We start from the raw sequence: 144,179 nt of genomic DNA on the forward strand, positions 1-144,179 counted from the left end.
ACTGAACAGTTACTAATATAAGAATAATAAACACAATAAATACCAGCAAGGTAGCATGAATATTAGTGAAGATATCACAATAAAAACTTCAAACAAAACTAATAAAAATATATTCACAGTGACAAATTAAAATTTCAAATTTAAGATATCTTGATTTAATTTGAAATGTTTGTATATTTTCCATAAATTATTCAAACAACAGGGAAATTAAAATTAATTTAGCTCATTTACATGCATTTATTTTACAATGCTTCCCAAATTATAAAAATGGTTATCTTGGTAGACTTATCAGCCATATTTTTGGCATCTCCACAGTCCATTTTAGCATCTCCACTGTCAATTTCAGTCCTTTTCAGGGACCCAATCGATTTGTTGCTCTCCTGCCTCAGTCAGACATAATATTCCAATACCGTAATGAGTGCCGCGTGCTAAGTTCCTTCGTAAGAACACTTCCTGTCAAATTTCACCAACTACTTGTCAGGCTCCAGAAAACTTTGATGACGCTGGCAGTTTATACAGTGAATCGAATCTTTTTAGAACGTTTTTACAACGTTTGATTAGACCACCAGGAAATACACCTTCCACGCTTTCACTAGTTTCCACCTGACACATTACAAATGCCCAGAACGACATTTTCACAACGAAATACTAGAAATTGTTATATCGATACCAGCCACGCTCGTCGTCGCCATTTTTATTCTCCCACTAACCCTTGCGCCGCTAACTGGTTTCCATTCTTCAAAGAGAAGAGACATCTCGCGGGAAACGATCCCTTCCGGCCCGTGCCACGAAAACTCGAGTTCTCCTGTTAAGTGTTCCCGAATGTAGATTTATTTCAAATCTACTGTATTCAACTTTCGGAGAGTAGTAGTTTGGCGATTTGTTTTCTTTCTTGTTTTTTGTAAACGCCTGTCGGAGTAATCATACTCGCGTGAGCTCGCATGCACTTTAGTCACGGGGCCAAACATTTGCCTGGCAGTCATGTTTACTGAGAATTGATCACGGAGAATTTTCTGTACCTTAGCTTTCGATAGTAACAGTAGCGCAGTCCACGTTAAGTGTATAAGATGATGTGAATACCTGGCTTCATCAAATGTAAGAAAAGGATAGATAAACATTATGTTGCAAGTTGGTTCGTCCAATTACGAAATTCAAAAGTTTACAGTTGGTCGGATGTGGAAGTAAAATGCAAATAATGATTTTTGCTAGAGAAATGGCCCACTTTTGTCACTCTTTTACACTGGCTAAGTAAAGTATTTAAAGTGTAGACTCAGTTCGGTTCAATTGACTTTGGATGACCATATTTTTACTGCTCAGTGTGAAAGTGACCAGAAAGATGGTAATAGATGTCCAACAGTAGCAATGAAATAATGAAACAATGAATGATGCGAATGCAGCCATAACACTACTGGAAAAATGACCTGAAAAAAATTCAGGCTCTGAACGGGATTCGAACCCACGACCGTTGCGTTGCCGGTGCAATGCTCTACCAACTGAGCTATCAAAGCCACTGGCTTCGATTGCATCATTCATTCTTTCATGACCAGAAAGAATTGAGCCTTAACCCAGAAATATCTTTCTGTTTTTCTTTTTTTTTTTTCCTTTTCATCTTGATGACCTGGAACACCTCTCACTGTTGTTGTTTATTAATTATACACTGTAGGTCTTCGGAATATTTGATTCAGTAATATCGTATAAAAATTAATAAGATTAAATGAAATTATTGCAATATAGTCATTTTCCGTATTTAATATATTTCCTGGGGATAACACTAGAGTGTCATCTTTTTTATTAACTCGTTTACAATGAAATACAGGAAAAAAAATAAAACTTAATAGAAATAGAAAGCCATATGTGAGAGAGTATACATCAGATTGTCATTCCTATTTAAGTATTGTCGACATGTAGAAATTCTTCCTGCTAACATGGGGGCTAGACAGGAGGACTATTATAATGTTAGGTTTTTTATGTATAAGGGAGCCACGGCTTGAGGATTAACACAGTAATTGTCGGGTCCTCAGTTTCTTAAAGGACCCTAGTCAGCCTCTGCTATTTTCGATGCCATCAAAATTAATGATATTGGATGGTGAGGCGAAGTCTTGTTGCTTTACTGTAAGTTGTGTTCCTGAAGGTATCTTTAGTAACTTCACAGTGATTTTCTTTGCTTTGACATGCTCTGAATAAAACATAAAAGCCGAACTCTTGCATGTAAACAAAAACAAAGGTGTGGCTGACTAGGGCTCTTTCGATCGTATCTTATTACATGAAATTTTGGCGACACGTTAATTTAGTGATTTTGAAAAGTCCTTATTTAACGAAACTTTAGTTTAGCGATTTTTCGAACATTTTGGAACATGAGTCACTTAATTTTCGCTAATTAAGGCATTCAAAACTTTTACGACGACGATAGAACATTTATGTGAAAAAATCATAGACGTCAAATTCCAAACAAGACAATTGAAATAAGCTATGATCAGTTTTTTACTCCTCATATGAAGTGTACATTAAGGCCCAGCCAATTTTGAAAGAATATTACCTGCCAGGCATGAAAAATTAAACCTATATACATGTAATTTATAACATGTGTTTTCGATTTTGGGTCTGTGGTTATATGAGAATAGCAACTAATTGTCATCACTTTAGGTTTGGTTTTAAAAGAAGCGAATGTGGATTTTCGTCATTGTAGTCATAAACCATATTTTCAAATATAAATCTCTACGGTTGCCACAATGGTGCGAGCGGCGCCATTTTGCTTTCAAGTAAAGTTATCAACTTGCCAAAAAAACTCAGGAGAACTAAAACATTTTTGATCAGCTCCTTATCTATTGTGCACGTTAGGTTTTTAATTTCGTTAAATAAAAAAACGTGAGCTTAAATAAACTTCATTTATTTCTTGTTTGTGCGACATCTCGTTTTTGCCCACGCGTATTTCTCTGAAATTGTCCCGGGTAACTGCGACATACCTAGTTCATAGATAATCTTTAACAAGGGTAGTTACTAAAGCATTCGAAGCTTATTCGACTTATTACCTCATCCGATTGTACAAAATGGGTAAAAACTGACAACATATCCCGACATATCACCATTTTTGAGTAATACTGAATGCGGATTTAGAAGTTTGTTGCTGCGCTAAATGGGCATCCATTGTTGTGGGCCAGGTGAACATTATTTTTCGCTTTGTTTCTTGGGCTCAGTCATTAAAGACAAACGTTTATCGTTGAATCAGACCAGATTTAATGAGACATCGATATCGCGCATCAGACAACCAACCCACTAAAGACTGATTACAATTGAATTCTCCTTTTTTTTTTGTCAGTTCAAAAGCAGTAGTTCGGAAATTACAATGTCGCAAGAAAGTCCATTACACCGAAGAAAATTGATATTTACGTATCTAGCACAATGAGCAAGACCAACTACATAAATCCCCCTGAGTGTCACACGCTTCATCGACTACAGCCACATAGAAACAATGATACTCGTCTTTAATATCCTGGCATGGCCGTCGCTTGAGTCTTGTCTTACCTGGAATGGAAAAAAGAACAGCAAAACACTCGGCAATCTCGATTTTAAACTCTCTTTAACTGAGCTGCTATTATGAAAGCCAATAACTGTAGCTCAATGAGACCTCTAGACAAAAATGTCAAGTATGGAGAACAAACAAGGCTCATTTAACATTTTAGAAAACTATGCAAACTACAGGTTTAAAGATATAGACATCGTGTTATTTGATCGAACTTTTAAAATGATTCCTACCCATTAAAACATGTCGTAGAAATCTCCTTGAGACTGATTCTTCATTCGCAGCCCTTTGCAGCGCGGAAGGCATAGGAAGTCCTTCAGACACCAAACAGCATAACACGAGCATCAGCAAAACTGCGTTGAATGTTGCCATCACAGATTTTTAACTTAAGGAAAACAAGAGCAGAACTCCGTTCTTCCACTGATGATCAGAGCTGAATATAAATTATATCGCTGGAGTTTAAATTTAGAAGGAAAATAATTGCAAACAATAAATGATTTATGAGAAAGCTAAATAGGATAAGAGAAACAATTCCTCTTACAGCGATGGAATCAGCCCTTCTATAAGCCAGATGGTAATGCATGTGTTGACGGTGCTTAGTACAATCGACATTGTAATATTTGTATACATCCCATTGTAGTTATTTGAAAATATAAGAAACTTAGTAACAAACTTAAAATTGAAGTCTATTAAAAACGAAGCATAAAATTTATCTATTATATGTACATGAATATTAACGAATTATCGGGTTTACCATGTACTGTCTAAGTTAAGCCGTATAGATTAAATTAATTGTTAGTGAAATTAATGAACATTTAACAATGGTAGAACCAGAAAAGCGACGTTTCGTATACACTTCAATCCATTACTTTTTAATTGTCCTTTTAGTTAAATTTGTTCCTGCACATTTATAATGATATTTACTAATTGAAATAGGAAGTTTCAAACTTTTCAATTTCTAGTGTAAGACCTGGCGATTTTACAAGGTTAATTATAAATAGATTGGTTCTTTTGGCCTTGATATAGTAAACTGAGCTAGGTCGATATGTATATCGCAAATTCCATTTTGTGACTTCAGTTGGTGGTGACGTCAGCGTTACTCGCTGTTTAATTTATCCCTCTAAATTCTCCTGCGGGAAGTTTGATCGATGAATGACATGCTTCCACTCAAAAACGAGCGTTAGCCCTATCCAGAACCGGGAGAGATCGGGAGAGACCCTCCCAACTACGAAGTCTTGTTACTTTTAAACGCCAAATTTGATAAATTGTCTTGAATTTTATGCCGAGAGCGACGCCATTGTTCAAAAAGCTTGATGTTGATATTAATTATAATTCATACCCTCTTTTATTCTGCTTGTAGGCCACTGAAATGGTCACATCTTACTGGCCTAGCCTACTTCACATTTTCAGCATAACAGTCAATGTAAACAAGTATAATTTGGCTAGATAAGGTTTCACAAGGCAGTACATAATGACCAGAGTAGTAGAAATCATTCCATATTTGAACCATCTGAGATGTCATCTGAACAAGCTTGCAATAAACGGTTTTTACTTGACTCACTGTCTCTAAATAAATCCGTTTTAGTAGTTGGTTTTATATCTATATATGCATTGTTCATGTTTCAAATAAAATGACGAAGGATCACTACAAAACTTATTACTGTAAATAAGGTAATATGCAAGTATTGCATGTCCGACCATGTACGCACTGCTTTCCTATTTTTCTGTTTTTAATGTTTTTCAACTTTCTTGCAGTAGCTTTTTGTTTTTTTTCGATAACTTTACCTTTTTTGCAAGATGAAAAGGAAGAATAACTTGTTTGATTAGCCTATACATACACACATACATACACGCATACATACATACATACATACATAAACTCTATTTAAGTTCGAATTTCAGAGTAGCTTAGCTTAGCCTATTAATCATAACAATTATAATTTCCTTAAATGTAAGTGGTGTATAAACTGCTGTATTTTGCTCTAATTAATCTGCAAAGTTGTAATCGGACAGTTGGCTGTAAATCGGACACCTGTAATACAGTTACATGAGCCAATCATTTTAAGTCCTCTCCACTAGATACATCAATGACAACATTGATTACAATCACTATAGTGACAAATTCAAGAGACTGACTTTGTAAAATCTCCAGTGACTGTTTAGAAAGAAACTTTTAAATAGCCATTTTGCAAGCAATTCTCTATATTTTTAATTTATGATATTCAAAAATGACTACTAATAGCTCTTTTTCAACTGAAACTTTTTTCTTTTGTGGGGTATTGTAATGGTTATGATTAATTGGTAGCAGGACATCATGTCATCCAATTCAGTCTATAATTACTCGTGATTAACAAATCGGACTCCCGCTTCGCGAAACGAAAAATGCTTCCTTACTTTATTGCAATTCACACTCCCATGTCGGAACCATATGAATACAATTCTTTTCAAGTGTTTCAGCAGTTACCTTGTTTTTTGTGTACGGTCATTGCGCCCATTGTTATTTTATGTTATTTGTGGCTTTCTTAGACATTCGTCGTCAATTTACATAAGAGCCTCGATATTTAAAAGTTAAGCAAGATTTGGAGTTTGAATATATGAGCTCAGCAAGTGTTTTATGTATCCTTCTCCTCCTTAATCAATCGCAATTTCTTATGAACACTTTTAAGAAGAGTGTCGGTCTGTAAACATGGAGAATCCCCGTGGCAGGGAGACCCCTTAAAATATTCGAAGTATTGGCCAATCGAACGAGATAGGCGATGGAATTTACGCAAAATAAAGCATGCAGATAGCACAGAAAGACGGAAACAAACCTTCGTTCTATTTTACCCATTTTGTGATATAAGCTTTGATCATTTATTCGAGGTAAATATCATCTTGAAGTAAATACGTTATGTCTACTTTTTAGCCGTTTAATAAATGAGACTGCGCGATTCAATTCTTATACCAAATTTTAACTGATTTGATGAGGTCCCAACGCACTTTAAATTAGTACCTCAGAATTGTCCCTCGTTTCTGCCGGCACAACCCTTTCAAAATCCGCTCGAAAATACGATTTCGGCTCTGGCTTATTGTAACTGCCCTATCTTGTGTTTATTCCATCGACAAAACAGTCGATTGCCGTGTATTTCGACATTTCATAGATTTCGAATTCATTTTAATCAGAACTTTTAAATACAATTTTCTAAAAAAAAGTTCTGAAAAAGGTACTTGGTAACGAAATGAAAGAAAAAATGGAATTCTTGGGCCTGTCGCATGACTCTCCTTTACTGTATTTACAGACAGGCACTGACAGAGTATGTGTTGTATTTGAGACCGTGAGCCCATGAAACAGTATCAAATTTCTTTATTGGGCTCGAGGATTGACAAACAACCACAACAATAGCTGTGAGATGATTATGCCAAAAGCCAGCTTTAAGTTATTCATTCTCTGAATTCGGCACCCTTCGTTGTCCTCATAAATTATTCAAATGAAAAGGTGAAAGTACAATATATTTTGAACCCTTTTTTTGTTTTAATCCACACGTTTTAACGCCTGAATGAACGCCGTCCTGTGCAATTCAGTATTAAACGACAATGACCACTTCCACTACTAAAATATAGTTTTAAAGTTTGATTTTCTATTTCTCCTGACGAATAAGGACTCCTCGGACTTCCCTAGTTGAGGAGGTTTGAAATTATAATGTATTTCGTACATGTATGTTTCTTTCAAAGGTTTATTTTCCTATTCAGGATTTATAGGATAAGTAAAGTTGCATGTTCTCTTTAATCCAGGCAATATCTGCTGTCCAATATTTAATTTATTTTTCCTTTTTTGTTATAACCATGCATTTTAATGAACGCCGTCCTATGCAATTCAGACTTAAAAGACAATGACCGGCTTCCACTATTCAAATATAATTTTAAAGTTTGGTGATTTTCTATTTCCGTTGACGAATAACGATTCCTCAGACTTCTCTTATTGGTGTTTGAAATTTGTTCGTACATACATATTTCAAAGGTTAATTTTCTTCGAAATTTATATAATAAATAAAGCTGCATGTTCTTCTTAATCCAGGCAATATCTGCTCTTCAATATTTTATTCATTTTTGCCTTTTTGTTTTAATCCACACGTTTTTAAAATGAACGCCGTCCTTTATGTTAAAAATACAATGACCGCTTCCACTATTAAAATATAGTTTTAAAGTCTTATTTCTATTTGTGTTGACGAATAACGATTCCTCTGACTTCTCTTTTTTGGGATTTGAAATTAGTTCGTGGGTACGTTTTTATTTCAAAGGTTTATGTTCTTCAAGATTTATAAAATAAACAAAGCTTCATGTTCTTCTTAGTCCAGACAATATCTGCTTTCCAATATTTAATTAATTTTTGCCTTTAACTTATTTGCATTTTGTTCTTTTCAAGGGGCTTAAGAAGAATATCTACTATATTATCCCAAGAAATCAATCATCTAATAAACTGTCGTCTCACTGATAAAGTGCCCCTGGGATACCAAAATATTTTTCACGCCAAGTTAAAAATACGTAAATGAGGTTTAATATCTGGAACCATACTAAAATCCATTTAAGGTGGCCTAATTCACCATTACTTTTAAGCTGTTTATGCTTTGGCGCTCGTTTTTTGCAAGAGTCAAGGTTAACCACAGAAAAGTTTATTCTCGCATTTTGGCTAAGGTGTGTGCTGTTGCCATGGCAACGGGGCTGGTTAAAAACAAGGCTTAAAAAATGGTTTTTGTTTATTTAAAAAAAATCCAGTCGTTAGATTTTTTTCATCTTTTGCCCACTACGAATTGATATTAAATCCCTTCTGTCAACACTGTTCTAATAAAATTTTGACATAGGCGATTTTCGTAATTCGCCGTAAATCGTTTTCACCGCATGTTCTGTATTATATTATAAATTCAGATTTTTTGTGATAGATCATTCACGTGGTTTCTGAACTATTTTTTTGCCAAATTTCTTGAAATTCTAACGACTGAATCGTCAGAAATCCGCAAGTTTCTGCAAAAGCAATCGGTCTCAATTTTTCGAGCAACTGCGCATGCGCTGCATTTAACTGGGTTCTTTCGGTAACAAAGAGAAAGCTGAGAATTGCTGGTTTCTTTGCGTCGTTACCTTTTCTAACATATCTTTGTAATAAAAGACTAAAGCCATCAATACACTGCGTTCAATAATAGAGAGAAAATAGCACAGATAGTGCGGGTGTTGAGTAAATAAAATGATCGCTCTTTGCAATCCTTGTGCGCGCGCTCAATTGCATCAGCAAAAGCGCGCGCGAAAACTGTGTTCGGCCACCTTAAGAAGATGGCTTTGCGGTGTTCTTGGCAAGAAATTATCTGTATACCATCGTTGGCCCCGTAGCTTACAATTTTGCGATTTTAGGACTTTGGAAATTCGTTGGCAATTGTTAGTGAATAAGTTGTTTATCGATGGAAGCTACAACAAGGCAGTCGCTTTCTTTGACATTTTTTTAATCAATTTAACTCAATACTTTGTCTGCTACTTCGACCTCAAAGATAATAAATTAAATTATGTTAAATCATTTTTGTAAAAAATACTTCTGAATAAAAATTAAGAAATGCATTCTTGTTAAAAAGGTTGCTTTAAAAAACGCAGTGAGAGGCCCGTGATGACGACTTGCCTGAATCATTTGCCGTATTTTTCTAAAAACGCGGCTATACTTTGTATCGAGGTATACAGCCATGTCAAATTGGAAATTGAATTCTACGAGTGACAAGTTCAATGTTAAAACTGAAAGAATTATCCATGCCGTTTTAATGCTACAATAGGAACAGGAATATAGTATTTTGATAAAAAGAGTAGTTCGCTTAGTTAATTCATCTTTGAATTTTCCGAACCTATTTAACACTTTCGCTTTTCATCTTAAGTAAGGAGATGACTAAGGGGAAATAAACAGCTAAAATGCAAAATCTAAAAGCCCGTGGAAGACTGTATTTGACCTGATAGACGCTGTCAGAAAAATCATAATTTGTACATTTTATTTATCAATAAAAGGATTTTCATAGTATAGAAAACCTCGCTCTCCAACTCAAAATTTCGGTTGAACGGGAAAATAAAAGAATCCTCTCTGCAAGGCAAAGGGCTAATAAGGATTACAGACGCTGAAAAAGTGTCTTTGACTCAAATGCGGGCACAAAGGCGACAAATAGTAGATTATAATTTACGAACATTTACAAATTACGCATTCATTATCATAAATTAATTTTCCGATTGATGTTAAATGGTTAAAAAGAAGTAAGAATTAGGCCATAACATCATCTTCAAATTAGTGTTGAATTTTTCCGTTTTTTATTGGGACTGAATGTTGGCAATCTCGTGCTCGTATGGCGCGTAAATAGTTTCTTCAACACAACAATCTTTTTCTAGAACTATGCATAAGTCGCGGCGCCATTGATTGAAGCCGATAATAGCACTATGAATCATCTTACAAGCCGCGAAAATCAATTGATTAGGGAATATACGATTTAACGCAAAAAAATCGACCAATGTTTAAATAAATATATAATATGAGGGAGCGTTCTCTATATATTGAACAATTATTTACTCTCGCGTTTGTGATAACAGGTAGATATCTGCCGGATTTCGAATTTGGTGTGATTCGATATAATTAAGGTGACTTTGAAATAGTTTTCAATCGCTTAAATCAGTAATGTTTAAGTGGAATTGTGCTATCAATATTGAAAAGTAATAACCAATCACTCTCCATCAGCTAAACTACTGGTCAGTCAAATATGCTTAAATTGAAGCATCTTTGATATACACTCGCATACAAAATCGACTTTGAAGAGCAGAGGAAGATCAAAGACTCGTTTGATACGGCATACCTTCACAAGTAAGTTTGTCTTTTATCGATGAAACCAAGAGCTTCTGTCCTTATTTTCAGTTAAATCGTGTATGATTCGTACATACCAATATTAGCCGTAACTTGGTTATGGCCAGATTTTACTTTCGCCGTTACTACTGTTCATGTTGGCTTACATTTGGAATGATTTTGAGAAAGGTTGACTTTTCCCAATGCCAAAAGTCAAAGAACTCTTTGAATTATGGAAATAATCCATCTGGAGAGGTGCATGATATGACATGGTTGATTTAACATTTTTCATAGAAATGACACTGATAAGTATTGTGTAGATTGTCATTAAAAAACTCAAATAAGTTACATGTACATTTCTGATCTCAAAGGTCTTTCATAAATTCCCTGTATAGATCAGAGCCTCTAGGAATAACTTTGCATATGTTGCCGGTTTATCGGGCAGATATACTAAAATTCAGTTAAACTCTATATCTTCTCTTTCAGACAGCTGTTCGCCAATTATGAAACTGTTCACAATGCATTCTATTGCTTGAATTTAAATGTATTTTTACTTTTCATCTGCAATCCAATGTAGGCCTTATCTTTTCTTTTATTAAAATTTCTCAATTTACCTTTCAAATAATATTCCCGGATTGAAATCGCCCCTACTTGGTGCGGATTTTCCCCTTCATGCGGGGGCATTTGTATGGCAGACTATTCCCAGGTTTCAATGTCATCGAAATTCTAATTACACATGTTTAATTGAGAAAAATTGTCACATTGTCGAAGGGAGCAGTTTAGACGAGAAACTGTCAGCAGGACGCAAAAAACGGAAGTTAGAAGGTAGACTGAATAAGTATTGAAAAGACTGAAAAGTAAAATACCGTCGGCAGTGTATGGAAAAATAATTTGGCCAGCAGCGTCATTAACTACCTTAAAAGATAGAATATAGGAAATTGATATATGTTATACTTAAGAGTTTTTTTAATAAAACTAAAAACGTAATATTTGAAAGGTGAAGTAAACTGATAGTCAGTAATTGCCATTATCATTCGTGCGCTCTGTGAAGGTTAAAAGAGGTTTTGTGCCGTGTGGCAAACAAAATTGAATTCTTCTTACAGTGACCTCAAGAAATCCTCTGGTATCAAAGTTAATGTGGTTGAACTGATTAAATCTAGATAAAGAATTGAAGTAACCAATAGTTACGAAATGATCCAAATTGACCATGTGATTACCTAAAACAGGAATTTAACGAGAAATTAGTAGACTGAGATAAAAAAAAAATCTTCCTCAGACTTCATATTGTTATTCCTTGATTTCAATTACAGCACATGATTATGAAAAAACACGCACACTCTCGGTTGATGATAACAAATTTGTTGACGTCAATTGATGTCTAATTTCGATAGTTATTTTAATAGAACATCTTCTTTCTTGATTACTGATTTACAGATTGGTAAATGTAACACTTTTACAACAGAGCCAAGTTTGGTCTTTTCGTTCAATTTAGTGTTGCGTTAGCTATTATTTCTGAGTCGTTTTATTTAATTCCTTCAGTAACTTAGTTTATTTTAAGGTTGCAATTTTAGGTTTGTTCTTCTGGTGACATTTTCCATAGCACCTGCAGGAAGTGTTCTGCAAGTAGACACAGCAAATCCCAGAAAAAAGTCAAAGTGAAATAAATGCCAAAGCTGGACAATATTTGAGACAACGAATGGGATATAGAATAAATCGTACAGTGAGATAAAACGCCATGTAAACTAAGCAATGTATACCGTCGCAACTTGCCTTTTAGCCAAAATTGCCCATTCAGCTTCATTTTACTAAATCTGATAAACTGATCGGATTTCGGAATGCTGATACCACATATGGAAAATCAGATAGGGTTTTAGACTTCCATAAATCTGGCGCAGCCTAACGCAGGGTAATACAAGAGTAACACGAATATCTTTACGGATTTTCAAATTTGTGTTAAAACAAAATTCACCTCTTGACCTTGTAATAACAGCTTACAACTCAGCAATTGGACAACGCAAGCTTACATTATATTCATTTCTCTTCTCGTTTTTCAATTCAAATCAGCAAAGTTTGTATTACATGAGATGAAAGACAAGTTTATGAACTCCATGCTGTGTGAGGTTCCATCATCTTATTGCCAGTCTTACGTCATTCTTGTCTCATAGATTAAGTCTGAAATGGCTATCTTCAAAAAAACTTTGACCCTCGTCCTTGTGTTTTGCCTGGTGACTAATGGCCTGGGAATGTCCATGGCGGGAAAAAATGTGGATGAAGACTCTGTGTTGGCAAGATTCTTCCGAGGACTCGACAAACGTACGATGTTGTTCATTAGGAATTCTGAGTAGTTAATATCCATGCAATCTTCAAGTTAATTAACTTTTCCCGACAAGGATGATTAATTGTTGTTATGGTTATACCACCGTATGGTCCCATATGGCCCCGCTCTCGTAATACTATTAAAAGACCATAAGCAAACCCGGACGTTTGTGGGCCCGGATGGGTTGACGTGAGCCGGTCCGAAAAAAAACCGTCTAGACCCCCACAAGTATTTACATGTACGCCTAACTCAACATTTACCAGGAAATTTCCACTGCCTCTAACGCAATCAAGCTGAGCAAAGGTTATGTTCTCAGATAATTATGAACTTATTTGGATCTGCCCGAACGGGAAACTATTCAGCTCTCGGTTAGGACGTACGAACCTCAATACCCTCGGTCCGTAAGAAAACGAAGGTTTTAAAACGACGACAAAGATTTTAAATTGAAAAGGTAACTTTACTTAAATTTCAGCTAAATGTTTAACAAGAGACCTAACATGATAACTCTCTATTATTCTTCAGGTGAGGAGCGAATTGGCCGTAGTGGTTGTCAAGACCAAAATGACATGTACTTTTGTTTTTTCGCGGCCGTAGAAGAAGACTCTTGTAACATTAATGGTCACCTGTGTGCTTATACATGTGGAATCTGCTAGGGCTCCTTCGAGTTGCAATCAGCTGTATAAACATGTAATCCAGGTTTATGTTTATTGTGTGTAGCAAAATCTGCGATGTATCACAAATAGACGGGGTTAATTAAACTGAAGACCTTCCAGTCTGATGAAAATATGTGTTAACTTATTTTTACACTCTCAGGCCGAACAATTTAAAGTTATCTCACTTCTAAGAAAAAAAATCAACTAATGTTCTCTCAGACAACAAATTTGACTGCCGTCTTAGAGAGGTTCAGGCAAACCCTGAGTATAAGCAAAAAACCACGCTGATTAATCCTCTACTAGTAGTAGAAAATGTTTTGTTGATATACTGCACCTCTAAAGCACACGCTCAAATATCTTTTCTGAGGCTACAGTATAGATCGACAAGAGAGAAATAGCCTAAGTTGCAGGACACCCGTTTTGAAACAGAGCGAAAACATTGGTAAATCAAGTAAATAATGGATCCCCTGAAATCTATATGGCCCGGAACTTCTGTTTATCCGTAAACAGGAACTCAAAAGAGTAGAAAGTAAGGTGTGGTCTCTCTCATACTACGCCGGCTCATATATCTTTAGCCTTTTGATCGAGAATGAGCATTACATCTGCTGCTTTGGAGATTTCACATTTTTATTCCCAAAACGTATACGCATCTAAGAGATAATCCATTGATGTACCATAAATTCTCATTATATTCCATAGTTAGCCCTTAAGGTCACTCTACCGTAATGTCTAAAGAACACTACCCAAGTTAGAACCTAAGACATATTTTCCTATATTGAAATTTTTTTTCAAAACTTACTGCATAAAAGCATTAAACCTATAAAAGGGTAGTCATAACGAATGTGCATGCAAAAACCTGTGGTGAAATCACTGCTCTCTCTTCAACAATTTACCGATGATTTTCATGATGACGTTCTAGGAGCATTTTGTGCATTCATCTGTTTTGATCAAAAATGCAAAAATCGCCGTGATAGTGTCCCTCTTGACATGAGCGGAATCTAATGTAAATGAGCGAAAGCGTAGATCTTTAAAATTATAATTAGGCCTGGCAAACTTCTAAATGCAATAAACTGATAGAAATTGTATCATTCAATCAAATGGTGCAAATGGGATAAAATACTTAATGATGATAACAAAATAACACACATTTGTGGAACGAGTTGCAATAAAGCCATGCAAACAATTGCGAATCTTAAAACTTGAGAACGTGTGATTTAAGGCAGGTACTAACAACTTTCCTTTGAACCTGGCAGGTTAAGCAAACTTTGTACACCTGTTGTAAATGCAAACTTTTATGAATAACATCAACAGAAATCGCTGCTATTAGATTATCTGGCTCTCGGTCAGGGCCGAGGTTACGACGTACGGACCTCGCTGCACTTGATCTGCCGGTACGTCCTAACTTCGAGCCAAATGTTTTCCCGTCCGGCCATTCCACCCAGTCAATATACATATGCTCCTCTTTGTTAACAAAACATATTTGCATAGTAGAAACCAATTTAAGATCAATTAGCTCTCCCAGAGATTAGTGAATTAGCACTTAGAACAGAAAAAGAATCAAAGCAATGAACTTCATGTAGATGGCCCCAGACTGTCTTACTCCAATATGACACCATATTGGCTTTGAATCTGCTCACAGTGCGATACCTTTCATATTGCCCATCTTCAAAATAACCATTTAGTGCCAGTGTGTTAGCGGTGCCATCAGTAAGAAATTTTGAATAGGACACTTCCGTACTGTATTTAGTCTGAGAACAAGGAACTTGGCAGTCGCAGATCTCCTCATCTAAAAATGCGACATGAAAAGTTAAGTAATAAATAGATTTAGCCACGCCTAAAAACGGAGCTCCTGATTACAATAAATTAACCTGGCTTGAGCCTACGATCAAATCAAAAACCAGTACCTGGTCAACGGTTAGAACCACACGTGACCTGCATGAGCTCTAAACCTGAGCCCTCGATATGGTCACGTTATGCTGGTCAGCATAACATGGATCTCCAATATCAAAGATGTACGCTGTAAAACAAGGCTGCATAATTTGGTCGACCTACTAGCTGGAGTATTGCCGCCATGTTGCAAGACGTCGTTTTTCGTCGCCGTCGTCGTAGGACGCACGCGCCCGCGATCCAGGTCGCTAGCCATGTTGACCATAAAAAATGAGTTGCATGATTTTCTATTTCTATGCCAGTATGTTGTTCTGTTCCTATAGTTATGGTGCACCTTCGGGCCGCCGAAACTGCGGTATGATCACTCATGTACAAACTGTCACCTTCTAAAATTGCATTTAATTTCTACTTTAAGAGCCATGTTTCAATCATCGTAACACTTATTTCTCTCCTGCTATCTGGTTACCACAGGTGCTATGTTCGGGTGATACGCACAGGGGAGTCTCGGGAGAACCTGGCAGATAAAAATGGATGAACAAACAACATGAAGTACGCTTAAGCGTACTTTTTCTTCGGTGATTATTTTTTTATCATTATTTTACTTTAATTTTATTGAGATCAAGACTTATTTGCGCCTGCATTCTCTCAAAAGTAAAACAAACAAAATGCCTACAAGTTATTCTCAGCTCTTGCAAAAAAAAAGGATAGAAAACAGTTAGTGTTACAACAGAAGTGTTACGGGATTTTTCATGACGACGTTAAAACAGACTGTTCTTGTCGAATCTTTCTCATTTGTATATGCTGCATGTTGCTGTCTACAAAAATAGTTCCAGTCACTGAAGTATTAACTGTCAGCAGAGGTGGTACGGTTTTTTCGTGGCATATGGTAAACAACTTGACAGCGAGAGCCTTTGTCATGTTAGCATCTATGCGTAGAGCATTTTATACGTCTTATTAGACTTATTGGGCGGCTACTGACTATTGAACGCTTACTGTAGGTTAATTCAGTCCATAGAGCGACTTGTTTTCAGTTTAAGCTCTTAGAGACATCGAGTCAGACATAATTAAACGCACGAAACTCGTTCATGTCATAAAAATATATTAATTATTCTATTAAATGTGCTGTCCTGGTCCCACATTTATTCCTTCCCATTCATCGATATATTCGCCTTGTCCATGTACCAACACCTTGAACCCTTCTGAGTACCTTCTGTCAGTGTACTCATGCATCTGTGCATCAAGAATGACAGTCAATCCGGATGAAACTCCAGCGTTATCCACCATTTTCACCTTACCATCAGTTCCTGAGTTGAAGGTATAACACATTCCTCATAGAGTTACCAAAGGAACAAAATCTTTGGGGAACAATCCAGTTCTTGTCAGCCAAACGTGCAGATGGGTCTATTTAATAGTTCCTGTAAGAATCTTCAACGACGATATTATGGGAATGTTGCTACGTTATATCCAAGAGATCTTGCTTCGTATAGTTTAATCGGACCGTGGGTAGCAGCAAAGCAGTGACAATCCACAAGGCCAGTTACCTCGTACTGGTGCAGTGACTGACCATGAGCTGATGTTTAAACCGCTGGTTGCAAATAGTGGGTTGTCGTCAGTCATGAGAATTTTGCTTTTGGTAAACAAGTTGAGAGAGCAGATCGTAACAGCTGGAAGGTCCATTTCTTTGAGATGTTTTCTGCTTAGTACAGTGCTTATTGGACGATTGTAGTATTTGTTAAAAACTCTGTAATCTGTAAATATAGAGTAACCACCTGGGAAAAGCAATAATACAAGCCAGAGCTGGCGATGTAGGTGTCGGCACGTGTCGGCACGTGTCGGCACGTGTCGGCACGTGTCGGCACGTGTACACCAACGAATTGAATAACACAAAAGATCGGCAATCGGAAACCGCCTGAGAGAGCAGCACGATATGAAGCCAGAAGACATCGCGCAGAGTTTTCGAATCTTAAGAAAGTGTCAGAACAAATTTGACTGACTTGTTTTTGAAATGTTTTTTATCAAAGAACTGAAACCAACGCTAAACAAACAGTACGATTCAATTCGCGCCAAATTATTTGCTTAGAGCAATTCTTGCTAAGATTATTTTATTTTTCCATTGTATATTTTTTAACACTTTTTCTCATATTTTATCACATTTTAGCGTTCGCCACATTTTTATCTATTATAACTTGTTTTTATCATATTTATGCTAATTTAGAAAATTTTACTCACTTGAAAATGACCTCGGAGAGGTCGAAACGTCGTGACTTTTTAAGATTTTCGACAAGTTGACACAATATATGTTACTGTCACAGATTCTACCACGAAAAAGATCTTTCTTTTCTTTTCTTTGTCATATTCGTTGTGCTTTGTTCTTTCGTTTTTTTTTTTTTTTGTTTTTGTTTTTGTTTTTGTTTTGTTTTGTTTTGTTTTGTTTTTCTTTCTTTCTTAAGGTCTTTCAGTGTGTTTTGTCTTTCACAAATATCACACAATTTGGTCAGTTTAAATCAAGTGACGACTGATATCAAGCCGGATGAGTAATATTGCGTCTTCTTCTTGCCAGGAAATTGACGAGAAAGTCGAAGAACTCACAGATAGTTTTTTACGCTGCATCCAAGAAATAATCCCATGTTACCTCCGATCTCACCTAGAGAGCGAAAGAGAACAATGCATTTAATGGTAGATCATAAAGTTAACAATCATTTATTCATTCTAGGCACCAAGGTTCATTGAGCTTAAACGAATATCTGTATTTTTATAACTTTAAGGATGAATGTCAAGAGCTACAAAGACGACGAACTAAAAAAATGGTAAAAGTTTAGAGGAAGTGGGCTGAGTCCAATATTTTTGATCAGTTGTGGTTGACCATCTGTTGATTATCTTAGAGCGACAAGTTTGCACAATTTCCCGATCAAGAACTGAAAATTTAAGTTCGTCGTCTTCGAAAACTCATTAACCCATTGCAGCTGAGAAGTATTTCTATTACTTTAAACCAAGCTGATAAAAGTAAGCAAAAACATTAGTTTCACCCAACAAAGAGATGCTATCATAAGCTGGTTTTTCCTCTTGCATCTCATAACTCAGTGAATTGAATCCCACTTGTAACAGCACCAGATTATCCCTGAGAAGTAAGAATAATATATATACATATATATTAATAACACATGAGTACAATAGTGATCAGTGTCAGTTAAACTCTTTTTGAGAGATTAAACAGATAACTGGCAAGACAGAGTTGCTTTTCTGCTTGAGTTCGCGTTTGCCGGTTTGAACTCTACTTCCAGTGCTAGAGAACTGAGGCATGTACCTATTGCACTATGCTTGCACTTGGGTTTATGTTTACGCGGCCTGGTCGTCTCCTGGCTCTTCAAGCATTGGATACTCTAATACTGTATTTTGTATGTATTTTTATCAACCATGCCAGGCGAAAGTGTAATACACGACATACGCTTTACGAAGAGTGCAAAACACTGTTTTTAACGCTCAACGACACAAGCATGTACGACTTTCCCCATGTATTACAGACAATCTAGCAGACTTCTTCTACAACCCAATAAAGGTGAAAATAATTTTCAAGTATCAGTAACTTGGATAAGCTATCTCGTTTTACCATTTTTAAAACATGCTTTATTGAAGAGAAAAATGTTTACCTTTGGTACTGCAGACTATCGTAGTAACCATCTGATATCAGTTTGTCAGCAGTACCAGCATCTGGGAAATTTGAAGAAGATATTTCAGAATGGTATGTACTTTGAAAGCAGGGCACGTGGCAGTCACAGATCTCCACATCTAAAGATATTAGATGAATAAATACATTTGAATCAGTGAGGTGTTAAGACCGATGTCCAATCTATGCGGTCTTCCCACAGTGATACACATTTCGCATTTGGCATAAAACACGTGATACAGTGTTTTCACCAATTTGAGACTACTAATCAAATAAACAGCCTGAACCAGTTGCCATGATAATTTGTAGGTTAACCTTGACTCTCTAAATCTGGTTATCAGATAAGTATATCTTTGCGCTTGAAAAGGGTAAAAAGAGTAAAGCAGTTGCCTCGTGATTTTAGACCCGAAGAAACAGCCGTGAGCCATATTCTGTGAAATGGCCAAATTGTGTGTCTGTCTCTGTCTATATCATGTCATTTGTTTGCACACTTTATAGGTTTATCCTTCGTGTTGTTGCTGTTTGGTGATTGAACATTGGGCCTCAGAAAGACCTGAAGTTGTGAATTCGTTCAGTGTCAATGTTAGGCTAACTCCCACAAAACAAAACCTGAAAGCAAGTATAAAAGATATGGACTTCAGGACACTTGGGGACGTGGTGAATGAAATGGGCGTCTTTGCACACTGGATTCTTGGAGGTAGCAGCGATTCTCTTTAGCTGTTACGCACGTTGAGATTCCGAAAGCACCTTCAAATGAAAACAAACAAAATTTACTTACGGAAATCATATAACTACCTTACTACTTTGGTGAAGAGCCACATGTACAGTCTTTCATTCCATACAGTGTTTTCAGGATACTATATTTGCGTTGCCTCCAGATACTAAATATGGGCCTCTCTTCCCATTCAATTTCAAAAGGAAGGGAAAGGTTGTCTAAAAATGATGGCAGACATCCTAGCTGACAGGACACTAGAGGCGGGTTTTCAAGTGTAGATTATCACCCATGATAAAAACATGGGTTTTGCACGTGATTTAAATTTACATCAATTATCGTGAGGGACCCAGAATAAAAGAAGTTGGTATAAGCCTATTCATTTGAATACAACTTACTGTGGGAAAATGGCCAATTTCCTCCACGAGACACGCCTGCAGGGAATCATGATAGTTGTATTCATCAAAACAAATATCCAGTCCAAGATGATGAATACAGCTACCATGATTCCCTGCAGACAAGTCTCAAAAAGGGAATTTGCCAGGAGAACCTTGACTGTACCTCGAGTCCTCTAATGCGAAAGTTAAATGTGTCAAATGATTTTAACTGCCGCAGTAACCTCAAGCCTCAAATATCTCTTACCGTTGTAGCCGGCTGGTCGACAACCACACACCTTTACGATGTTTTCAGCGTTACATTCAGGCATCCCTCTTGTGTGTATGTTGAGAACGTTTTCAGCGATTGTCTTGTGCAGTTTGTATCGTATGGTTCTTCCAAATTCTTGCACTGAGAAATTCAAAATCATTTTTATTTATGAACACCAGCTGGCAAAACAAAAATTATCAAGTAAGGAAAATTTGATAGTCAGTGGAAGTGGCCATATGTATGGTACGTAAAATCAACATTCACGTAGGGGCCAAACCACCCCCCTAATGTTTCATGAAGGCTATATTTGCTTGGTTTATATATTTCTGAACCAAGTTTGGCAGATGAGCTTTCTTTGTTCTCCAGTTTATTTTAATGTGGAAGTTGTGACAAAATGTCAGATTATGACGTCATAACTGATTACGTCACCAAAACGTGCTATAATTTTTTGTAAAATCTGATAAAAAAAAGATTATGTCATCTGAAAGGCCTTGACTTGAGCAGTAAAATGCCGGAAACCGTTTTTTGCTATGATGATTATTTTTCGAGATATGGTAAGTTAAATATTTTTTTGTTATCCCCCCCGGAATTTGCTTAACCATACTGTCCTTCTTAAGTCAGTCTCTCTGGTTTATTTTTTTCAGTTTTATTCTAGGAAGGCTAATAACCTAGAAAAATAGAAAGCTTGTTGTTGTCAAAAATCGTATGGTTTTAGAAATTTGATTTTCGGCTTTGTTAGGATGGTATTAACAGTAAAAGAACGGGTGACGTCACAGGTTATGACGTAACAAAACTAATTTTAACGCAGTAACACTAGAGGGATAATTTTTTATTCCGATTTTCTTCTTTATTTTTGCTTTAGTCATGTGGCACATCACATGTGCAACATAGCTGCATTTGCTGGAACAAAATTACCGCTCCAATTTGGGGATTTTTCTCTAGGGGCGACCCCATATTTTGCAGAGTTATTTTTCATATTTAAAAATGCCATATTTCATTTAATTTTTGTGATATGGACAAAATTTTTTTCAGGTTTCAACTCCCCTTGATGTGCTCTTTCGAACACATTGTAAAAAATATGCATATTAAAAACTTCAAAAGTGTCAAAAAACATGATGTCATCACCGTGACGTCACACTTTTGACATTTACTGACAATTTTCACGTAAATATAATTGGCAACAAGTCTCCTCCTCATCTGCCAAGTTTGGTGTAGAAAGAGTCAATACTTTTTAAGTAATGCGAAATAATGTGAAATACCCAAGAACTGACGAAACATTTGGGGGGTGGTTTGGCCCCTACGTGATTATGGTTTTACGCTTTCTGCTCGGTGAGAGACGAAGGAGAAACTCTGCTCGCAACCGCTCGTTCGTTTAATCAGTCGTCGTATCCAACCAGAAACAAATGAATTAAAAATACTTGTTTTTAGCAAGTTTTAACCGGTTTATAACTTACGAATTTAAGATAGGATTCAAAATGCTGTCTCTATGTGACTTTGCTGACAACATCTGGTACCCCATGATTGGCTACAAAATTGCAATTTGCAGCCCTGCACTGGGTTCGTCTTGTACGCATCAAATTCAAACGATCTTTGGCTGTTTGCAAGGCTCCAGAAACTATTGCTGCACAATTAATTCACCTAAAAAACTATCCATTGTCAAAGGAGCCTGATGTTAGGGTTCTTAGACTGGTTAGCTTCAGTTCTAATTATACCAAAACAGTTTCCCTGTCTGCAGCTCGGCAGGGGTGTGGCAGAATGCCGAACAGCAACTGCATAAAAGAGAATGCCCAATGCAATGTTTACTCGCAGTTAGTTTCATCCATTTTGCTTGCAGTCAGCTTTTGCTTTTTTAAAAGGGCCAAATATAATATAATGCAGTCCTTTCCAACAAATAAAAGCGGACCCCAAACAAGCATTAGTGAAACAAACCGCAAGCAGGGGCAGCGGTAGCTCCGCAGGGGTGTGGCAGAATGCCGAACACCAACTGCATAAAAGAGAATGCCCAATGCAATGTTTACTCGCAGTTAGTTTCACTCATTTTGCTTGCAGTTAGCTTTTGCTTTTTTGAAAGGGCCAAATACAGTATAATGTAGTCTTTTCCAACAAATAAAAGCGGACCACAAACAAGCATTAATGAAACAAACCGCAAGCAAACAATGTATTCGGCGTTTGCCGTTCTGCATTTGGCTTTCTGCAAAACATCCCTGCCGCAGCTAGTTTGCAGTTTGCGAACACGTGCTAGACAACATGGAGTGAAGCCAATTTTGGATGCATTCCGATCTGTTTCTTTGTCGCTATGTATTTCGCAAAAGTATAAGAAATTTCTCAATGCGGTTTCTCTCACAAATAAACGGTGGAAAAGTGACTAATCGTTCTCACAGTTAAACCGAAATTAACTGAAAATTTGATTGTTTGTAAACGTTTCGCATGACAAAACGTGACAACTCGCGCATGCACAATAGGCAATAGAGCAGTTGCTATCAAAGGTTCCCTCTTGTCTCACCGAGCAGAAAGAGAAGGGAATCTCTGTCTCGCAGAATATACAAACCCTTTTCCGCGAAAGAGCAATCAAGACGTGCTGTCCCACATTTATTCCTTCCCATTCATCGATATATTCGCCTTGTCCATGTACCAACACCTTGAACCCTTCTGAGTACCTTCCGTCAGTGTACTCATGTATCTGTGCATCAAGAATGACAGTTAATCCGGATGAAAATCCAGCGCTATCCACTGTTTTCACCTTATCATCAGTTACTGAATTGAAGGTATAACACATCCCCCATGGAGTTATCAAAGGAAGAAAATCTTTTGGGAAACAATCCGGTTCTTTCCAACGAAAATAACACATGGGTCCAACAAGAGCACTTATATTCTGGCTGTGGTGTCGAAAGAATTCTTCTTGGTCGGGACGATGAAATGATTTCTTCACTGTATCTAGCAGAACTTGTTCGTATTGACTTGTGCAATTTGGCAAACCAGAGGTAGAGTATACATACCAGGGTGGAGCGTAACTGCAAAGCAGAGACCATCCACAAGGGTGGTTCCCTCGAGCTCCAGAAGTCACAGCGCATGAACTGATATTTAAGCCGCTGGATGCAAAGAGTGGGTTATTATCAGTCATGAATATTTTGCTTTTAGCAAACATATTGAGAGAGCAGATCGTAACAGCCGCAAAGTCCATCTGTTTCAAACGTTTTCTGCTTAGTACGGTGTTAATTGGACGGTCGTAGTATTTGTTGATAGCACCGTAGACCATGGAAATATAGTAACCACCCGAGGTCAACATTAACACAAGCCAGAGTAGGCGAATGAGAATGTGGCGCTTCATGAAGAGAACGAATCCCATGCAGTGTTGTGTTATCCACAAACTCACGCCATATCTCTGTTGGGATCTGTTTATTGTTATGTTGAGCTTCCTTCTGGGGAAACCCTACCTCTCGATTTTGTACCTTCCAAAAGTCATTCATTTTCTCGCCCGTGCCTGATGAGGATAATTAGAGATTAAATTCAATTCAATTATTCATTCTGTTTCCCCTAGTAAGAAACAGTTTTTATACTTGTTACTAAAACAACTGACTTTGTTATAACAATAGAGTTGGGATGCATGGGTGTAAATATGATTTTTAACGCGACTCAAAGTAAATCGGCGCACTATTCTAGCTTGACGAACACTTGTTCAAGCCTCCGTTGTTCCGATGAATAAAATTCCATAGCTAATAGCTGTGCTTTTCATCATGCATTTTCATCGAAACTTATGGCCTGATGAATGCGATTTTTTCAAATAGTAAGTAAGTAAGTAAGTAAGTAAGTAGGACTTTATGATTTTTGAATTTTGGCGTGAAGATAAAGAGATACGATAAAGAGTTCAAGTTGTCAAACTGATGATTAATTTTACCTGAAATTTGGAATAGCAATGGTCAGAAAAAATCACCAAATTTTGATCATACGAGTTTGGCGACTGTAATTAGAAAATATTTATAAATATCACGAGTAGTGTAAATCTTCCGTAGAGTAACCCCCGTGATTACTGCTATTTTCATAAGATTACTCCTACTATTACGATAACCATTAAGAGTGAAAAAGTTAGGAACGCGCCCGTATCAATTTACAGTACAATGGAAATTAATAATTAACGATTAACTTGCTTCCTTTCATCTAACCACAATGAAGTATTTTTTTCAGTAATATAATAGATTTATTTATTTTTCGAGACGAATTATTTTCTGTGTGTTTGTCTCAGGTAATTGCTTTAGCATAACAGGACATAACAGGACATAACAGGACATAACAGGACATAACAGGGAGCGGAATGAATTTTATCATGTTGCTCGCTTACGAGGGTGTCTATTTTTTCGAATTGAAGGCTGAGCACATTTACAAGTACAAAAGGAGCTAATGCTTTGGCTGGTTTAGCAGAGTTACGTCCAAAATTCATTTATCCTGTTGTGGCCGGGCTCTCGCTGTACGGAATAATGAGCGACTAAGGAGCTTTGCAGAAAATGAAATTTAAAGATGGAAACGAAAGGAAAAGAGTAAATGTCTCAGGGTTACATTTGAGACCTCCAGCTTTCGCGCAATGGAAGATGTGACAGTTTTAAAATTTGACAATTGGATACTGGGCAACATACTGTATAAAATGTGCCAGAAAACCACATTATTTGTCAAACAATCGCTTTTAAAAGTTTTTCTAAAAAGAGAAATTACAAAATCTCAAAGAAAAGACTAAACTTTTGTTATTTAGAACAGATAAACTGAAATTGATTGTGTCATTACTGAAATGCCAGTTTAACATAATCGTCAGAACAGAGCAGGTTTACTCGACGATGATCAACTTACTTTTCTCGTCTTTTTGATCATGAATCCTTCTTCGAGTTTTTGTAAATCCTCTTCTTCTTAGCAGATGAAACGGGGAATTTGCTTCTTCGTTACTGATGTTTAAATTCAGCTTCTTTGTCGTGAAAATATCTCAGAAAGTCCAAAATTATGAGGCTCCAGTTGCAGATGGCATTACCTCCAGTCAAACAGGGCTTGACATGCTGCCAGTCAGTATGAAAACAGCGCAAGGAGATGAATGGTTTCCAATTGTAATTGGATGGCTATGTTATTTTCTTGTCTCTGTTAGGTTCAGAACCGTGGGCCTGCTGAATTAGTCTTTTTAACCCCCAAAATACGTCATGATACCCAGTAAAATCATTAAATTAAATTGAGTTTTTTTTACGTGTTTCAAAATATGGGCTATTTTTTGCGATTGCGCTTTCCGTCAACCCTTTTAATTCTTGAGTTTTGGCACTGATTAAACTCTCGGGAGAACCCTCGAGAAACCTCAATTTGGATGAGGCCTCCTTTCAATTTTCAATGAGTCAGTTGTCTTACGTTTGACTGATAGTGACTAACATTACCATGATTAGCTAAGAGCCCTAATTCTATTCAGTACTAAATATTTCCTCATACAAGCCTTACAAATGAGATCGTTCCCCATTGTATAGTAATTGTTTGCTATAAACTAAAGAAAAGGAAATGTCAAGCTGTTCCTTTGCCCAAAAAAGGACAGAGAAATTGAAAAAAATAATAATTTTATAAAATAAAAAAACAATGTCAGTTCAAACTATGCATTCACTGCTCAGATTGCATGGCACTCCCGCTGAGTTTTTGTCTTGCCTTAAGCGCAGTATACATTAACACTAATTATAAACTTAGGTTCGATCCTTGCCTTCGCAATTTGTTAGTGTAGATGTTGAAATGAAAACTGGCGAGATTGCACGGCAAAAATGGTATGAACTGCGAGTGTTTGATGTATTATAAACACGAGAGATTTTGTTTTACCACACCGGCTTCCAAAGACCGTAAAGAGTAACAATACTTTTCACGGAAATGGGCTAAAACACTGCACATGTCTCGAATGTAAATACTAAAACTAAGTAAATACTAAAACTAAGGAGAAAGCAAAGAACTAAAATCGTTAAAATATATGCCAATTAAGATACGATATCGAAACACAAATTCCAAACATTAATACACGATTTCCTTTGTTTTCAACTTGATGAATTATTAACAAGTTTGAGAAAGCTATTCCCAAACAAGAGAAAACCGCTGGAACACAAGGCAAAAGGCTCGATGCTTTTATTGTTTAGGAGTTTTACAAAATGAAGCACATGTTTTTGACAATGTTTTTCCGCGTAAAATATTTTCTTTTCACCTGAACAACCAAATAGTGTTTGAATTTTTTTAATAGCACGTTTTTACTGTTTATCACAACTTACACTTGTAGTGATTGATTAAAATTATCTTCCTTCAATCATGCAACTTTGTAAGAATAAAACGGTCCAAGCCCTAACGTACAGAGTACTTTGGAGTATCCAAACACGCGTGTTTTTATCTATTAACGTCGTCAAAGTTAACGAAGTTGGGATCCTGTAAATAAAACCATTGATATAAAGGTGTATATAGGTAATCAAGTATGTAGGTAAGTGGTTTAAGCATCGACATTTGAACTTGCTTTTTTCCAATGCAGTGTAATACTGGCAAAAATTGTTCATCTACAAAAGACGCAATGCAATATTTCTATCATATTTTATCTGTTCTTGGCAACATCAAAGCTAGTGAGTTTGGGAACCAGTTATCAAAACATTGATATAAAGGACATAAAGGTGTATATGGGTAGTCAAGTTAATAAGTTAAAGTTGTCAAAGTATTTCTAAGTTATCTCTACCCCATCTGAACTAGCTTTTATCCAACGCAGGGTAATACTGACAACAATTATCGATCTACAAAAGATAAAATCCATTATAATATTTCAAAATTTGTAGAAATGTCCTAGCCTGTGTCTGTGTAGGGAGGCGCGTTTGCAAGAAAAATAAAACCCCGACACTTGAGCTTAATTCTTCTTCTAAAATTTACAATCAGCTGCACCAATAAATGCTACTTAAAGAACTTACCTTCGAAGTTACTACTCTGAACTAGAATAGGAGCTTATGTCTCCACTAGCTACGACCAATACCGCAAACTTAAATAAAATGCATCCCACGCGCCGAACAACGCATTCCTTTCAAGGAACTTTGTTACTTCTATTACAGAAAAGGTTTAACATATCAATTATTTTGTTATTCATTTCAGTCTCAAGAGAATAACAATAAATTCAGCAAGCGTTGCAATTTATGTGCAGGTCAAATGCAGCATTTTGTAGGGTAAAACAGTTTGAGAAATGTCAATGCCAGCGGAAAACGTCATAACGCTACGCTAACACCGTTTCGTTTGAATTTATTGGGCTTTCGCAAGTTTATAGGTTGAACTGTGTACAAACCTTGACAAAAGAGCAAATGTGAGTTGAATCAGATTAAGTCATTACCGCCATGATAGCTCAAGTGAACGGAAACGACCGTTGTTCAGTGATCAGTTTTAAACAGAACTTTGCTTGATGTACCTTATGTTCACATCGGTCAAAACCGCTCGCTTTGTTAATATAATGTGTTACAGCTGGTTTAGTCGTTATTAACTCACTATGAACAACAAACGACATGTTACTATTTTGCACGCGATCATTGACTCGGGTGGAACTTGACAATTTCCTTTCCTTGAAAAATTGTTAAATTAAAAACTTCCTAATTTCCTGTAAATTTTGTGGACTGATTGACGCGTTTTAGACATTCTAGCGGAGTTAACATCTATTTAGTCATTTCATTACGTTGCGAATAACAGTTCACTAGGCACAATGTCACTATTATTAGGAGACCATTTTAGTGGTAGGGCTAAAAAATCTGGCCAATACAAGTAAACGTTAAGGTCAGTGTTTCGCCATTTATTTTGCATTTGCGCGCCATCCCAGCAATAAAAGTGGTTGGGCTATAGCCCTACCAGCCCCTCTCTCTCCGTGTTCCCTGATTAAAATTATTTCAGCTGGCAAGAAAACTTGTAAACCAACAAGTTGGATAACATAAATTCGAGATGCAGCCTATATTACAAGGACTATAAGGAAATGGGGCGAAAAGCTGCACGTACCAATCATATGATGTAAATTGCACACCTACCACCCAAAGAGTCTTAACGTGTCCAAATAATTCTCGACATTATAAGTAGGCAATAAAATATCTTAAATTAAGGTCTCACAGAACCCTCGAGAATATGTTCATGCAAAATTGTGGCGTTTCACCTTCTGAAACGTTTAAGGAACGCAGAATTAACCTAACAGAAATATTGATTGTAATGATGATTGTTATTGTCAGGTGATAAAGATTGGCTCATGTACATCATCACTACCATGTTAAAGACCGATCGTTTTTTATGGTGATCATCTGGTCACGCCACAATCATCGGTGTAAATTGTTATTTTATGTCTACGCTTTCAGCTCAAGAAGTTTAATACCTAGAGTAAAAGGTGACTTATGTTGCGTCGTGACTAAAGCCACTTGGAGGTCATTAAAGGTCACTGAGGAAAAACTAAACATACATAGAAACATTGAATGTCCTTATCATCCAGTTTAGATTGGTGATTTAAAATAGGTTGCTTCTGTCATGGTAAAATCTACCGAACTACTTATGAAGATCAAATCCAAAGTTTTCGCCGCGGAAAAGCTAGGTTCAGTTACAAACAATGCCTTGTGTTAGGTCGAGTCAGTTCCGTGCATCACATACCTCCTGATAAGATTCACTGGGGATAGAGGGATCTCTCTATAAAAATCGCTCAACACAGTAAACGTCTGCATTAACAATCACCTACGAGCCTCAGTTTTCCCAAAACAAAAAGAGAAAATTGTCCACTGAAATTTCGCACTTGATTTCTTAAGCAGTAAAGAGGTCTGACAATAACTTAGAGAGGTAATAAAAGGGTATTTGAATCCACGTCGAATACATTCATCATATTTATTACCCCGCCCCAACTCTTCACATGGGCGAAATTTATCGCCCATAGTGACGTCAGCACAGCCATTTCCTTTTCATGGATGATTGGACTGTTTCTATTTACATGTTTGTATTTGCCTTCTATTACGTTTACGACAAAGAAGATATTGTTCGATTTCGTTAATGGTACAGATCACTACAGCTCAACGTTCAGTGTCGGTACATAGCTATCTTCATACTATCAAAACGATGCTGGTTTAGACATTGCTTCTCAGTGCTATCCTAACGGCGGTCGATTATTTGATTTATCGGACTGCACGCTCTACTCAAAACCAAGGTGAGCTTGTAACTTTCCTTAGGATCTGTATTTGCTCGCAGAAATCCTTTTGACAGATTCTGTTCAAAGGAGTGTCATATATTTGAATTTGAGATACCCCAGTACCATATTATACGAATAACCATAGCGAGAGTCGCAACGAGTCCATATGGATGGCTTGCGTGACGGCTTTACCCTCAACTTTGAATGGTAGCACTGTGTTTTAATGATCTACGTTTTGCATATTTGAACCCTTTTAGTTCAGTTTCTACAAATACTGCCTTCTTCGGTACAAAACATCTACTTTATATTTGAAGGTTATTACACTGGGTGGCTTATTTTTCAAAACCCAGCAAGGAATCAATAACATTTGCCTATATACACCATTTTCCCACGTGAAATGTCATAGACCTGCGTCTTACATCTTTGAATTTACTGTATTTGCATACTTTTTACCTTGATTTGTATTGCATTTTCGCCAACGTTTTGAATCTACGATACCATGGTTTAAGGGTGACATTGCCTTGCCGTTAATTTTTAGCTCATATAATTAAATTTCTTTCAAAGGAGTTCTCATTTATCGAATCACCGTCATACATTTTTAGAGGCTTGTCTAGATTGGTCATAGTTAAAACACTCGAGGCTAGTTCTTGTTCGACATAGACGTGCACAGAAGCACAATTAAATACTGCTTCACTACTTCAAACAAACTGAAAGAAGTACATCAAATGGCTTGAAAAGATAGCAAGTTGACAGCATCTGCCAATTTGTTTATCATTCAGATAATTTGTTATTCAGTAGTTCACACCAACACTTTATTTAGTGTTTTAAATAAAAATCAATGAATTGGTCCATGATAGCCGAGCAGAGTTCCGTGAATAGAAGACCTCCTGTGGTATATAAAAAAAACATCATAGGCTGAAACCATCATAAAAATGGTATTATATAATTTTGTATTCGGCATCTAATTTGTAAGTGTCTAAATAGTCATGTGACTGAAGGATCATTATCATGTTTTAATTAAACTTCGTGTTGCCAAAGTGATATGGTTCGCTTTGAACAACGTATCCTTCACCGCTTTGCAAGACAACAAAAATGTCCATTTTTAGTTTTAACTTAAGGGAATTTTTCCAGCTATTCATCTGAAGATCTCGCTACCCTCGCGCCACTGATGACTTCTAAGGTAAGTTCATTACCGTACATTTGCGATTTATTAGGATCAAACGTTAATCACGAAACTCAATTGAAAACGTTTTTCTGTATTGAAAGCGTTGGATCTTCATCTAAACACAAGCTTTATTCAATGAACGTTGTGACAAGCATTTGAATCATAGTAAATTTTATCTTTTTCGAAGCCTTCTTGTTTTTGTATGTGTCCAGTCGTGGTGTAAAGGTCATGACGCTATCAACTCGAGAATAATCAGTTATAAAAGGGTACAATATGTACAGTAAAAAGCCTCTGGAAATATATGTACATTTTGAGTCAATATGATATACTGTTTTGTCCGTCGGTTAATTATTCCATTTTCTAGTACAAGGGAAAAGACTCTTTGCTTTATTTTTTACTTTTTTTTCTAAAGACTTAACGTTCCTTTGTAGACTATATAAAAGGCATTATACGTATTAAATACTGAGTGAAGTTTGTGAATCAGGAAAGACTGCTGTTTGTGAATAACATTATCATGGACTAAGTAATTCCATGAACCTTAGTTCAAGAACATATTAGAAGGCCTAAGATATTCATAGACACATACTAACCTGGATTCAAGCACGCGCTAGATTGAAGAGAACTATAGGTGGGATATTAAATCTAAGACTTGACCATTTAGTCCATATAAAGTCAATTCCTAAGAACAAACCACACGCTCAAACTACACTGTATTGACAGTGTCTGCGTTGTCCCAAAATCTCCACGCTCTCGGACCTCTCGCGGACGAAGACATCACGGCATTTAGCTGGAAGTTGCAAAACAAGAAACAACCGCAATCGCAAGTTATAAACTAAAGCACAGGAGTGCATATAAACGCTGAAAGAGCAAACGCGAACAGACATTGCAATTTTAATGATTTTTCTTCCAGCCAACGCTCCCCAGAGATTACGGAAACTTAAAGCCTGACCTTGTCAAAGAAAACAATTCTGTTAAATTCTAATTTAAACAAAAGAATTTTTAAATTAGAGCGTATCTTTGCCGCAGTAAAATATCGACTAAATTCGTGGCATAAAAACACGGGTTTGACATGTTTTTATTGACTTGAACGGCTAATTAACAATTGTGTGATGTACCAAGAAGGAAATATCACGAAACAGAAAGTATAAATCACCAAACTCAATTCTTAATAGGACTATCGACGAAACCAAATCGGATCTGTTAAAAGCCTCTTCAAAACTTTTGTATAAAGGATTTAAAACAAAGAAACAAACTCCTCCAACCGCCAAAAGGAAGTTGAAGGACAAATATCCAGAGGTTATAGAAGACTGGAAAAAAATTTATTCTTTACCATTCACTGTCACACTTGAAACAAAAATTAGAGAGTTCCAATATAAATTATTAAACGATATAATTTTCACAAATGAGAGGTTATTCCGTTTTAAAATGATTGAATCACCAATGTGCACCTTTTGTTTGAAAGAGGTCGAGTCCCTCGAACATTTGCTCTTTTATTGTGATACAACAAAAGACTTCTGGCGGGCTTTTTCTTCTTGGCTTTCAAACCAGAATGTATCTTTGGACACTTTGACATTTGAAAATATATTGTTTGGAGTGTTCAACAACAACGAAGACTTTATTATCCTGAATCACTTGATACTGCTAGGAAAGTTTTTTATTTATAAATGTAAATTAAATAAAATTAAACCAACATTAACAATATTTTTAGCAAAGACAAAAACCGTTTATTACATTGAAAAAAAAATAGCTACCAAAAATAACCAACTTTATAAACATTACAAAAAGTGGGAAAAACTAATGCCATCTCTTAATAATAGTTGAGCTTAATTTGTAATTTCTCCTTCTCAGCATGTCACTAACTTACTTTCTTTTTTTTTTTTTTTTTTTTCTCTCTGTATTTGGGTAGCTGCACTATTGTAAACAACGCATTGTATATTCTTTAGGTATAATTAGGCTACGATTAGTAATTATAATTTGTTGTATGTAATCTATTGTAGTTATGACGTATTGTAAGTATTGTAACTAGTGTTATGTCTTGTGTTGTATTGTATGTATTATAACCCAAAATGTTGAAAAAAAATAAAAATTACAAAAAAAAAAAAAAAAAAATTCTTAATAGGACTATAACAGTCTGCTATAAAACTTATTCGACCGTCTGTTTATAATACTTCTAGCTTTCAAGTAAACATAGAACGACTTTTTAAAATAAGTATTTCGAATGACTTCGTTAGTTTCGGCGATTACAGCGAATAGAATAGCAGCTGCTAAAATACGACGTGAAAATGAGTGAGTGAAATACAATGGTAGTGCAAACAAAACGAAGAGGAAAGCAAGAAATTAACATGACAAAGTTGTTCGTTTAATAAAGAGGGTTTTCCGTCGAGGATTGTAAAACAGCCTTTGGAACATGAACCTTTCAGGTGTTAGCTGGTGTTAGGAGTCGGGCAAATTCTTGTCATTTGCTAAATGTTTACCCACAGGTGTAGCAAGGTGTCGGTTTCCTTCGCCAACATGACAGGCGTTACAACCTGCGCGGAACAATTTGCAAGCTACACGAGGGCATATAATGCATGGTAGGACACATTTAGCCGCTATCCCTTTCACCCCTTAAATGCTAACCGGAAGCAGACAGCAGTAAATAAATGCTAACCGCAAGCAAACACATTATATAAATGCTAACGCAAGCAAACGGCAGTGAATAAAAGCAAACTATATAAGTGTCCTACCATGAATTATATTCCTACACGAGCTCGAAATGTTTTGAGTATCGCATCTTTCCCACACACCATTGCTCACGAGAGTTGTTCAACGTAGAACTGATAACAAGTTTAACCTAGCGCACTTCCGCTAGAACTAAGGTACTGAGTTGGTTGATTGTTGCCCCAACAAAATCAAGATCTTGTTCGGATTTTAAAATTTTAGAAATTTGGCAACTTTGTTACTTCTTGTAATACTTTGCGAGTACACAGTAGGGGGAGCGAGATGAAAATCGGCTTTCATTCTTGTAAGAAGGAAGAAGAAAACTGAAATTGGCCCTTTAGTTACCAGCTGAATCCGCTCTGGTTCATCTTTTCTAACATTTGAACTGGTTTCTCAACAGAGATTCGCAGCAGTAGTCTGTACATGGTAGACGATCGCGGAAGTCAATGAAAATTAAGTTCCATGGAGGGAAAAACGAGTGACTTTGCAATGGCAAAATTTGAAGAGGAACAAAAACCACCCAAGCCAAATAACAAAAACCAGACCTCAGCTGAGATGTGGCGGGAGTTTGTGGATAACACGACATTGCATGGGATTCGTTATGTCTTCATGAGGCGCCATGTTCTCATTCGTCTTCTCTGGCTTTTGTTATTGCTTTCCTCAGGTGGTTACTATGTATTTACAGTTTACAGAGCTTTTAACAAATACTACAGTCGTCCAATAAGCACTGTATTAAGCAGGAAAAATCTCAAAGAAATGGACTTTCCAGCTGTTACGATCTGCCAACTCAACCTTTTTGCTAGAAGCAAAATTCTCATGACTGATGACAACCCACAATTTGCATCCAGCGGTTTAAACCTCAGCTCATGCGCCGTGACCTCAGAGGTTCGAGGTCATCGGCCATGTGGGTTGTCACTGCTTTGCTGCTGTGCGCCCATTTCTGAAGAAAAGGCTCTTGTTTTACCAAACTGCACAAGACAATATCGACAAGATCTCTTAGCTGTCATGCAGACATCAGGTCATCAGCCCAATATCGAAGAATTGTATCAGTACTACAGCCAGAACATAAGTGAATTCGCTAGAACCTGGTGCACGTTTGGCTGGCAAGAGACGGAATGTTCAGCAAAAGACTTCGTTCCCGTGGTAACTCCATGGGGGATGTGTTATACCTTTAACTCAGGTATTGATGGTAAGGTAAAATCAGTGAATACCGCTGGGGTTTCCTCCGGTTTGACTCTGATTCTCGACACACAGACATATGAGTATACTCAAGGAAAGTTTTCTGAAGGATTTAAGGTGTTGATTCATGGACAAGGTGAATATTTCGATGAATGGGAAGGAATCAATGTAGGACCAGGACAGCACGCCTTTATTGCTCTCTCACAGAAAAGGGTATGTTTGCAATCCTTTGTTATTTATAACAGTTATTGACCAATCATAGCAAGAGTTTAGCAATGCGAATAGAGTGACCTGTAAAAGTTGTTTGTCATGCCCTGAATTCGGTTCCAATTTCTTTGCTCTAGGGCCTAAAATCACTTCTGTCGCTGTCTTTTGTGGTTGGTTTCGGAATAATTTCAATCTCTTGGTAAAACGTTATTTTGGGGTCTGTGTTTACTTTGTTTACTCCATGCACGGTTAAAAATTACTTTTGTCTGTGCATATTTAAATTTGTAGTAAGACGCTAGATCGTATTTGTTCTGGATTTGTGACTTATTTTCACGCAGGTTTCAAAATTATTTTGGTCGTCATTATTCTTAATGGTTGACTTAACTTGTTTTTGTACAGTTTGAGAATTTGGAAAAGCCATACGCCACCAACTGCACGAGAAAAACGTTGAAAACCTTTTCTACTTACACACCAGAAGGATGCCTCCATGAATGTGGAGCAGAAGAAACTATAAACAAGTGTAAATGTCGAATCGCGGGCTATAAAGGTAATGTATATGTGAGACATGTAGTAATGTTGAGTCTAGTCCACTGAAAAATTAACACCATATGGAATCTCCCTCAAAAACATTTATATATCGAATATCGCTGCATACAAAAGGCTACGAAAAGTAACCCGCTTCCGTAACTGTTTAGCAGAACTAGGCTGTTGCAAATGGTTGTTAGTTTATTTTAGTTTTTATTCGTTTTTCTTTTTGAGGTTCTCCCGAGATTCGCACCTGCACATCACCCGAAGACGAGACCTGCAATTACGAGATAGACGGTGAGCAACAACTGCGATTACATGTCGAGGAAAAGGTTGTTGCTATTCATCGTGGTAGATGCAATAATAAAGTGTATTATCGTTTGTCTCACGATGTAGCAGCAGGCGACAAGGTCGACTGATTGCACGGTATCATTTATATCACAAAGGTCGGCTGTGATTGGTGCATTTCGATCCTCCTATTGTTCCATTGTTCCGGCGAGTAGCTGTTCCCTCAGTGGTCCGCTGTCGTACCGTTCTCCTGTTGTTGTGTATTTTGGCCGGTCTCGTGGGTCTCACCCACGAGACCGACCACTATCCTATCTGGAATGAGGTCAAGTTTATTGATCGAGATCCTCACTCGTACACACGTAGGGTCAAGGAAGGTATTCACATGAGACTTCACCCTAATAACATCAACAGGGATAGTGGAATTGAAATTCCACTAAAACAGCAGACCACTGAGGGAACAGCTAATCGCCGGAACAATGGAACAATAGGAGGATCGAAATGCACCAATCATAGCCGACCTTTGTGATATAAATGATACCGTGCAATCAGTCGACCTTATCGCCTGAAGAAGACTAGCAGTAAGCAGTCGAAAAGTCGCGATCTACATCTCAAGAAACAATGATTTTTCAACGTGCATGTTCTGATAACGAGACGAATCAGGCTATTCTCTATTTCAAGAAAATTTCTTGCTTCATAGGCCTGGGCAAGTCCGCAAAGCATCGTAGTGCTTCTTGTGAACTTAAAAACGCGTTTTTCTACCAGTGTTGAAATGGGAAATTGCTGAGAAATTCAAGAAAGTCTGCACTTGTAAAGTCTGAACAATGAAATAGTCAAGACAGATTTGAAGCAATTAATTCAAAAGTTTGCCTTTCCGAATATTCCCTTGAGAAATAAGCAAGATGAAATGCGTGTGATCTCTAGATGGATATACTAGTGATGATGTCTTTTTCTGCGCAGCATCTTTAGACGAGGACATCTGTGATTGCCAAGTTCCCTGTGCTCAGACTAGGTACAATACTGAAGTATCTTATTCAAGGTTCCCCGACACTGGCACCGCTAATGCACTTATACTGGATGGCTACTATGACAACGAGCAGTACCAAAGGTAGTGTGATTTGTCCTCGATGTATGTCAATCCTGTTTGTGTAACTTTTATAGAGAAGTAAGTCATAGATGAAAGGTCCGCATACTATACTCAGCGGAGCATGATACGACGTTGAGTTATTTCAGTCAATTTTCAATTTCATTTGATTTTCATCCTTATAAAATTATCAAAGATAGTGGTCGGTATTTACTAAATTAATAACGTGGTTTAAACTACCTTTTCCAAAATAAGGCCCATAACATATGATAAATATCGCACATTTTGTTATTCATTCATTATTCTCACTTCTCAGGGATAATCTGGTGCTGTTACAAGTGGGATTCAAGTCACTGAGTTATGAGATGCAAAAACAGGAACCAGCTTACGATAGCAACTCCTTGTTTGGTAAGAAACGTTATTTTGTGCAAGATTATAGTACAGACAGATTTTTACAACACCACCCTCTCGTTAACGCTATCTGTTTCCTATACACTTTCTAATTCAACTAAATGCGGAATGACAAATGACTGATTTGTAAGTATAGCGCTTTTTGTAAGTGATTGTTAAACGATTGAATGATGTACAAATGGCTTGCTACTGAAACCTATGACAAACAAACAAAAAACTGACTTCTTTTTAGGTCTTTACACATCCAGAGCACGTGATTAACCATGCTGATCTTTCACACCCTTACGTAATTCTGTTAAAGTTGATATTATCTTTAAAGGTTTTTGTTTTCTTTCCTTCTGTAGGTGAGATCGGAGGTAACATGGGATTGTTTCTGGGATGCAGCCTTCTGACCATTTGTGAATTTTTCGACTTTCTCGTCAGTTTCCTAGCCTCAAGAAACCGTCAAACTACTCATCCAGTATGACTTCACGCACCCAGAACACCGAAAAGGGCTCTGGTTTAAATTGCAACAGTCAGGTTCTTTAAGCGAATAAAGGACAAAGTGAAGCATTTATTACTCAGGATTATACCATTGCTCAGTTTATGAATTCATTACAGTTCATTACGTTTTTATAAAAGAGAACAACCTTTGATATATGAAACTAACGTTACATAACGCGTATTTAACAATTCGCTTTACATCTGTAAGTCGTTTATTTCACTAGTTTCTATTATTTTAGTTCGAAGTTGTAATCCAGTTGTTACGTAATAAGAAAAGTTGCAGACGGTTTCATCTGTTTAATACAATTTAAATATTCTCCTATTTTATAGATCGATGTTTTGGAAGACTTCAGTTTCCTCCAACTTAATTGCTAGCCTGAATTTGAGTTCTTTACAACATTTCTAGAATATTCACTTTATTTAGTTTGTTGTACGGCTTGTTCTTTGTCCCTACATACATTGCAAAGCTATTTTGCTCTTTACTCCCTCTCATACTGTCATTATATTATTTCTCAACGAATCACATTTAATCATTTAACTCGGATTACAATAGAGTACAATATAGATAGATAATCACATAACGAAACTTGCGTATGTAAGGCTAGCCATTGTAAAATTCTCACACTTTTTATAATCACATTAAAAATAAAAAAAGATTTATTAATGAGTGTGTGGATAGCATGTACGGACAGCAGATCGCACAAATGGAGTAAGAATAAAGTGTTGCTTGGCATTTCTTTGCATTGTATTGTACCAAATACCAATACCATTGCAAAAAAAATATATGGTAACATCAAGGGGTTGTTTCACTGCTTTTTAAAGGGACACTGTCACGATATATTTGCTTAAAACTGTCATAAATTTACCTAAATTTATGTAACAAGAACTTGATTAGCTCTAACTAAATGATGAAAAGAAATTTCTTGAAGAAAGTACACACTGCAGCAACATTTTTGCAAAATTTCAACGATTTTCGAGCCAAGCTTGAACTTTTGAAAAACTGCCATCCTGACACTTTTTCAAAAATCCATATCGCAATCCGTTTCCATCCTCGCCATCGTTAGTCATCCTCACTTCCTAATGGGTTTTAATCATTTGTCGAGCACTGCTCTGCAAAATAAAACCATCATTGCTCAGCTTCCATTCATCGACATATGTTTTTGAGACTTCCGAAATCATGCTAAAAGTGGTGACAGTGTCCCTTTAATCACAGATGTCATTCAGAGGGTTAAATTATCGGATATGGCCGATTTGCTGTTTTTAACTAACCTGGCAAAGTTCGTTCTTGTCTTTGTAACCTAGCAGACTCCATGACTCTATTAGCCGGCGAGCCCACGGAGATCTACTGATGCACGAGTATGAAATGGCTCCTGGCTAAATTGACACGTACGGCGTATACAAAGAGCATTGAGACTTCCCATGTGATGTAAAATGCGTTTTTAAGAACCTACTTATTATTATTATTATTATTATTATTATTATTATTATTATTATTATTATTATCATTATTATTAGCCTCAAAAGAGAAAGGAAATTGAGGCAATTAATATATCGCCAAACTGATAAGAAACGGCAGATCTAGGGGCAGATCTTTGTTTAAAACTGAAGAGGGCATTGAGATTGTAATTCATCATTACATGACCATCTCGGTGTGCAAACTGCTTCTATCCTTGTAGAACATTTACCTTGTATAACGGCCCTCTGCCACGACAGCATTTGGGAAGCAGCACAGCTAGTAAACAGAAACCTTAAAAAGTGCGGAACAGTCTATCACATCCATTGCGAACAATGTGACCAAGAAAATGTTGGCGAAACCTCTTGTTTATTAGAAGCTTGAGTAGAGGACCATCTTTCGAGGAATTAGTCGGCTGTTCATGATGAACATTGCCAGCTTACGGAACATCCAGTGGATTCTAGCGAGCCAAAAGTTCTGCCACGGAAAGCAACACGTTCAAACGTCGCATAAGGGAGGCAATCGAGATCCGATTACGAAAGCCCTCTTTGAGCAGAGACAATGGTTTCGAATTACCCAACATCTGTGACACCATTTTAGCTCCCTCGAGACAATACTGAACATCATATAACCCTTCTTAACATTCAAATTTTTATTGTGGCTGACGAAGTTCGGAGGAACCGAACTAAATATCCTACTTTTTAATAAGATTTTTAATTGCGCTCTCAGTGCAGAGTGTTTTTTTTTATATATTCTAACACTGATTTTGAACAGAGTTATCAGACTCGACGTTCATGCACGATTGTTGCTATGGAGGCAACAAGTTATGTCTCAAATAGCGGTGTAGTGGGAAGAGCTTTTAAACTCTGACTGTTTTGCAAACAGTTTACTTTGAATTCATGTGTAAGCGAAGAATAAATGCTAAATTAAAAGCCCCGAGAATGTTACGTCTTGAGCTTTGCCAATGACTGGTAATCGAATCACCATGGTTTAGCTCCCCTCACTAGGAACATAAAAAGTTAGTTTTATATGTTAACTTTGCTTTGCTTTCCAAAGCTTGTCATCTCAACGAATTGAAAGGTTTGTGGACAAGAGTGATTTCGTGTGATTTAAATGCTCTTGGTAGGCGCTCCGAAGTGCCCTTGATGTATGGCACTGGAGCATACTCAGTATTAGTCTAGCAATGGTTTTGTGAAATAACAGTGAGATGTTATGTTTTCATTCCAATTTGTAGGATAGATATATCGTAATATTTCCAGTCCTCCTCGTGGCACAGGAATATCCACCCTTCCGAAGCGAACTTTGGGGAGAGCAGGTGCCAAAAACGACGACGGGAAAGAATGATATTTTTTGTAATTTATGAAAAACAACCAAGACCACAACCCTGTACGCTGAACTATGCCATTGCAGTTATAAAAGGTATAAACTTTGACCACAAGATCTTTGAACGGGTTCCTACGAAAATTCATTGAACCTTTGATAAACAAACGTTCTTTGTTGCCCGAAACAATGAAACCTGCAGATTTAAATGGTGCTAAAAATTTACGCCACGTTTTATCAGTAAAAGCTCGGTTTGCGAGAATACCAATGTCAACAGAGTTTCCGCTCATTAAAGGATATTTTAAACGGCGCATCTCCCAAAGCGTTCCGTAAAAGAGCCAATGAACAATGTGCATTTCATCTAAAATTTGAGACACTTGGTTTGTGATGTTCATCAGATGTCTCCTACCTGCAGAACCAACGCCACACTTTTCTTTACTTTCCCATGGCCGACTTTCGACGAAGAAAGTTGAGTTTAAATTTACATGAAGATACACCATAACAAGTAGTACAATACAGCCTAGTATGAGAAGTCGTCGCCAAGATCCAAAAAGCCTCCAACCCGTTTGTTTAACAAGTCGTGCGGCGTGTAGCAGGGGACATTTACCTGTTGCCATAACTAAAATTCTTCCTCTCATAACAAGGTCCTTTTGTTTACCAGAGATCCATAAACCATTGTATTGTACCATCGCTACTCAATTTAGGGCAGTGTTGTATGTATATTTGGGCAGGAAAAGTTAGAAGCTGAATTTCGGCAGCATGACAGGTCGCCTAGACCAGAGTGCACCGAGAGCACTAGGTCAAGCGCTTTCCTCGTTCCAGAGCCCTCTCTTAGATTAGGTATGTCCGGCGCTCTGATGAAATCTTTACATACAGGTTCCTTCGGTGGTCTAGTATTCGTTTTATTTCCCTGTTTATTCTGGTGAAACTGACCTGCATTTCCAGGTTGAGACTCGATTGAGACTGCCTTTCCACCGGCGGATGCGAAATCACTGACCAGAATGAAAATGGGTTACAGCGATGTCTGAAAAAAGAACTGAGAATAGTAATTTGCGATTACAGTTGAACTGACATTTGTATTATTATGAGTAGTTACTAATTAGCCACTGAATGGCTGATAATAACAGAAACGGCGCTAATAAAGAATCTCGCAAAATTCACATCAGCGCAAATTTTAGCTACTCAAGTAGGGTCCCTATACTGGACAGGGAGGTTATTTCGTCTTTTTTTTAGCTTTAAATAATTTGCACCACGATTGACGCTACAAACAAAGTAAGCTTTCATATATTTTCAATCTCTTTGCTTGGAAACGTTGAGCGATTCCAAAAAATATCTTGATTTTGGACTGGGCATACATTGGAATCCATAAGAGATCTTAGCGATTTTATGTTATGCTTTAAGCTCTGAAATTGTCATTTCCGAAAAAAAGATAAAATACATTTCCTGGTGAATCTGTGAATGCTTCTTTGTTCCTTTCGTCTATCTCAATCGATCTTAATCAGGTTTTATATTCACAATCTTTACTTCCGCTACCAGAAGGCTTTGCAAGCTTTTTACCACAAGAAACCTTTGCGCGTATGACATCATAACCAATCCTTACAGCGAAGGGGTCTGACGGTTTGTAAACCGGCATTCTTCAAATTCCTCTCCACGTTTTGTCCAACTCAATTTATTTGATTTGATTTCACAAAGACCATGCTGAATCGGGTATGGTTAGTTCCCTCTTAAATCGGTAAAAAGTAGTCGAATGAGTCAAATTAATTATTGAGGTATTACACTAAAATGGAGCGTGAAATAGCTTGTGCGCAAGCGCGCATTCCAGTAAAAGTTTTAAAAAACGCTTTAGCATTCTGTAGTTGTAAATATGTTTTATTCATAATTTTATCGTAAATATACACCAACGGGCTTGACGGGAGCGTGCGGAAAGTGAAGTCTGCAAATTTGATTGAAGTCTGTAAATTATTAAAAAAGGAATAAAGTTTTGTTGTTTTTTTTGTTGTTGTTGTTCTTGTTGTTTTGAAGGTTGATAGACTATATAATTTCGGGCTTTGTAATGTAATTTCAATATACCAATGGAATACATTTTAACTCCAGACATTTGCAATGACATTTTTACATAACTATTGAGTGAGCACTTATTTATATTTACCTCATAGAAAAAAAGGAAGGAAGCGTGGAACTTCATTTGGAAACTCTGGTGAAGTTTTTCTTTTTCTTGTTTCACTTTTATCATCAGAGATCTGGCTGTTCATATAAAGCCTAACGCATGCGATTGTCTATACAGTTTCTAATCAAATTAATCTCGCTTCTAACATCAGGCGCTGTATACATTTGAGACTCCTATTGGTTTCTGGCTTGGACAGTGAACGCTTTTGTCATTGAAATTTTCGGCAAATTTCGCCCGAGATTTTTACCTCAAATATTCAGAACCTCCGTAATCACGCATGGCTTCCGGTACTACTATTGTACAGATACCACTGGCACGTAACACGCGACATTTTGGCGGGTCTCATATCCAATGGTGCATATCGTAACAAGCCCGCCGCAACGTATGGCTAGAAAGCGAGGACAGATTGCTGCTGGCGTGGATTTTAACAAAACATGAAGGCGTTTCACGACTTGATTGTTTGCCTCTGGATACTTGCACTCGCCTTGCAAGATCTTAGCACGCGCAAGACTTTCACACAAGGTAGGTTTATGATAAACATTGTGTACAGAACAGCAAGACATGATTGCATATTGTAAACCGTGTAGGTGACAAACTCTGACACTTGATGAAACCTCGACTAAACTACACCACAGTGTATAAAAAGAGCTGTCCTTGGCAACCGAGCTATTTTGAAACAATTCACAAATCCGCTGCATTCGAGTCAACTTCAGATAGTTTTCAGAGTTTAAGCAACAGTCACCGACGTCAGTTTGACCCAATTGTTTGAGAAACTTTTTAATAATTTGACCTCACAGTGTTTAAGCTACGTTTTGAATCTTGATCACTCGATTTGTTGATCTCTGCATTTATATTTCGTCTCTGTTTCAAGTTAAGCAAGAATCAAACGCGCTTTTATTCTATAAATCAGAAGTGAACTAACGATGAAATGAACCATTATTAGAATCGCTCGAATATTAAAGTTAAAGACAGAGCACTCTTTAAACATATCTTTCTTTTGACGTTTGTTGTTGTACAATAAATGTCAAGAGACAGAATTTTCTCTCGTACTTAAAAAATGTTTCGTGATTGAATTCGTGTGAAACACAAAGGTCCAAAACGTTTCGTTGTGATTTTACTTCTAAACATGCCACATTAATGCAAATCAAGATCACCAAGTCATATGCCATATCTTTTTATAAATTTAGCATATTTTTGAATAATGTTCAGTTGGCCCTCCAAAAGCATTGTACGGCTGTATGTTCGCTATAAGTGTGAAAATAGTCACACAAGGTTATCCCGTATACTTAAGAATCCTGTTGTTTTGGACTTTTTCGTCAACTTCGACCTCGACTTGAATTTACTGTGAGTAACCTGTTCTTTTCTTGCGTGACTTTGATTTTTCTGTCACGCCATATAAGTCACAAATGACTGGAAATCAGGGAGAAAGAAAGCTTGTCTCAGACCGCCTTAACGTTACGATTTGAGGCAAAAGTCGACATCGGTAACGACGCAAGGTCTATGTTATTACACAAACATGTTATTGTATAAACAATGACGAAATACATGCAGAGACACGTATCAGAATTTGTGGTTCAAGTTGAAAATATCCAGAAAGCATGGAAGAAGGAGAACCGTCTAGATCTGTGGCACCCATGTGACAACTTTTTGTCAATAACTGGAAAACAGAGGCAAAGTAAGCTAGTCTCAGACAACCTCAACGTCTGATTTTCGGGCAGAAGTTCCCATCAATACCATTAATATTTCCTGATCGTTATGAACAACCAGAAAATCCATGCGGACACTCATTATATCATTAGTCAACTTGAAATACCCAGAAAACAAGAAAGTAGAAGAAAAGTCTGGCGCCATTTTCGAAGTTGAATACGGTACACAGTTATTTTACGAGAATCTAATGTCAATTTCCAAAGGAAGAAAACAACTTTATTTCTGATCGTCAATTATTCACTACCTGTTATATATTTCGCATACACTCAGTAAAAGAAAGAGTAAGGTGAGATGAAATTTTGTTCAAAGGATCACACTGAAGCATTCCAATTACTTTCGATTCCCTGATCAGTGAAAAAACGCAGTCATCACCATGTTGTTGTCAACAGAATTCAGTCAACACCCATCAAGTCATGATTCGTAGGCCAATTTTCCCGGAAGCCGCATTTAATATTGCTTTAATTGTTTAAAGTGGTCTTGATTAACTTGATTGAAAGATTTTCCTTGCTCGGCTGTACTTCACGAAACCACTTCAGGACCACTTAAATTCCAAAGGTGTTTTTTCTCTCTTAACTTGATGAAAAGGTGTCCTGCAAAAGTGCCTTCAGGTCTTCGAGACGAATAACGTCACGTTACTTGCATAATTAGAACTTTTGTAGCTTTAATCTGCTGTTTCAATGCAAATCCAAGCCAGTCAAACATTTGATGTTCTTGTACAGGTCTTCTTGGAGGTGTGGGATGTCCTGTTATGACTTGCAAATCGATTTCGGGCATGAAAGCGGAGAAATAAAGAGCCATGTTTAAAAAAATTTTCAGTTGCTCTCCTGACATACGAAACCAGTCGATGGCGCTGCGCAATATCTTTTCAGAACACGATAAAACGATATACATCTACCATGCATTAGCCATTTTACCCTGTTTTCTGAAGGCTCAATGTTGAATGCTTGTGATCAATTAGAAACAAGCCGCTGGCTTTTACTGAAAGATGCCTTTCGTCAGAATAGAGAATGTCTGTTGCACGATAATCAGTGAACTAAATAACCCTAGCATTTCACATTTTAAACCTTGCGTTTTTACTGAAGTCACCGACGTCTACCAGTGTTTTTAGTACAGTTAGTCGTAGGATTATACAGTGGTATAATTTAATGCTAATCTCCTTATTTTCAGTTATTGTATTTAACGTTTCTGTGCGTGTTTTCTTTAGTTAGCTACCGACTATTTGATTGACGGTAGCGTAAAACGCATTTGTCGGTTGAGCTTTGAATTTTAGAGTCCGCATGTTATAGAAAGGCGCAGTAATACAACGCGTGGCGACAATCTAACATGTCATGGAGACCATCGGCCATCTTGTTTTGTCCAAATCACATATTTTCTTCCCGTTCTTTGAGCGATTTTCAGTTTGGAGCGAGAAAGTAAAAAAGGTTCCCAATCGCTATGAAAATAGGAATTTTTTCTGTCTTCTGATTTAGGAAAAAGGAGAACAAAATTGACTTATCAAGTTGATGGACGAGGTTTTCTCAAGATCATCTTACTAACTCTTCAACTACATGTTCCAGTCTTTTCTTAAACTTATTTTCTCTTTTGGCAGGACGACAATGCGAAGACGTGCTTCCTGACTGTGCATATCACTTCAATATGAAAGACTGCGACAAATACAGTAGTGTTACCAGAAAATATTGCCTCAAGACATGCAGCTACTGTGAGTAAATAACTCGGACATCTTCCCTACATCTATGTTCTTTAGTTATTATGTTGAAATTTTAATTTATCAATTAATTGGTTAATCAAACTATTAATTTAGAAATCATGTCATTTAACTCATCTTATAACTCCAATTCATAGCTTTTGATTTTTTGTATACTTTATTTTAGTTAATTCAAACCACAATATAACAATATTCAGGGTTTTATTTACTACTGTATTTTAGTTTTTCCAAGCTACAAGGTGATATTTCAAACCTATCGACTACTAATTGCGAGTGGACGCATTTCAAAAGAACTGTGTTCCATAAAATAATACTCAATCATTTTATTTGTTTTTACTATATTGTAGTTAGTTTTTACACTTAACTCCCAGATTTTTGAGGAACAAAAGAACTTGATTGGGTAATCACAATAATATTATCACTAGAGTAGCTAGTAGTTTACATTGTGACTCGTGTAAAAGATATATCAAATAAACTGAACCTTCATAATAATCCCAACCGTCAGTGGGTGACTATGATCTAAGACATGTAAGGGACGACATAAGAAAAAAACCGCATTTTTGATTTACTCTGTTCACTTGTTTCGTTTTTTGTTTTTTTTTTTGTTTTTTTTTTCACAGGTCCAACAGCGCCTTCAACAACATTGTCACGTGAGTTTCAAATAAGTAAATAACAAATCAATAAATAAGTACTGAGGCGAGTAGGTAGGTAGTTATGCAAGTAGGTAGTAGGTAGGTATGTAAGACGGAGGGTAATAGGAAGGTGTGCAAGCAGGCAGACATACACATTGACACTGGGCATGAGCCAAGCGCGTTGAAAGGTAGGGCTTCCTGGTAGTGATTGCTTGTCAGCTGCACATGACTACGATTTCGTACAAGTGAAGCAACAAGGGGAATTACTACTCTTCTACATGGACTGCTAGATATCCAAACAATTTTCCAAATTCTCAATTGGGAAATAATAAAACACCACGAGTAATGTGTGTTTTCTGTTTTATAAAATGTATTTTTTGAAAAATTAAAAAAGGCTCTATCTACGAAACAACGTTCACTTCATGAAGCCTGCACAGGTTTTTCTTCAGGTTGCTATAAGCTTCTTTTCTTCACATGACCTAAGCAGTGACTAGCTTTTCTTGTTGTGTATATTACAGCATGTAAAGACATCTTGCCAGACTGTGCAGTGTATATCAAGTCTCCGTCCCAGTGTCATGGCGCTCAAGAGTTCTTTACCAAGTACTGCCCAAGTACATGTGGCTACTGTGGTAATTATCACTGTCATTTGGTATTTTAAATAGCATTATTTGATACTATGTCTTTCGAAAATTTACATTCCCCGCCATCCGCTTTTTCTCCTTCTCAAAAAGGATAGGTTTGTTTAAACCAGTTGCGCAACAGCATTTATTAGCCGGTGAGATGACTTTTTTCGTGATATCAAGAATAGTCCAGGGCGAGGGAAGTGTTGTTCGCGAGGCCAAAGACTGAAACTGATAACGCTTGTCGAGATGCGGGAGAAATGAAAAAAACTCTGGCTGTGTTTCTGCGCTAGACAACTGACAAAATAGCCTGAGTAAGTACTTACGAAACGAATGAATAGTGCTTTTAGCACGCTCTGACTGGCCCCTTACACTCTGGATGTCCTTTGCTATTCACCTCCGAACAAAGCAAAATGGCTTCCCTGTTTACATTGGTAACAAAAGCTGACTTTTCCAGAAATGAGACCACATGACTTCGTTGGGTTATCAGAAGGGTGAAGAAGTGTTAACAAGTAGTTGTTCTAATAGTGCCATTCATGGGAATGATGAAAATCTGCCGGGGAGGGAGATTATCGAGTTACCCAAATAGCCTCAAAACTCATTTCCTGCCTAAGTCCTGGTTGCAGCAGCCTCGTTAGAAACTCATTAAATCCATGCAAGGAGTTTGACTCAAGCCTGCAAATAATTCGTGTTTGTATTCAACTTGATCAACTATGATCACACAGAAATTACCAATTATGCAATTTTTAACCCATTCTGATTGATAACTTCCCACAGCATGTGATGATATTCTAGAGGACTGCTCGTCATACGTCAGTGATCCAAATCAATGTCAATCCTCTCCATTTTTCACCAAGTACTGTAAAAGGACTTGTAATATCTGCGGTACGTGTACTTACATTCTTGTATCTTTTACCTAGTTTTCTTTATTTGCTCCTTTCCTTAAATTCTTTCTTCCTTTGGCGTTGCATAGTACTACTAATGTCTTCATAGTTCGTTATCAACCGAGGAAATGAGATCTTTCTTTAAAAATTAAAAAAGCACTTTTTCATGAAAGTTACGTTTTATCCACCTTTGAGGAATGTCAAGTTGGTTTGGAAGCGAAGTTTGCAAATTTAACTTAAATACTTTAGTATAGTGCTGGTAGGTTTATTGTAATGGTTTCTAGTGCCATGGGTTCTGTCTTTTTTAACAGAGACATCCACAGTGTCAACACCAGTGACGTCTGCTATGATTCAGCCCTCCCCATCAACTCCAACCCCGCTAAAACCACCACCTCCATCGACAGAAGCTTTATCAAGTCAGTCCTCTTTAACAGATTCTTCTTTAACCAAGTTTTCATCGACAGAATCTCCTTTAACTAAGTCTTCATCAACAGACCCTTCTTTAGCTGAGTCTTCATCAACGCAGGAGTCTCAATCGCAGATGTCTCAATCAACCGAGTCTCCACTATCTCCGTCATCTCCTTCGCCTTCACTGACCAACACACCTTCAACTACCGAAACCACTATTCAACCAGGTCCTTTAGGTACTTAATTAATTAATTAATCAATCAATCAATTAATCAAAAAAGGCGCTAACTGCGTTTATGTCTTAGCAACTGAATAAGCGATCCGACCGACTGATAAAAGAGTTTAGGTAATAGTGAAACACCGTTAACATAGTCCCTTTTGGACCATAAAATTTTTGTCCTGTTAAACAGGTGTCCATAAATGAGTTCTTAAAACAAGAAAAAAACTGACGAGGCTGTTTTCTTTGAGACATAAGGTGGCTGTTATAACTACGTGATTGTAAGGTGTGATGTTGTATGGTGGCACTCCACTAAAGTTCTATTGTAACAATCTACTTCTTTAGTAAATATTGCTCTTTGCAAGCATGGGTTTTTTTTAACAATTTGTGATGTGGACTTTTTCAGGTTGTGCGGACATTCTTCCGGACTGTGCGTCAATGGTTGCAAATGACAAAGATTCCTGCAAAACCCGTGAGATGGAGGAAAACTGCCCCAAGTCGTGCAGTTTATGTGGTAAGAGTGGAAATGCTAAAACAAAATGGTTATCTTAATGCTGTCATGTTTCAGTGACAGATTCAGCAGCAGTAGCCTGGAGGTTATGAAATGCCATACTCCCTGCTTGTAAGTATAGACAGGGCCGTAACTAACAACAGGCAAATAAACCGAGGCACTTGCCCCGGTCATTGTTTTTTGTTTTTGTTGTTTATAGTCATCAAGACCACCCTAAATACTTAGGAAGAGAATCTAACCATGATCATTGCCTCAGTCATATTTTTTAATGGACATTGCCTCAGTCGCGGCGTCAGCGGATTGCAATTAGCGATATTTGGACAGGCCTTTTAAATATAATGAGTAGTTTAATTGCCCGAGCTCTCATGCGATTACTCATTTATCACATGAATGAGACAGTTACGAACGCAAGCGTGTTTATTTTAACTGCAGTGCAAATGAAAACTTAACGATATATTGGTCTGCTCTCGGTCAATCCCAATGAACTAGTTTGCTCAGCAATACAGTAAAAGATAAAATACCCCAAATTTCACGGGAAAAAAACGATGAACTACCAAGTACCCGTGACTTGATTTCGTTCTGGCCGGTTTCCCGTACATTGTTGACCCTTCCCATCACGCCGTAGTACCTAACATCGCATAATGAGTTTGTTTGTTTTTTCTATCACAAATTAACTATATCTTAGTAACTGAAGTGCTCACTTCAGATAATTCCTAATTGAAAAGTAATTTATTTAAGTATTGTTTATTTATCAGGTGTCGATCCACAGTGCGAAGATAAATTGCCAGAGGATTGTGCCTCTGTTATCGCCAGAGACAAAGAATACTGCAAAACTAACCCAGAATATATGAAGGAGAACTGTGCAAGAACTTGTCAATACTGCGGTATGGTTGATATGTAGTAACCACAAAGATCTATACTTTCTATCTGTAGACAGTTAGAAATTTGAAGTGTGATTACGTCTAGCTTGTGGTTGGCTGATATAATTCCGTTGGTTAAGTTTTTCAAGTCATTACAGTCATCCCGTCCTCGAGAACTGACTGAGTTCGCCGTTTTTTTGCACAAACTTTGTTTGCTTCATACCTATGCAACGACCACATCAAAATCTATCAGAACATCGGGAATTTTCTCGCCATTAGACGCAATTTTACATTCCATGTCACAGCACTTTGATTCTAAAATTTGAAATTAAACGTCATTTTAATTTTCACGTTAGTATACAGTTTATTTATGAGACACCGAACTGTTTCATTTACAGGTTGTCATGATCTTTTGCTCCTGTGCGCTTCACTTGTAGCAAATAACAAAGATTACTGCACTACTAATCCAGTGTTTATGAAAACAAACTGCCCCAAGTCCTGTGATCTCTGCTACAGTAAGTAGACAGCATCATATCTGATACATTATTGTAAGATTGAGGTCTGAGAGGTCGGTAAAATGAAAGTGGATTTCGCTGTTGTATCAAGGCTTCAGGGCTTTAAATATGCTTTGCACAGTAAACCGTAAAAAAAATACCAATACCTAAAACATGATTTTGTGTAAAAAAATTTCGGTAAATTTCATTCAAATTATAGACAGTGCTCTGTCTTTCAAAACATTCATGATATAGCTAATGTTCTTATACTTACTCAGTTACTCTCCCAAAATAATTTTCCGACATGCGTCTGTCAGTGGACTACAGTTCAAATCAAATTTAACTTACCGGTAATCAAGGAACGGTGAAATAGCATGTCCCATGACAACTGTTAGAATATTCGCATACACTTAAGCAATTTCGCAGTGCAACATTTCTCGAAACATCTCTATATAAATGTGACTAATAAATCGTTGCAACACGGACTCCGTTGTGTCGGCAACCTTACTAGAGCCTGCTGAAACCAGTTTGAGAGAATTCAACCCGGCAGATGTGCTGCAGTTGAAACAGAAACCAAAGCTACTGAGACTGACTGAATGTAGAGAAATGACTAAAAGTCAGTGTTGATTTTCGGTTTTAGATGATGGTGATGGCGACGTTAAGCCACCAGCGACTTCTAATGGTAAGAATTTGTGAGTAAATTCTTTGTTAACTTACTCCAAGTTATGAGTGTGCGACACCTCCCAACCACCAAACAACTTGATCTGTGCCTAACCTCAAATAATGAATTTCTTCAATGTCTAATCTACTGTATGTAAACATCGTCTTCCGCTGAAGCCGACAAGAGACTCTTTACTTGTTTACTCAGACGCATTTCTCTATCAGGTGTCGTAGTTGATTTCAGTTTATTGTTTTGTCCATAGATTGTGTCGATAAGAGGAAGAGATGCCAAACGTTTGCTAGCATAAAGAACTACTGCACTTATCAGTCCGCATTTATGAGAAGACACTGTCCAAAATCATGCCAGTTCTGCGAGAAGGTAAGACATCTTTACGACATCTCCCCGAGAAATGTCTAAAATTTTATGTCAATCACATTTAGTACATGATTGAGTTATGAGACATGAATGCTTGTATTTGTTTGTGGGTTCAGTTACAATCTGCCAGAGCTGTATCACGTACAAGTTATCACCCTCCCCTTTCTCCCAGTCGGACCTTTGGCTAAAAACTCCTGTGTTGCTGTTCAGAAACTCTTCTTTCTTCATAATAGGTTGTATTATATTCTCTCCATTGCACAATTTTTACATTACTTAACTAGATAAAAATCATCATCACCATCATTTCGTTTCTGCGAAGACGGGGTACACAGATGAGACTACGGAATATATCAAACACAAGAGACCGTGTTATACCACATTGCAAAACACCGAGAAGAGAGTTGACGATACGACGCACAGAGTATTCTGGACGAGCTTCGAGGTGTTTGGAAATATTGTACAACATTTTCTCAAATGTTTTATATACGTTCTTAATCGAAACTAAAAGTAAGAAAAAATCTAAGCAAATTAAAATCAGACATTCAAATGCATTTGATGAAATTTGATGAATTATTAATAAGTTTGGGAAGCCACTTGCAATTCCGACTTTTCCTTCCTTTACACAACTAGACTCAGTGTTTTTTCAGGGCACAGAACTCAAACTGTCAGATCTCAAACTGCTCGAAACTATTTTCCATCTTGCTATAATTTTATTTTTTAATTGTTTCTTTATTTCTTAAAGATAACGAATATAATGCGATTGTGGCATCTAAAAGCCGAAACACTCATTTTTCTTCCAGTCGCAAAATGAATACTAAATATCATTAAAACGTCCTCTTGAATTTTTTGGTATGCAAAATCCTTTAAAAACGGCGGTCGGTAAAATTCTGCGTTCTGCGTGGCTGTTTAAACAAAACAGAGTCTGTACTATATGCGTACAAACTTTCAGACATAACAAGACTGTTTCGTCCAAACCTGATGTCATAGTCTGTTATCACATTTACACAACTGTGATAACAACAGATGTCTCTAAAGACAAAACAGTGCTTTAGATGTCATATATTTTCAACTGAGCAATGTGAATATTGATTTAAGAATCATTGTTGAGAGGATATCCAATCTTAAGAGCATTGCATTCAAGAATTGAAGAGGGTTCTCAAATCGATACTGTTGTCTACTCGTGAAAAATGTTTTGCCACGGGGCTTGTATTTCTCTTCTGCTTCTGCATTTCCTCGCCTTCAAAGCTTGTCATTCTTGTGCGAAGGTAAGTTGTTCTTTGGTTTTACGAATTTTATTTCAAATGTTGTTATCTTCTATTACACACGTTATTTACAGGTACCCGCTGACTGCTTCTCCGCCATTGTTAAAAGAAACTTTGTTTTGCCGAATAAAATGACTGGTGACGGGTCGACTTCTCAAAGCTATTAAAATAATTCACCAAGATAAATCACTTAACATTGTAACGGCAGTTTGACGATTTAAATTAGCAAGATTTTTGCCGTTATAGTTTTCATCGATTCCTCGTTAGTTCCAGAGTTCTCTTCAGATATATCAAACAGCTTCCAGAGCTTCGAATTTCTTTATAAAACAAGTCTTGTATGTGCTGTGTCTTTTGACGAACTTGTTCCTTGTGTTTAATGTCTCCCTTAAACTTACTCCGTAAGAAATTTGGTTTTCGAGAAGTTATATTTATAAAGGCACAAAAGAAAACGCGATTTAAGAGATTGGTGCTAACTTCATTTCCGCATTATCAAGCGATTGAGGACAATGTATAAAGAGATATATCCGCTCTCATTTCCTAAACACTCTGCGAAAACAGTTGTTGTGGCCTCCTTGTAAATTACCTCTAACTAACTAGCTTCAGACTTTTGGCGACAAAAGCATGTAATCTTAAACAATATGCAAACCCAACAACTTAGTTTGCATAACTAAGTTATTTTAAAAGCGTGGTATTAAAATGTTTAACTAACTAGCTCCATCTAGCGAAATCTGGGGGTTTTTTTTCGTTCTTCCCAGGAATACAATTTTGAAATTGAAACAGAATGGAACGGCAAACAAATCAACCACGCCCCTATCAAGTTCCAAATAAGTGCCCAGGACTCTCGTGTCGTACTCATTTCTGTCAGTGGACCATTCTTTGATGACCCAGGTCCTCCACCATGCGCGGTCGGGAGTGCTTGTGATGGATTGTGGGATTATGAGGGTATGTATACGTAGAGTAGCTTAGTCAACTGTTTGCTAGATGGAAGGTGTACCTAGAACGTTTTAGTAGAATTCCACCTGAACACTAATGCAAATGCTGCAATCTGATTGGCTGAGCCATTGCACACTATCAGCCATTATATAGTTCACCACTAAATTTTCTCCGATTCTTATTGATTTAAATTGATCACGTGGTGCAATAGTGTTCGTTCGCGGAGAGACACTATCAGCCCATAGTGCCCGTCCGCAGAGAATACCCGGATGGATAGTACTCGTTCATGAAAAATTTTCTGTAAACAAGCGGGTTTGTAGAAAATAAAGAATTGAAATTGTATTAAGTGGGGTTTTGTCGGTTTTCTTTTTCAAATTTTGCATCTGGCTGTCACGGCTTTCATCTAAAAATGTTGAAAATAATTCAATATGATTTTTGAACTTGCGCACGGAAGAAAATTTAGTGGTGAACAATAAAGACAACAAAGTGTTTATGTCTCGGAACTATCGGTCTGATAGTTACCCCTTGGAAATTTGATGTTCTTAAAACTAGTATATTTGCCCTCGAAGCTTCGCTTCTCGGGCAAATACTTGTTTTAAGAACATTAAATTTCCGCGGGGCAACTATCACCCGATAGTTCCTCGACAGAAACACTCTATTGTTTAATTACCGTGCAGTGGCTGGAAGTCGTCTTCGAAAAAGCGACGTTTTTTTCGTTTTCCAAAGTTTTGGAGGAATATTTTGATGCAAATGGCAAATTAAAATTCCTGAGATGACTAAAAGAAGGACATTTTACGGTTTCGAGACTTTAAAAACTTGGAATTACTGAAAAAATGATGCGCGCGTGCACACAGCTGCAAGTTCAAATGGCAATTCAATCCAAGCGATCTTTCTAGGCCACGAAGTTTAATAATACGTCGAGAAAAAACTAGAAACTGTTATTTCAAATAAATTTCAGTTAGAATTGTACTAAAAAAATTAGATTATTCGCTCTCGATTTCTATGAGGTGATGTTGATGAGGCCGAATCAACTATCACCTCATAGAAATCTCGAGCTCGTAATCTAATTGTTAAATATAACACCACATGAAAAATACGCTACACTAATAACACCATACTGATTCTTCAATTTCAGTTGCTGAGGTGTTTTTCCTTGGAAAGAAAGAGAAATACCTTGAGATTGAGTTAAGCCCGTAAGTGTGATATTTGTTGCTAGGAAGTTTCTACATTTTTGTTCACTTAGGAAACTGATTTTACACATTTGATTAAAATTCAAATACTACCGGCATATGGATTACTGCCAATCATTCTTCTTGCTTTGTCAGGCACGGACAGCATCTGCTGCTAATGTTAAATGGAATAAGAAAGCCTTTCAAGGTAAGTATGATTTCGAAGTAAATAAACTACTTTGCTAATTTGCTTGGACCAGAAATTGCATTGCATTGACACCACTCATCATGATAAAGCAGAGCTGAAATATCCTAAGTTTTTATTCGCAGGACAAACTGCCGATAGAGTACACGGCCACGATTGACCGAGCCAGTGGCTCATGGACTGGAACCGCTAAAATCCCCATCGACTACTTTCCGCCTGGAGTGCACAAAATCAATGCATATGCTATTCACGGATCAGGGATCACCAGAAGACATGAATCACTGTACCCCGCACCAGCTGATGCCAAAAATCCCGACTTGTGAGTTGCTTTATAAACGATTTCATATGATACCTTACTGAGCAAACTCGCCACCGCCTTTGAAACACACTCCGGTGCAATTCTCTCATGTAGTATGATAGTAGAAATACGACTTTTTGCCATTCTAGAACTATGATAAAAAAGATACAGAATATTCTTGATGGCATTAGGGCTGGGTTACAGAGGTATCTGTGCAAACAATTTCACCGCATTCATCCTATGTGGAGTCGCAATCGCATAAGACGAATTCCTTTGAACCACTTGGACTTAATTATGTCAACCCAGATTTCCGCCATTATGTTTTTGCGCATTCACGATATTGGGGAGAGTATTTCATTACTGATCAACCTTGCCGACCGTAGCTGTGTTTGGCAGCGTAAGGTTACGTTCTCAACGGCCAGTTCCCCAATGAGATGCACCTGCAGGGAATCATGGTAGTTGTATTCATCATCTTGGACTGGATAATTGTCTTGGTGAATACGACTACCATGATTCCCTGCAGACGGGATGGCCATTAAACTTTCCCGCGAGCTTTGACACTCTCGTGTTAGGAGAGGTGAAGGGGAGAGCAAGGTAAGCCAGCTAGAACAAAGCCCGGGGGGTACTCCCTTATATGGGCTACATAGGTAAGTGCGCCCAAAGGGTAGGGTTTTTCAGCCGTTTTGGTCATAAATAGGGTATCGATTTTGGCCATTTTAGTTATAAATAGGGCATGGTTTTAGCACTCTAGTCTTGAATTGGGTATGTTTCTTAGAAGAAGCTACCTTTTCATCTTTATGGATAAAACCGTCAACAAAAGCCCTTCATAACTTATGTTTGGAGCAACTGTATCAGCCGCAAAGGTCATAAATAGGCTATCAAATTTTTGGACAGGTCATAAATAGGGTAGCAAAAAACGCAGATTTTGGTCATAAATAGGGTAAGGGTTTTGGGAAGTGGGCCGCACACCACCACCCAACGTTTCTGGAAGTACCCTCCCCCGGGAACGAAGGCCTGTCATGTGACGTCTCTCTCCTTTATCTCTTTTTAGCCATCGTCTGGAACTTTTCAAGCCATTTGACTTTGAGGCAATGTTCACTCTGTCGTGGAGTAAACCAGTGTCGCTTTATTGGAAGAATATCGGAAGATTATTGAGAGCAAGATCAAGAGCTTAATTAATAACTCCTCGTGCTTTCAATAAAGTTGAAGCCCATAATAAATGAGCCTGAACTGTGCTGTCAAGAATAACAATGAGTTCAAAGAGACCACTGCTGTGTCTGTTACCGGCATAGCATAGTTACATTAATTAGTTAATTAATTTCCTTTTGTGTTTATTTCGAGGGCCATTAGTTTATCAGTTTTGTTACTGTCAAATGTTACCCGGCATAACTGCTTTGCATAGTCTTTTATTTCTATCTTGAACTCTCCGTTTATCTTAGCCCCTGTTGTTCAAAGGTGGGTAATGCAGTCTATCGGATAAAATCACCATCCAGCAGATAAATGTTATCAAACAGATTACTCTATTCGTTGGATAGTCATATATCCGGTAGACAGTGTTATCTATCCTTTGAGCATGCTGTCAAAATGTCCTGGTGTTTGTGGCATGAATTTGGACAAAAAAAAAAACTAGTTATTCCAAAGCTAAAATGACTTGCGCATCGAGCAACTCTTAGGCTTCTTTTGTGCTCTCCATCTTCCCGCGAGCATCATAACTCCATGATGCAACAACATGCTAACGCAAGAATCAATTGTTTATTGTTCACCAAAAACTCCCGTTACCTTTGGTTGAAATGTAAAAACGCTGTATAGCCCAAATTGAGTTGTGAAGTTGGAGCGAGTGTGGCATTGAAAGTACAAGAAGGGACCTCATAATTTGTTGTAAAAGTCAGGGCCGGGTTGTTCGAAAGGTGGATAACGCTATCCACTGGATAAATCACTATCCAGCAGATATCGCGGTTTGTCTTGTTAACACTTATCCACTGGATATCGATTTATCCGGTGGATAACGTTATCCACCTTTCGAACAACTGGGGCCAGCCCTTTTGTATGTAAATAAGAATGGGAGTACCGGTATATGAATGCTTCCAGATTCCATAACTGTTAAAGTCACACCCTTCTTACATGCCATTATATATTATACACGAAAGAGAATTCTCCTGTGCTTTGTATTACAGTCACGGCACTTCAAAATATACCATAAATATCATTTTCTCCTTAAAACTCTCCTAAACATTATTACATACTTAATATTATTATTATTATTCTAGTAATTTATATAGCTTGAATGATGCCTGCTAAACAAATCTGTTATTTTATCTGCGACGAGTAGCATTACATCACCACACAGCAGTTATTACTGTACTGTCTCTATTTTATCAGTAAATCAGTGCTTAGCAGATACTTGCCACACTGATACCATTGTCACACAAGACAGATGCCAACAGATGGTGGATCATAGTGTTGTCAAGAAAGCGGAGGAATTTAGGAATCTTTCAGTATCAAACAGGATACCAAGACCTTTGATGGCCACATAATTTATGGTATAGCTAATCCATGTACTGGCATACAGTACATTGCAGTCACAAAACCATAGCACTGAAGGTTTGACAAAGTTGCCTGTGGCCTAGGCAGCCATCTTGTGAGGCTTGGTCAGAACGTCTCACACTAATGTACTTGTCAGACCTCCGTCCCACATTCTCAGTATGTAATACATGAAGACCACAACCACATCACAGAACTGGAAACAGTCCTTGTAGTAAGACTAATCAACCAGTTCTGAGCATCTCAAAGACCCCATAGATAGCATACTGCACAAGGCACGGGTCACTGTTAAACAGGAAGGGTGCTGGAAACTGTCTTTGTGACAGCAGATGAAAAAAGCTTTGTAAAAAACTTCATGCCTGTTGTACCACCTGGAATATAACTGACAAAGTACCTTGAAGGAAAAAGAGAACAGGCTTCAGTTACTAGAATGCTAGTATGAATCTATAACACGTCAGTTTACCGAGCAGTTTCGCCTTTGAGCAGAACTGAATGTTGTGGTTCAATTTTACCCTTAGCACCATTTGGTATTCTCATAGGAATGAGAATTGATCAATTAAATAACATTGATTGTCACTGATTATCCATTTTACCAATTTCACATTTTCCAATAGTAATCAATCACTTTATTTCACTGACATCGGTTATTTGTTTAATGCGTTTACTTAAAAACACATCTATGGTCTCTCTTATTATGATGTACTTTAACAACAGCGATTAACCTTACTTAAAAAAACGTCTACAGAATACAGCAGAAATATAACAAGAAATTTTAACGTCAGAACAGTATCTGCGCTAAAGAGCCCCTGCTCCTTCTTCCTTGTGTCTAGGTGTGTGTGTTTTTCATTTTTCCTGTTCTGTTTTGCTGATTGACCCAGTTGTTTTAGAGAGGACCAATAGGAAAGCAGCAACTTTGATCCTTACTTGGTATAAAAAGATCACCAAATGACTATTCCAGTTGGAAAGAAAAGAGACCTTTTTACTTTTCCTGGAAAACACAGGGAAACGGAATTTTCTAAGACCTCTCTCTTCTCTTGAACAGCTTGGAAAATACCAAATCTAAAATTGTCATGTCTAAAACAGCTGCTGGAGAGATTCGTGAAGGGTCGCAACTGATAGTCCAGCTGAAGTCATGCAATCTTGACAATGACCTTCGCAGATAACTCAAAACAAGTACATCTGGTGACAGGAATGACAATGTCATCCCAATACCAATACAACTTCATTCTGTCCTGCACACAACACCGTTCACTATACAATGGAGCAAAGCGTAAATAATGATTTGGAGAAATCACCTCTCACCATCACAACCCAGACCACCTCGATACACTAACAAGAACAACATTTGTCACAACCCCCATCCATCAGTGTGTGACCTTAGAAAGACTTTCATAAATAACTGGGTTACAATACAAAACCAATTGCTGCTTAACACCATCTACACAAAACATTCAACAATATCATACAGATGTCCAAAGATGCACTCGTGAAAACCTAGTTAAAGGTTAAAATGTATTGCAATCACAATTTACGAGGGGAGTCTGCATCAATGAAGTGCATCAGTGACAATCAATGACATTTGACTGATTATGGATTGGTCATCAATTGAGCAATGCCAACATTGAACGTTGAACCACAGCACATATACAAATTTTCCCTCCTTCTGAAAGGATTACAGTGACTTTAAAGACAGGATACAAAACTTGCTTGTTACATTGGCTATTACATGTAAACATACAAATGTAGCAGTCTTCAAATTTATGTTCAGCAACAACGTAACTTTCATTACCTAGTAACATAGGCACGCAATGTGTACAAAAGGCTATACATGTACATGTAGCTTTATAAGCCTCTGCACATATTCCATGCCCATGCTACGTAAGTAACAATTTTAGTTACATGAATGTGTAACCGTTGTACTCCATATTATATTCCAATATTTATAAATGCCTATTATGGAATGCCCAAGATACTCATTTATTCACCACTGAGACCCCTAATTTCACTGAGTGAAAAACAACTCACCATATTAAAGCAAGGATTTGTGCTACAGCAAAAACTGCTGTTAATACTGTGCTTTTTACCTGGAAGAAAATTTAAAAGTACGTTTGTTAAACTCCATATAGAATGAATGAAAGTTGAACATTCTAACTTAAAGAACTACTGGGTGAAGAACTTCAGCATTTGATTACAGAACTGGTTATCTTAAAAATTGTTTGCCACTTTTCAGATATCAGATATCTCATCTCTGGTTTCCAAAACGTAAAGTGACTAGGAGTATTTCAATCTATTCCCCCCTGGTTGGGATACAAGTAAATCACAGGGTTACCCCCAGCATTAACTTTGCTGATACCCAGTTATACATCTGAGGTGTCTTGCCCAAGAGAAGAACATAACAAAATATCTTTAGCTGGGGCTGGAGCCCCGCACAGGTAGATTCAGAGACCACCACACTAACCCTTAAGGCCACTACATTAACCACCTACATGTAAAAGCTGACAACTGTTTCACGATTAGTTAAAACACAATGTAATAATAGATGTCATATTCTAAATTTAGCTATGCTTACAATCATAGCCATGTAAAGTGTAGCAAACATTGATCCAAAGTAAGCAGCAGTGAAAGGAAGTCTTTCAAGTGAGCACAAATGTTTGACATGATTCACAGGACCCCAAAGTAATGAAAAACTGAAACAAAACAGAAAAGAGCATGCTGTGTTTACCAAAAATAAAACAGTACATCTACATGTATTGGCTAATTACAGTCACGTGACCATGCATGACACACTGTACATAGAATATAACATTGTAACCAAGATGTTGCTGTAAATGATTTATTAACAATTGAAAGTAAGTTTTGGTTTCAATGTTGAATCCCTATTTGATCGAAAGCAGACTACAGAACAAGCAACGTCTTTTCAAGTGAATATATGAAAGCTCATACATTTGAACTGCAGAGAATCAATTAACATGTTTATCAGACTGTCATTAGTTTTCTGTAACTGTTGTCTTGACTTGCTTATTCGTTCTCCATGTTATAGTGGCTAGCTTGATGGGCATACATAAAAACAATTTCAATTTCAAGGCAAACACATTGTACCATGCAAACACTGACAAACCGGTGCAACTTAAAGGAGCGCAGTCACAATGTTTTGTCTTTTTTTTTTTTTGACCACGTACAAAATCTCCTTTAAATGGAAGGAAACCTGAAAATAATAGTTTACTAAGATAGAAAAACAGCAAAGAGATAATAATAAACCATAAAGGAACAAGGATGGCCAAGGATGGCGAAGATTGACACGGATTGCAAACAACAAATTTGAAAAATTTAGGCTAAACTTTTCAAATTGTGCAAACTGTGACTGAGCCGCTTTAACTACTAGTGTTTATGGTTACTGTAACTGAAAAACATTTTGTTCAACTATTTTCTCCAATTGCTGATAAAGTTAACATTTTGCGTATGAGCACCATCCAAAATTATAATGAGTAACAGTCTGTACACAAGTGTCCCAAGTGCTCAGGCATTCTACCCACAACCCTGTAAATATTTTCAAAATGGCAAAACATTGCTCAAAAATCTCTCTTGTCACATGTTACTGCCTTGGAAGTCAATGGGCTCTGAATGTTAATGTTGTCTTGATTATTTTATCAAACTTGAAAATGTTGGAAAACTGGTAATAATTATTGTGAAGAACAGCTCCTGGAGAAAACCTGCCAGCCAACTGTTGCCCGTCTGTCACCCGAATGTCGGACGTCTGTTGGCCAAAGCACAGACCAACAGTCGACTGACGTCCGACTGACGTCAGACAGACCGCCAACAGTTGGTAAGATGTCAGTAAGGTGTTGGTAAGTTGTCAGTAATATGCACCACTTACCTCGTTCTTGTCCTTTAGTATTTAATGATAAATATTTTTATGCTGACCATCAATTGGTAGGCCAGTGACAAGATGTATTAATATAATTTATATTTGGGTTTGGGTATTATTTTGAAACTGTTTTGATTGGGTTTATTACTCTATTGCCATTTGTGTCTACTCTACAGCAAACTCTCTCTCTTAGAAAACTCCAGTAACCTGTCAGTGACCTGTCAGTGATCTGTCGGTAGCTTATCGGTAGCCTGTTGGTAACCTGTCGGCCAACAGTTTTTTTTGCTTTTTTTCAGGGAGCTCTTCTTCACAATTACCAAAAAACTATGAAGCAAAAATCATCTTATGCATTTAATTAATTCTTCCAATTTACATGTATGGCAAGAGGAGTGAAAGAATTGAATGACTTCTGTTGATACTGAGTTATAATACAAGTAATATACCACTATCACTATACCTTCCTATTGTAAACAGACTTCCCATTGTGTACAGGAGGACAAATTTCCTTGCCTTTAGTATCATGACAGGTGCAATAAAGCCAGCCTAGGGTAAACCACTAATGATGAGTGTTTATAACAAAAAAGGCAAACATTTCATTGCACATACTGAATTTCTTTTGATTATTGTAATTGCTCTTAAACTATAGAATTTGTAGAATAAATATCTTAAGTTTAACCTTCTAATACTCACCCACATCAATGGTACTTTTGATTCATATTTTATTTAAGACTGCTCAAACATTGTAGAAAGTAATTGCTACACAGGGTTCGACTTCAAGGAAAAAACCTTGGGGCTAGCTGGCCCCTAAGTTTCAGATTTAGTCCCCAGCAAAAGTATTTCTTATGGTAGAGAAGCAAGTTTAATGATAAACCTTGGAGTTGTGGCTAGTTATAACGTAAAACTGAACAGATTCAGTTTTTTTGCAAGATGTACCTTTTGAATTTTAATTTTGATTTTGCATGTACAGAGACTATTGCTGAATGATAAGGTTACATGTAGAAAAAACTTTATTAGGAGGAAGGAAAAAAAGGAAGCTTTAAAAGCCATCATCAATATTATCGTAAATAGAAATTCCAGTCATTAATCAAAGTCATGACACACACATGAAATATACATGGCATAAAAGAAAGCTTTTAAAAAGAAATAATACCGTGATAATTTCACACTTTTACTGCTAAGTAAATATCTTTTGCAGTGGAACCCCACCTTAAGATCACCCCATTATTACAGTCACCTTGTTATTACAGCCACCTTTTTTTGTCCCGGCAACATGCCCCTACATTTTCTTGTGAGAAAACCTCATTAATGTAGCCACCCCATTAATTTGGCCCATAGCCACATTCTGAAATCCCAACCTGTACAATTCTTTATAATTTCCCTCTGTTTATACTGCCACTTAAACCAGTTATGTTCTGACTGAAGTTTCAATTTTTTTTAAAATTATATCTGCATTCCAGATGCTTGTTAAGAACAGTCGTTTAGAAGTGCAATTTTGATATGTCATTCTATTAAGACGCCACTCAATTTTGACCAGTCAGGAAATTGGACCCAACCCCGTTAGTATGGCCCGTTGGTGACCATTTATGTATTAATAGGGTTCAACTGTTTTGTTCAAAAGATTTTGAGGTGATCTGTAATATAAGAAGTAATTTGACAGTCTAGTTAGATCAGTTTAAAATAATTTGAAGATCTTGCTTGGTAGAACGAGCCACACAATGTTAAGATGGTAACTATGCAAAGTTTGATCTGTTGTTTAAAAGACCTTTGCAGAGTTCTCCGTAGGCTCCGGCGACTGGCGAAATTCACCGTCTAGTTGTCCTTGGCGTGACGGCTACTCAAAGTAAATAAATTATGAATAATTTTTATTTGTAACAATGTGAGCCTATCCATCAATAAAATTAAGACCAAATACTATACATGTATGTCTAATTTTCTTTCAACGAATGCGTAGTGATTAAAAAATACCATTGTTATAGCTGTAGGATAAAAGAAATCTGAAATCATTCGGGCTGTGAGAATTGCCAACAAAAATGTGATGTGGGCACCGAGCCGTGACGGCAGTACTGAAATATTTGACAGCCAGGGTTAAAGGTCACTTGTTCCTCTGAAAATGAAGCGAAAAACCCAGCAATCGCTGCTCAGTGCCTGGGACAAATTGAAAAGAAATAGAGATGACACAAATGAAGGTAAGTTGTTTTCTTTCAAAAATATAAATAAAAATAAGTTCTTTAATCTCCAGTGAATGTATGCGTAATTTAATTAGTTCTTTAAAACAACAACATACAACCCAGTGTTTGGCTCACACATGGAGGATTTTCAAGAGCAAATAACTGCAATGTATTTGAAAAAAAAAATAATAAAAGAAGATTCTTTCAACAAAAGAAACAAACTTTGCAAGATCTTACACAATCTTTAAACTTGGAAGCCATAAGATGTTTGTGTAAAATTTGAGAGTGAGATAAAACTGGTGAGCTTGTCGAAGCAGGGAAGTATGAATTAATACATGCACTTTTTCAAGGCTTAACTGAAGGCTTTCATGCAGAAAGGGCGTATAGAGCATTTTGGGTCGATTTTTATTTTTTGCAGGATTGAGCTAATTTTTCGCAGACTGACTTGTTTGACATGAAAAGCATTGTTGCATAATTGTTTTTGTTGATTTGCGCTTCGTTTTCAAGAAATAATGTATGCAAAAAAAACTCAGTTTTCCAAGGGTATCTTTTGGAGATCTTTTGTTGAGCAAAAAAGACAAGAAACCTTTGTTTTGCTAAACGATGAAATCACCAAAGCGTGGTATTTGCTGCTAGTTTTATTATTCATAATTACGCAATTCTCTTACTGCTGCTTCATTAGCGCAAGCGAATAAGGCACTGAACGGGCCGGATTCGAGTTTGTTTTGCTGTGGCACCGGTTCAATACGAGGTCAGTCGATTTTTTTTTTCCGTTCTATTTCTCTACTTCTTTCAAAAATCAAAACATGTATTTAAAAAAAACCATGCTGTCGAAGCTGCTAAAAGTAACTGTTTAAGTTTGCACCACGGCAAAATCCACCTTGAAACGATTCGCTCCAAAAGATGCCACTCAGAAAAACTGAGTTTTTTTGCATACGTTATTTCTCGAAAACAAAGCGCAAATCAATTAAAACAATTATGCGACAATGCTTTTCATGTCAAAACAAGTCAGTCTGCCAAAAATTAGCTCGATCCTGCAAAAAATAAAAATCAACCCAAAATGCTATATACGCCCTTTTTGCATGAAAGCCTTCAATAATATTATAAAGCGAAACTTTTCCGAAATATGTCAAGTTTAAGTTTGAATGTATTAATTTTATCACTTTTGAAATCATGAACGAACACCCAAATTCAAAAAGTCGATGATGGTCCGCACGCTTAATCAGAAGAAATTCTGAGTTTAAATCCACAGGAAACTTCACAAAGTATTACAGGCTTGCACTTGCAACAGTTACCAATGACAAGCTTCAGCAGATTCAATGAATTCCACCTTTAGCACTGTCAGTGTTAAAGCCACATAAAACTTGTCTTTTAACAAAATAAATGTCAAACCTCAATCTAGAATCTTTTTAGAACCCCAATTTCAAAATTTTCTGGAGAGGCTCCTGGACCCCTAATAATAGGCGGGCCCCCTCCTCCATGTCACCCTGATAAAACCACTCTACGTCTTTTTACTGGCATTGTCCACCGCCTACTCAAAGTTATTCTCCCTCTACTTCAAACTTTCGGGAGAACCCTGCCTTTGGTTGTTGACGTATTGACTGTTTAACATAGTCTAAAGATAAAAACAACTTTCTTTCATTTTCACATTTGCCAACCATCTGTTGCCCAACTGGCAGTAACTTGTCAGTTAAGCCAGTCAGTAACCTGATGGCCAACAGTCAGCTGATAGACTGATTCAAGAGCCTATTAATATGTTTAAAACTTACCATTACAAAACAGAAAATTCCCAACAAGAGGAAAAGAAAGAATCCCATGATTCTCTGAGTTTGAGACTGCAAAAAAATAAACGAAATAATGAAATAAGTCAAATTAAATAAAGTTGTACATACAAGTATCACCAACATAGAAGATCAAATTTACGTGCTTTGGGGTATGAGTGTGTACAGTGTTTCAGCCAGAAAATTTTACTTGAGGGTCTAAGTGGCCTCTGAAGACCTTTTTTAGGGGGCAATTTCTCTAGGAAAGGGGCCAATAAATTGAAAGCTACAGAAGGAAAAAATGCATCAGGGTACCAAGGAAAATAAAGCAGTTTATTAGGATCTGTGATAAAATTTAATAAGTGCTTTTTGAAGTGTTTCAACTCAATAAAGTTTCTTTTGAATCAGATACTAGTATAAAGGATCCGTACATTACCAGAGAACAGTCCTTAGGTATACATGACATAGTCAATGATCAAGGGTTTGCATTGCATTATGGGGCAATTTCAAACATGGCCAGCCATTTGGAAGTTTTTGGTCGCCAAGGATGAAATTTTAGTTGCATTGGCGACCGTATCGGTCACAATTTCGAGCCCTGGGATGGCTTTTAAAATACTATGCCTGTGTTAAGCCTGAGCTCTTGTAAAAGGAAAGGGCCAAACTGACCCTTTTCTAGTTTTTCTGGGAGCCATCTCTGATTGCAGCGCGGGATTCCCGTAATGGCACACTCTGGCGAAAACACTGGTGTATATCCAGAAGTAGTCACTTGATACATGTACATTGTACATTGTACATTGTACATTGTATAAATCATATCAAAAATCAACAGCTACAATCAATATCAGTCAAAATCAATCATCAGTTGATAGCAGTTGAACTAACAGAAAAATTTTTTTGCCATTCATTGTAACCACATATTAATAAATGGCATAAAGGAGGGATCATCCCTCCATGATCGCATTACAGAAGAATTTCCATTGCGTGACCAAAGCCTAACCTATCTCCCCAGTGGTAAACCCTAAACTGGAATAGACAAGTCAGTAAAAGGGCAAAGCCTAACTTTAAATGGCACTACAAGCTGAAACCTGCAGAAAGCATTATGCTAGAGTGTGGACAGTTGTGACTTGCTCAAGCCTACTATATCCACTAATTAAATTCAAGCCCCAGAGAGAGCTATAGGGTTGAGAATGAGCTTTTACAGCAGTCTTACAAAGTACCCTTCAAGTTTAAATACTTAAATTTAAAAGTTATGTGTGAGACCAGGGACAGATCTAAGGGTAGGGTGCAGGGGGTACGCACCCCCCCCCCCGAGATTAAGCCTTCTTCATACACGCTTTTAAATTTTGTTTGCCTCGTCATCCTACGTGGTGCACCCCTCCTTAGAAAGGTCCTGGATCTGCCCCTGGAGACTCGCATAATTGCTAAAAAACAAGTCTGCGAGAACCATAAAATTTGACTAAAATCTTGTGAGATCCAGAGTTTTTGAAGGACAATTCACCACCCCTAGCATTTCAATTCAATTCTTTACTTACACTATAAAGGGCATTTACATACATTTTATAAGGTAAAGTAATGAAAATAGTAAAAATTTAGAATATTAAGCCGTAATGAAATAAAATTCATATGTGAGTGCTGACCAAAGTGGCAAGTCAAGAGCTTTCTGGTAAATGGAAGCATAATAAATTAATTTAGCCAAGGGGAAAACTAGATCTGCATACACTACATTACAACATACATACACTACATTCACACTTACATAGCAACAAAATCAAGCAGCAAAAGTTTGATTATTCAGAATCTAACTTGTTAGTTATCATGTGCAAGAGAATAGAGGGAGAAACAACAGCCTCTCTTTCTATATGTTAACTGCAATAATAACAATTACTTTACTATTACAACCTTTTTCAAACAGTAGTATCAAGTTGAAACAGATCAGCACAGACTAACAATTAAATTCCATTCGATAAACGGCCTACCAATGATGGTAAAATTGGGTCCTTCTCTCCCTTTGCAAACCAATTTCCCCAACCATTTGCTGAGGAAGAATTAGAACTTTGACCATTTTGAATATTCCCGGAAGAAGACGAGCCGTTTTTCGATCTAGATCCAAAAGAAGCAAAATCCTTAAGAGCAGATATTTTCCCTTCCAAATCCATATCTTTCGACTATCTTTTCAATACTTTACTGTCTACTTGTCTACGAAAATCGCGGGCTCAAAAGGAAACTCGGTACAACTCACTTAACACCAGACTCCTCTCGTTGAATAAATCACAGTGAGTCATCTATAGCTATGAATAATTCTAGTTGGTCATTGCTATATATAACTTAACGAGGATTTTAAAATCTTTGATAATAAGTAGCCCCCATTTTTCTTTCAATAGATCATGTTCTATACCATTTTTCTACCTTCCAGAAAAAATGAAAACATTTAAAATTCTTTCTCCATGCATCATCAGATCGAAGTTTGCTCTTTTGAGCTCTTCATTTTAATGACTGTACGATGGTTTCAAATGCTTCTTTGAGAATTTGAGAATTGTTAACCCAACATACCCACTTGTGCAAAATATACTTGGATACTTGCCTCTCACGAATCACCTTCTGCGATAGGGACCTGAGAGAAATGTGAATGCTGAGATAACCTGCGCCAAATTTATCAAAGCAAGGTATTTTTCTACGCGCTCTCGCTACCATCTGACAACGTATTACCCATGGACTAATCAACTAATTCCAAGGGCTGCAAGGGACACTTCCGTACCGGAAGTTATTTCCCGCCATTAAAAATCAACTCGATATATATCAACCTCATTTATATCCTCCACCTAACCTTACTTTAGTATATGACGTCATTGGAAAGGCCAAGGGCAACATGGCGGATGAAATGTTGAACGGTCTGCAGCCAGCTACCTTTTGACGGTATATTGTACACACAGAAGTGCGAGCTTAGATAGCTTCGTAACTGATTTTTTAGTTTTTCCTGCCTGACTTTTACCATCACGCAAATGAAATAAGGCCAACCTTGAGATCAGGACGTGAACAAGTTCAGCGAATGAATGAATGAATCAATGAACTTAACCTAATTGGGTTTATTAGGCGTCCCTAAGAGATTCTGCGATTCAACATGCAGATTTTCGTGAATCTGTTAAACGCAAAGAAGATTGTGGTGGAGGTGGAACCTTTGGATACCGTGGAAACCCTGAAGAATAAGATCTCAGAAGCAACGGGACTTCCACTACCTGCCCAATCTCTCAACGCGCAAAATGGCGCTAAGATCGAAAATGGCCGTCGCATTTATCTGGGAGATTTGATAAAGCCAAACACAATCATCAATTTGGCTCGCAAACGGGATGCATCGTTATCTTCGTTTTATGTCAATGCTGTGACAGAAGCGGGGAGAGTTTTAACTGTAATTCCTGAGGGAGGGAACTCTTCAAGTGTCCAGAATTTGAGAAGTAAATTATCGACAATGCTGGATCTACCAGCAGACAGCATGTTTCTGCGTCTGGTGGATTTGTCTCGTTTCGTGAATAAGGGTTTAGTGGTATTATTTAACAGTATGGAGGAGTGTGGTGTGGTCAGTGGTTCTGTTTTGTACGTGCAAATTCATCCATGGAAAGAAGAGTAAGTTTAAAATATAAAGAAAAATAAAGGCTAAAGTGTACGTGATCCGGTTAATGCAAATTAATCAGTGTGTGATTTTATTTATATTAGAAAAACAATATTTAGTTTCGTGATGTGGTCAAAAATATAAATTCTAAAAAAGGAAAAAAATTCTTAGCATTTCTAATTTATTATAGTAATACAAGAGTGACCATGAGTGGTCATTCCCCAATGTCCCCAAAATATGGTCCAGCGCCCGGGTGCAGCGAAATATTGACACTGTTAGACTTAACAAGTTTTATCTTTATTTTTATTTGCATTTTCATTTTAATTACCCGTTCTGTTTTATTAAATAAAATGAAATTTTAAATTTCATGACTGACATATACAAATCATGTACATGTATGGATCTCTATACTGCACCTACAGTTTTTAGGATGTAATAACCATCAAAATATCAAAATCTATACATGTATTTATGAAAAACACAGAATAACTTATGACTAAGTGTTTCAGCATTTGTTAACACATTTTTACTTAGTGATATTTCTTCGCTAAATGTACTCTTCTTCTTTTTTACAGTTGGTTCCATGGGAAAATAACTCGTGACCAGGCAGAACAAGTTATGTCTTCTGCTACTAATGGACAGTTCCTGGTCAAAGAGAGCCTGACCTTTCCTGGTGATTATGTTCTCTTTGTTTGGTAAGTTTGTCTTTTTTGCAAGTTGTTCGATTGGTTAACGGCTAATAAATTAACCTTAAATATTAAAAAAACAAATTTTGTTATCTTTAGACCAGCTCAGAGAAAACTCACTTATCATCCCAAAATTATGATATTCGATAATGATCAACAAAAGAATGTGGCTCTAGAATGTAAAGAATTTGTGAGATATCTAGGTGTAATAATTGACAATAATCTTTCTTGGAAACATCATATTGATCATGTAGCTATTAAAATAAGCCGAACTGTAGGATTGATTTGTAAACTACGGCACTTTCTGCCAAGACAAACTCTTTTAACTATTTATAGATCCTTAGTTACTCCTTATTTAACTTATGGTTTGGTGGCCTGGGGCCAAGCATATAAATCACACCTTGAAAAGCTTCTCAAGCTCCAAAAGCGAGCTCTTCGCTTTATTTATTTTTCTGAGCGAAATCAACATACGATTCCTTTATTTATTGATGCCGGTGTTTTACCGTTAAAATTTTTGTATTATGAGCTTTTAGCTAACCTTATGTTTGAAATAAGACACAGAAATGCTCCTGGAAACATTCAAGATCACTTTCAAGACATTTCTGATATTCATTCTTACAATACTCGATGCTCTGTCTCAAATAATTTTTACACACAAAGTTCTAGACTCTCAATTCAAGTGAATTCATTTTCTAGAATCGGAACAAAAATTTGGAATGAAATGCCTATATATTTAAGAAAGCTTCCAAAAAAATGTCTTTAAGAGGAAAATAAAACAAACACTTTTTGAAATTCTAGCTTCAGAAGACTGTTATATTGATCTTACAGAAATCGTTCAAAAAGTAAAGTTGAATTTATTTTCCTCCTAGTATGTATTCATTAATACTCAATAATTTCGCTTTAGGGTATCTGTAGTCTGGTCGTAACTGTTGTTAATTATTATTTGTAATATCGTTAGTATGTATGTATGTATGTATGTATGTATGTATGTATGTATGTATGTATGTATGTATGTATGTATGTATGTATGTATGTATGTATGTATGTATGTATGTATGTATGTATGTATGTATGTATGTATGTATGTATGTATGTATGTATGTATGTATGTATGTATGTATGTATGTATGTATGTATGTATGTATGTATGTATGTATGTATGTATGTATGTATGTATGTATGTATGTATGTATGTATGTATGTATGTATGTATGTATGTATGTATGTATGTATGTATGTATGTATGTATGTATGTATGTATGTATGTATGTATGTATGTATGTATGTATGTATGTATGTATGTATGTATGTATGTATGTATGTATGTATGTATGTATGTATGTATGTATGTATGTATGTATGTATGTATGTATGTATGTATGTATGTATGTATGTATGTATGTATGTATGTATGTATGTATGTATGTATGTATGTATGTATGTATGTATGTATGTATGTATGTATGTATGTATGTATGTATGTATGTATGTATGTATGTATGTATGTATGTATGTATGTATGTATGTATGTATGTATGTATGTATGTATGTATGTATGTATGTATGTATGTATGTATGTATGTATGTATGTATGTATGTATGTATGTATGTATGTATGTATGTATGTATGTATGTATGTATGTATGTATGTATGTATGTATGTATGTATGTATGTATGTATGTATGTATGTATGTATGTATGTATGTATGTATGTATGTATGTATGTATGTATGTATGTATGTATGTATGTATGTATGTATGTATGTATGTATGTATGTATGTATGTATGTATGTATGTATGTATGTATGTATGTATGTATGTATGTATGTATGTATGTATGTATGTATGTATGTATGTATGTATGTATGTATGTATGTATGTATGTATGTATGTATGTATGTATGTATGTATGTATGTATGTATGTATGTATGTATGTATGTATGTATGTATGTATGTATGTATGTATGTATGTATGTATGTATGTATGTATGTATGTATGTATGTATGTATGTATGTATGTATGTATGTATGTATGTATGTATGTATGTATGTATGTATGTATGTATGTATGTATGTATGTATGTATGTATGTATGTATGTATGTATGTATGTATGTATGTATGTATGTATGTATGTATGTATGTATGTATGTATGTATGTATGTATGTATGTATGTATGTATGTATGTATGTATGTATGTATGTATGTATGTATGTATGTATGTATGTATGTATGTATATATTGCTGGCACAGGGAGCAGGAAGTTTGTGATTGAAAGTTGTCACTTATTTTGATTGACAAAACATGGTGGATTATACATAAACAATAGCCTCCATTGGGCATGAAAATATGCTTGGATAAAATATTATTTGTCCACGGACATTATCTGTTCTGAGAAGCAAATAGTTTTCCAAGAGCGTAGCTCGAGGAAAATTGTGAGCTTTGAGGAACAGATAATGTCCAAGGACAAATATTCAAGCATATTTTTGCACCATATGGAGGCTATTGTGTTTATTATCCTTCAAATATTTTTCGCCACAAGCACAGTTTAGAAAATTAGGGAGTATGCTCGGATATTCCCCAGTTTTAGCGGGGGAATATTTGATCACTTGACGCCTTTAGACCAATCGTGCATGAGCGAAAACATTTGATGGATTATAAACAAATATATTACATGTTACCATGCATCTGTTCAATAATTGATCACAGATCAGTGTTGGAAACTGCTGTAAATTTTGACAGCACTCTCCTTTCGGGCATGTGACTCTCAAATTGCACTTACCTGGTATAATTTTCACTCGCTCACTCAGAAAGATGCCTCCCCTCCTAAAAAATCTCTGCATTAATTTACAAACCATATGTTTTTTCAGTATCTCTTGATCACATACGCCCAGCTGGTCATTTCATGTTGAGCTTTGTTGTTCTGGCCCATTTACCAGACGCCTCTTTAGGATCGCGGGCCGATTTTACTGTTTTACTCATTTTTTGTCATCAACTTTTGACACTCTTGGGAAATATTTTTATATTGCCAAATTCACATATCCTGAGAATCGAGATATGGGAGTAAACAACTTGTCAGCAGGTGGATTAGCTAGCATGATGATTTTCTTTCAATGAAAAATTATTCTAAAAGACCTTAAACTCAAAGATAACTACAACAAAGGTACTTTTATTTTCAAAACAGTTCCTACATGTATTCAAGACCCTTCACGATCTTTGAGATTCATTCCTTAACAGGCAACCATCCTTGTTCCTAGAGAGCAATGGTATCACTTCATACACAAGTAACCATTACTTAGTTTATCACTGCTAGGAAGCCATATTTCATTTTGCCTAAATTTATCAGGCATCTCAAAAGCTAAGATAGAAATAAATAAATAAATAAATAAATATACATTTATATAGCGCCATTTTCCACTAATTGTCCATGGCGCTTTACAATACTTTAAAATTAAAATCCTAATTCTTTAAAAACCTAAAATCCTAAATCCTAAAAGTTAAAATCCTAAGAATTAAATACGCTATATAATACAATTAGGCTACAAATAAAAAGTAAAAACTACAAATCAAATGCACGCTTAAAAAGATAAGTCTTAAGATTAGCCTTAAAAACTGCCTCTGATGATGAAAGTCTGATCTGGAGGGGTAGTTTATTCCAGAGCCTTGGTGCCGCCACGGCAAAAGCCCTTTCACCATACGTTTTAAGATTTGCTTTAGGCTCATCAAGCAACCTGTTGTTTGAAGATCTTAGTGTCCGACCAGAAATGTTAAATCGCAGTAGGTCTCTAATGTAATCAGGGACCAGTCCATTCAGAGCTTTGTAAGTTAACAACAATATTTTGAAAATAATCCTAAAATGAACTGGCAACCAATGTAAGCTCCTTAGTATTGGTGTGATGTGTTCCTGCCTTCTAGTCAAGGTAACAAGGCGAGCTGCTGAGTTCTGTACAAGCTGAAGTCTATTAATCAGATACTTTGGGAGACCGTACAGTAGGGCGTTACAATAGTCCAAACGCGATGTTATGTAAGCATGAACAATAGTCTCAGTAGTACTCTGGGATAGGTATTGTCTAATTTTAGCTATACTACGAATGCGGAAAAATGCGCTCTTGCAGTTTATTTTAACATGTTCTTTGAAATCCAAACATTGATCGAATGCAACTCCTAAATTCCTGGCCTGTTTACTAGGCTTGGTAAAAAAACTAGGTAAAAAAAGCACTGGTCTAGAGATATCTTTGCGAAAATGGAAAATATAATGGAGCATTATCAACATTCAAGCTTAAAAAATTTCCCAAGAATGAAAATCATGCTCGCCAAATGGGCAGGTGATCGATGATTTGTACTCACCTAACACTTTTCACACTTGCATTGGCGAGCAGGCAAGTGCTTATTTCTAACACTGCAGTTGATGTCAGAATGTGGCAAGGACAAAAAATTCGCACTCAATGTGATGGCAGAGTGTGTCACTGATGTTGTTACCACACTGTGAAGTCTTTGTTATCAATTACCAAGTTAAAGTAGGAATTTTATCACAGCTATTTAATGTTGTTATCTTCTTTTACTCCCTTCAAACTTGATTCTCCTCCTAGGGGGAAAGAATGACTAGTCCCTTTTTTGGCTCTTCATTTACTGTAAACAATATAGCAAGCAGTAATTCATTAAGGACACTGTAAATCAATTTTGTAATCTCTCTTATTTAGTATTGAAGGTAAAACCAAGCATTACAAAGTGAGCTGTAAAAGAAACATGACTTTTACCATCAATGACAAAGAGTACTTTGACAATATCACTGAGATGGTTACGGTAATATATGATCTAATAATTTGTTTTATTCTTAATTAATTGTCTGAACAATAGGAAAACAAACTGTAGTAATAATACCTCTTCATTTAGTCATTTCTTAACAACACAATTTTTCTTATCACTTTCTTCTGCCTGTTCTATATATTATATCAAGAACCAGTTTTCTTTTTCTGCATACATTGTGCATATTAAATAGCGATTTTGCATGCAAAAGAGAGATTTCCAAAGTTTGACTTACATGCTGACCAAGCAGGTGTTTTATGCAACTTTGGTTTCACTGTAGCTGTGTCTGTAAAAGCAAATCAACTGAATGATTAAAAGTGACCTTGGGAAACTGCAAAACTAACATGAACTACTGCATTGTAAAATTGTACAGTATGCTTTCCTTACCTGCAGAAGATGTTCCTAAGGACAATTTTGTTATTAAAGATATCGTATGCCGTTTGAATATGTTTTAAAGTATTTACACGTACATAAGAAATCTTATAAATTAATATTCATCATTTGGATGTTGTTTCTGATGAAGTTACCTTTATCACAGTTCTACCAGAACAACACAGGATGTCTGCCAATTGAACTTACAGAACCTGTCTGTAGGTGTGAGTTCAATGGCGGCAGTGCTGATGATTCTTCTCAGCATACAGGAGAAGGTAATGTCAGGGAATTCTTCTTAGTAGCATTCAATCACTATACAAGAAATAAACATCAATGACAGGTTACTCAGCGGGCTGCATGGTCAAGTGGTTTAGATTTCAGTAATAATTAATAATTACTCACTGAAGTGGAGGTAAATATCCATCACTTTCACTGACACTGAGGTGAATAATTGTTTTAGTATATACCACTCAAGCTGAATAATTAGCAGACCAAAACATTATTTTATGTGTGACAAGCGGTCGGAAATTTTAAAATCTCTCTTGCCGGCTGCTCGGAGGTGAATAGTACTTGCTAATCACCTCGGAGTTAACCAACCAGAGCACTCGAAAAGCACTATTCACTTGTGTGGTATATACTAATTTCAAATACAGACCAATCATGCAATGCTTTTGAGTGGTATTATGTATACCATATGATATCCCACAAGTCACTTGCATATTCTCAGTACATGTATACACACATGGCTTTAAGAAAATACAAATGACAAGTGAAATATTGAATTCCATGGTGTATCATGATAAAGTGGTGCATAACCATTTGTTTATCAATTATAATGCTATCGAAAATACAGTGGTGACACAATCAATGCATTGCATCATGAGAATGTTGGGTGTAATGATGTGGATAATACAAGGCTTTCCTGTTTAAAAATTTCCAATTGCTTGCATTTTCCATGGCATGGTATAAATAATTATTATTATATAATAATTTGTAGTATTCATTATTTAGGCATGTTCCATTGATCATGCACAGGCTTTCAAAATGTTTTGAAAATATTCACAGAAATCCTTTTGTTTGTTTTTAGAGTTTTTGAAATTAAATGAAATGTTAAACTTTCTAACTTAAGCGAGTTGCTTAAGTCTGTATGCAAATCTCACCATCACCAGCAACATACACTGTAGAGGCCAAATAATGCCTTTATTCAATTTAGTAATAATTATTGCTTATGTAACATTTGCTACCTTTGTAAAGAAAACCATAATGTAACCAGCAAGTAATACTTCACTTACAATCAAACTACATTAAAGACCTTTCAACATTTTGCTTTATTTGCCAGGCAACACACTGCCAAGAGCTCGACTTCAAACAAATGCAATCTCAGAAATCCAGCTTCGTGTGATAGTTGAGTCAAAGACATTCTCACTTCTCACAAGTCCTTTTAATCAAGTGCTTACCCTCAAAGAGCAGGTAGAAGAGTTAAGTGGGGTGCCTGCAGACTGTCAGTTGTTAGAGCTGGATGGCAAGCCATTGGTGATGGATACTTTTCTTCTTTGTGACTATCACATCATGGAAAACTCAACAATTTACGTTCAAGTTCACCCTTGGAATGAGGAGTAAGTGCTGGGCAGTATGGCAACGAACTGCATACACATGTAGACTTTGTTTGTTAAATTTTACCCGACATTTTTGTTCTTAAGTTAATGTTAAACTTAATTAAATAAATGTTCGGGGCTGTCAATCAGAGCTGTAACCCATGGCACCTGTTAAGCCCCGGCCAAACAATCCCAACATTTGAACACAACACATCGCAACATTGTTGGACGCAACATGTTGAGTGTGTTTGGCCTTCCTGTTGCAATGTGTCGCGATATGTTGGGTATTGAAAATCAAACTAGTGCACATGCCCGGGCACAACATTGTTGCATGAACCTGGCCAAACGATTACAACATCATGCAACATCCACAAATGTTGCATGAAAAATTTGACCATTTTCAAATTTGAGCCAACAACACCCAACATATTGCAACATGTTACAACGAGTCGCAACAGGGTGGCCAAACATGCGCAACATGCTGTGCCCAACAATGTTGCAATATGTTGAGTTGAAATGTTGCAATCATTTGGCCGGGGCTGTACAGCTGAGTATGCTTGATGGGCCCTTGTTGGTACAGCTGAACTTGCCTGTAAGTGGTATAATTCACCATAAAGTAGCAAGTTTGCTACAGGTGTGAAGATCAAGGCTATAGATGAATCAAAACTTATTGACAGCCCCCATGTTATTCATTCAACTGATGTTCAAACTCCTACACTTAGTTATCAAGTTTGGCTTTTAGAGTTACTTCACCCTCTTTCTTTCTTTCTTGTTCAAAGATGGATGCCCCATACTGATAATAATAATACTGACAATGACAATGACAATGACAATGACAATGACAATGACAATGACAATGACAATGACAATGACAATGACAATGACAATGACACTGACAATGACAAGGACAAGGACAAGGACAATGACAATGACAATGATAATGACAATGATAATGATAATGACAATGATAATGACACTGACACTGACAATGGCAATGATAATGATATATAAATTATATATTTAGAGACATATTATATTATATAATCATGCATGGTTTCTATGTCAGAACCTTCCATTAGGACAGATTATCCTATATTCAGTACATTGTACCTCACAAAAAGTCATGTGTTGTAACATAAAACAGATGTGATCAAACACAATTTGGTAAACAGATACATAGTACCAACCAGTAGTCCATGTCATTGCGCATGTCCTGTTTTGTTGACACAGCTGGTACGTTGGTAAAATGTCAGCCAGTGATATAGACTGTGTTGTCAGTCAGCTCAGTGATGTTACAGATGGAATGTTCCTAGTCAGAGAAAGCATATCACATCCAGGATGTTATTATCTTTATGTCTGGTGAGTTAGATTATGGTAGGAATGAGCAAAAAAACTCATAAGATGTGTGACACTATGCCGATAAATTAGATATGACGCTCAAAAGGCTCTTAAAAGTGTCAAATAGTTGCTGGTTAACTAAATGCTTCGGGCTTAGCCCGAAGAAGAAGGGCTTAGCCCAGAACATTTAGTTAACCAGCAACTATTTGACACTTTTAAGAGCCTTTTGAGGCTCATATTTAATTTATGATTATGGTATTGTGTCTTGAATATCCGTAAAGTTTCATTTATTTTCCTAATGTGAGTCAAAAACATTAAGATGAAATCCGATAGGAAATCAAGCAATTCAGCTTTTAGAGGACAGAAACCTTGAACCAGAATAATTTTAAGTATTTCTATGGTCCTTTTTTCATTTTTTAGAAGCTTAAGATACAAATAGTTGCCTGAAAATAAGCAAAATAAATTTCACAGGTAACATTTCACTATTGTGGTCATTTCGCCAGTACTGTCAAGTGTTTCAATATGAACTTCAAAATGCTTTTCAACATCTGGTGTTGTTGGTAATTAAAACAGTCCCACAGACGTTTGCAATACAATGTAAAAAATCTTGGTACAAAGTTTTACTCCACTTGATTCCTTGTTAAATCTTAATAATTAAGATTGAATTAATTCCCATTTGTCATAAATTAGCCAAATTACCCTAAGTAGATGAGAAGCAAACACTTAAACCTTTCAGCCACTCAGCTGTCAGTACTGGGCTAATTACACCTCAAGCTCTTTGTATTGCTGTATCCACAGGTGTAAAGGCAAGTCAAACCACTACAGAGTACTCAACAAGAAAAACATGTTCACTGTTGATAACAAGCAGCAATTTAGCAGCTTGTCTCATCTGGTAGAGGTGAGCTGTGAATAATGATAAGTCAATTGTCTGAGAAGTACACTGTATATTAAGGTGGCTGGTACCAGTTTTCTCGCGCGGTGAGTAGATCACCATCATGCGTCATGCGTGAGTAACACGTACGATAGAGGCGCAAGATTTAAAACCGGAAAGTCCCAAACAAATATGGCGGCGCGGGGCTTTTACCTCGCACGGTCACTTTAGTACGGAATTCGCATTTAAAGGAGGCTTTACCTGCTAGAACAACTTTAGTCAATTCTGTGTATTTAAGAAAAATTGTTTCGGGAATTCAATGTTTCCCAAATTTCAAAGGAAACTTGATCGATCTTGACAGCCACCGGAAGCGTATAAGGGACTCGCAAAACATCGCAAATCTACCCAGAATTTGTGTGAAAATCCTACAGAGTAAGCCCAGGAGGTTGTCTTTAACAACAACTACAACTGTAAATGAAGTTTTAGCAGCAAACAAAACAAAACGCCTGTTCGGAGCCCGCTCGCCTGTGCAGGCACACGAAGCAGTCAGTGGTAGTCAAAACAGCTCATGAGCAACTGCTGATCTTATAAAGTCTGGATTTTTGAATGTGTGTCTATGCACGTGGGAGTAACGGAACTCGCGAAGGCTTTTACATGAAAGCAAACCCAGTGACCCCTTTTTTTTATTGTTTTAATATAATATTATTGAGAGGAAGCATCAGAAAAAAGGTAAAAAATACTACGGAAGGAAATTTGCACTTCGTGCAAATTGTCGTTTTTCCAAGTTTACAAGAAATTGGCTCCGTAAAATTATTTTAAAATTGTTGTGCATATTCATTTTCTGATGCCAAAAGCTATTGATTAAAGGGTCACCGGTCAATTTTTTAGTTATTAGTGACATAAGCAAAAAATCAGGTCTGGAAAATCATTTTAGAATGTTGCCATGGTAACTACTGACAACAAAATAACAGCTTATTTAGATCAAGTATAAATTATATAATCCAAACTTACAAAAATATTACAATGGCCCTGGTCTGCCTTTTTGTTCTATTCTTACAAAGTTATGAGCCGTCAAAAACCTGAAAACTGGTACGAGCCACCTTAAGTTAAAGATCTAGATAAAGAAAAGAAAGGGATATCTAAGCTAGGTTATCCAGTGGATATAAGAAAGAGAGGTATTGAGGTTGAGAAAAGGAAGGAGGCAGGCAGGTAAGAAGAAGCTCATATGCTCTCACACGAGGGAAGGAGGGACTGAGCGAGAAAAAATGGTTATATTGGGTTACATTTTTGCATACAGGAAGTACTGATTGAATTGTTTTCTTAACTAGAATATTACTGTGAAACTAGACCATTGATATTTACTTTCCAGTATTACAAACACCAGCGTGGTTCTCTGAAAACACAACTCACTAAGCCTGTGAAATTGGACAAAGAACAGAGAGGTAAATGCAGATTATATCTTATTATTTTGGTGTGAATGGTAAACACAATTTGAAGTTCAAGAGTTTTTACATGGAGTTGCATACAAATAGTTGTTAAAAGTATTCTTTGATATATACAGAAAGAGGGAATCAGAGTACATTGTATCCAATTTTGCCTTGTCTCCTTTAGTACTCATCACTCTTTACTGTATCAAAAAATTGCCAAACAGAACATATTTTAAAAAGAAATGTATGGTAATCAGTAACTAGAGACTGACTGGCTCAAAACAAGTATTTCTCACACACCACTGGTAGCAATGTTAAGCTGACTGCTGCAGCCTGACCTTTATTGCAAAATCAAAGCTAATACAAATAACGAAAACACCTGTACATTATACTTTAAAATCTTCCGGTGAGTGGGTGGGAAAGTCGACAGTGGCAGATGCAACAGAAAAGACTGCCCACCCCACAGGTGACATGACCGATACCAAGGCCCCTAGCGGTGTGTGAGAAGAACATTTTTCACTTATGTCATTCACTCAGCCAGTGAAAAATTACTCTTCTCTGTTTTGCAGGTCTTATTCCACCAGCCATTCTTGCAAGAGGCAGTAAAGCCAAAGCAGCATACAGACGAGCCTTAGAACGTGGTAAAACATGTGACATCCGTGTGCGAGTCATGCTGATTGGACAAGACCATGCGGGTAAGACAAGTGTTAAGAGATCTTTGAAGGGTGACAAGTTCAACAGAGATGAAGCCAGCACAGCAGGAGTGCAGATGGACCTTCCCTTGTTAAGCGTTGGAGAACGGCCGTGGAAGCCAGCATCCCAGTCTGATGAAACAACTACTGTGTTTGATCATAAGAGTGCACAGCTAGTGGCTCGGCAGCTGTCAGGAAGTTCTGATGAACTGGAAGAGCCGCCCACCAAACGCAGTTCTTGTGATATGCTTGAGGAGTGTCCTGTAGAAAAGAAATGTCATGCTAATGGAGTAGGCAGCTCTGAATCTAATGCTGATTTGGAAAAGTTTCATTCTCAGACCAGTGTTCTATCCAATGGGATAGGAAGCTCTCAAGGTTCACCACTCTCCCCACCCATGGGAGGTAAATATCAATTTGGATTATGTGTAGTACTAAAATTAGCACTTAGGTTGTAGAATCTTAGAAGTGGTGCGAGTTAAAACATGCAAGTTAGTAGGGACTGACTAGGTACATGCAGTTGTAAGTCCTACTGTGAAAGGATTTTATGAATCAAAGTACTTCTAAGTACTTATTTTTAGAAACTAATTTTCCATTTTACGCAACGTTTTTGATTAAGTTTGTTTTTTGTTTGCATCTTTATTTGTTTGTCTTGTGTGCTTAATTAATCCTTGTTGTAGTACATCAGCAGGGAAGTGAAAATAATGGCAATGATGTTGTATGCCCCTGACTGTTCATCAACCAACTGTTTTGTTGTTAGCTTGGCACTGTCATTTTGTAGTTTAAAGGTGAATTTCCACATTCGCGTCTTCTCGCGCGTGTTGAACCACATTTATTTTTTTCCATGGACCTAGGCCGTCCAGTTTTTAAATTTCATCATTTTATTTAACACGATTTTTACTTTGAAATTCAAGCCATTTAACGCGGGTGAGATAACGTAGCAGTGGGAATTTCGCTTATATGTTTTCTCCTAGAGTGTGCCAGGTTTGGCTGTGTACATAGTAACTGGTTACTTTTCAGTGCTTCATTGATGTTCATTTAAGGATCCTTCCTTAAATTCCAACATAAGGGTGAAAGTTGTTTGTCACACACAATCATTTCTCCTTGTCTTTAGCAGTGAGTCATATGGAGCCTACCTCGCCAATCTTTCAAGATGAAGTGTTCACTAATGATCACGATCCGTTTGGTGATCTGCCACAGGAGATCATCAGCTTGGTAGAAGGTATCCTCGTACAAGACAATCAAACAACTGCAGTCGACGAGATATGGCCAGTAATCTGGGACTTTGCAGGCCAATCCCTTTATCATGCCATACATCCGATATTCATGTCACGGGAGGCTGTATATCTGTTGGTATCTGACCTAAGCAAAGACCTGTTCCAAAGGCCAGACACTCGTGCAAAACCTTGTGAACAGTCGCGTGAGCGGGGGATGGAGATGTCAAACAGGGGCGACTCCGGTCTTGATCATCTCATGAAATGGATGGACTTGGTTCATTCTTTTCAGGATCCCAGCAGTGTGGATTCCGTAGACATTGCTCAGCCACCTGTCATATTAGTTGGAACGCATGCAGACAAAGTGGTCGGTGATCCATGGCGCGTTATGAATGTCATCTTGGACAGTTTTGAGGGAAAGGCCTTTTCATCGCATATTGTTGACGAGAAATTTGTGGTCGACAATACTCGTGCTGGTCAACCGTTTCAACATGAAGATCAAAATGTCCAGAGGCTGAGGAAGAAGATTCTTTCCGTAGCTGCAACGTTACCTCACACAAAGCGAGAAATTCCTCTGCAGTGGCTTCGCGTTGAGAAAGTACTCCATCGGCTAGCCAGCAGTGGCGTCAAGCACATTACTAAGACGGATTTCAAAGCCATTTCTAACAGAATATGTCAGTTTGAATTCCAGGAAGATAGTGAAGAGCTGCTTCATTTCCTGTGTGATTGTGGTGCAGTTCTTTACTTCAACGAGGCTGACAATTCCAGCAGCTTGGTTATTCTGGACCCACAGTGGTTAATCAATGTCTTTTGTCAAATCATAACTGTTGTTCCAAGCAAGAAAGAACCAATGCGAATCCGTGAACATCGCCGGACCCTTGCTAAAGATGGCATCTTGTCCCAAGAACTTATCAACTATGCTTGTCAGAACCTCAGCCTTTCACTTTCCCAAAACTCGCTTCTTTCGATCATGGAAAAATCCAACCTCATTTGTCGCTGGGATGTTCAGAAGGACAAGGTGCTCATTCTTGTGCCTTCAATGATGACTGCCAAGCCAGAAGAGGAAATATCAGGATTAATTTGCCAAGGCTCAGTTGGACCAATTTACATTCAGTTTCACACTGGATATGTGCCTTATGGCTTGTTTTCCAGATTCCTTGTGTTGTTTGGTCAGTACGCCTCCCACGATCTTGCTGCCCGACCGCCCAAACTTTCCGCAAATGCAGCCCGATTTTTTATTTGTAAGAGAAACAACTACAATCTGACGTTCGCTTGCTTCAAGAGTGTCATCACAATTCATTTGGTTCATGAGGGCAAGTCAGAGGACGGCCAAGAGACTGTTACCATCTGTCAGCAAGTCTGCAGGTTTGTAGAACTGGAGTTTGAGCAAACCTTTTAGTTTACCGTAAAGGATCCCTGTCAGCCACACGTTTGTTTTTGTTTACATGCGAGAGTTTGGCCGTTATATTTTGTTCCGAGCATGTCAAAACAAAGGAAATCACTGTGAAACTTTTAATATTTTCATTGAACATTGTGATTTTTTTTTTAGCAAGAGTGAGTACAAATAAAGATTGATTGATTGATCAGAAATGCGAACCATTTAACCGAAAATCCCGGAAATTCCGAGATGAAAATCAATAGGAACAGAAATTCCCAGAAAAAATTTTCGGAAATTTGGGTACAGCTCGCGGATGTGTCCTCTTTTCCGAAAACTGTGGAAACTGTTGTTCCATTGGCCACTAGACATTTCTGGGAATGTTGAATGGAAAGCACCCTACACTGTCATAATCCTGTTTTTTGTGTACGTTACACTAAGCTTAACCAATCAACTATTTGCGCGTGGTTGATTTGGTATAGACGAGTACATTGTTCGTGTTATTATGGGGGGTCTTATTTGACTTCATTTTTTTCCTCTGTAAGTGTATAGCTTGGACGCGCATGTATTTTTAGCGCGAGGATCACCGTATGTGTAGTAATGGTTGATTATTGTCGTCTTCAGTTTTGTTGAAGACATTCTTCAGTTTCTTGCTGAGCAGTGTCCATGGCTACACTCCATGACATGGCAGCTGTGTGCTCGCTGTGATCTGTGTGTTGGTGAAGATGAAGATCCTGAGGGCTGTTCATGGCATCATGTCCACTCCTGTCTTCACCCTGACTGCGCGCACTTCATTCCCTTAGCCTCACAACCTTTAAGATGTGATAGGACCTATAAGCTGAACTCCGTACTTACTGTGGACAAGATTCAACCCTGGATGAAGGTACGTACAAACTGAGAATAATCTACTATTACAGAATCAATCGTGAAGGATTTGAAGTCTGCCTGGGTTGGCGTTGGGTTTGTTCTCCACAAAACACCTTTTCAGGTTAAGTAGCCATTCTGTAAGTTGTCAGTGTAACTTGGATATAATGGACTGTTTGTAAGTTGATCCAGGGACGAGGTTTTTTCCAAACATTGACGATTTTCATCTCTCAGGCTGAACTGGAACTAGCCCACTAAAGAGAATGGTGCACGGCTCAATTTGAAGATTTTTTAGCTGCCTTTATGACGATCTAGGTTTAATTCTATTTGAAGTCTGTTCTACGGATTGTAATAACTTTTCCAAGAAGCCTTAATTACATGAGACTGACACAAGTTTGTGGTTTATCAGGAGAACTGTCAAGTCAGTAAACCTCAGTGAACAGTGTACAATGGTTATATACAAAGCAATTGTAAACAATGTTCGACTAAACGGCTTTGAAAACAAGGTTGATGAGTGCACGAGTGAAAGGGACATACCTTAAACATCCCTGTTTTAGAAAAAGTTCAATGTTCTTGCTAAAGATATCGTTTAACATAATCGTGCTAGCTTTTAGTCGTTTTAAAGATTAAAGTTTTTATTAATGTCCAATATTTGTTTTCTCTTCGTTTCTCAGTATTTCGACTACAGAGATCAGAAAACAGGTAAACGTGTCTTGTAGCCTGATAATAAAATCTTTCAGTTTCTAAAGAGTAAACATGGTGTACCTATGGGAATAAAAGCTAGTTGGTGATACAGTTGTGAAGCTGGTGATTCAGTTGTCAATGAGTGGTGTAATTTTATTGTAGAGTTGGTAAGTAGTAAAGGAAAGATCGGCAAGGTAGGAAAATTTCTCCTTCCCAGCTAAGATTCTAGTGTTTTGTGCTCATCCCTAATCTGGTAGACTTTCTTAGTCTGCAGTTAAATGTTGAGTGGGAAGAGTTGATTACGATAAAAATGAATGTTGAGGAATGTAGCTGCTATTCCATATCTACCTGAAAATGAGTTATTTACACAGTTTCCAAAGATTGAGCGGTTATGCTTTTAACTTGATACAATTGATTGTCTTGTAGATGGACTTCGTTTTAAACCTGGTCTTGTTTCCAGTAATGATCTGCTGCACATAGCACGTGACGTGGGCGTACAGTGGGATTCATTAGGTCGCGTTCTGTTGGGTGAGAAGGAAGTGGAACACATTGACTACGACCAGAAGACACTGTTTGAAAAGTGCTTCGGTATGCTGACTAGCTGGACAAGAGCTCGAGGATCCAGTGCTACATACGCTGCGTTGGGACAGGCGTTAATGCAGGATCGGCACACACAAGATCTTTGTTCAAAGTATTGCTTGGCATCGCAGGGAGTGCTTGAAAGTAGTGTCTGAAAGAAGATGATCGGGAACTAATAGGCAAGGAATGGGAGAATCTCCTCTCAAGGTATACTCTCTGAGAGTTTATTTATTCCAAGGTGTAGGTATGTTTGTAAAACTACCTGGCCTGATTATTCTTTTCCTTATGTGAATAAAATAATCAGTAACTTAAAAGAGAAAAGCGCATTACCGATTTCAAATAACACTGTTTCACGTTCTTCCTAAGAATTTGTGCAAAACGAAGACCCTCGTGTATATTGTTTGTAACTAATTTATGTAAAGGTATATGGAAAAGCTGATCCGTGAATGAGTGGTCAGCTCTCGTACGTACAGCTATACAACAAGATGTAATTATTTAAGCTAAGTACAAATAGAAGATAGATAAAATAAATAGATAAATGATAATCGAGTAAAAATCCATCCGCGCGCTTTTTCTAATGCATTAGGTGTAAATCTATGACAAGAAATAATTGGACTGAAATAACAGAAAAAATTGAAGCAAATTTCAGTAAGAATTCTGCTAAAACAATGTGATTATTCGCTCTCGATTTCTATGAGGTAATAGCTTATTCGGCCTGCGGCCTCATCAATTATTGCCTTACAGAAATCTTGATCTCATAATCATTTTTTTTTCTAATAGAAAAGCAGTAGAAGTTAGGGAGAACGACAAATGCTGTGGGAACACGAGCCGATAGGTGAGTGTTTTCACAGCTTTTCCGAGAGAAGTGATCTTATATCTCGATAGCAACACGAAGAACTAAGTGTTCTCTACTTCTTTTGGAAAGCACCGTGAGAAAAAGATGGAAAGAAAGAAAAATCTTTTGTTCAATTATCAAAATGTATGTTGTCTTTGCTGGTGCTGTTGGTGCGCGCTTTCTTACAGGGTGTTTTCTAAACGTGAATATCAATCATACCCCGACTTTCATATTTTGGTTTCATTGTCTCAGGGAATTGTTGATCCAGAGTAACTAAAGAACGTGGATGACTTGAGATTTTGCCTCATCAAATTTAGGGAGCCAAAGTTTTTGCACCGACTAACTTTTCAATTACAGATTAGTACTGAAACTACAGGCATTCGCCACTACCTACACCAACCAGCTTGGTTAGTATTAGCGATTGGTTTTACCTTACACGTTGAGAAATAGACGAAAGGGAAGGAAAATATAAAATTTAAAAAAAATGGAAGAAATTGTGCCTGCTTGAAGTCATGTCGTTAACGTGTTGTAATGTATTTTGTTTATCCTTAAAATCTTAGTGTTAATGAAGGTAATTTAAGAGAATGTTGTGATCTGTGGTAGGAATAAAGGAAACATTGTAATAACGTATGCTGTCCTCCCCTTATCCTTTCTTGCGGTTCTTTTCAGTAGTCGAATATTCTCTTAGTCACTTCCCTGTACCATCTATTCCACGTTCATGTTTTAAAAACGGGATTGTCGAAGCTTGGTACACGTTTAGTGTGTGATATCAGTTCACAGTAAAATTCTTGCTCTGGCTGCGCCACTGTCAGTCATCTCTTGTTGTAAGTGTCGGCCGACAGGTGGTGAAGGTGAACCCTTCCTGTGACATTCGAACATTTAAATTACATTTTATAATTGCAAACAAACCTTCGGTCGTGGGCTCATTTCCGTTTCTCGTGAGAGAAAGATCTCAGTTTCTGGTGAAATATTCCGTATTCAATAATTTTGATTGATGTAATGTCGGGAAACCCTAAAGCATGGAATCCGGAACTAGAATCCTAGAAACCAGAGTAACGACCAGTATTGAACTGGCAACGAACTGTAACAAAACATTTGTTCAGAGCAACCCCTAGCTGTACATCTCGCCCGGTTGAACAAAAAGGTGGATAACGTAATCTATCCATTGGGTAAATCACCATCCAGTCAGGGTTGATGATTTTTCGGGTGGATAGAGTTGCCATCCTTTGTTGAACCTGGCCCCGGCGGGAGCACGGTTCCTGTGAGTGTCCCGATTACATTACCCTGAAAAGACTAGCGAGTTGCACAACAGCAACAAGCTATAGGCCCTTTGCAGGATCCGGTCACATGGTACGGAATTAATTACGCTGGGACGCAAGTTACGTAGTGAGACTTCCAAAACAAAGGAAAGTCGGGCTGGACTGGTACAAGTTCCTTTGGTTTGGAAGTCCCACTGCGTAACTTGTGTCCCAGCGTAATTAATTCCGTACCATGTGACCGGATCGTGCAAAGGGTCTGTTGTCACAACATTGACATCAAAGTGATGTTTGCGTGCGATGAGTTTCTGGCAATTTTTCACCATCTTTTAGCAACATATATGGTCCGATCCGTTCGCAAGCAAGAAGGACAAGGAAGTAAGTGTGCAACAGTTCCATAAATTATTTTAATATGATGGCTTACAAGAATATCTGATGCTGATTTGTAATAGTATCGGTCTGACAATAGTGTTACTCTAGAATTCATCTCGGCGTATGATGGGAACAACAAACTTATTTAGACGAGCCAGGTTAGCCTTGCGATATCGAAAGTGAGAGGCGCGACCGTCGAAGGCGTCGAGGTACAGCTTGTTGCCACTGACGGAGAGCCTGTTCTTTATAAAATTAAAATTTGCTAGCTTCTTCTCTGGACATGAAGGCCACTCTGGTAAATTTTCCCATGACAATAGCTCTCACCAGGTTGCACGAATTTCGACAGGCGGGGGATCCTTGTTTCTATACAAGTGAAGTTTAGGGGTCCTTTTTATTGGCCTCTTTAATTTTACAGGCAACGTAATTTTCGCGTATTTGAAGAACTTATTTTCTTTGATTTGAGACTGATTCCGGATTCCGATTTCAGGATTCGATTTCAGGATTCGATTTCAGGATTCGGTTTCCCGATTCCATATTTTAGGGTTTCCCTGAAATGTTGTTTACATTCTCAGGAAAGTCATGATCAAGTGACAACAAATTTAGCCGAGCTATGCAGGTTATGTCATCAGTATGGCACTTTTTGGAAGGCTTACCAGCATCGGCCCAGCATCGGTTATTTCTTCCTTCCATCCCTGTCCATCTTTTATGCGTTTCAATTGATGCAACAATATATGTCCTCATACATGACAACCTACCTTCTTTGAAGCATTTACCGCTCTAATTGTATTGTGGGCTCCATTGATGGTGAAACAACATGGCGGACGGACTTGATACCTGCCGGCAAATTCTTCTAGAGAGATTTCCTTCAATAGACGACGATCTCTTCCAGTATGTGACAGGTAAATGTTTCACGTATTATTTTTGTTCAAACGGATATTCCTGATTTCTGTTCGGCTCGCTAGTTTCTGTGTGACAGCCCTGCTTCACTTTTCGTGAAATCTTATATACGTATACGTTTTCAGTGACTTTTGAGATAGGAAAGGTAATCTCAATCAAGTCTTATGTAAAGTTAAGTTTTAGATCGTTGATTGTGGATATAATCATATTCTTGGGCATGGTATTGATGTCGTGTTGACTCTTGGTCAGGTTGCGGCTTGGAAGTCGAGTCAATTTTCGTACGTCGCGTTTTCTACAACTAGGGCTTACACTTCAATATCGTTTTAGTTCCGGTATTTCATTGTTTTGGATTACGTAACAGGTTTTAGTTGAAAAACATCATTGCCGGGTACTATAAGATATGCTGGTTGTCATTCTTTGTTTGGGATTCAAATTATATCGTGATATGCCAATAGTCAGAGCGAAATCAGACCTCTTAAATAATCTTAATTTGATTTGAAATAGTTTATTGGATTGCTTGAGGTCTGAGCTGTTTGAAACTATAGAGGGTTCTTAGCTGATAAGGAATGTGTAGAGCTCTCAAATTTTAGAGATTACATGATGTTATTTCGTAGTTAATTAGCCTTGTCTAGAGATCTTGTGTGAAAGAAATTTCCTGGTCATTTTAGCTCAGCAGAAAGTTTAGGGGTGACTTCCTACAGATTCTTGCATGTAGTTGCAAGGAATTGACAAAGGTTCACCATTCTTAGCTGTGTTCTAAATCTAAATATTATGTCAGCAACATCCAGAGGACATCACGCCAACCCTGGGTTGTGTGGGTTATCAGCTGAGTGCAAGTACTACCCAAGGATCTTAGCTGATAGGGGTTACCTTGGAGTCTTACTCAAGGGTCTTAGCTTATAGAGATAACTTAGGGATCCCAGTTCATTAAAATTACGTAGGATCAATAAGTTGACTGGATTGCCTTGTTTTTATAGCTAATAAAAATAAATATACCTAGAGATTACACAGTAGCTGACAGAGATAACCTAGTAAGGATCTTTGTTCATAAGGAATGTACCCAGATATAAATAACTAATAAATATATTGTGTATTACATTACTAACTACTTATTGACTGAGAGTGAGGCCTTTATGGGAAAATCTCAAACCCAGACCTTGCTATATTGACCTCGCTATCGCTCGGTCAATATGGCAAGGTGGAGGTTTGAGATTTTCCCATAAGGACTGAATGTTTGAGGTTAATAAATTGTTTATTATATGGCTTTTTGCCTAGCAGTCCTTGGAAGCTCAACTTGTCAACTACAATAAACAAACTGACCTATCAGGGCACTTAACTTTTTTTATTTTTAGTTAGCCCTATGGAACTTAGTAATCTCATTCTATAACTAAACAAGCTTTTTATTATTATAATATATGCCAAATATATCTTTCAAGCTTGGAAATTTATTAGTAGTCGGTTTAAATATGCATTTGCAAGCACTGATGGTTTGGAACATTGACTTCAGACATTCTTGAAAGTGGATCAGATGATTTTGAGAGTGGTGAAGATATTCACGATGCTGTGGGGAGTATACTCACAGAGGTGGCAGGAGATGAAGGAGAAGAGGACATCATTGACATTTGTAACCAACTAATGGGTGCTTTAAAAGGGTATGTAGAAACAAGCAATTGAATTTGTAACAATTTTGTATATCCTCAAAATATGTTGGAGATTAATGGGTAGTATACTGGACTCAAGATTAAGCAGTCTGGTTTTTGGGGAATTTTTTGAGAGAAATCAAGTACATGTATTACTGGTACTGTAAGAGATAAAATTATCGTATTACCTGTAATTTAACCGTTATTTAAGTAGTCATGCTAGCAAGAGAATGATGTTCATGCTGTTACATCATAGTCACTGGAAAATTGGTTTTCCTGTACATGCTGGAAAGTGTCTTTTTCCATTTGGGACCTTTTCATTTATATAAACATCAGTCAAAATCTGGAAAAGAACGATCCATGCAAATTAAACTTTTTTTATTGCAATTCGGTGCTAGAGTTCAACAACATCATGAGAGTGACAGAGACTGAAACGTCTACACAGATGTCACTCAGAAAAAGACAGCAAATATGTCTATGTCAGTATTAACAGAATTAGATAAAATTAGACTGTACCTGATGATTTGCGTCTAGCCAATTAATAACTGGATACTTGAGTTGTGTAAGGCTACCCTGATTATTCATATACAGATGTATCAATTTTTTTAATAGCAGTGGATGCAATGGCACAACCACAGATCAAGGGAGGCACAAATTACTCCAAGCCCCTGTCAATATGAGAGAGATGGCAGAAAATTTAGGTAATAGCTCAAACTGCATTTACTAGTCAATAGCATGGCAAGTATATATACACCACAGGAAGTCAAACAGTGTTTGAGATACGTGAAGTGAAATGTATGTTGGAAGCACCAAAGCTGTGTGAAATTATAATTCAAGAAATGTTCACTGGAACAAAATCTGTGTTACATGTGCTATTGAAATTATAAATTAAAGTTATACAACTCTGTGTGTCTTCAATTTTCAAGATCATGGCACAAAGCCTGCATTTATTTTATCTCCCCTTTATTGACCTACAGTGTACAATCCTAGTCAAAATTCCTTTAAACACTTCACACCACACTCCTTTGCAATGTTGTTACATGTTGCTTTCCAACAATCAAGCAGACGAAACAACATTCTAAAGAGGTGTGGGGTGTTCAAAATACATGTGTTTGAAGGTTTATGACCAGAGCGTTCGCCTTCTAATAAGGAATTGATTTCAGAATGATTTCAACCTATGTCAAAGGGGAAGGGAAAGTCTGCGACCCATAACTTATTTGAGTAACAAATTTGAACAAATTTGCAATGATTGCTTGAATGGCCTACATGTAGTGTAGGTGAAGGTGGACTACAAAGTCAGAGATCGGGTGTTCAAATCTAGTTTGCAAGTACAAAATAAAAAATTATCTCGGGGGTTAGGTCTAGGGTTAGGGTTAGGGTTAGTGGGATTGATATGGGATTCTGGCAGGGTAGGGTAGGGGTAGGAACTTAGGGAGGTGGGTGGTGTGCATGTTATTCTCTTTAAGAACCTCCAAAGATTGGAAAAAAATAAACTGGTTTACATATAGGCTGAAACAAGTTAATCTAAGGTTGTAATCATTCTAACCTAAAGAACAAATTTACCTACAGCAGTTATATTAGTTGTTTTATTTGAACCTGTAGAACCTCAGCTGGAGGATGAAATGTCAAGTATCTGGATTGTAAAGAGAGAAAGTAATACAGTGAGTTTGATGAAAGGATAATATGAAAATTGATAAACAAATAATGAAATCAAGTATGATTATATTCAGTTAGAATTATTGCTTTTTAATAGCTGTAAGTACAGTGTGAACCTGTATCAAAACATTGCAAAGTTTTTAACAACCAGTGACTGGCAAAATTCATTTATTTGTACATATTTACATGTAGTTCATTGGAATTGACTTCCTGTATATACTCAAGTGTGAACAACCTTGTCTTTACCACTCACCATCACAATCCGTGCACAACATGAATTCTAAAATAGCACACACAAGAATCCATCACTCACCAGATGTTCTCCGGTGAGCAAATAAAATGACACTAACTAGACATTTCAATGTGACTCTCCAATAACCTTCTCTGTTATAAACAATACTAGTCTAATAAAAATATATATGTCATGTTCCTATATTTCTTTGTAAAAATTCCCATGTTTTCATGAGTTTGCAACAGATTCTTATTAAACTTGGTATCTTTACTAAATTAAGATAAATATTTACTAAATTCAGAATCATGGTAAATTGAGCTATGGAGGTGTTTTTTGTTGATATTGCTTGACATAATAAAAAACGTCTGTTGTTTTCCTCTTATAGCTTTATGACGATATAACAAATAGTTTCCATATTACCATGCATCTGTTCAGTAGTCGATTGCAGATGACATCAAAATGTGGTAAGGACAAAATGGGGCACACAAGACAATAGCTGAGTGTGTCACTGAATGATGTTCTTACCATATTTTGACATCTGTGATCAAATACTTTCACATGGAATCTATTTGTTTTATGTAATAAAGAAACGAAAAGAAACTTAATAACATCCTTAGTCAATGTCTCCTTGGAGAGTTGTGCTTGCCAGTGGAGTTTTAACTGTGATATTGTTGTGATTTTAATGCTTTTGACTTATCACTTTAAATTCAGGTTGTAGATCAGAAAAAATTGCAAAAAGCTGAAGCTAAAATAAAAGCAAAGCAGGAGAAACGTGCCCAGGATGGAGAACCTATTAATGAGATAAGAGGGAGGTAATATATGTGTATGATATCGCAGAATTTGACAAGGATTGCAGATATGTACATATTTCTCTAACATGAAGCTATTTCAACAGCTAGTCTGGAAAATTGTGATAACAAGTGACTCTGACCTTCCGTTGGCAGGCAAATAGATAATGCTTCAGCTTGCCAGAGCTCAAACAAAAGAGAAAACAAACTAGAGGCCAGTGGTACAAACAAAAGTCGAGATATTAGGATAGAGAACTTTGATCTCTCTTATGCAGACAGGTAGGCACAACTCTAGTTATCTTGATTCCAGAATGTTTTACCCATCTTGATTTAAATTCGTCCAGTGTGTCAAATCACAGCTGCTCAAGATATGTGAGTTTAATCTTAATACCTGTAAATGATATTTTTCAGAGTTTTACTGAAAGAAGCAGACTTGACACTAATATTTGGTAGGAGATATGGCTTAGTTGGAAGAAATGGCATTGGGAAGACAACGCTTATTAAAATGATCTCCAGGTAATGTACATGTACGTATGTTAGGAAGTGGAAATTTCCTGTTTGCAAAGTTCATTATTAATAATAATTAGTATCACCCAACTAGTGGACTAATGCAAATCCTGCATTTTGATTGGCTACGCTACTAGAGGACTATTAGCAATAGTCCTCGAGTAGTGAAATTGGCGCAATCAAGCGTGACGCTTTCTTTCGTTTTACTCCCAAATAAATATTTCTTCAACTTGCATTTGCTAACTTTATTATTGCCTTTTCTGTCCAACTAGTTGGGTGATACTAAAGCAATTAGACCCTTCGCCCTCAAGGGCCACGGGTCTAATTGTTAATTATTACATGTGTACTGTAAATATTCACTTGACAGAAGGATAAGCCTGTTGTATCTTAATCATTAAGAGAGATTTATTTAATGACAGTACATAATAAAATTTACTACAATTTTAAATTTAATGTATTTATTGCCCATTACATTGTGACCAGTTCTTGATTGTTGAGCTAGACTCTTTGCTTTTTTCCTTCAGGCGTGAGTTATTTGTTCCATCTCACATTTCTATTCTGTGTGTTGCACAAGAGGTATGTTGATTGACTGTGTAAAAAGGAACTTGCTTTCTTCCAAACCATCAAGTTTCATAAATGATAAACATTTCACTTTGTCAAGTGATGAGAATTAAGAGTATTTTCAGGTAAACAGAATTGTCATTGATTTAGTTATGAATCATCAACTACTAACAACAAATATAAAGGTACATGTAAATGAGTGGCAATCAATAAGAATGATGTTATTTACAACAATCATTTTTTTTTTTTTAAATGGCAACAGTGGTATAATAATCTAAAGGATTTTAAAGTTTTCGATTTTAATTATTACATCTATGACAAGTACTTTTTTGAAACATAGATCGAAATCTCTTTAGTGTTTTAAACATGTTCAATCTTATATCGAAAACCTTGCATTTTTGTGGTAATTAATTTCATTTCTTACAGTTAATTAGCAATCTTAAACACTTTCAGTACTAAGCAAAAAGCTATCCAAAATGTAATAAATTAAATATTAATAGATATGTGTCTGTTAACCCATGAACTGATTGCTTTTTTACTTATTTTTCATTGTTATAACACTGGATATTTGGGTTCTGATCACACAATGTTGTGTACAATTAATGCACACTTTGCAGGTGACTGGTGATGAGACACAAGTTCTTCAGAGTGTTCTAGAATGTGATACTGAAAGAGAGAAACTATTGAAAGAAGAAAGGAAACTTCTTGCACTGACAGGACATGAAGGGTACACAGCATGAATTCATAAGTTAGTTGTTATTGTCCATCTTTGAAGCTTAGGATATTGTTTCCAATATATTCCAATATTGGAGCAGTTACTGCAAAGCTGTGTGCTACAGAGCTTCCAGTTTGGATCATAATGTTTGATTGTAGGTGTGACAGCTTGATGAACCTTATGTTCTCTGAGGCCAGCCCGGGGAGGGGGGGTACTCCCAGAAATATTGGGTGGGGGTGTGTGGCCTGCTTCCCAAAACCCCTACCCTATTTATGACCAAAATCTGCAATATTCCCTACCCTATTTATGACCTGACCAAAAATTCGAAACCCTATTTATGACCTGACCCTTAAATCAAAACCGTGTTTCAGACTTGCATTATAATTAGTTCCCTAGTTCAGACCAATGTTAAATTACCGTAAACATAATTATTATTTGTGAAGGGCTTTTGTTGATTTTCTTTTCGATAAAGATGAAAAGGTGGTTTCTTCTTTAAAACACAGGGTTTTCAATAAGTTTTGAAATAGCCGTCTGAGCTAACTAAAGTGGGTGGCAAACTAATGAATTTTTTCAATAATTTGAGTGAAAATACAGACAAAGTAGGTGGCAGTAAGAGGTAAATTCTGACAAAGTAGGCGGTGATTTTTGCTTGTTGCCAGCTTCTAATGAAACCCCTGAAAACATAACCATATCAAGGCTAGAGTACAAAAACCATACCCTATTTATGACCAAAATGGCCAAAATCAGCTAAAATCAATACCCTGTTTATGACCAAAACGGCTGAAAAGCCATACCCTTTGGGGCCGCACATACCTATATCTATAGCCCATATAAAGGAGTTCCCTCCCCCCCCCCCCCCCCACCCCGGGGAGGCCAGATGGAGCCTGTACATGTACTTTTTGTCTTGAAGTTTGTGAGCAACTGGTCATGCCATGTTCGCATTACAACTTTTGGTGAACTCCTTCAGGAGTACTGGTGTTAGTTGTTGTTTTGTAATAAAAAGTAATTTATGGGATAGTATTTTGTATGGCCTGTGATGCATAAACACTGTTGGTATCACTCAACTCTTTGCAAGCCTGCTGTAAGTACACTAGTCATCACAAACAATATAAAGTCCTGCCTCAATATGAACCCACTGTGTTTATTGTCACTGTTTTGCAGGTGAAGTGATTGGTTTTGGGTTTTGATAACTTTAAAGTTATTTACAGCAGGTTTTAACTTACTGTCCTTCTGTCACCTTCATTTTCAGTCCCAAATCTGAAACAGCTGACAATGCTAGTGGTAGATTGGCGCAGGTATATCACTGTAGTGCCACTTTCTAATGACTTTTTCTGTTAGTAATCTTCTAGTTTTGTACTGTAATACAGTACAACTGAAATAATATGTAAATTGGGAGGTAAAGAAATACTATATGATGTGAATCTTCAAAGTCTTACCTGAGATGAGTTTTTCTTATGGTTTTGGTTAGCCATGAATCTGTCTTAAAATTCGAGGGTCCACAATAGGTTCTCAGATCCCGCTTTCCCGCCCATTTTTTCCTGTTAATCCCGCTATCCCGCCCTTTTTTGCCTGGAAATCTGGATCCTGCCTACTTTTTTAAGACATTTCTGCGTTAATTATTAATTTGTTAAATTAATAATTAATTTAATTATTAACACAGAGACTATTTAAAAACAGATATCGCATAAAATAACACAAAAGGATTCAATGGGTAGCAGATAAGTAAGGACAAAATTAATGATTATAACGTCTCTTTCTGTAAACTGTTTACCGTTTTGTTTTCTTTTGTCCACGTATCATTGAAAGAAAAAGATTTTTCATTCCCATATTCAAGACATGGCCAGTAAACACACCTGATAGTTTCTTTCAAAGCTTTCAGCATCTTCACTTTCCTTGAAATCTGGGCTCAGAACTTTTCTTTCTGAATGAAGACAATCCTGCTCGCACATCCTGTTTAAAATATATGGCCACGCAATATGTATAATGTCGCATACTTCGTTTGGTAAATCATTGTCACCGGCATCTAATGTGGCCATCCTGGCCAAAACAAGACAAGCGCTCTAGAAAAGGTTGAAAGACTAGGAAAACTAGAAAGGATTGGGGGGGTCAAGATTACATTCGCAAAGATGTGGAAAATGGACAGATGTCATTCATGTCAGAGGATCACAATAGGACTCAAAGAACTTGTACAGTCGCATGATACTAACGTAGTCAAGCAATAATGGATATGTTTGACAGAACCTGACAGTGTACAGAGCCGTTGCTATACACTACCTGAAACCTGACACAGCTATACACACAAAAGGTTCATTTCTGCCCAACTTGCGGCTTTTGTGCTGGTCAATCTATGAGGTCACGTAAGAATTGAAATCCCGTATCCCGCTCTGTTCCCCTTGTGAATCCCACATCCCAAGCCCATAAAAACGCTAAATCCCACTCCCGCTCATAATTGTAATTCCCGCTTCCCGCCCCTGTTTTCAGCTCAAATCCCGAATTTCAAGGCGAAAAAAAGCCAAATCCTGCATCGCGCCAAACCTATTGGGGACCCTCAAATTCATGTGATAATTTATTATACATTTGGCATTTGTACACCATGATACCAAGTTTAAAAAAAAAAAAACACAAATATGAAGTGTCACCATGTTCAAAAGCAGTCCTGCTTATTGTAGTTTTTGTATGGATTAGGTTTATGCAAGGTTGCAAGAAATAGAGGCAGATAAAGCTCCTGCAAAGTTAGTATTTCAATGTGATGTATAATGTTTTATGTCTATCTTTACTGTTGATAATAGTTAAAGGTTATTTTTTTTCATTTTCTATTACCGTACTGCATGACACTATTATGATAACACTTTTAATTATTTTGATTTTAATTCATGTAATTTTTTACTTGTTTCAGAGCTTCTTTAATACTGGCTGGACTGGGCTTCTCAACAAAAATGCAGAATCAACAAACAAGGTACAAGTTTTAAAAATGCTTTTGATGTTTTTTGGCAGAGTTAGCTGACTACCAAGTTCTCAAGATTCAGGGGTTTTTTTCTTTTCTTAAACTTTTGTTGAAAAGTACTTGTAGTGCTTGAATTCCTAACATTTCTAAACTAAAGGGTAAAACTTTGATGTTAAATCACCAAAATATTTCTCTGAAATTAAATAGACTAAGTATAAGGTAAATTTTAGAAGTCAGTAAAACAAAAATAGTTTGAGATTGTGACTGTCAGGGACCATTATCTTGTGTTTTAATGGGTCTAGAGTACAAGTAACATGACTTGTTTCAAGGGCAAGGCACAGTTGAAGAAAATTGATGTTGAACATTTATGAATGCATTGTTGTTTATTTGTAGAGAACTGTCTGGAGGTTGGAGAATGAGGCTTGCTCTTGCAAGAACACTATTTAGTAGGTAAGAGAACACTGTTGGATAAGTTATATTGCAGGCTCAGCTATAAAAGCTTTTATTCTAATTTTTTTTGTGTGTGATAATTTATTTGACACTCAGCATGTTGTTTTGGAAATATGCAAAAATGATTGTTTCATCTATTGATCATGAATGGGAATGAGCAGCTCTTATAGGGATGTGTACTATACACTAGTAGTTTGGTTTTGGTTTAAGCCAATTTTGATTGCCGATTTGCAGGTACACTAACCTTTATCTGGAAATTTACAGTTAAGAAATAAATATTATCGCACAGTTGCGGGAAATCATAAATTTAGCTCGTGGTGTTTGGTTTTTTGTGTTTTGTGAGCAATCTCTCAAGCAATCTAAATGAACAACTCAGATGTCAAAAATTTTTGTTCACTAGTTACTGAATGGATTTAGAAACAATTTGGTCTGTTCTCTTAAAAGATCTTGTCGTCTCTGGGAGGAGAAACACAATTATTGAGCTGACATATCTTAAAGAATTTGTTACGAATTTGTTACGCAACCCCCTGTATTAGACGCTCTTATAATACAGAAAATCATTTTCAATGTTTTTCTTAACAATGCCTCAAACCTACAATCCTTTAGTCTCTATTAATGCAACTAGAATACTCACTCACATTTCTTATGAACAATAATCAACTTTGCTGTACCTTGTTACTCACTCATGAATGTAAACTTGGGATATCTAGATTTTATTACTGAAGACAAAGTTTAATCTTGTAAAAGAAGGATTCTAGGTCTAACATATACAGTGTATACGTAAGTCATTATATTTGTAAAAGTTTTATTTTTGCAAACCTACTTTACATGTAACAAGCAAATGATGTATGTGCATGTACAGTATAAATGATGTTTTACATGCGGGTTTAATAACTTTTAATTTTGCTGTCTGGTTTTAGACCCGATCTTTTACTTCTTGATGGTAAGTAATTGATTTATTTTGTCAAAGTAAATCACTATTTTTTTTTTTTTTTTTTTTTTTTTTTTTGCAGTCTTGATGTGGTTTCCTCTAACTTACATATTAAATTATAAGCTGGAAAACGTACTACCTTCAAAGTTAAAAGTTAGCTTTTTAGTGGGAGAAATGGTGTCCTATTTAAGCAAGCATTTCAAGTCTTCTGCAATGTTGTCGCAAATCATATTTATTTTAGCTGTTTTTGAGCAGTGGCATTATTTCTCTTTGTGTAGAACCTACCAATATGTTGGATCTAAAAGCTGTTTTGTGGTTGGAAAAATACCTTTTGGTGAGTTTCTGTTAGTTTTCCTGCTCAGTAGTTAAACACATATAAGCCTCGATACCGGTTTGTTGAGGTGCATTTTGCAGATGTTGTGCTGAGATTTGAAGGCTATTTTAAAACTCTGCACTGAAATGACGAAAGGATGCTGCAATATCTGCGCACATTTTATAGTTTATTGATGTGCATCAGCAACTTTATATTTGAAAACCTACATCAGTAGATTCAACAGATCATTTATTGATCTTTATGGTGACAGTGCAGCTGTTCTATGTCTTTTTAGTATATTCCTCAAGTAGAACTGTATTATTTCAGCAATGAATGGGTGTAAGTACATTTTTATTTGTTTTTATTGGTAGAATTGGCCATGCACCTTGCTTGTCGTATCACATGACCGCACGTTTTTAGATGCTGTGGCGACGGACATTATTCACATGCACTCGCAAAGACTAGAGTCCTACAGAGGAAACTATGAGGTGAGTAACATTGGGTGACTGTGGAGCAATTCAAATATGGAACAGTTTTGCTGGCTTACTTGTTGATCGTATTCATATAATGCAACTTACAGTGTTATGTATGGAAGCAGCACTTTATGGCAGGCCAAAAACACTTGCATACAATCCCAGAGGTGTTACAAAATCTGCAACAACTTTCCAGCCTCATGATCGGCTCATGGGGTAGTAATTCTGTCAATTTCAATTTGCAGCATTGTTTATTGAGACTAAGGACCTCTGGATAACTGAACCTTGCATGCTTACCAGCTCACTAATGTTTTCATTGTTCTTAGAATTTTGTAAAAACCATGACAGAAAAACTAACCAATCAACAGCGGGAATACGAGGCACAACAAATGCACAGGCAACATCTACAGGTTTGTAAATGAACTGTATGATTTAAAGTAAGTGGGGAGAAAATTTTGTCATATCAGTTCTACTATATATAAAGACCAATCAATCACCAGAGAGGGCCAGCGACTAGGAAGGTGGAAATGAGAGTTTGAAGAAATACATGTATGTTACTTGCAGGGGTCCCATAGCTAACTAGAATAACACACTTGAGAGGGATTACTCTAGACTACGAGTAGTCCAGTATTACTCGAGTACTTACTGGAAAATGATGCACCATAAGGATCTTCAGTAACGGAATACGCTGAAGATGTAACGAGAGGACACAAGCAAGGAGTTACACCACTGGTGAAAGTTTGACATCAACATATAAACATGAATAGCAAAATGAAAACAGGAGTTATCAAAGTATCACCAGATTTAAGGGATTAAAAAATGAAGTTTTCTACGTGTTTCTTTAGCTTTTTATTGGCAATGAAGATTAAAATGATCATGAAGGCAGGTTTATTTCAAAATAGAAGTAAAACAAGGAAAGACGGTGTGAAAGATCTAATCGTGAACATTGCTGTTACTTTTATGATTATTTCAGGCATTTGTTGATAGATGGAGATATAACGCGAAAAGAGCATCGCTTGCACAAAGCAGACTCAAAGCGCTGGAGAAATTGTAAGTATATCATTTAACATTTCTTGATATAAACAGTTGCAGAATTGTACAGCACCGCTCCACAAATGATCCCCAGACCGGAAATGATCCCCAAATTAGACCGCAAATGATCCCGCCGGAAAACCGGTTTCACTGCCCTTCTTCAGGCACCAGTATCAGTTTTCATTTGTTTTTAGGGGATAAATCAGAGCAAATAAATACTACTGTTGGACCCTAGTAATTCGATCTCGGGTATTTCGAATTCCCTGTTATTCCGAGCTCAAAACTACGCCCCTTTTATTTGCCATGCAGTCATTTACTATCGTCTATTTCGAACTCCCGCTATTTTGAACTATTTTTCGTTTAGAGTTCAAAATTAGCCTGATTCAACTGTCTTTGTATTATGCTGTTGATCAGACTCTAGAACCAACTTATAATTATAATTATAATAATAATAATAATAATAAATAAGAAGAAGAAGAATAAGAAGAAGAATAAGAAGAAGAATAATAGTAATAATAGTAATAATAATAATAAGAATAATAATAAGAATAATAATAATAATAATAATAATAATAATAATAATAATAATAATGACTTTATTGTTTTGTTGATTACATCCAGCAGTGGGGAATTCCCACTGACACCTAACTAGAGCTATCTAAAAATAATATACAGAAAAGTCCTACAAGAGAAATTAAAATTATGAGTTACAAAGATGGCAGCCACTTCATCCTTCTAGGATGTTGTCTAGATCTAGCCTCCGTACGTGGGTCTTAAACTGCTTGAGATTTATCGCCGATCTTTCGTTATTTGTTAGTTTGCTCCATAGTCCTGGGCCTAGATATCGAATTGAATGTTTTCCGTACGTAACAGTGTTAAATCTAGGTAAATGAAAATCTCTCTGCCGTAAACTATAAGTGTGGCTATTAGTATAAAACATGTTACAAATAGTCCGCGAGCACTTGAAACTAATTGTAATGCTTGGTGTCTTGTTTAGACCTGATCTGCAGCCTGTTGTTGTGGATCCACCTGTTGTACTCAAGTAAGCTAATTAATGACTTTACTCATTACTCTCTAGAACTGTTACCTGAGTTAAAATAATCTTGTTTATACGTTTATTCATGTTTGATCATTTCAATGTGAGTTGTATATCTTTGCTGCAGATTTCCAGAGTGTGAAAAACTCTCCCCTCCTGTGTTACAGCTGGATGAGGTATGCTACTTTGTCACTTGTTTATCTTTCATAAACCTGCTTGTTATATAAGGGTTATTGACCATGTGTGAAGTCAAGATGGCTGGATATTTGCCAAGTTCTTTTTTTTGCATGTTTATGGACCGAGACGGAGACGAGGTCCATAAACAAGGAAGCAAAAGAACGAGGCCAATATCCAGTCATCTTGACCTAACTAGCTTGGTCAATAAAGGATTTATTATATGGAGAAAGAACAATATTTTCTTGCGGGAGGCAGCGGGTAATCCCGAGCAGGCAAGTGCCCACATGGGTAGCCAATCATATTGCAGGATTCAGTTCATCTTGCCCGCCCACAGAGCTAGCCATAAAATAAAGCCTTTCATTATATGGCTGTGTCTCGCCAGAACTGGGAACTACCAAATTCGCGAACATGATTGGTTAAAATCGGTATTAACCGCGGTCTAGATTTTCCCATCTAGATCAGCAGCTAGATCTCTCTACCTCATACGTTCGCTGTGAAAAGTTGCAAACAAAAAATTCAAAATCATTTGGCTTCTTTCTGCTGAAAATACTTAATGGAAGAGCCAAAAAGACGAAGAGGAAAAAGGTTAATAAAACGAGCAAACTTTGGTAAATGTAAGTTTAACTCGTAGCTGAATACGAAATAGAGAAGTTTGTGCAAGTTCAGAAGTGAAAAGTTTATACCAGACCGACTTAAACGCCAGTAAGAAATTTTTTTAGTTAATAAAGAAGCTAGAGAAATTGAAAACATACCTGTCAGTGGGTTCGAATCATGTGAGCCACGCTTAGGGATAATCGTGTTGTCATTAGAAAAACGTTAAAATCGCGGCCATTATAACTTGGACTATGTCCTTTGCCTCATTTAGGTGATCTTCTACTACGAGAAAGGAAAAGTTGTTCTCAACAAAGTGAGTCTTTCAGCAAACCAGGAGTCGAGAATAGCACTGGTAAGTTGACATTCTTCAGAAAGAACTGAACTTACGTTAATTTTTTTTTTTTTTTCCTCTAGTTACACTGGGTCGCATTTTGGCAGTTATGTTGCCTAGGGTTAAGCGTTTGAAATAACTTGAGAGGATACAGAGCTGTCTGAAAGGTTTGGGAGACATTCCCTTCTATTTTCAACACGAAAAAGAGGCATTCCTAAAACACTATCCAGAGTGACTTAAGCAACTGACCTGTTCACTGCATGTACTTTAACCAGTGGCCTCTTATTACTTGTGTGATGATGACCGGCGTATGGCACCTGACCTTCCGGTGTAGAACTTGTCAGTGTGGATGTATAGGGTGGACAGTCTCATTGATTCGTGTATTTCCTTGTAGGTTGGTGAAAATGGCCAAGGAAAAACCACATTGCTAAAGCTATTACTCGGTGATTTGGAGCCAGTGTCAGGACTCAAATTCTCTCACAGGTAGGAAGTTGGCTTAGCATGTTTTTGTGAGATCCAGTAAGTTAGAATTTATTTTATCTTCACTACAGTTATCGTTTCTAGTGGAAAAAAATGAACTTGTACTGTATGAAAGATTTTGTTTCCTTTGTCTCCGGACAAACTTCTCGCTTGAAAAGCATAAAGGCCAATTGACGTGATTTTCGGAGATGCATGAAGTTTGGGAAATTGTTTTGTGAGATATTGTAGAATTGGAATTAACTGATACAAATAACAATATACTGTTAAATAACTGGGTACGTTAAGGAAGCCTTGAACTCGTTCCCTGCTCATCAGTTTGGAAGGGCCACTTCATTTATATTTTGTACTTTCTATTTGACAGGAACTTAAAGATCGGTTATTTTAGTCAACATCACGTCGATCAACTTGGTTCAGAGCAGACTCCATTGGAATTACTCGCTTCTAAGTTTCCAGGTACAAACAACACTGGGTGTAGACTGCTGTCTTTGGCTGATAATTAGTTATTAGCGATCAGGCAAACAAGTGCCACTACTGACAATGTTCTATTGAAATCACCTGCACACCTTCTGCAAGTTCAAAACTGGATCACGAGGAAATTGTCAACTAAGATCTCCATAACCAGGGTTGCCAAAGGCCAGGAAATGTTCGGGGTAAAAAAAAAATCTTCAGGGTCAGGGAAAACTAGGGAATTTTATTTTCAGTCAGGGAAAATTCACATCCTGATGTAAACTCAGGGAATATTGAAATTTTAACACTGTTAAACCATTGAGGACTGGAGGAAAAATTTCTCAACGATGTTTTGAAAAACTGTCTGTGGCAACCATGGTAATAGCGGAAAGATGTGAATGCCTTTTCCGGTCAGAATTTCTGTAAGTAGAACTCTTGGTCACATAATCTAGCCAATCAAATCATTTGTCTCCAGAACCATACAAGCTTAGCATTTGCCATCATAGCACGTTAGCTTAACATGTACTTTCATTGCGTTTCTGTAGATGTTCTAGCACGTAAACTTAGCATGTACCTTCATTTCGTTTCTGTAGATGTTGTAGCACGTAAGCTTAGCATGTAACTTGATTTCCTTTACAGGACAGCATGAAGAAGAGTATCGCCGTCAGCTTGGTAGATATGGAGTCATAGGCGACCTGGCTCTCAGACCCGTCAAGAGCCTGTCGGGTGGACAGAAGAGTAGAGTGGTCATGGCTGTGATGAGTATGATCAGGTCGGCGGTCCAACTTATTAATTACTATACAGATATGTAGATATCTTCTGGGTTAATATGAAGTGATAGGTCACCTGGCTCTTAAACCTGTGAAGAGCTTGTCAAGGGAACAGAAAAGTAGTGTAGTTATAGCTGCGATGAGTATGATACGGTAGGCCATTAAACTTAATTACTGTGTAGATATGTAGATATCTCTACCTTGTAGATATGCAGTGATTGGAGCTTGTTAGGATAACAGAAAAATACAGTAGTTGGTACGAGGAGTATATCCAGAAGCATTCTGCTATGACAGAGTTGGTAATTGCCATGCAGATATGTTCCATATCCACCGGGTAGATATGGAGAAAAATACAATACTTAGGTGACGCTCTTGATGGCGCATTGTAGAGACAATTAAAATAAAAAATGCAATAAAATCGCCACAAAAATTACTCTAGCGTTACCTAGAAAATTACAATAGTCATAGCTGTAATAAACAACAGATTGAGTTCAATGAGTTCCGAAGAACAAGGAACCAAGTGGCCTGCACACACTGATCAAGCACTAACTGAATTCCTTCCTGGCTGCTGTTGAATAATTTTTATCTCATGCAAGCGTCTTAACTGTAATTGTCCTTTTCTCATAGACCGCATTTCCTGATTCTTGACGAACCGACAAACCATTTAGATGTAGAAACAATAGAAGCTCTTGGAAAAGCTTTGAACGATTATAAGGTGATTTTGCTATTGCTTGCTTGTTTTTATTTGTGTCTGCTGTCGTCGTCGAATAAAACTCATGTATATCGATATAGCTTAAGACCGACAATGGTTCTCTTGCAGGGCGGTGTTGTCATGGTAACTCATGACGAAAGACTTGTAAGAAGTGTATGTAAGGAAGTTTGGTTGTGTTCCAATGGCTCGGTGACCAGACAAGATGGCGGATTCGAGCAATACAGAAAACTTCTAGAGGATCAACTTCGAGATCTATGACGAAATCTTTATAATTACAAATGATAAATTTAATTACTAGTTAATTTACTGTTAAGATTGTATAGCATTTAAACCATGATATAAAAAGCTTAGCTGGCAGTTTTAAAAACAAGAAATTCTGCTATAAATAGTTTGTCGCCCATCGCTGGGGTGCAAAGTGTAAATCTGAATCTCCTACAGTCGTGGTGTGACCATGACTCAGGCGTCCTGTAAACTAAAATTGTTTCAAATTCTCGTTGACTAGTTGCTCAGACACGGTATCAAGACCTACTGTGTGTTGTGCGTGGTCAGCATGGATGGTCCAGGCAGATACAGCCAAAAAAACAAAGAATTTCGTCAGGCTTCCATTTTGCCATTCGCCTTCGCTTCTAAAATGAAGTCAAATGAACTTGATCAGGATCAGTCGTAAGAAAAACACGGGTTGTTTATTCGCGCTGATCGTTTATTGATTGAAGTTATTGTTATAAGTCGTCCCTGTGTGTCGTACCCTAAAGAATTTTATCTACCTCTTGTAACCAGGGGACCTCCCTCCCTAAGGGGGGGGGGGGAAGGGGTAGGGGGAGAGACGAGAATATTAAGAAAACGAAATGTCCTTTATTCACACAACATGAAGTTATTATCTTTCAAAAAGCAGTTCAACATAACTAGGTACCTATCGGGATTAGTAGATGTAACTACTAACACCATGTCAGAGTGTTCTGTGCTCTAACACGAGTTAACCTTGTTTGAGCTAGCACTTGTTCCCAAGTACATAACATTCAGTTCATATCTACGTTTTCTCACCAATGAATATTCAAGATGTCGGTTTAGAAATGATTGGAGATACCACACACTATACATTCCCAAGGCTTCTCTTGAATCCTTCCTGGCAGGGTTATGTCAGATAATCTGACCACATCATCAAGACTTCTAACAATTTGGAGCTAAATCTAAGAAATATGTATGGCCTAGTCAATCACGTATTCGTTAGTTTTACAGTAACACCCACGGGAATGTTTACTTATTTCTTGTATTTTCCGCGCTCCGGAAAATATTACGAAACTCGATGAAATATTCACCGTGTTATAAGGTGTTATAAGGTGTGTGTATACCTCTCACTAACCGAGATACACAATTTCAGAAGTGAAAGAAAGTTTTAAACTTTTTCTTGCTATAAAAGTTAAGAAGACTTGGCGATAAATCACGAAACATTTTGACAGCAAAAAAGCTTCAAATTTTAGCGGGCCGTGCAGTAGAATAGTTCGCGCTAATTGTTTCTGCGCATCCTTACTGCGCACGAAATTCACACCGCCACGTCATGCATCGAGCGCGCGCGCTAAGTAGTAAAGTGAACAACAGTAGGACAAATGGCCACTGCTACAACTTTGGGTGGATTTATCTTGGACGTTCGGTGACCCCTATTTTCCTTTTGATGGGCCATTTTCTCTACCGATTTTCTACGTTTTGCGAAAAAATGGAGAAAATCTATCGAGTAGAAGTTTGAATTTTTTGCAAAACGTACTATCGAATTCCGTTCATTTGACCTCTTCGTTTAGCTGTGTGTCAGTTTCAAATGCCTCTTGAAAAGTTAAGGTTTGTGAAAATGATGGCAAAGTTTGGAATTATTAACGCCACAGATTCACTTAAACAAAATATTATTAGGATAGTTTGCCTCTGTTGACTTATCTCAGTTTGATATTTTAACCTAAAAGCCCTGCACACCATGCTGAATTACGCGCACCAATTTATCAAAATCAGACTAGTTTTCCACACGCTTTATCTCTGAAACGAGGTCGGTGACCCCCAATTTTTATTTCATTTCTGAAACAAGTATATCATTATCTGTCCGCAGTAGAAGTTTAAAAAAATCTATCGAGTAGAAAATTTTCGCGCGAACGTCCTTAATTGGCCCAATCACAGGGCGCGTACTAAGTGAGAGATATAATAAAATATTTAATCCCGTAAAAGAAATTTCAACGTTTGGCGTCCGAAAGATTCTGATGAAATGTAATTAAAATAACTTGATTGAATGCTACATTTGTACATTTCTGGTCTTATCTATGGCGACATTGTAGTGTGAGGAATTGTACTTGGTATTTGGGAATAATAACGATTCGCCTACATTTACTGCACTCGTGTTTAGCAAGGTAAAGGTAAAACTTTCGGCACCAGCGCTGCATCCCTCACTTGTTTCGCGGCGATTGAATTTTTTCCGTCCACAAACTCCAGCTAGAAATAAAATGGTAAAAGCCTTTATTCTCGCTTTACTACATATTACCTCGCTATCTCAGTATAAATTCGGTGGTACTATACTAAATGTATTAATTTATGAAATAAAGCTACCCCCGATTCGTACGATTACCGAACCAGACACTTGCTATAATCTACCTACATGTTAAACACGCAGTATTAATTCCAGCTTCTCCTTAGCAATAAATATATCGACACGTTTGAGTTTATCGTTACAAACCGTTGCGTTGAGTAAACTAACAGTAATTTCTTTATTCCTAAGGACATCTAATGAGCCATGGTCAAAGGATTATTGAAACATCTCGCCTTTTCTGTCATCACGCATCGCTCCTTTAAGGAATCGCAGAGTAACGCTTTAAGGCAGAAAGCTCTATCTAACAACCATTACTATTTTACAACTATGAAGTTCGCACCATCCCTGTAGAATATTGGTAACTATTTCAGAGCTCAGGATACCGTCAAAATTCCTATTTTACCACTTTCTGTAATTTTCCTTTGCACAATACAGCAGGTAAGGTAAAACTCTGAGTTCGAGCTTAGTGGTCCATTTCTACATTCCCTCCCCATCCCCACTCCCCCAGTGTCATGCCCAAGAACAGAAAGCTATGACCCCGGCCAGGGCCCGCTTGATGCGGAGTCCAGCACTGGGCCTCCAAAGGAAACGCCATAGCAGTATGTGAATTCTTACGGATATTTCACGTGTACGATGATACAGTAATTAGATCCCTAGTTGGGGTTGAGTTGAACGCGAATGCGTTCACTGAGGCGTGCAAGATAAACTGTAAGGAGAAACTCGCGAAGATGACTTACGTCCATGTCACATTATTAAAAGTATGTTTTGCTCATCTTGTACAACAAGATACTGAAAGTGCCTGTACGATGATTAATATATACACACTTGCATAGTCTTTCCAAAAAGTTAAACTCTAGAATTCCACAAGGATTAAACCGATCTTTCTTTTCTGTCAACACCGGCTTACAAGATCAGCAGAGGCGAACCCCTCAAGTGAAATTGATGATATTGTGTTGTGGATTTTTCTTTTGCCGTTCCTGTCACTATTAGATCAATAGAGGGCGTGCCTAGGTAAGGAATACTTAACCCTTCCTAAAAATAAATTAATTTTCTGGTTCTTATCACTCGTTTAGTCTATAATTAATGTTAGAATTAGCAGATTTCAATGCTCTGTCAAAGGTTCTTCCCTCACGAGGCTGTCTCTGAGCCTGCACTGGCCTGAGATCTGGCGGAGGCAGCCGGTGATGCTGCTGCTGTTGTTGTTGTTCTTGTGGTGAATCTCGAGGCTCCAAGATGTCATCTTCATCAGCGTCATCAGGATCTTCCTCAGTGTCTTGTTCAGTATCAGCATCTTCATCGTCATTATCAGCTAGAAAAGAAGAAAAACATCAAACTGATCACGTCACCGCTATCTACCATTACTAAAAGGTTTGCCAGTTGTCACATCAACAACAACAACTCAACAGTCGGGGAAAAAAACAGACTGATAATAGATTGGCTTTCAGAACAAAACTAGTCAGTTATATGACAGGAACTCATAAAAAGGGAGTACAACAGATAATCATACAATACTATGTCAAAGTGTTGTACAACTACCAATATCACAGCTGCGAAGAAATCTTGGTAGAACAGTGGCGGCAATACGTGAACAAACTTGAAACATGAAGCTGGCGTTTCCAAGTTTGTCTCGAACTCTGTTATAATTGACCAAATCATGTTAATTTTTTCTGACAGTATCTTTTACTCCACATATTGCAAGAATGATTACTACGCGGTGACAAGACGATCCTGGCGTTTGTTTGGCTATACTTCTCAAAGGCGCTTCTCTTCTTCGCGTACTTCGGACTCCGGGTCCCCGTCATTTTTCTCGCAAGTCGAACTCGGCTTTCTCAGCTCCACTTGCGAGCACGTCTAGGGCTTAACCAACGATCAACCTAGCACGTAGAGAAGAGGATACTTCCTGACAAAATAACCTACCATCTGATTGCTCGTCTGCAGTGTCTTGTCTGTGCACAGCAGGTATAGGAGCCACATGCTTGTACACTGACCTCCCTCTTGCATCACTATTTTGTTCCTGAGGAAGAATCTGCATTTCCTGTTGTTGTTGTTGTTGTTGTTGTTCTTTTGTTAGCTTTTCATTGTAGTTTTCTTGCATTTCAGCCATTTGTTTGTTGATATTCTTGCGTGATAAGTCACTATCTTGTTCATCATGATCCTCCTCTTCATCCTTGTCGATGGTCTCTCGCTGTTGATTGTCTGGATCCCTGCGTTGATACTGTTCTTGCGGTTCCTGTAGTCTGACATCACTGTTTCCTGGTCTCTGAGCCAGAGGTCTATCATTCCATTTATCCATTCCCATCTCCTCCCCGCCAGGTTGTTTCTGGTTGTAGCTCTGCATGTCTCTCTGCTGCAGTCGAGAAGGCTCGGTTACCTCCTGCATGTAGTTATCAACCGATCTCTTGCTTCTTTTACCCCTATTCCCTTCTTCTCCTTGTTCTTCTTCGCCTTTGTCATGGTCTTCTTTTCTTCCTTCCTCGGGTGCATTACCTTGCTGAGCGGCCTGTGAAACGCAAAGACTACAATAAGAATGTTGCACTAAAACTCTTAAAAGTGTCGGAGGGACGAGAGGGGACTTTTTGCACTGTAGAGGTGTTATCCAGTAAGATCATCAAATTAAAGTTGATCAAGGTAAATAAGCTGCCCAAAGCCAAGACCTAGCGCTCGCACTGTGATTTCCAATATACACGCGGTATTTCATTGAAAGGCTTAGTTAATTGAACCAACTTGAATATAGGGCTTAAGTTGCTCAGGACTGATATCTACAGATCTAAGTCAAAAATCAGCCAATGTTCCACAAACTTCGGAAATAACCTCAGAATTAGAGCAAGCATTTGAAAGATCGTAGAAATCTTCCGAAGATTTGGAGCAATTCAGAAATTGATTGGAAATCAAAACAATCTTTGGAAACTTTTAGAACACAGCTGAAATTCTTTGAGAAATTCTCATAAAGTGTTCTCATACAATTATATTATCTAGGAAAACGAGTGAAGTGAAATAGCGATTTGTGCAATGCTTTCTCGTGTTATTAAACTGCGAGCAGTCTTCTCTTTTCCTAGCGTGCGACGCCAATACACGACAGTCGACAGACGGCCGGAAGGTTTTTTTCGGGAACTGTTCTTCGCAATTACCCTTCACCTTTTCAATATAGGACTGAAAAGATAAATAACAATTACACATTCAAGATAGCATGGTCAAAGAACGGAATAATCAGAGAAGTTTACCTTAACAATATTTGCCCACTTGCTTGTACTGTTCTCAGTTGGTGAGACAACTTGGATTCCAGTGTCCCGGTCCTCAAGTCGTCTATTTTCACTGCTGTCTCTCAAAGGAACATTTCTTTGCTCGTTTTCTCTCCGTGAATTCTCATTTCTTTTGCTTTCTTCTCTGTTTGAATCACTGTCACGTCTTTGATCTGAGTAGCCATGGTCATAAATATCTTGTTTGTTCCCGTTATTATTCTCATCAGCTTGTCTGCTCTTATCATCTTGATCAGAATCTTTTGGAACAAGGAAAATAACAATTCACTATTGCAAGTTCTGTAATACACCGCATAACACCCAACGTCCTACACCTGGCAATAAAACATCAAAAGTTGTGTGATTCTACAAGTAAGTCTAGCCGAAGAGTCCAGAGTCGGGAAACTTGAAGCAAGTCACCGAGCAAAAAAGAAAAGCTTGATGTTTAAAACTCCACGGTTAAAAAAAACAACTCCTTTTGTTAAGAAAGGTAAGTTTACACTGTTTTTCGTTAAAACAAAAGGCGTGTTTCACAAAGAGACAAAGGGTTAGATTAGCCATAATTTATTAGCAGGTGGCTTGTGGGAATTTCACATAAATCATCATAAAATGACCTGTTGTAAGGCGAGCGCGACGCGTAAATATTGTGTGAATGTCCAGACAAGTTTGTCTTTTGCAACATAATCATTCAGTTCTCGCTTCGAGCGAACTCTTTAATAAGGTCAAAAGAAATATATTTCACATTAATTAAAGAACAGAACATTAAAAAAACTGTTAAAAAACGAGGAAAGCTCAATTGAACTTGAAGCAGGATGGTCCATGGCCGCTCGGTTAATTACAATTTTACAAAGCAGTATTATGGTAACAGTATTTCCGTATTAACTCCATACATACCAGTAACTATTGAGGCTGTGGTGGGTACATATCGCTGGCCATGATAGCGTTCCTGAGGTGTATCTTTTACAGCATGCCTATTGTCACTTCTACCAACACCTGGATGACTGTAATAATGGAATCAATCACAGTTACATCACGAAGAGGCAAGTCACAGGGAGCTCCTGAAAACTGCTTCCCAAGTCAATACAATATTTTTTAATAATTTTTCATGACGAAATTTAGCTTAGCAAAGATAAGTAATACACGCTAATCATGTAATGAAGAACGTTCCACACAAAGACGGTCCAAATGCATGGTCAAAGTGCTTGATACTGTTTCAACATTTTTTATCAGTTAATTTGAGAGCTATGCAGCACAAATCTACAAAGAAATATTACATACAGTCCTTTTTCTTGCTGTGAGTTTTGCTTTTCTTCTTGGTCATCAACCCCCACTTTATTTGAGTCCAACGAATTCCCAGCTGTATAATTGAATAACACTTACTACAGTTACAAATCAATCGTCACCAAAGAACAAAGCTTTTTTAAGAAAATCAAATGAAGTCATTACACAATTGACTTGTGGTTTCACTCTTCACTTAAAAACAAGCTCACCCTGGCTCACTCTAACAATAACTGTTGCTCCAATAACTTAATGATTATTTCAAACAATAACCCTACAAACTAAGTTCCCTCTTGGTGAATCCATCATTACAAATTGTTCTCTCCATACAATGTATGTACACCAAATTCTATATCAATATAAGAACAAAACATCAATGATGCTAGAAGTCTCTTTCATACACTTAAACAATCACAGGAAATGTAACAAGGCATCACAATGTGGTATTTTCAGCAAAATGGACCCATGCTGATATGCAACAAGATGGCAAACTATAACAGATGGAAGTTGTATCCATACTGAAGATAGTTATCCAGCTGCCAACCACCTCTCATTGCACCCTGATCACTACAGGTGTCAATTTCACAGGAGTATACTCATAAGTAATGCCATGTGATATTACAGGATAGTTTGACATAAGCTAATTGGTTGTTTGGTCTCGTTGATCACCTTGCCGTCTGCTTGCGGTTGTTTTGCCCTCATCTTGTTCTACACCTTTGATTGCTTGATCCCTATTGAGCTGCGCCTTTTTGAGCTTCTCCTGAACATCATCAAAAAACGAAAAAAGGTCAAATTTATAAACTGGGATATGCCACAGCACTTCATGTGCTCTTGTATTCCTAAGAAAAAGTTAATAGGCTTTTCAATTCTGAAAAACAAGTAGACACTGACCACTGTTTCAAGCCTTTAATAATGGGCAACTTATAGTGGAATGGCTGCTTGCTGGGCAGGTTCATCACTAACAACACACAGTTACAAAACAATAGAAACATAGAAGATTAGCCACTGATAATGGCTCACATACTCTAAGCCACCCAAAATTAAGGTTACCACATACCTTCAGACGTGTCTCGCGTCCAAGCAATGTAACACGTCCAGTTTAAATTGCACATACCTAAACCCTCATATCAAATTAAAGCTTTTAAAGCTGGCTATCAAACTATACCAAGAATTTTGAAATAAAATGAATTATTGAACTTTTCATGACCTCTAAATGGGAGCATTCAAATCACATTTTGAAAGCTACAAGTCAAAGTGAACTTTGTTTTTTCGTTAATTTTTAAATTAACGAAAAACAAAGTTTTGTTCCATAGTTTCCAGACCCAAAGCCCCCAAAAATGTGCCTGCCTTTTGCCATATTCAATTGCAGTAAAAAGTTAGAAAGCATTCGCAAAATAGGATTAACAAAATGTGGAGCGATCACACAAAAATTGCTCTTGAAGAAAACAATATTTCGAATCAAAAAATTTGCAGAGACCTTTTTGTTGTTTATATGTTAAACTAGCTACCGTTCAAATTTGAGGGCAGATGAACAAATTTCCTTTGACTTGTAGCTTTCAAAAGGTGATTCGGACAGTCGAAATTAGAGGTCATGAAAAATTGTAGAAATCATTAAATTTCAAAAATTGTTGTATAGTTTGATAGCCTGCCCTATAAGCTTTAATTTGATATAGAGGTTTAGGTTTCTACAGTTTAAACTGAACATGCTGCATCACTTGGACACGAGACATCTCTGAAGGTATATGGCAACCTTAAGTCATTTCATCTTTGGTTTGCAGAGAAAGGTTGAGAATAGTTCCTGCATATATAACACATACATAAAGCTGCAATTTGTTCCACTGATAATTGCTTGCAAAGTGGTTTCACCCTAATTTTTATCTAAAAGTTTAACATATCTGCTTGCTTTCCTTGCCATTTTCCTTTGTTTAAGATCACACTGACTAATGATTATTGCATAATGGAAAATAAAATGCAAACTATTTTGAAAAATTCCAAACCAAAACCAAATTTACACCACAACATCACAACAGTCCTTGCCCAACATTAGCAATCACCAGTCTTCTTTACACAGATTTGAATTCAGTTTTTCATACTTTTAGCCTTACCTTATAGAATGTAAGTTGTTCCTGCAGAGTTCTGATTGTTTCTTGGTATTGCTGATTTACCGCTGATGCCCGAGAGCTGGAAGACTAACAGAAACAAACAATTACAGTAAAAAAATCACCCTTATCTTGCTTCCCAGCAATGGCGCAGTGAAGACCATTATTTAGAAGCTTTCGTTATTTAAGATGACCTTAGTTTACAATACCAACATTTAAATCACATAAATGTACTCATTTCAACACAACTAAGCCTACTAAAGAAACCATTTCCAGCTGATATCATTCCTTGAAGTACATGTAGAATAGGCCTTGAAAAAGAATTATTTAAAGAACACTTTGGTTACATGAGGACAGAAAAGGCAAGATATTTGTTACTTCTCACATATAATACAGATTTTTCTCTGTTTCTTGTTGAAATGGAGAAAATCAGTAAGGGGTGGACCATTGGACTTTTGAAGAGGGGAGTTATTTTAAAAAAATACTGGTATCTTGCAAGCATGCTTGCGCCAAAAGAAAACTTATGCATATGGCCACTGCTGAAAAAAACATTCATGAATACACCTTCAGTGAGCCGAAGAAAAGCATGTTATATGCAGAAAAAAAATACCATGCATACACACATCCCAAGAACAAAATTTCTAGTGCATAAAAGGGTTAAAAAAAATGCATGCCTGTACCAAATCACCCACCAGCCCTTCAAAATCTCAAATGGTCCACCTGTAAAGGAAAGGATCTATGAAAAGAAAAGAGGAGGTCATCAACCATTTAAGAGAGTAAACTGCCAGAGAAGTTAGCGCAACTGTACAAAGCCCTATATTTGCTTATGTTTCTTCCTAAGCCACATGCTTGATTTATGACCTGGGGTGACATTGCAACATGAATTACCTGACTTTGTAGCAGGGGTATACAGAAAAAATGGGGGTGTATTTCCCTAAAATATAAGCATTAATGTCCATGAAGATAACATGCAATCTGTGCACGGGTTATATATACTAGACAAACCTTGTGCTGTTCAACCTCATCTGCCTTAGATTTGAGATGTGTTCTTAGCTGAACTACCTGTTGTTTCAGTGTTTTGATTTCCTCTGCACAAAAAAAAAAACAATGTCTGAGGCCTGGTAGTTCTACTTAGGGTGTGAACAGCATGTTTTACTGTTGAATTAAACAATTTGGAGAAGCAATCACAAACATCTGAAAACAAACTACAACTACAGTGTAGGTATCTGAGAGGTATGCCTGAATATAGACTCTATAAGGACTGTTTTATCTGCGGTATTAACCTGTAAACATGCAATAGTAACAATAATAGGTTCCCTATTTGACACCTTTTGGGGGACAAGGGATATATGAGGAAATCATATTTTTACAAAGACACATTCAAAGGATGCTTATAAAAGGTGGGAACTTAACAGGATTATGTCAGATAATGATGAAAATAAAAGTTACAAAAGAAAAGCTACATGTGAAACTAATGATATGTCAGGTATTTATTGCACATAAACTTGTGACAAAATAAGATGCAAATCTACCTACCATCAAGTGATGCTATTTCATTGGTCTTCTGTTCTTTGTAAAGCTGAAAATTTCTCTTTAGTTCACTATTCAACTGACTGTGCTCTGAGCTAAGGCGAGTGTGCTGCTGTCGAAGACGGTTATAATCTGTATCTAGCTCTTTATTCTGGGCCTGAGACAAAATGAAAAAGAATGAATATTATAGGTGCAACAAGACATTTGCAACCTTTCATTAGCATCTAACATAATTATGGAAGAAACAGAATGTTTGGTATAATCGCAGGGCTGTCATTAAGGGCCATAACCCGTAATACCTGTTACAGCTGAGTTCACTTGATGTTACGGGTGAAGATGTCGATGGATGGTACGAACATCCTACACTTACCAAATTTATTTTTAAACATTTCCCTTTTGAAATAAACATAACTGTTTCTTGGTGTCTTGCCTCCTTGGTTCTACTATTTATATTTTACTCTGGAGATGAACCTTCAGTTTGTTTAATCGTCATGAATTACATTTAGACGCCATTTTAAGCAGCAAAACTTATTACGCAATGCGCTACTGCAAAACAGCCGGTCGAGGCGGTCGACAAGTACCAGCGATCAGAGCTTCAAGTACAGCAAGTACTTCAGCCGCACATGGGCAGCCTGTAGAACTGAGTATTATGCTACAAAGAGTGGAAGAAAAATTTCCCGAGTCTAGAAATGGTAAAGCATTTCATTCTTATTACCACTGTAATGGAAAGAGATGTTCAATGTCTGATCCAGCTTATTTGAGCTCCTCTAATGGGAAGATAGCTTGGTAATGTAGAGATGTTATTATAATTTTTATTTCCGGTTTCACTCCTGTTTTATGACCATAATAACGAATTATTATAACTGTTAGCAAACATAAAACCATATTGCTGATTATGGACTGTCATTTATGTTTTTTTTAAACAAGGAACACTCAGGTCTGTTGGAGATATTTTATAACTTTATTCATTTGATCTCTGTAAATTAAGGTGCATGAATTTGAAATTATGCACTGTGAAAAACAAACAGTACTAAAATAAGGACCACTTGCATAGGTTGGTGCAACAAAGATGTTATTTCACTATTTGCTGATGATGTACTATAACATATTATCACTCTGTTTTATCAGCATTTTTGATTAGAAAAATTGCCATTTTGCCATGCCCTAGAAAGCAGGAAAATGCATTTCTAGGGGTTTCATGCTCAAAAAATTTCTGGGGGGCATGCCCCCAGACCCCCCTAGATGCTCAGGCCCTTTCGGGTCTTCAGAACGTGGCCATGGGCCACATATTTCACTGCTACGGGTGATAACTTACATGCAACGGCTGCTTCAAAACTCAATGACAGCCCTGTAATCGGGACACAAATAATTTGTGTTTATTTTTTTAAAAGTCCACAAGAGCATGTCAGTCTATAAATTAAAAGTACAGTGCTAGCTTTTCAATTTTGTAGTTCATTACCCATCATTATCTTGCTAAATTTGGGGTTGTTATTAACTCTGTGGTAGTAATTTTCTACCTTGGTTGACTATTATTTATTTTTGAGTTTCACTTTCATTCCAACATACATCCCCCAAAAAATTAACTTCCAACTGTTGACTGGCTGCAGCATTTTCAAGCTTCAAAGTAATTAATAAACAGTTATATCTGTTGTGCAACCAAAAGATGGATGATATACACAACTGTAGGTAATTTACTGAGCAAAAGAAAGTCAAAGACAAATAACAGACTAAAGAACTAACTCAAGTCACCTCAAGTGGCCAAATTGCATCCACTTGTGGAAACCAAAGATCTCAGATGTTGTACAATAACTGTTTGTTAGGCATTTTGGCAATGAGAGTGTTTAATTAAAACAATTATTCATTTTGATGTGATTGCCACTCCACTGAAAACGAAAATTATTAAATACATTGCAGTTACAAGTAGTCAATACTATTCAGTATATGACTAGTTGCTTTTCCAAGGAATCTCTTTGTTTAGAATTACAAATTAAGTAAAAGGAAAAAGTGAGTTTCAGGGAAAAAAGTACAAATTAGTTTCTAAAAAAGACCAGTCATATTGGAGAGCTTGTGATAGCTAGTTAATGTAGACAGTTCGTACAACTGAAATTTAGCAAGTGAGCAAGATCCAACCACTCAGTACATACAGTACCACATAAGTATTGTACATGTACATGTTCCACTTACAACTATGTTGAATGTAACACAAATATACAGCATGCAACAATTACCTACCTTAAGCATATTATACTGGGTCTCTAGTGAATTGAACCTGTTCATGGCTTCATGCTGTTAAACAATAACCACAGTAAAGTGAATGATTTCTTGGATGATATAGTTTTACTACAAATGAAAATCAAGTAAAATCAATGAAGAAAGTTAAAATAAAGGAATGTTACAATCACCTTGGAACGTGTTATATTCAACATAAAATCATTTAGCTTTCTGGAAAAATCTGTAGAAAAGAAAATTAAACCAATAAGCTTTACTAATACAATACCACAGTTTCACCTCCCTATAATCAACACAGTTATCTGAAACTCCCTGCTATATCAAACTCAAACTATTTACCCTTGAACACACATTTTCAGTCATTTACCATCAGCTATATGTATCTCAACCCCATGCCATTTTGAACTTTTTTGCTTCCCCTTGAGAGTTCAAGATATATGGGATTCAACTGTAAATAAAACTTACTTACAAGTTACTGGGTATTTGTTGTGCTCACAAAACAAGTGAGTAACACAGCATCTGATCAAATCAGTTTTTTTAGCAAGAAGCAGCTATGCCTATAATAATCTTGTAAATTATTTTACCTGAGACAATTTGCCCAGTATACAAGACAGACAGACAACTTTTATTTAAGCACAATTAAAGTTTTAAAAGTTAATGTCACTAATGCTTTGGCTCAGCTTAGTGCCAACCATGAAATTCCAGTTGTTAGCCTTGAGCTTATTCTTCAAAGAACTGGTGGGCACATGTTGGAGATAAGGAGTTTGTCGTTGCAAAAATTTTGTCCTTCACAAATGTTCAAATATACACAAAGAAGAATTTCTGCATCACAGATTTAGGAACCGTAAGTCCAGTAACTACAAAAACTAACCCAGCTTTGTATTTTTGTGATCTGTCTTCTCCTTCTGTAGTGACCTCTCCAGCCGAGCGCGGTGTTCATAAACAACTGAAACAAATAATAATAATATACACCATAAATACACCCTTTTTAATCTTTTTGGTGTGGGACATAAAAGGTATCTAGATTTTATAAACAGCCAGTAAGTGAGTTCCTTTACATATCAGTCTTTCACATATGCATTTCCAAAACTTTTGAATGCTCCTCCTTTGGACATCAAGTCTGAGGACACTGTTACTGCTTTTAAAGGCAAACTTAAGACATTATTTGCCTTGTAAAGCATTTTCCATTTTCATTAAAATCTGAAATTATGATATAGTAATTTTGAGGGAACAATTTTAGTTTTTTGGTCAGTAAAGTTGTGATAGTAATTTTAAGGCTTGTGATAAGGGTAATTTCATTGTAATGTACATTCAAGCATATCCAGATGGAATTTGTGCACTACAAATTTTACACTTTCATTGTCTACTCTTACTTTCTTGCATGTGATACATGGCATCAAATGAGCTTCTCCACACTTAAATAAAAGGCATGCACCATTTAATTCTCACCAGAGATTGCAAAAAAACCTGTTGCTGACGCAAAACTGCTCAAATGCCTATTGTACAACCCAGGATGAAATTTCCACAATTTATAGGGATGAATCAACTCCAGAGCCAAAATGCTAAAACTACCTGTAAGACAGATTTTGAGCTATTTTTTTTCACACAATTCAAAATTTCACATTTTCAAAACTGTTGGGACTCAACACACAATAATGTCCCTGTGGTTGCATCGTGGAACAAGACAAGAAGTAACTGTCATGGTAAATGCACCTCTCTGTCATGGTAGGGTCTGTACTGTTTCGGATTGCTTTTTTTAATGTTTGTAAATGAAAGACGATTCTAGAGACTGTCATCGGCTTTCTAATTCACATGGAGCTATGAAGTCACAAAATCAAATGTGTTAGACACCTGCAATCCCTTCAAATTTGTTGACTTTAACGTTAGTCATTGAGAGAAACAGAGTGAAGGAGTTACTCAGTTAATCTCACTTAAGCTTAATGGTAAGAACAGTAACTCTAACAAAACCCAAGGAATGTACCAAACACATGTTGAACTCTGGTCTTCCGCATAACAATGTACAACAGGTTCATCATAAGGAAAATGTGTAAGCTTAATTCCAAACAAAAACAAGAAAAACCGAAATTTACAAACAACTCAAGTAATTTTACGGTTTTGGTTCATTTTCTGCATCTTGAACATAAAATCTACATCAATAGTCTGTAAAAGAAATGTGAAGTGAAAATATCTAGTAATTTATTTAAGCTGAACAATATTATTTTAAAAGCTTGCGTTTCTAATCCACAACAAAACTACACACACACACCTTGAAGCTGGGAAGATAAAGACTCCTGCTGCTTGAAATACTTGTCGGTCTCTGATCTGGAAATCTCTAAATCCATTGAAATATTGCTATACAAATACATTGTGTACCCCAAACCTCCAACGAGAGCGAACAGAATAGCTCCTTGACAAATCGGTTTGTTTCTCCTGTTGCACATCTTGATCGGCGTTTAGCACGTAGCTTGAGTAAAAATAACCTCCACGCAATCACTCACCTCCATTCATCCATGCAGAAAAAGTTCAAAACATTTTTATTTGAATGCCACTCAGTTGCCCAAGCTGACGTGGAGACAACAAATATGGCGGCTAGCCTCACTTTCAAGATGAGTCTGCGCCCGCCATGTCTAGTTAGAGCGGCTTTTCTCTGGGGCAGCCACTTGCAGCAGCTCCGAAGAGCTGAAGATTGGAGAGCTAGATTGTAGAAAGTCACTCGTGCAAATTAAATCCAAATTGAACGAAAAAAACTATATGATTACTTATTAATAATATAAACATGAAAAAATTCGCGTGGAGGAAGTGCCGGAAGTTCTAACTTAATTGAAGCCATTTACTCTCATTCGAGAAAACTTTTTTCAAAGTTTCTGCACAAAATTTTCGTCATCATTTTACGTGATATCATTGGCTTAGCAAATTTCCAAGTGTCTTTCAGTCAATCATAATCCAGAAATACAATGTGTAATTTGCACTGGTGTTACACGTGAACTGCACTGCTCTCAGCCAATCAGAATCGAGTGATGTTTTCGTGTATATAATTCCCGGGGGAGGTACTCCGAGAAAAATTGGGTAGGGGTGTGCGGCCCGCTTCCCAAAACCCTTACCCTATTTATGACCAAAATCTGCGATTTTCCCCACCCTATATTTATGACCTGACCAAAAATTTGATACCCCATTTATGACCTGACCCTTAAATCAATACCCTGTTCCAGCCCTGCCTCATAATTAGTTTCCCAGTTCAGACCAATGTTAAATTGCTGTAAACATAATTTGTGAAGGGCCTTTGATGACGGTCTTATCGACAGTCATGAAAAGTAGCTTCTTCTTAAAAACATACCTTGTTTAAGACTAGAGTGCAAAAACCATACCGTATTTAAGACCAAAATGGCCAAAAACTGATACCCTATTTATGACCAAAACGGCTGAAAACCCTACCCTCTGGGGCCGCACATACCCGTATAGCTCATATAAGGGAGTCCCCCCCCCCCCCCTCCGAATATTATTATAGTAGTAATAGTACAGTTGAATCCTGCTAATTTCGATCTTGGGTATTTTGAATTCCCCGTTATTTCGAACTCAAAGCCATTTCGCTTGGATTTTCCCTTCAGTCATTTACTATCGGCTATTTTGAACTCCCACTATTTCAAACTGTTTTTTCTCAGCTGTAATAATTAACACCAAAAGGATGATTTGTAAGAGACCCCACAAAACACCTTGTAAATTAAAAGAAATGGATAACCTTAATCAGAAGCCCATCACTCCTGGCTTGATTAACAAAAAAAGAGTGGCTGCATGATTCTATGAACAGGTGAACAGTTTTTTAAATAAAAATCATTGTATCACGGTGTATCGATCACCCAATACTTTTTACCAGCTTTGTTGTGCGGCAGACACAGGGCTCGAAAAAACTTGAATTCCAACTTGCTCTTGGGACAAGTATCTCTTAAAGTTTGCTTGCCCATGGCAAGTCTTAGTTTGCCCTTTTAATGATTTAGTTGACGGATGACTTGCTTGGTCTCTTGCCCATTGGGCAAGTGCGAGTGTAAAGTTACTTGCCCAGAAGGAAAATCTACTTGTCCGGGGCAATGGGACGGCACTTTTTTCGAGCCCTGAGACAGTGATGCCCGTATACAGGCACTTTTGTGACGCTAAGAGTGCTTGTGTTTCCAATAAATGTATGGCCATTTTAGTTTACATACTGGCCATGCATTGCCTCTCGACTATCCTGAAGCTTTGACGCCTCCTTGCGACCCTTTGAGTCCACTGTTTGACGATAATGATGACCATCTGGTGACTTTATTTAAAAATAACTACAACTTTATTATGCGGTGTATTAATATTCATTGTATGGGAAGCATTAAATACTGTGACGACAAATAACATACAAGGGCAAATTTACGGCCTACTTATGGCTACTTGTTGTACATTATTAACAACGCGAAATTGTGGCACTAGTTAGTAAACAAACATTTATTCAGGGTAGCACATTCAGTAACGTGGCTACTCTGCAGAGGAGTGCTGCTAATAGAAAATACCAATTTGCCTCAGGACTCATCATCAATTATGGCTCCTGTTTGTCTCTAATATAGCAACCAAAATAATGAAAAATGTAAAAACAAACTACTAATAGCTAAAACAGACAAAAAAAAACTAAGAAACATTACAGACATCACATAAACGTGTATTAAATATATGAATTACCTGAAGTACTTAAATAGTGCACTTGAATAGAATTCAAGTAGAAGAGAAAAGAGATTCCGCTTTTACAGGTAATATATAAAAAATAGGCCGAGCCTGGAAATCTAGCGTTACATAAACCAAGAAAACGTCCCTTATAACCTAAAACCCAAATACTCCGGCGTTCTTCAATGGCGATCCATAAACCTGATTCGTACTGGTCTGTCAGGTACTAAAAAATATTTACACGTTGTACCAACTGATTCTTCATGGTATTCCAATGAAAATCGCTGAACAAGCTGCGATGAAAAAGAAAAACCTCTGTTAATAGAAATGACTTGAAAAACAACAAAAGGAGGATTGTGTTGGCACCGTGGATATTGTACACTGTAGTTTTTTTTCTCTTCACTAGCGTCGAAGTCGGAGTCGAAGTCGTAAGAGAGCTTACGACCTAGTGGAAATCGAAGATCGGAGTCGTAAGCGGAGTCATAAGCTCGACGGAATCGGAGTCAGAAGAATCAGAACGTTTCCCTTTCTTACGACTGCGTTTACGACTCCGTCGTTTATGATTCAGTGAAAACTAGATTGTCGGAGTCGGAAGTAGAAACGGAAGAATCAACCAATCACAAGGCCCGGAAACAAACATTGTGATTGGTTTATTCTACCGCTCCTGCTTCCGACTCCGACAATCTAGTTTTCACTAGATCGTAAGCGACGGAGTCATAAGCGGTTAGGGTGTTCTGCTTCCGACTCCGTCAATTTGATCAGTTTCACTAGATCGTATCACTCTACGCTTCTGATTACGACTCCGACTACGACTTTGGCGCTAATGAAAATCAGCCTTAAAGAGTACGTGGATCCAGGGACTAATTAAGAATAGACTTACACAAGAGACTATGTTAAGAGATTTGATGATGCGAGACTGTGATCTAGATCATAGTCTCTCGATGCTTAACACTAGATCATAGTCTCTCGCATAACATGACTATCTCGGATTTGCAAATTAACTGGTCATTTGCCAGTGGAACGTTCCTTTCGTGTCAAGGTAACCAAAACGATGAGCCGGTTTCCGGTGAAGCTTTTACTTTTAACACAGTGTGAGAGTACTGCACAAGCCCACAGATGCTCGTGCTCTATATCAAAACATAAAGATTGGACCAAAAATTCCGGTTTGAATATCAAGAAATTTTCACCGGCGAATGGAACATTATTTTCCGGAATTTCCGAGAAAGAGGACAACCTCGCGAATAATAACTAGCTATAACTAAATTTTCGAAAGTTTCTAACCAAGGATTTCTGTTCCATTTTATTTTGCGCCCAGGGTTTCCGGAAATTTCGATAATTCTCGGATTTCCAAGGCTTTTTCAGAAAACTTCGGCACCATTTGCCCCCATGTCAATAGTTTTGGAATGTTTGGTCCAATCGGAAAGCCCTCAGCATCTCTGTATATATGATCAGTAAACTGAAGATCCCTTCTGCTGGTTATCATCATTTCAGTGGTATTGCAGTTATTGAAGCCGGGATGATTCAAAGAGGAATGTTCTGGAAGGATAATATTACCAGTGCTTTACCTTTGCTGACAGCAGGTACATTGCAGCTTCAGCGATACGCCGGCCTGAAATAAAAACAACATGACATCACAAATAACGATAATGACCTGATGTAGAACTGCTTTGACAAACAAAAAGATGTATACTGTGCAGTAACATAGGCGCTGGAAACAATTTTCGTTTGGTTTTCGCTAGTGCCCAGCATACGCAGATGCCGAGGCAGTAAGATGTTGATAATGGTAAGAAAACTTCCTAACGGCGCTCCTTAACATCCGGGTCCAGGTGCTAGAACAGCAGCCAATTGCGTCTTTACATTTGCTTGCGTCATTTTTGCTTGTGTCATAATTCATGAGGTATGCAGTCTTATAACATACCGTAAGATCCCACGTTAAAGTCCCCCCCCCCCGGTTATAAGCCCTCCTGGATAGAAGCCGCCCTTCTGTTCGCTAACAAAGATATTATTCCGGATATACCCCCCCCCCCCCCCACGGATATAAGCCCATCTAATGTATAAGTGCGTTCCTTTTGTGTTTCTATACAAACAATAATAATAGTTTAATAGGGTAATAGGTGTAAATCTTATGGTATGTTAACTTTAATTCGTTTCTCAGATAAGTTTTATCTCGTCGTTCCGAAACATTTTTTCTATTCCGCTTATATGCCCCCCACCCCCCCCCCCTACGATATAAGCCCTCCATTTCTATGCCCACCCAAAACCCCTTATGAAGTTGTATAAGCCCAGGGCTTTAAGGTGGGGTTTTACGGTATTCAAGCTAGATCTACACTGCATCTCGGGTTTGCATAACTGTCTGGAACTATCCTAACTCCCCTCGTGTTTAGATGAGACTATGTAAATACTCGCCAATGCACATTCGTGGTCCCACTCCCCATGGGAGAATAGCAAAAGGCTGGATCTTGCCCATGTCCTCATTCAGCCAACGCTCAGGTTTAAAGTCATCAGGGTCTTTGAACAGGCTTTCTGAGTATCCAGTCATATAATCTGGATATTTAACAGCAGTCTGAAAAACAAAATTAAAAGTTATCATGTCATTTATACCTAATTAACAATTAGATTATGAGCTCGAGATTTATGGATCTTCCCCAGTTTTACTACTTTTCTTCGTCATGATAAAAAATTTTATTTCTTTTACAAGGTTTTGCTCAACCGTTTTCAATTTAACTTCTTGATGATCAGTGTGAAACTCAACGTTATTGACTTTATAGTGACATTAATTGGTAACATTCTGTGTCTTTTTGCAGTTTCGGGATGGCAATGCCCATATATTTACAATCTGCTTTTTTTCAGCCATTTTTCATACAGAACTTTCGCCTACAACCCAAAAGTTTGAAGCTTAGCGACACTTCCTGCATTCATTTTCCACATAAGGTCAAACAAACATAGGTATAATGACTGATAACCACGATTCAGGAACCAATAAGAAAGCTGGAAATACATTTTCCGAGGTTGAAAATTTAATAAATGGACATAAGCTTTAATAGATATCTTCACTGACTTCATTCATCGAAATTGTTTCAAGTACTGATTTTTCAAATTGCTTGGCTAAAAAGGTGGCCAATCTAACTAGTTTAATATCATGTCATAGAGCAGATCACTCATCTGCCCAATTGCTGGAAGGTATTTAAGCACTTTAACATTACGTGATACACTTACACCTGCTGGAACTTGATAACCAGATAAAACCACATCCTGAGTAACAACACGGGACCAACCAGCAGAAATAGAATGCAGTCTGCAGCCAAATGAAAATCAAACATACAGGTGTGATAGACAAAATGAAATGGTTATAATTAAGATAAATGATGTGTTATAATTTGTAATTTTTGTGACATTATAGCTTTAGAAGTAGTTTATTTTGCTAAAATGCCAAGAAAGGTGGATGGTTACAATACAATCTGACATAATATTAAGGGAAATGTAGTTTGAAGAATTTCTAAGAATGCAACAGATTGTACATAAAGTAAAATTAAAGCCCCAGAACTGAGTGCTTTTCAAATGACATTTAAAACTCGGGCAACCCTAATAAACGGAACCCAGAATCTAAAACCAGTAACCAGGAACCAGATTATTGATACTGAGAATGACCACACAAGCCTGCAAATAATTTTTGTCTATAGGCTGGTCATCTGTCAGGACAAAGACAAGTTTTGACCTGACAAAAAGCCAGTCTGGTCGGACAAAAAAAAAATTTTTGTCATCAGAAATTAAAGAGAGACATTTGAGACATTTTGGTATTTCAGTGTAGACTCTTCGCCAAAATATTGGTTGCAAATTCGAATAGCTTAAAAGTCAACTGAGTGTAAAATCGCTACTAGCACCAGCAAGGGGACCTTTACATTACGTCTGGTATTAATTTAACTGTTGAAAATTGACAAATTTACAAACGTTTACACCCCTAGTCACACAAGCGTTTCCAATGTAACAAGTTTCCCACGACGTCTAGGGACTGAACGGGAAAAGGGATGAAACAATATAATCTCCCGCGTGGACAGCTTGTCAGTATAAACCCTCACAATAACATTCAGAGACTTGAAAATTGGCTGAAATGAATTCTTCGACCTTTTCTGAAAGCAAGTTTCTTCTGAAAGCTTTCGGGGTCAATTGAATAAAAAATTTGCGTAATTATTTAAAATGTGGAATTGGAGGCGGTCGTGACTATAAAGCGTGACCAATTTGTACATTCACGCTTTTCACAAAAACATGTCTGTGGTACGGAAACTATACTTCAACCACACTGGCAGACGTAAAAAAACTATAAAAGGTTAAAAATTAAACTGAGGTTTGATCATACGGACTAGAAAAACATTTGGTTACGTTTTAGAGGTTTTAAAGTTTTTGAAAGCGATTGCATTCAGATAAACGAATCGTGAGTATTTGGGCTGTGTATTCAATCTCCATAATATCTTTAATCGGGTCAATGTATTACAACTGAAAATTAATTCCACAACACTTGGTGGTAACAAACAACGAGTGATTACATAAGACCTCAGTTCTAAGTAGTTTTTCAGACGAACGTGATTCAGACTAAATGGGGCTTCACGATCTTTCACAACGCCATCGCAAAATGCGTAAATTAACACGCAGGAATAGTTGTCGAGTGGAGTGTTGCCCGCGTCTTCCAACAGTGGCGGCGGCGAGAAAGGTAGGTTTGGCTGCCTCGAGAGACGGTCGCTTTATTTTCCCATTTGTAGCACCTAAAATACACAGAAACTCTTTTATAAAGTTAAAAAATGTTTTTTTACACGTCCCTTTGTATTTTTTTTTTTGCAAATATTTGATATTTCGTTTGCTTTACCGCGAAAATCTCACTTCACATTGGAGGTGTGAGTGAAGAAGAAAGATGGCAAGCGAAGGTGAGAAAAGCAAAAGAAATCGGTGAGTTTCCTGGATTCACATTGTTCCGAGTGATGTTCACGTCTTGTAGACTTTAAAACTTTAGATTGCAAGTACTTGCTGGTACAAAATGCTATTTTGTTCTTCCAATTTGTCTCTATAACTTTGGAATATTTCCGAAAGGTGAATCGATAGACAAGACCTGTTTTTAATAAGCTTTTGTTTTCTCTCATCTAGCTCGATCATGGAATGGACAGAAGCACATGATTTGATCCTAGCGAAAGAAGTCAGAGCTTCAGAACCATAGATCTTCAAACCAAGGACTGTAGATCGAGGAAAAGTATGGAATGCCATCACGGATCGTCTGAATGACGAAACCTCCGTGAAGTTTCAGGTGAAGCGGAAAAACGTACAGGAACATTTCAAACTACTACTGGACAAATTCAAGGCGAAACGAAAACATCACGGTCAGGCGAAACTGAGTGGAGTTGACATCGAAGATAGCGAGATGGATATTCTGATGGAAGAAATATCAGAAAAATGGGAGGAGGCAGAGGCCAGTGACCTTGGTTGCACTAGTAAAGAAAAGGCTGATTCAGTCTTCGTAAGGAAAGTAAAGATTTTTCGACGTGTGTAGATCCCTCAGCAACAGAAATTCATCCTCGTCTATGATGTCCTCAAAGCATGCAACAGCTAGAACGTCTCGGACTTCTCGAAAAGTTGCCATTATGCTCGTAAAATCCACGAACAAAGTCAAATTGGACCACTGAAAACGAAAGCAAAACAGCCGTTGCTCGCCGCCGCTTCTACGAAATAAAAGCTTAATATTCTAATTTCGCGCCAAGAGGAGGCGGTCTCAACCCAACTCCCGCGCGGCCATCGCCGCCTCCACCTAACCGCCTCAAGTGTTTGCTTAAGGTCTCTATTTACAACAAGAACTGTCAGAACTGGTGCCTGTGCTTTGGCCACTGACGGAAAAAGTTCAAGTGTAATTCTCATTCCCGCTAGCATGAAGCACCGCCTGTTATGTACAAAGATCTGATAAAATTTCCCTGTTTATGGTCACCTAAACAATAAAGATTTTAGTTTAATAATTGAAAAATGCTAATATCTCTCACACTTGCTGCTCTAGTTAAAACTCGGTTAAAGAGTGAAATCCTTCCAATTCTATTGAGACTTGATGATTATCAATTTTTGTATGACGTTTTATTTTTCTACCGAACAAAATCGAACCAATTGCGTCGATTCAGTTCAATTGGGTTCGGTAATCGAACTTAATTGAACTCACCGAAAAGTTCCAGTTCCATTGTGTTCGGTTACCGAACCAATCGAACTCCAATCGAACGATTAAGTTCGATTGAGTTTGATTGATTTTTGGTTCGGTTTCGTTCGATTGACTATGCTGGGAAAAAAAAGGGGTAGCATGACATGGCATCCTGCTTTATAGACCCACTTAGATTAGTAATTCGTTTACCTCAAAGATTCTTTAATGCAAGCCTTGACATATTTCAACTTTGAAAAAGTCATGGGAGTAAAATCACCATGAGGACCAATCAGACTGCTGACCTCTTCATACATCTTCTCCTGCACCTCTGGATGACATGCCAGATCATAAAGTAACCACAAAGAAATGGTGGATGTCTTAAATGAAAACAGAATTAACATTGTTAAATCACAATCACACAGGACAGTTAAGGCATACTAAAAATCCAAAAACAATAGTGTTTTGTAAACCTTTGTTAACTCAAAAGGATTTATATTGATATGATTATTATATTGAAAAGAACTTCTATCTTGAGCTGTAGCTAGCATGAGCCAAGACCATGCACTCAGCCTTATCCCAAAATATTTAAAGAATAGAGGATATTACATGGCCATGTGGGGATACAAAATTTCTCTTCCAGTCCTTCCAGTGTTGTAATATTTTTCAAGACCAGAGTAGAAACTTCATATTCCAATGAATGGATGAAAGACTTTATTTGAGTACCAAAGGGTGTTCATAGCTTTAACAAAACTAATAATCGGGTGCTACACTGTTTACACATTAAAATATATCTTTTAGCTACTATAAAATGCCGATGAAATAACAAACCATTTCACTTTCACTGTAAAGGGGGCAATTTATTAGAATACGTAACCATATTTGAAATATTTGTTTATTTATTTACAGTGTCCCCAATTAGCACATTAGTGCTAAATACATCGACACTTAAATAAAGTGATTATTATAATTATTATAACAACAGTGATCTTAACACATATAAAGTTAACATGTCATTTTCACATGGCTCAAATTTTTCAGCAGGCAGTGGGTACGCAGGAAATCACAGTTTTTGAGTCACTGCAGGTGTAAGACTCACACTTAAGGTATGTGAGTTGGCAGGAATGAAGTAGTAATCTCTTATCCCAGCTCCTTAAATTAAATGACTTAACAAAATAAGGGCACTGCTTACTGTATTTATTCCTGCTCGAAGCATGTCCAGAGAATTCAAGTTTATCTCCTGCGGTGTTAACTTTCTCTTGGTCAAGAGATAACTCAGCAAGGACTCACCTTACAAAAGCAAATTATTGCAATTATCCAATATTTTTTATAATACTGAGCAGGAAATTAGGAAATATATAGTTACACTAAGAAATCAGGTCTTCATATTATCATTAAAACGATGTTTTGAAGTTGCACGTACCTAACACATCAGCCACCTTTCAAAACACTATGATGTGATTGCATAGATCAGGTCATTATTTTAAGGATACCATGTGTTATTTAGTAACTTACATTCTGTTCATGTTACTATTGGGCTATAATTAAGGCCTGAAATTATTTAGGCCCAAGTAAGGTCTGAATACAGGCGGTCAGTGTAAAATGCAGACTTCGGACTGCAAACTGCAGACTGCAGACTGCAGATTGCAGAAATGGGGTAAACTGCAGACAAAGAATAAAATGCAGACTGTAGGCTGTAGGCTGATATAACTGAATCATGTTACCATTTCTATCATTGAGAGCTTAACCATAAACAGGCTAACCAGAGAGTTTTTCAGGCTAACCTGAGTAATATTCAGGCTAACTTTCACTACGAGTAGTCTGAGTAAAACTGTTTATGGTTAGCATTCAATAATGCATTAACACGATTTAAACTTAAAAAGTCTGTAGTCAGCAGTCTGCATGCATTTTACCCTCAGTCTGCATTTTACCCCCGGTCTGCATTCTGCAGTCCATAATCCACAGTCCACAGTCTTGAAATTATTCAGTCGGAATTCAGGCCTGAACTGCATCCAACCAAAAATATGGTTCTTTTAGCAAACCTGATAAATGTATGTAGGCTTTTGTCGGGCTCTGCTCAGGCCTCAGTCAGGCAATTCAGGTCTGATTCTGGCCTGAATATAGCTTAAGCTGGTCTGAAAATTTTGTACGTGTAGCTATTCATTTCAGTCTTTATTAATATAATATTTTGCTATTTTCTTGTTTGAATAAATATATACCTAATACTTGATCCAGTCCTCTGAGAAAAATATATGTATCTGTCCATGGAGGCCCATGCTGCATTCATTTACACGATCAGATGCTCCTCTGTACAGCTGTTAAGCTTGAATCTCACTTGTCATTCATGTAGACTTTATCTCTTTTGCAGAAAATACAATTTACTGACCATGGGACAGTATGACACATCTTTTTTTTTTTCTCTCAAGGCCACATTTCACTTTGAAAATATATCTATTCAATAATAATTATTAAACATAACTTGGAAAGTAATGTTGTTAGTACCTTGATTTTCTACAAATTCTTCCTCCCCATTTACACTGAGCTCCTTAACCTTCTGGTTCACGATCTTCTGGCCAATTTCTATAGCATTATCTTCAGTTTGGCAGAATTCTCTGTATGTTGTTGAACTGAGCCCAAACCTAAGAAGAAGGCCCTCCCAGAGTCCACCGAATCTCTCCAAGAAAGGAAAAAACTTGCAGGTCTCTTCAAGCATTTTGAGAGTTTCCTTGTTAGGTGGGTCATCATACAAACCAATCCTAACATCAAGTGTCACTGCACCTAGAACTATAAGATTAAAAGTAAGAAATAGTATGTAGTATTAGACAACACCCTGTAAGAAAACACAGGCTAAAATCCCTGTTTCTTTTCCTCTTAGTCTTTCTTAAAAGAAATAGAAATCAATTTTGGATAGCAAAGAAATCTCCTTTCAATTCATACTTTACAGCAATGGGGAGAGAATGTCTGTCCAGTTATGGGTTACCAGTGTGTTTTTTTCTTAAATTATGCTGTTTATGCTGGATACCTTAGAGAGATGTGTACATTAATTTTAATGGCAGAATTAGTTAATTTATCCACTTTTAGTTTGTAAAACCTTAATATGTTATTAGAATTTTAGATGACATGTATTTATTTATCGTGTATATACTTTGTACAAAGTTTTCAACTTAAAAATTAAATTAAATTCAGCTTAATTTAATTTGTTATGCACGAATCCAGTAAAGCTACTGAGCTTTAATTTTTTATCATGCTTAAATAAAAGTTGTCTGTCTGTTTGTCTGTCTACCATTACAAGAAGATTGAGAAAACAACTTGAAGTGCTATACTACATGATGAAAATCGCATCTTTCCTATCTAAGCCATTTTAAAACATAGACAAGTAGTCTGTACGAGAAGAATGCTGTTTACTATTTTTACTATTTTAAAATATGCAAATTGGCCAAGTGAAGTCGTCATAATTTCAACCAAATTTTGATCAAATATGATGAACAAAGATATATCAGCCAATGTGTAGCACAAATGTTTGATTCTTTAAGGTAAGATTCTACTAAAGATGCTCCACAATATGAGCTTAATATTTTTGTTCCCATGGCAACATACTAGGCTCCAGACCTCCCCAATATTAAAGGCTTTTCTTGCCACCTTTAAGGTGGCTCAGAGTATTGATATTTGCTCATGGCCAGTGCCTCATCTGCATCCTGATCCAGGAAGCATATATGTGTTGGGTCACGTTCATGGCCTTGTTCAATGTTTTCAAGCTGAAAATCATTAAAATATTAAAATCAGTTGGTGAAGACTGGAAAAGAGTGGGTTGCCATGGGAACAGAACTTTTTATAGCAATGGACATGTTGCATGTAGAACTAGTGGCCTAACAAGTTTCAATGGTGTCCGCGGCAGATATCTTTATTTATATACTTGATGTAATGTTTGGTTGAGTGTATATGATGTCATCAGTCCTCTCATTTGCATATTCTACACATTTTTCTTTCAACCAAAACCAATGCAGATAGTTGCAAATGGTAAACAGCATTTTTGATCTTTCGTGGAATTCAATGCAAATAAACCTAGAAAATCAAGGGGTAAAAATTTGATCATTGAGTAGTGCTTTAAAGAACTTACATTCAGCAACATATTTAGGAATTTCTCCTTCAAGGTCAGGCATTTCTCCATTCAAACCCCTTAACGTCATCATGTGGTCAACAGCGTCTCTTGCAACACTGCTTAACTTTTCAAGATTTTCTAGAATATCTCCCGGACGTAACATCTTAGGTGCTAGGACCTTATGGAGTTTGTTCCACTCTTCATTCTCTCTATAATAAAATAATTATATGTTTTCACAATAGTCAGGTACTTGCAGCTACATGTAAAAGTTTGTATATGTAAAAACTCAGGTTTTCCATTTCCCATTTGTCTGATACCTTTGAGATAAGTATGTGACTTGATAAAGTGAAGCCTGAAAAGACATACTGATCAGTCTTATAGTGACTCAGGTACCCAAGACAACCCTCCCCCTGAGGCAACTTTATGAAGCATTTGTATGTGAAAATGTTGTCTCTGTAGTCCGAGTCAAAGTTGACCCCCCATGATTATTCATAACCCTCATTGAATAATCAAATGTGCAAATATCCCTTTTTTTAGCTTTCCTCGGTCATTCAATCAAAGTGGGAGTTGTGGAGTTAATTTTCACTTCTTTGATACAAATTTCTGCTTCAAATCCTAAATCTAGACATTTTATGACACTTGCCACGCCAAGAATTGTCTCGGTTAGGCAAGCCAAAGTGTTTATATGAAGAAAAGTTGTCCCATCTGCCAGGGTTACCCTACCTGCCAAGGCGAGACAACTCACCCACCTGAGTTGTCTCACCCCCCAAGACGGGTTCACAATCCTCTTGTAAACAGTTGGTTGAATTTTGCAAAGAAATATTAAGAGAAGGTAACCTGGGGGGAGGGTAACCTGGGGGGAGGGTTGTCTCGGGTGACCAAGACCACATAAATAAGGCCTAAGGCAACTCAGACAGTATAAAATGGCTGCAAACTATGATGACTCCACCAGATGAAACATGTGATTGTTTCAAGATACCAAGAACACTCCAATAGTTTCCAATGGGTTTCCTGGACCCTGACCATAGGGACTATTAGAATATAAAACAAGCTACTTAAAATCTTTGTGCCTTCCAGTTTGTCAAGGCTTAATGGCACGGGCCCCTGCAATACAACAGCATCAACGAGTTTTACTAATATGCAAGCCAGCGAGCCATGTGAGTCATGTGAGTCAGGGTGCAAGCCATGCGAGTCAGGTGCGTCATGAAAAATGAAAAATGAAAAATAAAAAAAATTAATAAAATAAAAAAAATAGTATTTATATAAGATATATTGTACCATACTTAAAACAAAATATTTCAGCACTCTGCAAAGCAAGATACTCACCTTGCTAGTATGTAACTAACTAAATAAAATAAACCTAAAAAATACTCAAGAGAGTAAGTCAGTTCGAGTTATACAATGGATTCCCAATTTCACTAACCTCTCAGAGAAACGAAAAATGGTTTGAGATATATAGGGATGTGGATAAATTTCTCCTAACTTTTTTTGGCTCTCTTTTGCTAATGGGACCAAAAGATTGCTTCAAGTAATAGAAGGTTTAAAGAAATCGGGGGCTCCAAAAAATTGGGTTTCTACTGTGAGTAGCGGCAACAATAACAAGAACACAAAGAACAACAAAGAATGTCTCTGTCTCCACTGCACTCTGAAGACTACAGAGAATGCGTGACTTCGATAGCGTTATGTAATCTATACAATATTGATGTCATCTGAACCTTGATTATGCCAATGGGATAAATCGTTTTACTACCAACACACATCTGCGACGGTAGTTTTCTTCAAAATTTGCTCTCCTTTCAAAAAATAATATTCAAGATCTTAAAAAACTAAATCAATAAATCAATAAATAAATAACACAAAATAAATACGGTCACACACTTTAGAATATATTCACATTTTAGAATCATCTACAAATTAAAACTGTCACTACATGTAGCTAGCGTAACTTGTATCATGTATATACATGTATTAAAATACAGTATTAGTTTAAAATACAGTGTTATTTATATATATCTTATTAGATGTTTTGGTGCATAGTATCGCTGTATATTTTTACAAGTTGTGTCGTATTTTGTATTTTGAGTCAAAAGTACAAACAATGAGTAAAAATATAAAGCGTTATTTAATATTTTTTTCATGTTAAAACCATGGCTCGCATGGCTCGCACCCTAACTCGCATGACTCACATAGCTCGCACTGTAACTCAAACAACTCGCTGGCTTGCACATTAAGGCCCATTTACACAGACAATTTTTGTCGCGGCAACTCGATGCAATTTTTGTCGCGTTAAAGTTGCAACTTCAAAATCGCACGTGTAAACCAGGTGCGATTTTCAGTGCAATTTGTCGCCACGATATTCCAGGGGTTTCGAACATGTTTGAAACTTGATGCAATAATATTTTAGCGCGACAAAAATTGCATCGAGTTGCTGTGACAAAAGTCACCTGTGTAGACGGACCTTTAGGCAGACCCAGCATAAACAGGTGAACAGTGGCAGAATTGGTCCATCTAAGAATAACAGCTGGAAAATCCTGGAACCATTGGCAACCAACGTTTTGTTTCTTGTTTTGTCTCAATATATTGGCACGCGTTCGGGATGTGTGCTAATTCTCGAGTACTATTATAACCTTTATGAGGTCCCTAGCCTGACATAACGACAAAAACATTAAATATCCAGGCTGCTCTAGAATCATTATCACTTACAGTTGGACCAAGCTGACCAGAGACATGTTCTTGCTTTTGTAGTACTTCTCGATCGCCTTAAATTGTGGGATCACTCGTTTGGGATATTTTCCTTCAGCTTTGTAAACAGTTTCTGCATCTTTCGGGTCACTAATATACACGACAGTCTTTCCCATAATTGTCTCCTTGTATATGGGTCCATACTGCTGAAAATACGTCCTTCCGTGCATAATCAAGAACTCTTTCAAAGTGGTGGAGTTCTTGATATAATGAAGAGCTCTGCCGACAAATGGTAGCCCACTTGGACCTGGTATGTCGGCAAACGAACAACAATTGGTATTCCCACCATCACGCATTTTTCGTAATAACTGCAGTAACGTTCGGATAGGATCTAAAATCCAAGCGGCAATAACAATGAGTAGAGCTACGCAGATGAGATACAAGTCGACTTCCATTGCGTGCGTGAACTGAACTCGAATCACAACTTCAAGAATGCAGCTGATATAGTTGAGCCTGTGGGTTTTCACACCTAGATGTATATAGGCTTTCCTGCCGCCTAGGCTAGGAATGGACCTTATCAGGGTCGTTAATGAGGTGTGTGGGTTCACAATCGAAGAGGTCAATCGGGCGGGTCATGTCATTGTCATCGTGCACCATTATCATGTCGGGTGTATTGGACAACCCTCGGTTGTTGGTATCCAGGAGCACACGCACAACTGTAGGGCTTACAACCCCGGGGTTAAGTCAACAGAAAAACTGATCAAAACCAGAAAGACACATTTTTACCCATGCTGAGCGATTGTTCGACCGCCTAAGTTACACTTGCTCTGTGAAATTTGACCGCGCGTCCAGGATACCGCCTTTAGAAAGAAAAACAGGCAGCCCAAGCTTAATTGAACTGAACATAGGTCACGCAAGTTCAAGTAGCGGTCATGTCAAAATTATAAGACTTTGTATGGAATCGGAATATGGCGATCGGAATACTAGAAAGCCTTTTTGCTGTCTGTTCGCTTTTTCTGCTGATTTTTCTTCTTTTTGCAAAATGTCTTTTGAAAGCGAGTTACGATTTGTAGCGCTGGATCAGATCAGGGCGGAAAAAGGCCTGATCAGATTGTGCAAATTAGCCGTTGGTCGATCATCATAATTAATTAATTATTTATTATGCTTATCTTCTTCTTCTTCTGACAGTCTATTTTATATCTTTCGAACTTGAAAATGGTGTCATGACGACTCCGAAACGTGGTTCGTTCTTATCGCTAATTTTTGGTTGCTTGAAAAACATTAGTGTGTTTTTTTTACGAAAAGAGTAATTCCAGATTAACAACAACAACAACAATGCTTTATTTACTCTAGACACTTAATACACATTTGCAAAGAAAATTACACTGAATAACTTACAATAACTAAGGGAAAAGATATGTGCTGAAAGTCGATCCAGGGGGATAAATGAACCTTGCGGTTTCCGAGTTACTCCTCTGCCTTTTACTCGCAAAACAAAACAAGACCAAGGGAATGAAAGAGACAAGTAAGTTAAGTGCAAACAGAGGGTGACAGACCGAACTACATGAACAGTGGATATTCGATTAAGGTTAAGGTTAGTTCAAGTCAACAGTCATTTACTGGGAAAATCAGGGGTTTGCTCATAGAGCAGTTTGATTTCTCGCGGGATCATGACATTTTTGTGACTTCCTTTGACTTGAAAATACGTGCATGCAAACCCAGCTTACAACATTTCTCTGTGCAAACTGGTACAGTCATTCCAAACGCTTTTCAGGATGAAAATAATTAAATTGAATCTAAAACGCGTTTTTGTTGGATAGTCTTAGTAAAATCCGCCACCAACTCCTCTAATCGTATCAGTTACAATTTCCTCAAATGTGATTGGCGTATAAACTGCTGTATTTTGTTCTAGTTAACCTAATTAACCTAATTCACCCAGTGTAATAGGACAGTTGGCTGTAATTGGACACCTGTAATCGGACAGTTACATGGGCCAATCAGTTAAGTCCTCTCCACTAAATCCACCAATCACAACATTGATTACAATCACTACAGTAACCAATTCGAAATTTTACTTTGTAAAATTGTGGAGTGTCTCCGGTGACTGTTTAGAAAGAAACTTAACATCCATTTTGCAATATTTTAATTATGATATTAAAATGACTATTAAAAGCTCTTTTTCAAATGAAACTTTTCCGTTTGTGGGAAATTGTAATGGTTATGATTAATTGGTAACAGGACATCGTGTCGTCCAATTCTGTCTGCAATCATATACTCGTGATTCCCGCTTCGCGGTCGTCCGATTTTGTTAATCACTCGTATAATTACAGACCTAATTAGACTCCTGTTGCCATTATAAATATTGGTTATTTTCCGCTAAACGTCACATGACATGTCACGTGACCCGTCAGCACCGATTATTCTTTGCGCTGATCTGGTGCCATTGTCATGTACGTCTTTAGAACTATAACTAATAAATTATTTTTACCGACAAAATTCTAAGGCCTATCTTTTACCCTTTTGGGCCTAATGTGCTCTATACGTTTCTTGTTTGTTTGTTATTATTATTATTATTATTATTATTATTATTATTGTATTTTACCAGATACATGTAAGATTCGAGTTTTTGATGAACCACACGATGTTTTTGAAGTCCATTTTTTAATGAAAAAAGTACATGTTTCGGATGAGACATCATCCATCGTTAGTTGTACAGTGAGAAATAAAATGAAAATATGCAAATAAATAGTATAACAAAGTAAGATATTAACAAGAATAATTAAGGATGAAGGCGCGAACCAAAAAAGGGTAAAGCTATTTAAGCTAAGAAAGGAGACTAATTAGTATGAAAGGGATAAATAAAATGTTTATGGCTTCCTTGAGTTTTAATTGAAAGCTTGTGGAAGCAGAGTCGAGAATTTTAAAACAAATCTTCTGAACAAAGGGAGCGACAATTTTCAGAACTTCTCAGGTGTTTAAAGATGTGGGAATATTTGTCAGAGGAGAGCTGTCTCACCGACTTTTTTTAATTTGCTGACGACACGAATGCCGTATATGCTGACAAAAATCTTAAGTCCCTTGAGTCGACTGTAAATCAAGAACTCTGCAAGTTGTTCGATTGGTTAACGGCTAATAAATTAACCTTAAATATTAAAAAAACAAATTTTGTTATCTTTAGACCAGCTCAGAGAAAACTTACTTATCATCCCAAAATTATGATATTCGATAATGATCAACGAAAGAATGTGGCTCTAGAATGTAAAGAATTTGTGAGATATCTAGGTGTAATAATTGACAATAATCTTTCTTGGAAACATCATATTGATCATGTAGCTATTAAAATAAGCCGAACTGTAGGATTGATTTGTAAACTACGGCACTTTCTGCCAAGACAAACTCTTTTAACTATTTATAGATCCTTAGTTACTCCTTATTTAACTTGTGGTTTGGTGGCCTGGGGCCAAGCATATAAATCACACCTTGAAAAGCTTCTCAAGCTCCAAAAGCGAGCTCTTCGCTTTATTTATTTTTCTGAGCGAAATCAACATACGATTCCTTTATTTATTGATGCCAGTGTTTTACCGTTAAAATATTTGTATTATGAGCTTTTAGCTAACCTTATGTTTTAAAATAAGACACAGAAATGCTCCTGGAAACATTCAAGATCTCTTTCAAGACATTTCTGATATTCATTCTTACAATACTCGATCCTCTGTCTCAAATAATTTTTACACACAAAGTTCTAGACTCTCAATTCAAGTGAATTCATTTTCTAGAATCGGAACAAAAATTTGGAATGAAATGCCTATATATTTAAGAAAGCTTCCAAAAAATGTCTTTAAGAGGAAAATAAAACAAATACTTTTTGAAATTCTAGCTTCAGAAGACTGTTATATTGATCTTACAGAAATCGTTCAAAAAGTAAAGCTGAATTTATTTTCCTCCTAGTATGTATTCATTAATACTCAATCATTTCGCTTTAGTGTATCTGTAGTCTCTCGTCGTAACTGTTGTTAATTATTATTTGTAATATCGTTAGTTTATTAGTTGTCTTTAGTCATCGTTGTCAATTCTAGTCTCTTTAGTTCTCTTGTTACCTTCAGTTGTATTTAGTTGTACCTAGTTGTATATTAATAACTCGTCCAAACATGACCCGCCTAGATTAGCTCAGCTATCCGCGGGCATGTTACAATTGTAATTTTAATTTGATAACAAATAAAATGTATGTATGTATGTATGTATGTATGTATGTATGTATGTATGTATGTATGTATGTATGTATGTATGTATGTATGTATGTATGTCTACCTGCAGTTTTGAAAAACGGGTCTGTTAATTGTGCTGTGAAGTTATTTTTGTTGGTAAACTTTTCAAACCAGTTTGACTTGATTAATAGTCTTTTGGATTTTCTTGTTTGCATTTTCAATTTGAGTCTGGTTTTTCTAGATGAAGGTAGGGGCTGTAGATCATAAACATGCCACACTGTCAAAATCAAACTGGTTTGTTATAAAGTTGAAGCCAAAGGTAAATTTTGTAAGCACAACGGGGTTGCTATAATGTACTGATCTTACCTCTCCAAGCCGACGGGCGGGTCAACCCTACATGGGCTCAGACAGTGACTTAATCTGAGTGCAAAAGGACATGTTGTTTTACAGAAGATGCATGACCTGGAAACATAGAGCCATTACAATTGCACTTTTCCTTGAAGTTTTGAAAAACGCATACCTAATTTTACTCCGCGAGCTCTGCTGAAATCGATGCCGCAGGCATCGATTTCAGCTTAGCGTAGCACATTATTTTCCAGGGGGGGGCTCCGTTACCGGAAAGTCTGGAGACATCTACAGGAGTGTGGCTAATTGTGGATACCTCTTTGGGGTCCCTGGCCCTTAATCCAGGAGGGTGGGGTCGGTTTGAACTTGTGTCCATAGTCTCAAGTCAGTCTGACGGCTGGGTATGTACTTAGCTGTCCGACGTGACACAATCCTTAAAGTACACGGAATTTCCCAAAGCTGAGTGGGTTTATTGCCTTGGCAGAAGGTTCCACTATTGTCGTGAGGGGGAGGGGGGGCTGATATGCGCGGAGTGGTACCTGACCCCCGGGGGGAGGGGGAGATTTCAAGGCACTTTAGTTTGCTGTCATTAAGTTATGCTTGCAAAGAGCTTTTATCTGATATGATGACAGTTAAGCCTGAATTCATCCACAGGTGGCCCAGAGATTCTAGTGTCATTTCCTTTTTGCACTAGATGAAGTGTGGAGTGCGGAACTTGGTAAGCACTGCTTACATGACTCTATTAGGCACCAGCTGTTATTGGGCTGTTCAGACCTGGTTTTCAAAACATCGGGTATATGTATGTATGTAGGTAGGTAGGTAGGTAGGTAGGTAGGTAGATAGGTAGGTAGATAGGTAGGTAGGTAGGTAGGTAGGTAGGTAGGTAGGTAGGTAGGTAGGTAGGTAGGTATGCTGTTCGCTGATGCGAGTGGCAAAGTGTCTTTTGGTTTCACCAACATAACAGGCACTACAGCCTGCACATGAAAACTTATAAATGACTCGCGATCGCAAATCCGCAGGGATAGGATCCTTGACCCCAAACCAACTCCTGATTTTAAACGGGGTGAACACTTAATGTCTAGGTCAGTGAAAAAAGTGCTAAATAATTTCTTAATTCTGTCTACGTCAGTGCAAAAAGTGTTAAATAATTTCTTAATTCTGCGTTACGTTGTGATAGGAAAAGGACCGATGTACGGTAATTTAAAATGCAAACAATTGTCCTTATGAGTAGCACCCCGAGAGGAATCGGAGGTGAAATGATTGTTAAGAAATTTTCTAACAAGTCTCGATGACGTCAGAAGGGAGCAAATTCCTTCTTAATGTTTTGGTAAGGTTATTTATGTCAAGGTGAAAGCCAGCGTATTGTTTATTTTAAACGTTCGGTCTACCAGAGTGCGTACTAATCCTGATTTGTAACTGAAAGGCGGCGTCGACAAAACTAGGATCGGACCGAACCGGACCGGATCACTGACCGGATCAGGGACCGGATCACGGATCGGATCACAGAAAAAAAAAACAAAGTTTTAAAGAAAAAAATCCAAAAAAGTCAAATCGTTTGTAAGATAAGAATAAATAAAAAATAAAAGTGGAAAACTACAATATGTTAAATGAAAATAAGAATCCCGAATTTGACGCAAGTAATGACATGTTAATTACAGAGAATGACTAGAGGTCATTTAAGGAGCCACATAAGCGCCTAATTTACGACGAATTTAAATTGAAATGGACAGGCAGATGTAGTTATATCAATCAGGAGCCCATTACACCTGGGTTAATTGACTAAAGAAAAAACAGAGTGGCTGCACGATTCTATAAACAGGTAAACAGTTTTGCAAATAAAAATCATTGTATCACGGTACTTCGATCACCCAATAGTTTTTCCCTGACTTATTGTACACAGGTACTATTATAACGCTAAGAAGAGTGCTTGTTTTTCCAGTAAATGTATGGCCATTTTAGTTTACATACTGGCCATGCGTTGTCTCTCGACCATCCTAAAGCTTTGACGCCTCCTTGCGACCCGTTGAGTCCAGCGTTTGACGATAACGATGACGACCTGGTGACTTTATTTAAAAAATAACTACAACTTTATTATGCAGTGTATTAATATTCATTGTATGGGAAGCACTAAACACTGTGTCGAAAAGCAACATACAGGAGCAAATTTACAATCTACGTGTAGCTACTTGTTATACATTATTAACAACGCGAAATTGTGGCACTGGTTAGTAAGCAAACATTTATTCAGGGTAGCACATTCAGCAACATGGCTGCTCTCCAGAGTAGTTCTGCTGATAACAAAATACCAATTTGTCTCTAATATAGCTGACAAAATATTGAAAAATGTAAAAACAAAGTAATACTTAAAATAGCTAAAATTGACATAAAAGAGCTAAGAAAAATTACAGACATTGATCACATGAGCGTATATAAAATATGCGCATTACATTATTTACTTAAATAGTGGACTTGAAGAGAACTCTTAAGAGAGAAAAGTGATTCGGCTTTACAGGTAATATATAAAAATAAGCCGAGCCTGAAAAACTAGCGTTACATAAACCAAGAAAACGTCCCTTATAACCTAAAACCCAAATACTCCGGCGTTCTTCAATGGCGATCCATAAACCTGATTCGTACTGATCTGTCAGGTACTAAAAAATATTTACACGTTGTACCAACTGGTTCTCCATGGTACTCCAATGAAAACCACTGAACAAGCTGAGATGAAAAAGAAAAACCTCTTGGGTTTGTGGGTATTGAGCACTGTAGTTTTTTTCTTGGGAGTACATGGACCCCGGGACCAATTAGGATCAGTAGAATACCACTACTATACTAATGCAAATGCTACAATCTGATTGGCAAGTGCAATCTGCAATCTGATTGGCTGAGCTACTCGTATACTATCAGCCATTAGAGTGCAGTGGCTGTCGGTCGTCCACAAAACGCGACGTTTTTGTCGTTTCTCCGAAGTTTTGGAAGAAAGTTTAGATGTAAATGGATAATTCAATTCCTGAAAAGACTAAAAGAAGGACATCAGAGCTTTCTTGACTCCAAAAACCTGAAATTATTGAAAAAAAAATGGTTGCGCGCGCGTAAACAACTGCAAATTTATCAAGGACAATTCATAGTGTGCGATTTTGTTGAAACGTAAAGTTCAATAATGCGTAGAAAAATAATTAGAAACCGTT

The 144,179-nt window shown here is 37.2% G+C and overlaps 8 protein-coding genes, 1 long non-coding RNA gene, 1 other non-coding gene and 2 pseudogenes across 14 annotated transcripts; 5 read left to right on the forward strand and 7 right to left on the reverse strand.

Annotated features, from left to right (window-relative positions):
* Nucleotides 1-1,435: 1,435 nt before the first annotated feature.
* Trnaa-ggc (transfer RNA alanine (anticodon GGC)) lies at nt 1,436-1,508 on the reverse strand. Its single transcript has one exon. It is a non-coding gene; the product is annotated as a tRNA-Ala (tRNA).
* Nucleotides 1,509-10,302: 8,794 nt separating this feature from the next.
* LOC145483104 (uncharacterized) lies at nt 10,303-13,788 on the forward strand. The gene is made up of 3 exons (XR_014048876.1): nt 10,303-10,370; nt 12,515-12,662; nt 13,189-13,788. It is a non-coding gene; the product is annotated as an uncharacterized LOC145483104 (long non-coding RNA).
* Nucleotides 13,789-16,179: 2,391 nt separating this feature from the next.
* Nucleotides 16,180-17,150, reverse strand: LOC145480438 (acid-sensing ion channel 4-B-like; annotated as a pseudogene).
* Nucleotides 17,151-19,507: 2,357 nt separating this feature from the next.
* Nucleotides 19,508-25,140, reverse strand: LOC145480439 (acid-sensing ion channel 1C-like; annotated as a pseudogene). The gene is made up of 4 exons (XR_014048515.1): nt 25,064-25,140; nt 22,685-23,708; nt 20,225-20,368; nt 19,508-19,617 (listed from the first exon to the last, which is right to left on the reverse strand). The product of XR_014048515.1 is annotated as an acid-sensing ion channel 1C-like (transcript).
* A 3,578-nt stretch (nt 25,141-28,718) lies between these two features.
* LOC145481657 (acid-sensing ion channel 4-A-like) lies at nt 28,719-39,665 on the forward strand. Of its 2 annotated transcripts, none has more exons than XM_081460183.1 (7): nt 28,719-29,399; nt 33,647-34,638; nt 35,032-35,179; nt 35,392-35,454; nt 36,403-36,550; nt 36,843-36,934; nt 37,282-39,665. In XM_081460183.1, exons 2-7 carry the CDS (start codon nt 33,709-33,711, stop codon nt 37,401-37,403), a joined length of 1,503 nt encoding a protein of 500 aa, XP_081316309.1. In that variant the 5' UTR covers nt 28,719-29,399; nt 33,647-33,708; the 3' UTR covers nt 37,404-39,665. The 2 variants fall into 2 exon arrangements, with proteins under 2 accessions (XP_081316309.1, XP_081316310.1); XM_081460184.1 differs by lacking the exon at nt 28,719-29,399 and adding an exon at nt 30,254-30,561.
* Nucleotides 39,666-39,668: 3 nt separating this feature from the next.
* On the reverse strand, nt 39,669-41,459 carry LOC145481658 (uncharacterized). The gene has a single exon (XM_081460185.1). It carries the CDS (start codon nt 40,880-40,882, stop codon nt 40,046-40,048), a length of 837 nt encoding a protein of 278 aa, XP_081316311.1. The 5' UTR covers nt 40,883-41,459; the 3' UTR covers nt 39,669-40,045.
* Nucleotides 41,460-42,716: 1,257 nt separating this feature from the next.
* On the forward strand, nt 42,717-56,481 carry LOC145482595 (uncharacterized). Its single transcript, XM_081461198.1, has 16 exons — nt 42,717-42,882; nt 45,656-45,766; nt 46,393-46,422; nt 46,923-47,033; nt 47,802-47,909; nt 48,220-48,552; nt 48,940-49,047; nt 49,800-49,928; nt 50,303-50,419; nt 51,039-51,080; nt 51,322-51,437; nt 53,452-53,638; nt 54,765-54,822; nt 54,955-55,006; nt 55,129-55,322; nt 56,353-56,481. Exons 1-16 carry the CDS (start codon nt 42,795-42,797, stop codon nt 56,474-56,476), a joined length of 1,908 nt encoding a protein of 635 aa, XP_081317324.1. The 5' UTR covers nt 42,717-42,794; the 3' UTR covers nt 56,477-56,481.
* A 1,575-nt stretch (nt 56,482-58,056) lies between these two features.
* Nucleotides 58,057-67,880, reverse strand: LOC145482633 (uncharacterized). The gene is made up of 6 exons (XM_081461242.1): nt 67,612-67,880; nt 65,645-65,710; nt 62,165-62,250; nt 60,412-60,529; nt 59,868-59,926; nt 58,057-58,236 (listed from the first exon to the last, which is right to left on the reverse strand). The coding sequence occupies exons 1-6, from the start codon at nt 67,789-67,791 to the stop codon at nt 58,131-58,133; spliced, it is 615 nt and encodes a 204-aa protein (XP_081317368.1). The 5' UTR covers nt 67,792-67,880; the 3' UTR covers nt 58,057-58,130.
* Nucleotides 67,881-68,490: 610 nt separating this feature from the next.
* On the forward strand, nt 68,491-87,207 carry LOC145482570 (uncharacterized). Of its 2 annotated transcripts, none has more exons than XM_081461165.1 (13): nt 68,491-69,253; nt 69,815-69,934; nt 74,629-74,731; nt 75,273-75,381; nt 76,446-76,722; nt 77,932-78,060; nt 78,838-78,937; nt 80,280-80,352; nt 80,907-81,431; nt 82,141-83,605; nt 84,240-84,498; nt 85,154-85,181; nt 85,590-87,207. In XM_081461165.1, the coding sequence occupies exons 1-13, from the start codon at nt 68,754-68,756 to the stop codon at nt 85,895-85,897; spliced, it is 3,996 nt and encodes a 1,331-aa protein (XP_081317291.1). In that variant the 5' UTR covers nt 68,491-68,753; the 3' UTR covers nt 85,898-87,207. The 2 variants fall into 2 exon arrangements, with proteins under 2 accessions (XP_081317291.1, XP_081317292.1); XM_081461166.1 differs by having other exon boundaries at nt 82,144-83,605.
* Nucleotides 87,208-89,019: 1,812 nt separating this feature from the next.
* On the forward strand, nt 89,020-107,382 carry LOC145482588 (ATP-binding cassette sub-family F member 3-like). Of its 2 annotated transcripts, none has more exons than XM_081461188.1 (26): nt 89,020-89,104; nt 90,610-90,754; nt 91,355-91,443; nt 92,345-92,403; nt 93,342-93,442; nt 93,575-93,697; nt 93,830-93,934; nt 94,450-94,501; nt 95,104-95,213; nt 96,451-96,496; nt 97,887-97,933; nt 98,098-98,157; nt 98,539-98,595; nt 99,516-99,538; nt 99,805-99,860; nt 100,211-100,327; nt 100,639-100,722; nt 101,286-101,362; nt 102,342-102,386; nt 102,508-102,556; nt 103,423-103,503; nt 103,877-103,965; nt 104,324-104,415; nt 105,049-105,181; nt 105,807-105,894; nt 106,000-107,382. In XM_081461188.1, the coding sequence occupies exons 1-26, from the start codon at nt 89,020-89,022 to the stop codon at nt 106,147-106,149; spliced, it is 2,163 nt and encodes a 720-aa protein (XP_081317314.1). In that variant the 3' UTR covers nt 106,150-107,382. The 2 variants fall into 2 exon arrangements, with proteins under 2 accessions (XP_081317314.1, XP_081317315.1); XM_081461189.1 differs by having other exon boundaries at nt 91,358-91,443.
* A 976-nt stretch (nt 107,383-108,358) lies between these two features.
* Nucleotides 108,359-121,415, reverse strand: LOC145482592 (uncharacterized). The gene is made up of 13 exons (XM_081461194.1): nt 121,090-121,415; nt 119,695-119,769; nt 118,997-119,046; nt 118,827-118,880; nt 116,601-116,751; nt 116,070-116,152; nt 115,071-115,154; nt 113,635-113,725; nt 112,966-113,044; nt 112,582-112,688; nt 111,673-111,947; nt 110,369-110,951; nt 108,359-109,760 (listed from the first exon to the last, which is right to left on the reverse strand). Exons 1-13 carry the CDS (start codon nt 121,262-121,264, stop codon nt 109,513-109,515), a joined length of 2,055 nt encoding a protein of 684 aa, XP_081317320.1. The 5' UTR covers nt 121,265-121,415; the 3' UTR covers nt 108,359-109,512.
* Nucleotides 121,416-122,674: 1,259 nt separating this feature from the next.
* Nucleotides 122,675-137,461, reverse strand: LOC145481659 (cytochrome P450 10-like). Its single transcript, XM_081460186.1, has 9 exons — nt 136,463-137,461; nt 133,778-133,968; nt 132,163-132,444; nt 130,853-130,950; nt 129,874-130,040; nt 126,720-126,798; nt 125,910-126,066; nt 125,069-125,112; nt 122,675-123,796 (listed from the first exon to the last, which is right to left on the reverse strand). The coding sequence occupies exons 1-9, from the start codon at nt 136,894-136,896 to the stop codon at nt 123,686-123,688; spliced, it is 1,563 nt and encodes a 520-aa protein (XP_081316312.1). The 5' UTR covers nt 136,897-137,461; the 3' UTR covers nt 122,675-123,685.
* Nucleotides 137,462-144,179: the final 6,718 nt, after the last annotated feature.

This window comes from Orbicella franksi, chromosome 3, assembly GCF_964199315.1.
Source record: "Orbicella franksi chromosome 3, jaOrbFran1.1, whole genome shotgun sequence".
Classification (NCBI taxonomy): domain Eukaryota; kingdom Metazoa; phylum Cnidaria; class Anthozoa; order Scleractinia; family Merulinidae; genus Orbicella; species Orbicella franksi.

Coding starts and splice junctions, on each gene's coding strand:
- LOC145481657 (XM_081460183.1), top strand. CDS start 33,709: ATGGAGGGAAAAACGAGTGACTTTGCAATGGCAAAATTTGAAGAGGAA. Junction 34,639..35,031: donor TTGCTCTCTCACAGAAAAGG/GTATGTTTGCAA, acceptor GTTTTTGTACAG/TTTGAGAATTTGGAAAAGCC. Junction 35,180..35,391: donor TCGAATCGCGGGCTATAAAG/GTAATGTATATG, acceptor TTTCTTTTTGAG/GTTCTCCCGAGATTCGCACC.
- LOC145481658 (XM_081460185.1), bottom strand. CDS start 40,882: ATGGTACAATACAATGGTTTATGGATCTCTGGTAAACAAAAGGACCTT.
- LOC145482595 (XM_081461198.1), top strand. CDS start 42,795: ATGAAGGCGTTTCACGACTTGATTGTTTGCCTCTGGATACTTGCACTC. Junction 47,034..47,801: donor AAGTACATGTGGCTACTGTG/GTAATTATCACT, acceptor AACTTCCCACAG/CATGTGATGATATTCTAGAG. Junction 49,048..49,799: donor CAAGTCGTGCAGTTTATGTG/GTAAGAGTGGAA, acceptor TTTATTTATCAG/GTGTCGATCCACAGTGCGAA.
- LOC145482633 (XM_081461242.1), bottom strand. CDS start 67,791: ATGGATTTGGAAGGGAAAATATCTGCTCTTAAGGATTTTGCTTCTTTT. Junction 65,711..67,611: donor ACCCAATTTTACCATCATTG/GTAGGCCGTTTA, acceptor ATTTTTTTGCAG/TCTCAAACTCAGAGAATCAT. Junction 58,237..59,867: donor CAAATCCTTGCTTTAATATG/GTGAGTTGTTTT, acceptor TTTTCCTTCAAG/GTACTTTGTCAGTTATATTC.
- LOC145482570 (XM_081461165.1), top strand. CDS start 68,754: ATGCAGATTTTCGTGAATCTGTTAAACGCAAAGAAGATTGTGGTGGAG. Junction 78,938..80,279: donor GCTTGTCTCATCTGGTAGAG/GTGAGCTGTGAA, acceptor TTTACTTTCCAG/TATTACAAACACCAGCGTGG. Junction 83,606..84,239: donor ATCTGTCAGCAAGTCTGCAG/GTTTGTAGAACT, acceptor TGTCGTCTTCAG/TTTTGTTGAAGACATTCTTC.
- LOC145482588 (XM_081461188.1), top strand. CDS start 89,020: ATGGCGGACGGACTTGATACCTGCCGGCAAATTCTTCTAGAGAGATTT. Junction 91,444..92,344: donor AGAGATGGCAGAAAATTTAG/GTAATAGCTCAA, acceptor TTGAACCTGTAG/AACCTCAGCTGGAGGATGAA. Junction 103,966..104,323: donor GGACTCAAATTCTCTCACAG/GTAGGAAGTTGG, acceptor TCTATTTGACAG/GAACTTAAAGATCGGTTATT.
- LOC145482592 (XM_081461194.1), bottom strand. CDS start 121,264: ATGTGCAACAGGAGAAACAAACCGATTTGTCAAGGAGCTATTCTGTTC. Junction 119,047..119,694: donor TCACAAAAATACAAAGCTGG/GTTAGTTTTTGT, acceptor TCTTTTCTACAG/ATTTTTCCAGAAAGCTAAAT. Junction 109,761..110,368: donor TGCAGACGAGCAATCAGATG/GTAGGTTATTTT, acceptor CTTCTTTTCTAG/CTGATAATGACGATGAAGAT.
- LOC145481659 (XM_081460186.1), bottom strand. CDS start 136,896: ATGGAAGTCGACTTGTATCTCATCTGCGTAGCTCTACTCATTGTTATT. Junction 130,951..132,162: donor AGAATTTGTAGAAAATCAAG/GTACTAACAACA, acceptor TGCTTTTGTAAG/GTGAGTCCTTGCTGAGTTAT. Junction 126,067..126,719: donor GTTATCAAGTTCCAGCAGGT/GTAAGTGTATCA, acceptor TTTGTTTTTCAG/ACTGCTGTTAAATATCCAGA.